This window comes from Pongo abelii, chromosome 16 (assembly GCF_028885655.2).
Source record: "Pongo abelii isolate AG06213 chromosome 16, NHGRI_mPonAbe1-v2.0_pri, whole genome shotgun sequence".
Classification (NCBI taxonomy): domain Eukaryota; kingdom Metazoa; phylum Chordata; class Mammalia; order Primates; family Hominidae; genus Pongo; species Pongo abelii.
Window position 1 is genome coordinate 18,584,173 of NC_072001.2, and position 128,332 is coordinate 18,712,504.

General features: G+C 44.9%; 2 protein-coding genes, 3 long non-coding RNA genes and 3 pseudogenes across 10 annotated transcripts; 6 read left to right on the forward strand and 2 right to left on the reverse strand.

Moving 5' to 3' along the window:
* The first annotated feature begins 8,094 nt into the window (after positions 1–8,094).
* On the forward strand, positions 8,095–27,386 carry LOC129050559 (golgin subfamily A member 6-like protein 6; annotated as a pseudogene).
* A 7,531-nt stretch (positions 27,387–34,917) lies between these two features.
* On the forward strand, positions 34,918–40,522 carry LOC129050303 (protein WWC3-like; annotated as a pseudogene).
* A 3,425-nt stretch (positions 40,523–43,947) lies between these two features.
* On the forward strand, positions 43,948–46,304 carry LOC129050304 (uncharacterized). Its single transcript, XR_008513929.2, has 3 exons — positions 43,948–45,212; positions 45,455–45,557; positions 45,705–46,304. It is a non-coding gene; the product is annotated as an uncharacterized LOC129050304 (long non-coding RNA).
* A 13,180-nt stretch (positions 46,305–59,484) lies between these two features.
* Positions 59,485–78,412, forward strand: LOC112131576 (uncharacterized). The gene is made up of 9 exons (XR_010137120.1): positions 59,485–59,605; positions 61,909–62,106; positions 63,727–63,836; positions 67,880–67,956; positions 70,333–70,451; positions 71,574–71,728; positions 71,827–71,970; positions 76,212–76,337; positions 77,176–78,412. It is a non-coding gene; the product is annotated as an uncharacterized LOC112131576 (long non-coding RNA).
* A 3,633-nt stretch (positions 78,413–82,045) lies between these two features.
* On the forward strand, positions 82,046–105,857 carry LOC129050394 (E3 ubiquitin-protein ligase HERC2-like). Of its 6 annotated transcripts, XM_063716496.1 has the most exons (10): positions 82,047–82,422; positions 84,771–84,929; positions 85,015–85,131; positions 85,545–85,688; positions 85,781–85,905; positions 87,586–87,764; positions 87,856–87,953; positions 97,455–97,589; positions 105,603–105,673; positions 105,774–105,857. In XM_063716496.1, the coding sequence occupies exons 5-10, from the start codon at positions 85,822–85,824 to the stop codon at positions 105,813–105,815; spliced, it is 609 nt and encodes a 202-aa protein (XP_063572566.1). In that variant the 5' UTR covers positions 82,047–82,422; positions 84,771–84,929; positions 85,015–85,131; positions 85,545–85,688; positions 85,781–85,821; the 3' UTR covers positions 105,816–105,857. The 6 variants fall into 6 exon arrangements, 3 of the variants coding, with proteins under 3 accessions (XP_063572566.1, XP_063572565.1, XP_063572567.1); XR_010137329.1 differs by lacking the exons at positions 87,856–87,953; positions 105,603–105,673; positions 105,774–105,857 and adding exons at positions 98,261–99,668; positions 105,467–105,590 and having other exon boundaries at positions 82,046–82,422; XM_063716495.1 differs by having other exon boundaries at positions 105,603–105,808.
* Positions 100,702–107,598, reverse strand: LOC129050327 (golgin subfamily A member 6-like protein 7). The gene is made up of 8 exons (XM_054532331.2): positions 107,458–107,598; positions 105,797–105,925; positions 104,632–104,682; positions 104,450–104,543; positions 104,261–104,367; positions 102,927–102,985; positions 102,457–102,598; positions 100,702–102,159 (listed from the first exon to the last, which is right to left on the reverse strand). Exons 1-8 carry the CDS (start codon positions 107,539–107,541, stop codon positions 101,002–101,004), a joined length of 1,824 nt encoding a protein of 607 aa, XP_054388306.1. The 5' UTR covers positions 107,542–107,598; the 3' UTR covers positions 100,702–101,001.
* On the forward strand, positions 107,583–110,219 carry LOC129050395 (uncharacterized). The gene is made up of 2 exons (XR_008513983.2): positions 107,583–107,934; positions 109,226–110,219. It is a non-coding gene; the product is annotated as an uncharacterized LOC129050395 (long non-coding RNA).
* An 8,949-nt stretch (positions 110,220–119,168) lies between these two features.
* LOC129050560 (C-terminal-binding protein 1-like) lies at positions 119,169–121,013 on the reverse strand (annotated as a pseudogene).
* Positions 121,014–128,332: the final 7,319 nt, after the last annotated feature.

A 128,332-nucleotide genomic window follows, 5' to 3' on the forward strand; every position in this document is an offset into this window, starting at 1 on the left:
TTTTTTTCAGGTCCTTGAAGTGTTTTCACATAGATATTTCACAAGGGCCATTTCAGAATTGAGAACATTTGGCGTGCACTCTTCCTCTTTTGGTCCCAGAGTTATTATGAGTCCTACTTGAAATTATGTTTGCTCCCCTGTTTCAATTGTAATATTGCACTTACTCATTAGTTTTTAGTTTGAACTCTCCTGGGAGGTCTAACGTAGAGTTTGGACAAGGACACAGATTCATAATAAACCTACCCAGTCAATTTGGTATAAAGGCTTAGAAGGTGGAACTGGCCACATTTTGAATTGGAGGTAAGGATCAGGAATGGTAATGGAGAGACATACAGGATTTTCTTATGGGAACAAGAAACAACCTCTGGACAGTATTAGAGCCCAGAGAGTGATAAGCCTCTTCTAACTTCAATATTCTATGTACAAATTCACGAGACTTTTTTTTTTTGAGATGGAGTCTCACTCAGTATCCCAGGCCGGAGTGCAATGGTGCGATCTTGGCTCACTGCAAGCTGCACCTCCCGGGTTCATGCCATTCTCCTGCCTCAGCCTCGCGAGTAGCTGGGACTACAGGTGCCTGCCACACCGGACTAATTTGTGTATTTTTAGTAGAGACTGGATTTCACTGTGTTAGCCAGGATGGTCTCCCATCTCCTGACCTCGTGATCCGCCCGCCTCGGCCTCCCAAAGTGCTGGGATTACAGGCGTGAGCCACCGCGCCCAGTGGAGACTTTTAATTGCCAGACTGCATTGCATAAACCAAAGGCCAACAGAGAGGTGACGTTTCAAATTACTGGCACAACAAGAGCCGAGATCAGAAAGCTCCAACTTAATGCAAACACCAACAAGAAATCCGACAGAAATGACTTCTGTATCTGCTCAACTTAACATAACATGACATATTGTCAAGCGCATTTGGCTTTTTAGGTAGAATTGTCTAAAAAGGTTTAACTGCTTTAGAAAATATAAATGTGAAGATTTGTGGTATTCGGGTTTATATACAAGATATTTCTACATTTAAAAGAGACAGAGTGGAAAAGCTTGGTATAAGATTTGTAAAATATGTTTGTAATAATGCTAATGGAAGAGGTGAGAGTTGGGTGGGGTGGGGTGTAGATGGGAACATGGTTTGGGCATTGGGGAAAGGGAAGTCATGCTGTGAATGAAATAGTGAGGCATGTTATTAAAGTGTGTTTTATGTCTCAATTGAAATGTTATAGAGAGAAATTTAAAATAGATCATGATGGGTTTTGAATCTGACTTCTAATTTTAAAATGTTATGAGCTTTGTCGCTTTTCTATTTCATACACATTTCTTTATGGGTTTCACTTAGACTGCATGAAATTGCAGATGCCAATTGCCTTTTAACAAAATTAAATTCACATATATGTATAATTTGCATGTATATATTCATGGAATTTTTTATTCTACACATGATATATTATTTTAAAATGGTTTATCAATGACATAACGTATAATTTTTCTATACTTTCTGTTTCTGGTTTGGATTTTTTCTGGCAACACTAATTTTCACCTACCTATACTCATTGATAGTATAAAATTGTACAAGTGCATATTTTACCATGATTACATTTGAATAGATGACTGGAGGTACATCTATGATGACTAATACTTTCTAAACACATATTTACTTCTTATATAACTGTGTAAATGATTGTAAGAGGAAGGGGAAAATAGAGATGTATCATTATGTATACCGTCTTAAAGCACATTCAACTGCTCTCATGTTTGGAGAATTTTGAATGTGATGAATGTTTCTCTTTCACCGCTAACAGGTTGTATGTGTGAGCCAGATTTTATTGCAAGTGTTTGAAGGACTATTGCAAATATCGGATATTGCCAGACAGTTGGTAAAAAGCAAATTGAGTCTATTGAGAAATTAATTTACCAGCTGAAAGAAGTACATTTGCCTTAGAGTCATCAGATATTCTACCCACCAGACTCATCTCCAAGATAGCATCCCTAATGAGCTTCCTAAACCAACTAAACATAAGCAGGAAGCATCAGTCATCAAAAGTGACTATTTTCAGCCAATCAGCTGACTGCACAAACTGCATGGCATTGAGGAAAGGAAGAACATTCTGAAAGTTTTTTTCTTTTTTCATTCTGCCCTCACTTTGTTGGTTTCTCAGTTTTACCGATGCAGTGTCACGTGCAGAACCCTGTAAATGAGCATAGTTCATTCAAGTATATAAAGTGCTTTCATGTATTATTATTCAGTGGAATAAAATGAATTTTAACAGGCTTAAGTGATTTTCCTGAAGGCACACAATTAATGTGTGGCTGGAATTCAAAATCGTGTCTTTTCCTCTGTTCTGATTGTTCTATAAATAGGGGTGTAGTGATTGATTTTCTACCCACCATGACAGGGAATAGGTTCAAAACTTAAAACCCTGTTCGTTTCATAATTAGGTAGACTCAGATGACAGGTTCAAGGTAGGGAGGGGAGCCAGTCATTTTTACTCCCATATGGGTTTGCTCCTTCAAAGACAGGATTGGGGTAGCAGTGTCAGTTCCTACAGGTTATAACGATCTTAATGATAAAGTTAACTAACCATAACTGAATATTCATAATGTGCTAGCACTTTTCATAATGTATCCCAAATAATACTCACAAAACCTTCCAAATAAATATTGCCTTTTTGTTGTCTTTGTTCTATTTTGTTTGAGACAGGGTCTCACTGCTGCCCAGGCTTTAGTGCAGTGATACAATCGTGGTTCACTGCAGTGTCAAACTCCTGGGCTTAAGCAATCCTCCTACCTCAGCCTCCCGAGAAGCTGAGACTACAGGCATGCACCACCACTCCCAGCTCCAAATAAATATTCTTATCCCATTGTACTGATGCAGAAAAACGTATGGCCCGGAGAAGTAATGTTAAGTTTATTGGGGGATTTAACTTGTAAAAAATTATTTTATCGAACCCTAATGTAAACTGTGGACCCTGGGTGATAGTGATGTGTCAGTGTAGGTTCATCGATTATAACAAATGCATCATTCTGGTGCAGGATGTTGACAGTGGGGGAAGCTGTGTGTGTAAGGGGAGTAGGGAGTTTATGGGAACTCTTCTACTTTCCACTCAATTTTGCTGTGAGCCTAAAACTACTCTAAAAAAGTTAAGTTTATTAATCAAGAAAAAAATTCTTATATTTTATGAATATATGGGACAGCTATTCATGTATGTGGTAAAAATGAGATTTGTTACAGTACTCAGCAGGAGTGTGTCTAATATGACTGATATTCATGTGTCACTTATAAAAACTGGCTTCATTATCAATCTATAGATTCATTTCATTTGTGTATGTTCGCTTAAGGGCGCACACATGGAAACCCTTTGGTGTTATTAGAGGTCTGTTGGGAGGGCTCCTTTTTGGTGGAAGCTATGTCTATTTCTCAAAAGTGATTTAAGAGTAAGATGTGAAATAGCGCTTGCCCCCGAGGATGGAGCCAACAGAGCATAGGGGATTTATTTGATGCTATCTCTGAGAGACTGGAGAGAGGAATATAAAGAGCTTATCCCTTAAGAAAGAATAGGGGAGGACTTCCTTACCTGATATCTCAGATCATGAAGCTACAGTTCTCTCCCTGCTTTAGGGAAAAATAATAATAACAGACTTTTTGCAAAAATCAATTACTGAACATATTCCTATATTCTAGATTTATAATGAAGCATTTTTGTACATATTCATTAAAAAGAGTAATTAGAACATTTTTCTCTGGTTTATAGTAACTAGGATGGCAACACATATATCTTGGAAGTATTTTGTGGTATGATTCTTCAACATAAAATTATTCTTAAAAACTTCTTAGAAGTCTCCCGGTGCTCAGGAATAAGGTCATTTTAAATCATTCCTTATTGACCATAAGAAAAATAATTAGGCAAGACCACAAAACTAAATGTTTAGACTGTTTCTCCTGTTTCCTGATTTTCAGGTTATTTTTTATCCCAATTTTATTTTGCTGTATAGTCATACATTTCATCTTTGAAATAAAGTATATAATAATCACTTTTTTTTTTTTTTTTTTTTTTGAGACGGAGTCTTGCTCTGTCACCCAGGCTGGAGTGCAGTGGCATGATCTCGGCTCACTGTAAGCTCCGCCTCCCAGGTTCACACCATTCTCCTGCCTCAGCCTCCCCAGTAGCTGGGACTACAGGCACCTGCCACCATGTCCCGCTAATTTTTTTTTTTTTTTTTTTTCAGTAGAGACGGGGTTTCACCTTGTTAGCCAGGTTGGCCTTGATCTCCTGACCTTGTGATTTTCAAAGCTGTTCGAGGGCATTTATCAGGCTTTTAACTCTAGGTACTCTTTCCCACAGTGTGAAGGCCAAGAGAAGGGATCCTGGGCTCTCTTCCCTGGCCCCAGGATGGGAATTCAGGGGGAAAAATTCACCTACTCTTATCCCACAAAAGAAAACTTATTCATCAGTTGTCAAGCTAAGGAGCTTCAGAGTCCATAAATAGGGAAATTGCTAAGAGCTTATCAGTAGTGTCTACCCCTCATCTCCACCTGGGGTCACATGGAGAATGATGGTGGGGGCACCGATCTTGTCCTACTTCAAGTGAAAAGCAGGGGTGTGGGGGGGGTTCATTGTGAAGGGCTCCTTTGTTAAAATTCCTTCCAATTCCAGGAAAAACATGCACTCCAAAGCCATTATCTCTTTTACTTCTTACTAGGGGACTTCCAGGAAAGAGACAGAGAGAGGAGAAAGAAGAGGGCAAAACAGCTGCAGTGAATTTGGTCACCTCTCCAATTGCTTTTCTTGTTGCAGAATATTTCACATCCCAGGATTTTCCTTCTTGACCTCTGGACTGTTGATACACCCAAGATCTTAATATGCTTTCAATCACAGGTTAAAGACATCAAGCGCCAGATCGGTTGGGCCTAGGAGTTCCAGACCGGCCTGGACAACATGGTGAAACCCAGTCACATTTTTTTTTTTAAGGGGGAGATTTGCTTTTGTTGCCCAGGCTGGAGTGCAGTGGCGAGGTCTCGGCTCCGGGAACTCTGCCTCCCGGGTTTGGGTGGTTCTCCTGCCACAGCCCCCCGAATGGCTGGGATTGCAGTGTAAGCCACCATGCCTGACTAATTCCCTAACTGTGCAACTACAAGGTCACTAAACAAATAAACTCAAGTCACAAAACATATTTTTCCTTAAATGGTAAAAAATAATATAATGTATGTTTCAATTAAATAAGTATCTTTGTTTCTTGCTTCTATAATATGCTTCCCCCTGCACAGATCTGCCCCCTCACCCCACATAATGCTTGAAAGATAACTCTTGGTTCAGTACTCAATCCTTTAAATGTTAATCCGACTGGGCCAGTGCACCTAAATAATTAATAATGTCCTCCTAAACCCCATGAGTCTATCTAATTCCTTAAAAATCCCGCTACAGGATTGCAGCTGTGAGCCACCGCGCCCGGCCCACTTTATTAATCAGAGAGGAATAGATGGGCCTGGCGTGGTGGCTCACGCTTGTGATCCAGGGACTTTGGATGGCGGAGCGCGGCAGATCGCTTGAGCCTAGGAGATCCAGACAGGCCTGGGCAACATGGTGAAACTTGGTCTCTTTTTTTTTTTTTTTTTGAGGCGGAGTTTAGCTCTTGTTGCCCAGGCTGGAGTGCAGTGGTGCAGTCTTGGCTCCCCGCCACCTCCACCTCTTGGGTTTGGGCGGTTCTTCTGCCTCAACCTCCCTAATGGCTGAGATTGCAGGTGTGAGCCACCATGCCCGGCTAATTTTCTTTTTTCTTTTTCGTTTTCTTTTTTTTTTTTGGTACACACAGGGTTTCTCCCTGTTGGTCAGGCTGGTCTCAAACTCAGGACCTCAGGTTATCCGCCCGCCTTGGCTTCCGGGGCTGCTGGGATTGCAGGCGTGAGCCAGCGCGCAAGGCCCAACTGATTAATCAGAAAGGAATAGATCGGCCTGGCTGGTGGCTCACGCTTGTGATCCCAGGACGTCAGACGGCGGATTGCGGGGGATCACTTGAGCCTAGGAGTTCTACACCGGCCTGGGCAACATGGTGAAACCCGGTCTCTCTTCTTTTTTTTTTTTTTTTTTTTTTTTTTTGGTACAGACAGGGTTTCTCCATGTTCATCAGGCTGGTCTCAAAGTCCTGACCTCAGGTTATCCGCCCGCCTCCTCGGCCTCCGGGGGTGCTGGGATTGCAGGCGTGCGCCAGCGCGCCCAGCCCAGTTTATTAATCAGAAAGGAATAGATCGGCCTGGCATGGTGGCTCAGGCTTGTGATCCCAGGAATTTGGATGGCTGAGCGCGGCAGATCGCTTGAGCCTAGGAGTTCCATACTTGCCTGGGCAACATGGTGAAACCCGGTCACTTTTTTTTGTTTTGAGGCGGAGATTCGCTCTTGTTGCCCAGGCTGGAGTGCAGTGGTGAGGTCTTGGCTCAACCGGCCTCCGCCTCCCGGGTTTGGGTGGTTCTCCTGACACAGCCCCCCGAGTGGCTGGGATTGCACGCCTAAGCCACCATGCCCAGCTCATTTTGGTTTTTGTTTGTTTTTGTTGTTGTTGTTGGAGATGGGGTTTCTCCATGTTCATAAGGCTGGTCTCAAACTCCCGACCTCAGGTTATCCACCCGCCTTGGGCATCCAGAGGTGCTGGGATTGCAGGCTTGAGCCAGCGCCCAAGGCCCAATTTATAAATCAGAAAGGAATAGTGTGGGGAATCCCTTGAGCCTAGGCGTTCCAGACAGGCCGGGGCAACATGGTGAAACCCGGTCTTTTTTGTTTTTCTGAGACAGTTTCACTCTTGTTGCCCGGTTGGAGTGCAGTGGTGCGGTCTCAGCTCCCGGCGGCCTCTGCCTCTTGGGTTTGGATCGTTTTCCTGCCTCAGCCTCCGGAGCGGCTGGGATTGCAGGTGTGAGCCACCATGCCTGGCTAATTTTTTTTTTTTTTTTTTTGTACAGACGGGGTTTCTCCCTTCTTCAGGGCAATCTCAAACTCCTGACCTCAGGTTAACCGCCTGCTTCGGCCTCCCGGGGTGCTGGGATTGCAGGCGTGAGCCACCATGCCCAGCTTTTTATTTTTTTTCTTTTTTGGTAGAGACGGGTTTCTCCATGTGGATCACGCTGGTCTCAAACTCCCGACCTCAGGTGATCTGCCCGCCTCGGCCTCCCAGGGTGCTGGGATTGCAGGAGTGAGGCACCGCGCCAGGCCCAATTTATTAATCAGAAAAGAACAGATGCGCCTGGTGTGGCGGCTCACCCTTGTGATTCCCAGGACTTCAGATGGCCCAGCGTGGCCGATCGCTTGAGCCTAGGAGTTCCAGGCCGGCTGGGGCAACATGCTGAAACCCAGTCTCTCCCTCTCTTTTTTTTTTTTTTTTTTTTTTGAGAGGGAGTTTCGCTCTTGTTGCCCAGGCTACAGTGCAGTGGCAGGGTCTGGCTCCCAGCAGCCTCGGCCTCCCAGGTTTGGGTGGTTCTCCTGCCTCAGCCTCTGGAGTGGCTGGGATTGCAGGCGTGAGCCACCATGCCCTGCTAATTTTGTATTTTGTATTTTTTTTTTTTTTTTGGTAGAGATGGAGTTTCTCCATGTTGGTCAGGCTGGCCTCAATCTGACCTCAGGTTATCCGCTGGCCTCGGCCTCCCGGGGTGCTAGGATCGCAGGCGTGAACCACCGCGCCGGGCCCAATTTTTAATCAGACAGGAATAGATCGGCCTGGCGTCATGGCTCACGCTTGTGATCCCAGGACTTTGGACGGCTGAGCATGGCAAATCGCTTGAGCCTAGGAGATCCAGACCCGCCTGGGCAACATGGTGAAACCTGGTTTTGTTCGTTTTTGTTTTGTTTTGTTTTTGAGGCGGAGTTTCCCTCTTGTTGCCCAGGCTGGAGTGCAGTGGCCTGATCTGGGTTCCCCGGGCCTCCGCCTCCCGGGCGAAGGGTGATTCTCCTGCTTCAGCCTCCTGAGTGGCTGGGATTGCAGGTGTGAACCACCATGCCTGGCTTATTTATTTATTTATTTATTTTGGTTGAGATGGGGTTTCTCCATGTTAGTGGGGCTGGTTTCCAGCTCCTAACCTCGGGTGATCCGCCGGCCTTGGCCTTCCGGGGTGTTGCGATGGCAGGCGTGCGGCACTGCGCCTGGCCCAAAACCCAGACCCTTAACGGAAAAACAAAACAAAAATCACAAAGATTAGCCAGGCCTGGTGGACCCCGCAGGTAGTCCCAGCCACTCTGAAGGCTGATGTAGGAGGATTGCTTGAGCCGGAGAGGGGTGGGGGTGGAGGTGGCAGTGAGCCATCATGGCGCTGCTGCAGTCCAAACTGGGCAATAGAGCGGCACCGTGTCTCAGGAAAAGGGAAAGGAAAATAATAATAAAGAAAAAGAAAGTATACAAAATTGCTAAATCCAGGAACAGCTTCACAATATATTGAGAGAAATAGAGGCAAAGGTTAGCAGACACCAATGCTCACTTAGTGGAACTGCAGGTGTCCCCAAACAGAAGGCTGCTAGTTTTCCAAAAGAAATATATTATTGACAAAAAAAAAGTTGGTTTGCTACAATATACAAATAGCTAAACTTTATATAGCCACGACCCTCTTGTAGCACTGCTCTAAGCCTTTTCCTGCTCTGAAATAGCTACTATTGTTACCTTCATTGTAGAGAAAACAGATGCCAGAGGTGGTTGTGGAAGGACCGCGAAAACTGACTAGGAAATTGACTTCTAAGTTTAGGACTTAAAGGTTCTTCCTGCTCTGCTCCTTACATTGCTACATTTTAGTTAACATACCTATTAAAATACTGGTCCTTTCTATATTTGGAGGGACTCGTCCTGCAGTTTGAAGTTTTTTCTTAGGCTAAGCATTTGGTCAGAAGATCATCTGCGTTTTATGTCAGTTTAAGTTTAGACATTGTTCAGTAAGGAATGTAAATATGAGCAAACAGTTATCTGATTAAATAGAAAACCTAGAAGAAAAATCACCTATGAGGAAGTCAAGAAAATGTGAACTCTGGATTTGTGGCTATTTTCAGAATACTAATTTTTTGGTATTTAATGGCATTGTGAATATATTTATTTTTAAAAATTCCTTGTCTTCTACAGATACATATAAGGTAATTAAAAAATGATATGATGTACAGATTTTACTTCAAAATAATTCAGAAGAAGAACGACTGTATATAAATGAAGTGGGAATATAAATGAAACAAAACTGGCTGTGGCCAGGTGTGGTGACTCATGCCTGTAATCCCAGCACTTTGGGAGACTGAGGCAGGTGGATCACTTGAGGTCAGGAGTTCAAGACCAGCCTGGCCAACGTGGTGAAACATCATCTCTACTAAAAATACAACAGTTAGCCAGATGTGGTGCCGGGTGCCTGTAATCCCAGCTACTCGGGAGGCTGAGGCAGGAGAATAACTTGAACCTGGGAGGCAGAATTTGCAGTGAGCCAAGATCACGCCACTGCACTCCAGCCTGGGCAACCATAGCAAAATCCCACCTTTAAAAACAAACAAACAACAACAAAAAATAACAAAAACAAAAAAACTGTCCATGCCATGAATGAAAAATTGTTGATGATGTGTATCTGTAGGGCAATTATATTATTTTTCTCAACATTTTTTACGTCTGAAACTTTTTATTGAACACATGCACACGTCCCTTGTAACTGGGGCTGCTTCCCCATTATTCTCTCAGTAGCCCTTCTGATTTTCACTTCATCTTCATTCTTAGAGACTCTGGATTTTTTTTTTTTTTTTTTTTGGCAAGTTCAAATATGTCTTTGCAAGGACTAGCCAGTATGTCTACCTACTCAGCCATATTATCAGAAACAGAAAAAGTGTCTAGATTCTTTTCTTGTCCTGTTAAGATTTTTTAAATTCCAAGAACAGTCACCTTCTACCAGACACTCTGATGTTGAAAGACAAAGCATATTTTGTAAGTGGAATGATTTCTGGGCTCAAATTTAGAACAAAGCCACAGATTTCAACAACCCAAAAATAACTTACTGTGACTCACCAAATTTAGAAAGATGGAAATTATTTAAAGAAAGAAAACCTTAATTTACTATGTGACCTCTAAGTATCTGGGCTGAAAATTGTAAAGGTAGAAAGGTAAATCAAAAGATATAGAGACTGTAATCATGCACTTAATGAAGTGCTAAATCAAAGTATTTTTGGCATACGTGGAAGAGTTTAATTTTATCACATTTTTTACTGGTACTATAGCTATTTGCAAGTACATATAAAACTACAGTGTTACATATAAACTACAAAAAAACTTTTTAAAAAAATTTTATTATTATACTGTAAGTTTTAGGGTACATGTGCACAATGTGCAGGTTAGTTACATATGTATACATGTGCCATGCTGGTGTGCTGCACCCATTAACTTGTCATTTACATTAGGCATATCTCCTCAGGCTATCTCTCCCCCCTCCCCCCACCCCACAACAGGCCCCAGTGTGTGATGTTCCCCTTCATGTGTCCATGTGTTCTCATTGTTCAATTCCCACCTATGAGTGAGAACATGCGGTGTTTGGTTTTTCGTCCTTGCGATAGTTTGCTGAGAATAATGGTTTCCAGTTTCATCCATGTCCCTACAAAGGACATGAACTCATCCTTTTTATGGCTGCATAGTATCCCATGGTATATATGTGCCACATTTTCTTAATCCAGTCTATCATTGTTAGACATTTGGGTTGGTTCCAAGTCTTTGCTATTGTGAATAGTGCCGCAATAAACATACGTGTGCATGTGTCTTTATAGCAGCATGATTTATAGTCCTTTGGGTATATACCCAGTAATGGGATGGCTGGGTCACATGGTATTTCTAGTTCTAGATCCCTGAGGAATCACCACACTGACTTCCACAAGGGTTGAACTAGTTTACAGTCCCAAGAACAGTGTAAAAGTGTTCATATTTCTCCACATCCTCTCCAGCACCTGTTGTTTCCTGACTTTTTAATGATTGACATTCTAACTGGTGTGAGATGGTATCTCATTGAGGTTTTGATTTGCATTTCTCAGATGGCCAGTGATGATGAGCATTTTTTCATGTGTTTTTTGACTGCATAAATGTCTTCTTCTGAGAAGTGTCTGTTCATATCCTTCACTCACTTTTTGATGGGGTTGTTTGTTTTTTTCTTGTAAATTTGTTGGAGTTCATTGTAGATTCTGGATATTAGCCCTTTGTCAGATGAGTAGGTTGCGAAAATTTTCTCCCATTTTGTCAAAAATCAACTTTTTAAGAAATGAGACTAATCTAGCAACTTTATTTAAAAGTTTATCTTAAGGAAATAATTAAGGATGGCTGTACAAAAAGGATTTAGCCATGACATGAGAATGTTCTCCCTGGCAAATCAATGGAAATTATTAAATGTGCAAAAGGGAACTGTTGGAATAAATTGTAATACCTTCATATGATCATATGATCATATATCATAACCTTTTAAAATGATATTGAAGAGCTGCATAAATTGACTTAAACACATCTTCGCAACACATCACTGAATAGCAGAAATTTGGGCCAGCAAAGAACATAGAGTTGGTCCAATTTCTACAAAAAAAAAGAAGACTCTAATAGCATGACAGCAGGGAAGAGGGAATATGTCAACGTATGTGTGTATATGTATGTATATGCATAGCAAGTATGAACTTGAAAGGATATATTTCAAATTGTTTACAGAGATTACCCCAGAGAGGTAAATAACTTTGGCCTTTGGTGTTCTATATTCCACATATTCTGAATTTTGTTTTTTTATTTAAATAGAGATGGGATCTTAGCCAGGAGCAGTGGCTCACCCCTGTAATCCCAGCACTTTGGGAGGCTGAAGAGGGCAGATTGCTTGAGGCAGGAGTTGGAGACCAATCTGGCCAACAAGGCAAAACTCTGTTTCTACTAAAACTACAAAAATTAGCCAGGTGCAGTGGCTCATGCCTGTAACCCCAGGTACTCGGGAGGCTGAGGCATGAGAATTGCTTGAACCAGGGGGTGGAGGTTGCAGTGAGCCGAGATCACACCACTGCACTCCAGCCTGGGCAACAGACCAAGACTCTGTCAAAAAACAAAATGAAACAAAATGAAACAACAACAACAAAACAGTAATAAAGAGAAAACCTCATGGACAGGAGCAATGTCTCATGCCTGTAATCCCAGTGCTTTGGGAGGCCAAGATGGGAGAATCGCTTGAGGCCAGGAGTTCAAGACCAGCATGGGCAACATAGCAAGACCTTTTCTCTACAAAAAAATTAAAAATTAGCCAGGCATAGTAGTGCATGCTTATACTCCCAGCTACCCGGGAGGCTGAGGTGGGAGGATCACTTGAGCCTGAGAGTTGGAGGTTGCAGTGATCTGTGATCACACCACTGGGAAGCTACGACCCCATCCCTGCCTCCTTCCTATGTCCAATGCTAGCAATAAATAAGTTTCCCAGACACAAATAATTATTAGAACCTCCTTCCCAAGTGCCAGCTCCAACCTCTGCTAGGTAGGATACAGGGGCAGCCCTACCCTCTGGAATATATAAAATGTTACAGACACAATATGTACACTGGGGAAGGGGGGTCACCCCAGCAGCCCGTGCCCTCACCTGATCCACAGTTAGCCCCACTGTCCTACCTCAGCTACTTCTCTGAATAAGAAGATTGGAGCCCCCACTGAGGGAAAAGTTGCTATGGTGAGAGTAAGGAGGCCACGAGGCCTCCTCCAAACAAACCAACTCTACCAGCCTCTGGCTCTTAAATAACAATCATCATTATCCAGAAATTTAAGGACTCAGCCCTGGTCAAGGTGGCAAAGGGTCTGTTTGTCTTTTCCCATTAGACAGAGGTCTTGTCTTGCTACCCTAATTGTAAAGGAGTGACTGGGAAGGGGTGGTAGGGACATGGTGGTGGTGGAGACTCCAGCCCCACTTCTCCAGGATTTGCTGATAGGGGCCTGCTTTTAATTTTTATTTTCATTCCATGACTTTTTTTTTTGAGACGGAGTCTCGCTCTGTTGCCCAGGCTGGAGTGCAGTGGTGCAATCTTGGCTCACTGCAAGCTCTGCCTCCCGGGTTCATGCCATTCTCCTGCCTCAGCCTCCCATGTAGCTGGAACTACAGGCACCCACCACCACGCCCAGCTAATTTTTATTTTTGTATTTTTAGTAGAGATGGGGTTTCACCATGTTAGCCAGGATGATCTCAATTTCCCGACCTCATGATCTGCCTGCCTTGGCCTCCCAGAGTGCTAGGATTACAGGCATGAGCCACAGCACCTGGCCCCCATGACTTTTTTTTTAAATCCCATAACTTCTTTTTCATAACTTTTTTTTGTAACTTTTCATAAAACTTTTTTCTACTTTTTTGCCACAAGTTTTTTTGCCACAACTTTTTTACATTTTTTATCCTGTAACTTTTCCACCCCATAACTTTTTTTATCCCATAACTTTTTAATTTTGTGTTCTTTTAATAAACACTTGCATAGTTACATTACAATTTTGTAAAAATGAAACAGATTATCTCGTGCCAAGCATGCCCAGCATTTGCACAGTATCAATACCTTCAATACTATAGTTTTCAAGACATGCAAAATAAAATTTTAAGGCAAAAACAGCACTTTGCAACAACTTAATAATTTATTACATTACAGTAGCATCACACCAGCAGTCAATAATGCCACGTGAGGCAAAAGTCTTTCAGTATTTCCATTATACATTCTGTTTACAAGAATTCATAAATTGGAAAAATTCATTCCAAGAAAACTTGGCAAATAAAGCTTTGGACTAGAATTGGCATTTCTTTCTCTAGTTTTCCTTCCCACTGTTTCTTTCTTTTGTACTACAGTATTCATATTTTAAAATGTTTTAACTTATTTCAGAACATTAAGATAACAGTTACATTTTTTAATAGTTACATTGTTTTAAAATGACTCTTTAAGGTAAAGTTTTAGAGAAACTATATTATGGATAGGGCAGATTTACATTTTCAAATTTTCTAAAAATCAGCTTTGGTATTAGAACTGATTTTTGTTCATTTCTGGAAAACCTATCAGATTTAATCCAATACTTTAAAAATGATTATTATATTTGCAATCTTTAAATAGGTGTTTTGATTCTTCCTACAGAAATTAAAATGTATTCAGTGGAACTCACATTTTAAAATTCTGTTTCTGATGAACTCTAACCTTCCAATGTTGCCTTCTAAGCAAACTGAAAGCTGCCTTATACTGAATGAGGAAGAGCACAAATACTCAGCTGAATGTGGTATCACAAAAGACTGCATACACTTTGAAGAAAGACTTAAGTTATTGTCATATGATTTCCATTGTTTTTAGCTTTTTCTTAAATGTATGACAAATACCTACACAAAGAGTGCTATTTCAGTTAATATAGTAAATTTATTTTCCAGACTGACGTTTAGCTTAAATATGCCAGTGTGTGATTTAATCCATAAGCACCTGATGCACACATTATTGTCAGATTGGTTACAGATGCTAAACACTATCTGAAGGTCATTCCTAGTCATTGACATTTATCAGGGTAAAAGTGAAGTGATTTCAATGATAAAAGTACCTTTGAAATACTTTATCAATGTATTAGATAAACCCAGTTTCAGAATGATAAAGAAAAAACATTAGACCAAATAATGTGGCTAATTAACAGTGGTCAAATTTCTAGCCTGAGGGTTTAAAATGGACTTAAAGTAACTGTCTTTAAACTGAGCCCAAAGAATGCAAAAGCGGCAAGTTCAGAAAATAAAAGGCAAGAACAGGACATTAAGTCCTGTCATGAGGATGCCAAATGCTAAAAATGGAGATGGCCTAGTAACTAGAAATCCCCACCCCAGGGAGCACATATACATATCTCCCTACATCCTAATAATATGATGTGTTTTGAAACACAGACATTAGAACTTCATGAAGTTTGAACTGTTGAGTCTTTCCCAAGCATCATCAAGTTATGATTTAGGCAATGTATGACTGAAATTCATTCATTCATCATGCATAGGCACAATCACATAAATACTGCACAAAATATGTCCTTAACTGAAACCAAGAGGTACAAAAACATATTTCGCTCTTCGTAGTTTGTGAAGAAATATAACTCTGTGATTGTGTAGACGCATTTCCTAATACACTGACATTCACAAGTAGTAGATTGCACTGCAGTTTGTAAACATTTTAAATTGCATAAACTTCTCCTTGATTTTCAAATATAGAATAATACTGTTTACTAAAACTCCTTTTTGTTTCAACTAAGTACTCTCACATATATTAGTTTGTAATAATGTTTATTATTATTTTTTAAAGTGTTTTCCATTCCTTCTTTCTTATATCCATTAAGTCCAAATGAGCTCTCATTTTATTTCAATGGAAAAGAGAATGGAAAAGAGGGGAAGGTAACTTGGATAAAGTATGAGCACTTACTACCATATGTATTCTAGTTCTGTAGTTTTCAAACTTCAGGGAGAATCTCAAGGATTATTAAAGCACAGATAGCTGTCCCTCTTTTGCACTTTCTGATTCAGGAGGTGTGGGGCTGGCCCAGGAATTTGCATGTCTAACAAGTTCCCACGTGTTGCTGATGCTGAGGGTCTAAGGACTACGATGTGAGCATCAGTGGTTTAGTGGATATCTACCTAATGAATACATGTTGTATTTCCTTTAGCACCTGTGATTATAGAGGAAACATCTTTCAACTGGAAGATGTCATTAAACAGAGGATAAGAGATCAGGTCAGTAAGAATTAAATTTAAATTAATTGAAATATCACTGAAATGTTTAGAAATAATATGACAGGCCAGGCACAGTGGCTCATGCCTGTAACCCCAGCATTTTGGGAGGTCAAGGCAGATGGATCAGTTGAGGTCAGGAGTTCAAGACAAGCCTGTCCAAGATGGTAAAACTCCCTCTCTAATAAAAATAAAAAAATTAGCTGGGCATGGTGGTGCACACCTGTAGCCCCAGCTACTCGGGAGGCTGAGGCAGGAGAATTGCTTGAACTCGGGAGATGGAGGTTGCAGTGAGCTGAGAGGCACCACTGCACTCCAGCCTGGGCAACAGAGCGAGACTCCATCTCAACATAAATAAGTAAATCAGTAAAGTAAAAATAAAAAATAAAGGGAAGATGGGACAGCTTTTTGTACTTCACGTCCTGAAAATGGGCTGATTTCCCTCAAGAGGCAGCAATTTAAGCTCTCTAGCCTACATGGGATACATACAGGAGAAAAAAGAAGAAAAAGAAAAGAAATATAAATATAAATAAATGAAAATAACACTTCTCTCTGATTATAAAGGAAATCACATTTTTTTCTAATAATTTGGAGGACAAAATATAAAGAAAAATCTTTAATTTTGCCACTCAAAACATTCCAGTTCGTTGCTTTTTACACTTTTTATGCATATAAACATTTTAAAAAGTAGAATCATAACATATGGTCTTTTGTCAATTCCTATATTTTAAGCATGTTTCTATGGCAGAAATTTATCTTGGCATCACCATTTTTAATAGCTGGATGTATTTTTTTTTTTTTTTTTGACACAGAGTCTAACTGTGTCACCCATGCTGAAGTGCAGTGGTGCCATCTTGGCTCACTGGAAGCTCCTCCTCCCAGGTTCATGCCATTCTCCTGCCTCAGCCTCCCGAGTAGCTGGGACTACAGGTGCCCATCACCACGCCTGGCTAATTTTTTGTCTTTTATTAGTAGAGACGGGGTTTCACCTGTTAGCCAGGATTGTCTCAATCTCCTAACCTCATGATCTGCCCACCTTGGCCTCCCAAAGTGATGGGATTACAGGCGTGAGGCCCCACACCCAGCCTGTAGCTGGATGTATGTTAAGAGAATAGTTGCCACCCAGAGGTGAATTTCCTGGTATAAACATTTTAATGGACTCGAGTGAGGATTTTTACACTGAATTCATAGAAGTAGAATTCCTAGAGGAAAATAATATAAAACTGTTTTAGGATTTTTAAAAGAAATGTTCCAATTATCCTGTAGAAAAATTGGTTCAGTTTATGCTCCCACCAGCAAGGACAGAGCTCCAGGTTCCCTCTTCCATTTGTCATCTTTGCAGATCTTTAAGCAGAAAATCTCATTGTTTTCATTACATTTCTTTGATTTCTAGTGCTTTTGAATCTTTTTCATTTGCTCATTGGCCATTTTTATTCTTGTGGGAAGTGCTGGTTTCTCCATTGCCCATTTTCTGCTGGAAATCATTTTTTTTTCTGAGTAATTTTAAAGATTTCCTTATAGGCTAAGGATACAAACCTTTTACCTGTCAATGAGGTTACAAAGACCTTCTCCCAGTAAGTAATTTGTCATTTCACTTTATTTATTTTTTGCTAGCAAAGCACCAAAGTCAAATTCACTTATTTTTTATCCTGCTGAATGAACATATTTTAACAGTGATTTTAGTGGAAACAGGAGCAGGACAGAATGCAATACCTAGATCACACTCTGTCACCCCAACTGGAATACAGTGGCATGATCATAGCTACTGCAGCCTCAAACTCCTGGGCTCAAGCGATTTTCCCACCTCAGCCTCCCAAGTAGCTCTAGGCCTACAGGTGCGTGCCGCCATGCCCAGCTAATTTTTAAATTTTTTTGTAGAGAAGTGAATTTGCTATGCTGCCCAGGCTGGTCTTGAACTCCTGACTTACCCCACCTTGGCTTGCCAATATGCTGGGAGTAGAGGCGTGAACTACTGCTCCCGGCCAAGAGCTTACTTGTGTTTGCTAGCGAGGTTCTTGGTATCTTTTTATATTTGAGGCTTTCGTGCTAGTGCTGAAGTATTACACTCACCATCTGAGGTTTACAGGACTTTTGTTTTAATATTCAATAGAGGGAACTGTTTAGTTTTGCACCTTTGCAAGTATACAAAATGTGCCTACCAGGACTTTGCTTTATATCCATTGAAAAGCAAGAAGTAACACAGTAAAAGTATGCCTGGCTACAGGCTGTGGAAGAATGGAGTATTCTGGTTTAATTCTATTAACTTGGAAGGATGAAGGTGAAAAAAATTCAAAACTTTAATTTCCTGTTGAATGCAATTTGAAAATATAGCCAATGACTCCACTTTTCTTCTCTAGTAAGTTTGGACATTCGGATGTACGTTGTCTTTTATCATAGAATTCCTAGTGTGCCTGAGTCTTATAATGTGAAGATCCTTTTCTAAAACTTTAGATGTAAGAGGCTAGAAATGATATTGGATGAGATCAGGCTGGATGAGAACTGATACCTGTAAATATATTTTTTAGATGAAATCTCTGATTGCCACGCGTTTTCTTATTGAACTCATAAAAATAAAACACACTGGCTGGAGGGTGGAAATAGGAAGGAGATTTATGTCTTTTAATTGCATGTCATTGTTTCATATTGAGACAGAACATATAGTATCCCTGGCTTTGGACCTATAGAAGGAAACACATTTTTCTACCTGCTGTATGGCAGAGGTTCCTGAACACCTGGACAGCTTATTGCAGCACGGATTGCTGGGCCCTACTCCAGAGTTTCTGATTCATCAGGTCTAGGGTGGGGCCTGAGAATTTACATTTATAAGAAGTTCCCAGGTGCTCCTGGTCCAGAGACTATATGTTTGAGAGCCACTCTTACATACTAACTGTAAATTGTAGAACTCTATAAAAAAGCTTAGTTTGGTCTGAGATAAGAAGCACACAGGTAATGGAGCAAATCATGAAAAAGTCAACCCTTGATCCCAGGTAACAATCAATACACAGTGACATAACACAATTCTTGGCTTTCATGATTGCAAGTCATAGCCAAGTATCCAGTGAGAAATTCAGTTTCATTTTCAGGGCTTAGAGGCCAGGTGATTGTAGAAAAATAGGATTTAGTGATTAACCTCATGAGAGTGGGAGTTATTTATGTCCTTTTTCTCTCCCCCATCACTTAGGATTTAGCCCTACTTTAGAAGGGTCCTGTATTTGCTTTAACCTTGTAAAGAACTTTGAGTGCTTATTAAATGGAAAGCTGTGTGTGTGTGTGTGTGTGTGTGTGTGTATGTATATATTTAGAGACAGAGTCTCATTCTGTAACCCAGGCTGAAGTGCAGTGGCATGATTTTGGCTCACTGCAACCTCTGCCTCAGAGGTTCAAGGGATTCTCCTGCCTCAGCCTCCCAAGTAGCTGGCATTACAGGCACCTGCCACCATGCCCAGCTACTTTTGTATTTTTAGTAGAGACAGGGTTTCATCATGTTGGCCAGTCTGGTCTTGAACTCCTGAATTCAGGTGATCCACCCACCCCAGCCTCCCAAAGTGCTGGGATTACAGGCATGAGCCATCACGCCGGGCTCAAAAGCTTTGTGTTTTTAAAGATATTAGACATGTTTCTTGTTTTTTGTTTTTTTTTTTAACTTAACACTAATGTAGGAGAATAAGAGAAAGTTTTTCCAAAAAAGAGAAAACATTGTGATTACTTTATCTTATTGGAATGTTGGATACTAAAGTCTGCTTTATCAATCATCAAGCACACTATAAAATTTCCATTTTAATAGGATTTGTACCTCAACTGAGGTAATAAAGTTTTAAAGTTTTTCAAGTGAAAGCCAGCCCCGCCCCTCTCCTGGAGTGGATGGGGACAGCAGTTGCATGGGCAGCTTTCCTTGTGACAACACAGGTCCTTCATGACACGCTGCTGTCTGGCCACAACTCCTTTTCCTTTCATCTTTCTCATTGGCCAATGGGCTTCAAGCATTAAGGCCATGCCCCTATTCTGCATTCTAGTGCAGCCCTGGTTACGCCTCCTCTGGCTCAGTCACACAGCGACGTAGAGGTGACTGGAGGTGTATAGTTGTCCTCACCTGGATCGTGCTGATGTGGCCCCAACCCCACCTCCCTGACCATCCCCACCTCCCTACCCACCCCCTCCCCCCTACCCACCCCCACCTCCCTACCCACCCCTACCTCCCTACCCACCCCCACCTCCCTACACACCCCCACCTCCCTACACACCCCCACCGCCCTACCCACCCCCACCCCCCTACCCATCCCCACACCCCTACCCACCCCCACCTCCCTACACACCCCCACCTCCCTACACACCCCCACCTCCCTACACACCCCCACCTCCCTACCCACCCCCACCCCCCTACCCACCCCCACCTCCCTACACACCCCCACCTCCCTACCCACCCCCACCTCCCTACCCATCCCCACACCCCTACCCACCCCCACCTCCCTACACACCCCCACCTCCCTACACACCCCCACCTCCCTACACACCCCCACCTCCCTACACACCCCCACTCATCTACCCATCCCCACCCCCCTACCCACCCCCACCTCCCTACCCAACCCACGATGTCCAAAGAAACCCGACAGAACAAATTGGCCGAGGCTAAGGAAAAGGTAAACGCACAAGCACCCTAACCCAAGCTGAGGCCCCCTCTGACAGCTGAGCTGATGCCAGTCTGTGCCACTCCTGAGGCACACCGGGCTGGGCTCCCCCAGTACCTCTGGGATCCCCACACCAAAATCTTGTCAGTCAGCCCAACCCCCACATGAGTCCTGCCCCTGCCCTGCCCGGCACCCCAGGGTGACTTTGAGCAGGTGACTCCCGGGGCTTCCAACTCCATACTCTGCCCTTACCCCCTGCTACCCCAAACCCGACCTCCCTGGGCTCTTTGGGCTCACATCTCCAAGGACCTGGGTGCCCCAGAACCTGCCCTCACCAGTTGCCACAGGGTGACATTGGGGATGTGACTCCTGGGGCTCCTTGCTCCTTACTTGGCCCTCACCTCCTGCCGCCCCAAGCCTGACCTCCCGGGGCTCTTTGGGGTCATGTCTCCAAGGACATGGGTCCCAATTTTGTGACCCCCCCTCCCCAGTCTCAATGCGGCCACTTGGGCATTGCACTAATGTGTCCCCCCCACCCCCGCCACTCCACCGAGGAGTGGAATGTAGTGATGTCACAGTCCCTCTACAAACTGTCATTACTACCACAAGACTGCCCTTTGGTCTTAGGACCCAGTCCCCTAAGTGTTCTTGCCCACTTCTGTTTCCTCTGGTTGCAGCACAGGTTTCCAGCTGGAAGGGGAATGGGGACCGTGGGACCTAGAAGAGAGAGGTTTCAGGCTGCCTGACTTCCTTACCACAGACGTTGACAGTGTGAAAAGCCTACACCTCCCCCATGAGCTCCACATGTTGACAGTGTCTCTGGGTGGCAATGGGAGAACGGGTTGGGTTGGGTTTTCTCCCAGGCTTCTACTCTCCAGAGACACTTTAACATTTTTTCTGAGTTCTGCACCTCAGATTTGAATTCTCCATTGTTCTGGGACCAGAGTGCCCCTCAGTCACTGGTTTCTGGAGTGAGATCTGCTTATCTTCTGTGGAACAGATCTTGGGAAACTGGACTTGACAGCTTGAGTCTTCCTCATCTCATCTCAACCTGGGGTACTTTGAGTGCCACAGGATAAATATGGGGCATCTTTCTGAAGCATCAGTTTCCCTTGATTCTATTGAGAGATGAAACATTAATGTACTTAGGGATGAAAGTCACATAGATTTATAAGAGTATACAAGACTTCTCTCTGAAATGAGGCTTGGGTTGTCCTCTTTCTGCTAAATTCCCGGATTTAACAGAAAGGCTGCCTTCTGCCATGAGGATACATTGATGTAAAGATTTGAGAGGTACTGGTGTACTTCTTAACACTAACAGACGTGTGAGGGTGAATAACTCTAAACCACAGAGTGTACAGTTCCTGCCTGCTTAATATTTGCTTTTCTACCTCTGCCTCTGGTTTTGGTCCCTGGCAGCTGCTGATTTGTGGCAAAATCCCAGAGCTCAGAGTCAGAAAACTGAGTTTAAGTTCCATTACTGCCTTTTTTTTCAGCCATGGTATCAATCTCTCTCAGTCACTAAGTGATTGTGACAACATTTCCTACAGTTGGTGGCATTAAATCAGATGGTCTATAAGAGTATTTAGTATAAACTGTGAAGCAAGATGTGACTGTAGGATCTTGTAGTTCTCATGAGTATCATTGCTCTTCCTTTCCACAGTTGAGAGACCATCATGCCCAGACCAGCCCTAGTGTTGGTGCAGGAGCAAGCGACGCCAAAAAGAAGAAAATAAATAATGGCACTAACCCTGAGACAACCACTTCTGATGGTTGCCACTCACCTGAGGATGTGAGTCTTGGCTGGCCAGGCTCCTTGGGGACAGAGGGCCCAAGGGGTGGTGGAGGGTAATTGTTAAGATTGTGGAAGAACTGCCAGGTACTGGTTAAGAGTTCTGGGTTTGAATCCTACCTCTCCATCTCCTAGGGATATGATTTAGGGCAAATAGCTTGATCTCTTTGGGCCTCTCTTTTCACATCTGTAAAACAGGAGTGGTATTGTTTTACTTGTATTTGTGAAGTTTAAATGAGATTTATCATTGTGTTTTTATGTTAATCCCTAGTCCAGGGCCTGCTATAAACTCTCCTTCTTGGGCTTGCATTTCCTGAGGTAGAGTTAGAGAGTATCAGAGGTTTCTGTTATCTCTGAGAGCCCGACAGTTAAAGGCCCACTAGAATGGAAACCTCGGGGCCAAGGGCTCCTCTCTGCCTTTTCTGACCTCTATCCCTGCTGTGAGGAGCTGTCCCTGGCCCGTATGTGCTCAACGTTTGCTGAATGAATGCACCTTTCTAAATCACAAGCTGGCAGAAGGGTGGGCTTTTCTCACACTCCATCTCCGAAGGTTTCTGTTACTGTCTTTTCAAGAGAATCTAGTTTCAGACTTTGAGTTCCGCGGCTGTGGGCAAAAACCAACAAAGACCCAAATCCTTCTTCTTTGGGAGTTGAGGAGAGTTGACCAGTTCATGTTCCCATTGGGTCTGAGAACTTTGCCCTTAAAATCCATTCCTGACCCCTGCCGACTGCTTCCTGGCCTGAGGAATAGAGTCGAGGGGGCCACCCTCAGTCACCTTCCTTTGACTCTCCCCACAGAAACAACAGAACCGAGCTCAGCTGAAAGAAGTAACATGGTTTCTTTCTTTGCTCATGACATGACTGCTGGGTTTGGGGGGCACTCAGATGTAGAGGCCCCAGTCTCATCTTGCCTACTCCCAGCCTGGGGAGGAAGGCTCACCTCCCAGATTCCACCCCATCTCCACAGGGTCCCTGATAACCTGGTCCCATGGGTGGGCCTGTCCTGGGGCAGGGGGCCATTCTGGGGGCATGTCTCTTGCTCTGGATCTCTGCCTCCCCCTAGTAGGAGCTCTTTCTTCCTCTTCCTATAGGAAAAGAAGGCGAGCCATCAACACCAGCCAGCCCTAAGGAGGCAGCTAGAGGTGAGTGGAGGGGGTGAAGTTCCCTCCTGTCCTCTGGATGAGGTTTCTTTGCTTCTCTTTCAGCACTTGCTTGTCTTTTCTCCCAAAGGCCCAGGATCATACCATAGAAATCCTTATGTGTCAGAAAATTGAACTGGAGACAGTGCTCTACTACAGCCAGGATGCTGCCGGGAAATTTGAAGGTGGGAATCTGGGCACCCCATCATCCCTCAACCTCGCACTTTCACAGGCCTTTGGGGGAGTCCTTTGGGCCGCATCTCAACCTCTCTCATTCCAGGAGAGTCCCATTATCTGGCAGACCACCTGCATCATTCCTGGCACTTTGAAGGAGAGTTACAGCCGGCTCTCTCCTCTGTGTCCATACAGCACAAGAAGGCAGACAGGGTGAGTCCAATCACCTGCACGGTCCCATGGGAGCCCAGCTTTGCAGATAGAGGAATGAGCCTAAAGGTCCCTTCTGCAGGATGCAGTGTCCTGCCCAGAAGACAGCATGGGCCATTTCTTGCTGCTTTTGTGTGTGGTTGTTAGAGGCAGGTTAGGGCTGAGTCAGCTGCTGTGGGTGAGTTGTGGGGTGCTGTGGGGAGCAAGCACTGGACACAGAGCTCCGAGGCCAAGTGCCCACCCTGCCCATACTTGGCTGCACCCTTGGTCAAATCCTAGGTGGGGGTTAGGGTACTTGTACCATGAAAGTACAGAAGAGTATCTTTAGTATGTTACCATTTGTGTAGAGAGAGGGAACACACATACATGTGTGTGTGTATGTATTATGGTAATATAAATAAAACATGTTTGTAAGGATTCGTAAAAACTCAGGAGATAGGAACAGTGTTGGGGGGAGATATTTCCCTTCTGTACCTTCTGAGGTTTGGACTATGCCAATGTATCGTTCTTTCAAAAATCAACAAAGGATTAATTTCCTTCTCCTTATCTGTGTCCCTACCCCCAGTGAAAGAATGGGCTTAGAGAATCAGATATACCTGGGTTTTGAAATCCCAGCTCTAAGTGATCTTAGGCAGCACTTAACCTTTAATACCCCATGTTTTTCATCTACACAATAGAGATAATAATGGTAACCATCTCCTATGGAGGTTGTGAGGATTAAATGGGATTGTTAGCATCGTGCCTGGTGAAGCACTCAATAAAGGTTCCAACAGTGGTAGTAATAAGAGTAATAGGAATAGCAATATTATCTGATCTCTCTGGGCCCCTGTTAGCCAGCTATCAATTCAATCTCTTTCCGTGTCCCTTCCACCCTTACTGAGTTCTTTGAAAAACAAGTGACAGCCAGGTGCGGTGGTGCATGCCTGTAATCCCAGCTACTTAGGAGGCTGAGGCAGAAGAATCACTTGAACCCAGGAGGCGGAGGTTGCGATGAGGTGAGATCATGCCTGTGCACTCCAGCATGGGCAACAAGAGAGAAACTCCATCTCAAAAAAAAAAAAAAAAGAAAGAAAGAAAGGAAAACAAATGAGACCATGGGCTTGGAAATGTCTTCAGAACATGTCGGGTGTGATTGAGAGGGAGCAAGAGTTACTGTGGAGTAGTCACTGTAGCTGTCATTACTGGTCGGCCAGCTGCTCCTCTGCCTGCTCTATCCTGACTTGACCTTTCTCTATTTGCAGTACATCGAGGAGTTAACAAATGAGAGGGACACCATGAGTCTGGAGCTGTATAGGAACATGTAGGATGGGGGAAGTTGGGATGGGAGGTCTGGGAGCCCTTAGTGGGGGTGGTGTGCTGGGAGGTGGGGGGTACAGGTAAGCATGGTGAGTGGCTCGTACAGGTTTTCATGTGTGTGCAGGGAAGCTCTAGTGCCGCCTGTGCCACTGACTCATGGGGTAGCCTCAGGCAACTCATGTCCTCTCTCTGGCCTGCCACCTGGGACTTTTAATTCCTGGGGTCCCTTCCAGTGCCATGATTCTGTGGTTGTGGGGTGAGGGTAGAGGGTCGATCACCAAAGTGGTCCTTTCTGTTCTTCATTCATTCCTTTCTCTACTGCCTCTGGCTATAGCATAACCAATGAGGAGCTGAAGGAGAAAAATGCCAAACTACAAGAAAAACTTCGACTCGTAGAATCTGAAAAGTCTGAGATCCAGCTCCACATCAAGGGGCTAAAAAGGAAGCTGGAGAAGGACAAAATCCTGCTGCCACAGGTGAGAGACTGCAGCCCTCAGGGTTGTGGGAGCCCCATCCAGCTGGGACCATGGTCTAGGGATCATGCAGGGTATGGGGAGGGTCCAGCCAAGAGTTGGAAAATTTGGGTCCTTGTTCTGGTCCCACCATAGAATCCTCTAGAGTGTGCTAAAAATCTACAAAGTGGGGACCTGTCTGGGAAATCAGAACCTCAGGGTTAGGGCTTAAAATTTCTTTTTAAAGAATCATAGATGAAAACTGTTATTTTATAGATTACATTTATATAGCTAGCTTATGAGTCTATTTCCTTTTCAGGTTCAAACCAACACTTTGCAGGAGGAGAAGATGTGGAGGCAGGAGGAGAAGCTACAGGATCAGAAGGAGAAGATACGGAAGCAGGAGGAGAAGCTACAGGATCAGGAGGAGAAGATACGGAAGCAGGAGGAAAAGATGCGGAGACAGGAGAGAAGCTGTGGGCACAGGAAAAGGAGCTGTGGGAGCAGCAGGAGCAGATGTGGGAGCAGGAAAAGGAGCTGCAGGATCAGGAAAAGAAGATGAAGGAGCAGGAGCAGCAGATGAGGGAGCAGGAGGAGAAGATGTGGGAGCAGGCAGAGAAGATTTGGGAGCAGGAGGAGAAGATGTGGAGACAGGAGGAGAGGCTGTGGCAGCAGGAGAAGCAGATGTGGGAGGAGGAGGAGAAGATGTGGGAGCAGGAGAAGAAGATGTGGAGACAGGAGGAGAAGCTGCAGAAGCAGGAGAAGGAGGTGCATGAGCTGGAGGAGCAGATGCGGAAGCAGGAGGTGCAGATGCGGAAGCAGGAGGAGCAGATGAGGAAGCAGGAGGAGCAGATGAGGAAGCAGGAGGAGCAGAGCGGAAGCAGGAGGAGCAGATGAGGAAGCAGGAGGAGCAGATGAGGAAGCAGGAGGAGCAGATGAGGAAGCAGGAGGAGCAGATGAGGAAGCAGGAGGTGCAGCTGTGGAAGCAGGAGAAGGAGCTGCGTGAGCTGGAGAAGCAGATGCGGAAGCAGGAGGAGCAGATGTGGAAGCAGGAGGAGCAGATGCAGAAGCAGGAGGAGCAGGCGTGGAAGCAGGAAGAGCAGAGGCCCGAGCTGGAGGAGCAGATGCGGAAGAAGGAGGAGAAGATTTGGAAGCAGGAGGAGCAGATGCAGAAGCAGGAAGAGCAGATGAGGAAGCAGGAGGAGCAGATGCGGAAGCAGGAGAAGGAGCTGCGTGAGCTGGAGAAGCAGATGTGGAAGAAGGAGAAGCAGATGGGAGAGGTGGAGGAGCAGATGTGGAAGCAGGAGGAGCAGATGCACGAGCTGGAGGAGCAGATGCGGGAGCAGGATGAGAGGCTGCGATTGAAGGAGGAGAGGCTGTGGGATCAGGATGAGAAGATGCGCGAGGAGGAGGAGAAGATGTGGATACAGTAGGAAAGGCTTCGGGAGCAGGAAAAGGAGCTGCGGGAGAAGGAAGAGGAGATGCAGAAGCAGGAGAAGATGTGGGGGCAGGAGGAGAAGATGCGGGAGGAGGAGAAGAAGATGCGGGGGCAGGAGGAGAAGATGCGGGAGAAGGAGAGGATGGGAGAGCAGGAGGAGAAGATGCGGGAGAAGGAGAGGATGGGAGAGCAGGAGGAGAAGATGCAGGAGGAGCGGTGCTCAGAGCCCTGCCTCCCTCCCTCCAAAGACCTTTCTGATAGGAGCCACCCTGGCAGCGTGAAGCCTGCACGAGAGGCCGGGAAGGGTTATTCCCATGACAACCGCACTGCACAGCAGATCATGCAGCTGCTTGGTGGAAGGAAGAATGCCCAGGAGCGCCCAGTCTTAGGCAGCACCTCCTGCATCCCATTCTTCTACCGAGGAGATAAGAAAAAGATGAAGATCATCAGTATCTAAAAGCCAGCACTGTCAACAAGGCCTACAGAAGTGTAAGCTGCCGTGGAACTTTGTGAATATAGTCTGAGAACAAACTTGAAAAAAAGAAAAAAAAAAAAGAAAATTTATTTTAAATTGTGGCAAAATACTCACCTGGCATGGTCGCCCACACTTGTAATCGCAGCACTTTGGGAGGCCTAGGTGGGTGGATCACCTTAAGTCAGGAGTTCAAGACCAGCCTGGCCAACATGATGAAACCCCGTTAAAAAAGTTAGCTGGGCATGGTTGCACATACCTGTAATCCCGGCTACATGGGAGGCTGAGGTTGTAGTGAGCCTACATCACACCACTGCACTCCAGTCTGGGTGACAGAGTGAGACTACACCTCAAAAAAAAAAAAAAAGTTTCTACCTGAGGACTATAATATCTATGTACATTTCTATTGTTTTTTTCTTGGTCTTTCTCATTTAGTCTTGTGTTGTCTTGTCTTATGGCATGCCTAGTAAACTTTTATCTGCCTCCAGAGAGTAGTGACTTTGACTTTATGGCACACAATTGGAGTAAGAGCAGACCGCCTTCATCTGGTTTGGGACTAAGCTAGTTCAAAGCAGGTTTTAGGTTTCATGACAGCTGGTCTATGTTTTATTCATTTGGACTCCTAGGGGTGGCCCTTCCAGGGTCCCCACCAAGGTCCCATCTCCTTCCTGGGACCCAAATTCTCATTAGGTCATTTCAGCCCTGTGAGAGTGCCAAACAGTCAGCTAGGCTCTCCAGCCTCTTAACTATCACTTCACACTCAGTTTCTTAGCCTCTTAGCCCTCTACTGTTGACCAATCACCAAATGTGGGAAAAGCACTATAGACTGTCAGGGTCACTTCCTAGGCCTGGTCACTCAAGTCCTGGCTGAGGTCTTCAATTACCTTCCAACAACTGTTTTTGATGGGGGGGGGACACATTTTTTTGTGAGAGTCTAAATAGTTTCTGTGGCATAAATGCATGGTTTAATGGTGCCTGGGTTGTAACAGAAAAGTGTATGGGCAAAAATCATAAGGGAAAAATGATTCATATTTTATGTCTGTCTACATTAGACCTGCTCAGGGAATAGAATTTGGGAATCACATAATAAATAAGAAACTGCATGCTTGATTGAACATTTGCTTTCTTCACTATCAGGACATGGGGACATATATTTTAAGGCTTTTAAAGGCATTTGGGAGAGATTTTATATAGGCCATAAAATGCATTACCCCTCAAAAATAAGAATCACTGAAGAATATAGTTGACTCACAGAAAAAAAAAAATCCTCTCTAATTTTAAGCCGCTATTAGTTCTCTTTACAAAAAACTTGGGAAAGTTATTATTTTTATTTTTTTGCAAACTTTAACCATGACCTCGCTTTACTTCCATGTATTTAATTTCACTGAAATTATATTTCAAAGAAAAGTCTTTCTGGAAATTGTTTTTACTTTAATACCCAAAATTGGAACAACAGCACTCACAGGAGCGAGGCTCCAACCAGTGGATCAGCTGTTTGGCGTGGATGTAGAAGAAGGTGCATTGAAACTCAGTACATCTGTGTTTAGCCTTAGGCAGGAAGTCTGTTTCTTCAAGTAAACCTAATGTACTAAAGATACTCCCTGCAGATGGCTTGTTTCCAGCCCATGGCAAGGTAGACAAGTCACATGGCTTTAAAGGCAAAGCTGTCTTGTCTGTCTCATGGGGACATAAGAACAATCGATTGTTGAAGGAATCCTAGGGCTTTTGGCTTCCAGTACAGACAGACAAGATGTGCCTCTCTCGACCTTGCTGAAGCAGGCCCCAAATATTCACTCCTAGAACATGGAGACAAAGAAAGAAATTGAACTTTCCAATATATTCCAGTTTCTTCTAGATTCAAATATAGCTCTGAAATGAAGATGAGATTGTTTGCATTGTTGCATTGTTTTGAAATTTTATTATTAAACCCCACAATTTGAAGGCACGGAAATGTTTGCCTAGCATTCAGCACACCCCAAACATTTCCAGATGGGTTGCAAGAAGTCAACCTCATCCAGATTTTGTTTCTGCTGGAGATGTCATCCCCTGCTGTATGTCCTTGCATATTTTTCCTGCCAGCTGTGGGAAGTGACAGGACATGGTTTAATTTGGGCTGCTGTTCTGTTTCTTTAAGCCTGCAGCAGACAGCCCTTTTGAAACTCACCCTTTGCCTCTCCTCCCGCCTATAATTCTTTTTTTCCTCATTTTTTTTCTGATAGTGCATATTACTTGAGATTTTCCTGGAAAAGTTGTGATTATCTGGAATTGGATCTTCTGCCACCTTCAACAGCTCGAATCCTTGTAGGCTAGCAGCTAACCTAGAGCTGGCAGACTCAAATGGAATCTTGATCTCTTCATATTTAAGGCACAGAAAACTCAAAAGGAGTGCTTTGTAAAATACTTCTGTTTATATTATATGTATGATAATTAGCATGAGTACAAAATGAGCAAAATTTACCTGGGCTCAGGTAGACTTTCCTATGGATCAGATAAATGGAAATGAAAAAAAGTATGAGGACACAGATTTGCTGATTGTTCTCCATCTTTTATATTTATTTCTTAACTTGTCTTGGTCTACTGTAGAATGTTCCAGAAATGTCATTGGGTATAATGTCTGATTTAGCACTGACTTATTTGTGGGTTTGCTTCGAGTGTATTTTCCTTGGGCTTTGGGTATATGACTGCCACAAATTTTAATTACACTAATTAGACGTAGGTGGATGCTTAAGCCCAGTTGGAGTCCTAGCCCTGTTCAGCTGCCTCTGTCATTAGTTTTTCTGGTGACATGGTTTGGCACCATCTTCCAACACATTTTCCGGAAATTAGTTTTAAGTTCAAAAATAACTTGTTTAATAAAGCTACTGACATTCAACTAGTGTCTTTAACTTGTTGAAGTGGACTTGAGTAAAATGCATACATTTAAACTGTAACTTGTGTACCCATTTCTTTCCTTAACTGTGGGCTTTCAGATTTGTTTGGTGGCTAGAGAGGGAGTCATGCCCGATCCTCATGAGTCCCTGTGCTCGTGTCTAGTTTAGGTGAAGCCTGACTTGGCTCAGGGCTGGGTGGCAGGTTTTAATGTGTGTGGCAATGCTAGTCAATTGGGGATATCCACATGGCTCATAGTGTAGAGAAGGCTTCTGAGGTCTAGACCCAACAGGTGGGAAGCCAGCCTTGATTAGTGCCATGGACCACGGGCACAGGAGGAGTCAGTCTCAGGAGCACCTCTGCCCTGCATCTCCCTCAGAGGATATAGGGCCATGTGTGCCTGCCACTTCCCTGTTCTCACAGCTCTTTGTGATGTCAGAGAAGCCTTTGGATTTTGTTTTTTGGGAGAGTGTGCCAAACTATGGCCTCCACAGCATGGGGTTCAGGTTGAGTTTGCCATTCCTAGTTTCTCCCTGGAAACATATCCCTCCTCTTTAACCCTACTTAAAGGGTTTAAAACATTCTACTCTTACTTTTAAAGGATGCTTTAAAAATACAGGCCACATCTGTTTCACTTAATCTGCATTCAACAGCACCTCATGACACAAAAAGTAATGCAGTCTGTTTGCCAAGCAAGCATTTGGAAATTTTGAGGCACAGAAACTGATAGGAGCCTCCGTTTTTCCACCTTGAGGATTGTTGCACTTTGCATCCACCCAGGTCATCTCTCAGCAGCATCCACGCTCACAGGGCTGCCTCTCGTCCTCTCACATATTTTCAGGTGTGTTTGTTCACTATTCAATGCACTCAGCTTTTGTCAAGTGCCCACTTGCTCTCTGCAAGGTGTTTTGAATTCACATATGGCCAGGGGCTCTGATGCAGGGAGGAGCACACAGAACCAGAAGACATGGAGCATGGGGCTTCCAAGGTCTTCCCTTCAGGAAGCCAGATGATGAGGGCATTTCTCCTTTGTTACTTTGCTAAAGCGGCTGACAGTAGTTAGACACAGCTGAGGAGGCGGGAGGCCTGCAGCACTTCTGGGGGTCCAGCATGCTGTTTAGCTACTGATGAGGGTGGGCAGAAGAAACAAGCAGACTCCCTCCTGCTCTGGGACAGTTTCACGTAGGAAACCAGGAGTCTGAGCCACCCAGAGTATGGGCATGTTGAGGGCTGCTGGCCTTTTTGTCAGGTCTTCGGAACAGGCACGATGGGGTTATTGTCATCTCGAATCTCAGGCTAAGGGAGCTTCAGGAAAAGATTTCTGCACCATTTTTTTAGGACATTGTTTCCAAATCCTTTAAAGTGTAAGGGTCACTTGGTGCAATCATTTCACTACTTATTTGGCAAAGGGAGTTTACAGAATCAGTATGGAACGTGGAGACGATGTGAAGATGGCGTTTTCAGTCTGCTGATGTCCTTGTTTCCTCCTTGTCTCTCTTGCAAAGTCGCCAACCTCCAGCAGCAGCTGGCCCAGCTTGACAATGAGTCCCGGCCAGGCACGGCCGAGGCTGACAGGGACCGGCTGCAGCTCATCAAGGAGAAGGAGGCCCTGCGGCAGGAGCTTCAGCTCATCATTGCACAGCGCTGCTCCGCGGGAGATGTGGTCCTGCTGGAGGAGGAGCGGGAGCGCCTGGAGGAGGAGCTGCGATGTGCACGGGCCACCTCCGCACAAAGCGCCATGGAGAGATGGGTCAACGGGGACAGGACCTCCAGCGGAAAGCCTGCTGGAAAAACTCCACGGGGTGGCTTGTGTGTGGCTGAAGGGTGTTCCTGATGATCGCTCAGAGCTTCTCCTGCCTGGATGTTCCCTGGTCTAGGAGGGGCATGCAGAGGGGGACACTGCCTTCTGCTCCCTGGGTCTCTGGAGCCTCTGCTCTGAAGCAGGAGGTGATAAGGGGGAAGGAGTGAGGGAAGATGGGTGACCTCCACCTCCCACCATGCCCCACCCTTCCCGAAGTTTGTGCTTGGTGCTTTCACCTGCCTTTGTGGGACCCTGCCCTGAGCAGGCTGTGGTCCCACTCCGGCCCGGGCAGCTCTGTTGCATGGGGGGAAGAATTCCCTGTTCCTGACATGGTGAGCATGGTGGGAATCCACCTACTGCTTTCCTCTCCAACTTTGATTTCTAGCCAGGAGAGCCTGCTCCTCTCTGGCATTGGGAAGCTGGCCACCTGTTGTGCATCTGTCCCGAGGCTCCTTCACCACGCAGGACAAGCAAAGCCAGCATGGTGGCTTTGGTATTCGGTGCCACTAGGTCGTTCAGCCTTTCCTCGTGTGCCGTGTGTCCTGGTTTCCACTTGCTGTGTGAGATTGCAGATTGTGTCAAAGGCTGGGCCTGCCTTCCACACTTAGCAGCAGTTTCTCTGTGGCTATCAGCTGGGCTTTGGAGAGCAGCCCCTCCCCCATGTGTTAAAGTCTCGCCCCCGGAGCTCACATGAGCAGCTCCACAGAGACTCTAATAGACGCTTGGATGATTGGATCTGTTCAGATGCTCTTACTCCTACTGTTTCACAATGGGTGTCTGTATTGTTGGCGTCCTTTATGCTTGGATGTTCATGGGTCATCTTCATAGGAGACAAGTCTGTGGCTTGGCACGAGGGGCTCATGGCAGCCTGAGGGAAGCGGTGGTGTCTGGAGAGTTGAGCTCAGAGCCCTGGGCAGGTGAATTTCATTTTGCCTGAGATGGTGGCATGCCCTGTCACTTCACCTGGAATCAACCATGAGGAGAATCTGAATGTAAAAGGGACTGTGCAGCTGAAGTTTTCTACTGTGCTCTTGCATGGCTGCGTTTGTTTTCAGCTAAACATTTCCTTCTGTTCCACCCCTGATATTCTTGTATGTGTGTTCTGCATAGGAGGGCCTGGGAGTTGCTGTTGCTTCTCTGTGAAGGGGGGAGGACTTGGCCCCACAAATGTCGCCTGCATCTCAGGGCCCCACACCCATGCTCCTTTGACTGTGGCTGCTGTCACCATGTGGAAATCCAGCACACACACGTGCTGTGGCCCCTGAGTACAAGTCTGCAGCCCTCCATGGAGCCAGTGTTAGCCCCGATGCCTGGGTTCAAGGGTGGGGACAGCAAAGCCAGACCAGCTTTGACTCACATGGGGGCCTCACGTGAGACCAGCCCAGGTGCTGAGTCCTGGGACTCAGAGCCCTCGACCAGGACCTAATAGCCCCAAGTGTGTTTCCTGAATCTGCCGCTAAATGACCTTGGTGGGAGAAGCACATCCACATGTGCTAAGCACTGGCACGCACATCTCATGGGGGTGGGGCGCTTGTAGCTCTGGGCCTTCTGTGCCGGTACACACAGGGCCCATTTCTCCACACCACCTCCCTTCAATGGAGGTGTGCTTGCAGTTTGCAAGTATGGGGCCACATGGTAGGAGGCTTCCCCCAGCACAGGCTGGCAGCATTAGGAGACTGGCGTGGGCCAGGTGCAGAGAGAGTGAGGTTGGCGCCTTAAGGCTGAGCTGTGCCAGCTGTAGAGCTGGGCCCAGTCTTCCTGTCTCACCTGCAGTGTCATCAGCAGCAAATGGGAGGTGTTTGCCTGGCTGGGGTGCCATCCGGGGGGAGAAAGAGAGAGATGCTCACCTCCTTCAAGCCTCCCGCCCTGGCAGATGATACGTGCAGCGGCCTCCCAGCTGCTCAGAGCCGGCATCTCTGGAGGGAGCTGGTGCACATCTCCTGGGCTGAGGGAGCAGGCTTGAGGTGAAGGACACATACCCTAGATAATCTCTCGGAAGGCTTGTGTCAATGCTTGTGATATCCTTTGTTATTTTAGCTTGCTCATGTTAGTGTGTGGCAGGCATTTATACAAGATGCTGATGTTCGACAGAGAACCCCACGTCTCTATTGCAAGATGCCTGTCATCCTGAGAAATCCTCTTTCCAAGGATGACTGCTTTTATTATAGGTGTGATTATAAAATGAAAGATCTATCAAAAAGCAAAAATTTGGTTCTGCTGAACCTGAAGTCACGTTTTCCTTTGTCATAATTTAATGGCATCTTTACAATAAAGTACTTTATGTAAAGTAAATGAAGACAGTAAATTAGACTTTATATTTTCTTAATCTGTTAGCTTACTTTTCTACTCCTTTTCATAGCAGTGGTAAATATTCTTTGAAGTTAGTTTCCTTTGAATTGGAGACACAAGGCTATGTGCTTTAGGAGTTGGGCCCTGGCCAGTTTTCTGCCAGGAAACTGTAACCCATTTTCTTTTTGTTGAAAATATAAGTACAGAAGTCAGGCAAAGGTCTAAGACTCTTATTCTAGCAGTTTACGTTCCAGCCAGTTTTTAGATGTCTCAGTTATTGCCAGCGTGGCCCCTGTTTGGTAAGGAAGTTACATTTTTAGTCATCTGCAACTTTCAGAATAACCAGCATAAAATTAGACTGCACATGTGGCACTCATGGGCACTTGTGTGTGATCTTGTATCCAGACGCACTGTCTCTTGCACACTCCAAAATGCACCTATTTGTATAATGACAAATGTGTTGTATTGGATAGAAGGGGGGAATTTGATCTAAAACTTTTTTCACTACAGATAAAACAATCTGAAAATAAGTCATGACTAAAGGCAGTCTAAAACTGAGCCATACATATGAATGTATCTGTATATCATCTGTGTGAAAACAGAGCTGGAATGTGCTGATGGATTTAGCGATGGGGTGGAAATTCTACCTGGTCACTCAAGAGTGGAGCCAGTTTTCAGTAGGAACTCAATTTAGATTCTATTAATTTGGGATTTGAGCTAATAGAATTCAGGTTGGGTTAGAATTTCTGAAAAGCATTAAGAAAAAAGTTAATAGCCTTGGACCGGGCTTGGGTAAATTCCCTACAACAAATCGCTTCCTGGGGCTGGTCACTGTTTGCCACTGGATACGCTCTGCTGGTGTCATCTCTGCCCCTGGGGTCCTCTGTGACTTAATAGTGTCCTGGTGCTTGTGAGAGTGGGTTCCAAGTTACAGCTCCAAAGCCCAATGAGGGATGTATTTTGAACTCACTTTTAAACTCCCTTTGAAAACTCTCAGCTCCCCATCTTCTGAAAAAGATGGGGTTTTTGAGGATATCGCCCTTGATAAGCATCAGATAGGATGTGAGTATCACAGAAAATTGGGGAAATGTTTTTCAGTAGTAAAGGAAATGCCTGTTTGTTGGTAATGTGCCTTGGCTTTAGGGTCAAGCCAGCCTGACCGAACTTTGAACTTGTGTAGCAGAGGCAAGCTACTTTATATGAGTTTCTTCATCTGAAAAGCAGGGATACAACCCAAAGACCGGTAAGGAATGAGGCAGTGCATACAAAGCAGTGTGCCTTTCTGTAAGCCCCTCAGTGGAACTTCAGAATTGCTTTTTCTTTTTTTTTTTTTTTTTTGAGACGGAGTCTCGCTCTGTCACCCAGGCTAGAGTGCAGTGGCGCGATCTCGGTTCACTGCAAGCTCCGACTCCCAGGTTCATGCCTTTCTCCTGCCTCAGCCTCCCAAGTAGCTGGGACTACAGGCACCCATGACCACACCCAGCTAATTTTTTGTATTTTTGGTAGAGACAGGTTTCACTGTGTTAACCAGGATGGTCTCGATCTCCTGAACTCGTGATCCACCCACCTCAGCCTCCCAAAGTGTTGGGATAACAGGTGTGAGCCACCACGCCTGGCCCCAGAATTGCTTTTTAAACATTACTTTCATCTGTACAAGCTATCAAAACATTTTCCTTAAAAATTAAAATATCATAGGTAAGTGGAATCTTAGAACATTCTACTCAAGAGTTTATTACAGGTGTTCTCAAATAGTTTGGTCTCAGAACCTCCTTCCAATGTTAAAATGCAGTGGATTCCAAAGAGCTTTTGTTTGTGTTGGTTTTTTTAAAGTTCTTTTTTCTAACTGTTTTGTTTTGTTTTTCATTTTTCCCCACCCAGGGACCTGTCAGTGTTTACGTGGATTTTTATCTGTCAGTATTTACTAATTTAGAAGTTAGACCTGGGGAATTTTTTAAATATTTACTTATTAAAGATAACAATAGGCCTGGCACAGTGACTCACGCCTGTAATCCCAGCACTTTGGGAGGCCAAGGCAGGAGGATTACTTTAGTTCAGGAGTTCGAGACCAGCCTAGGCAACACGAGAAAACCTCTTCTTTACAAAAAATACAAAAGTTAGCTGGGTGTGGTGGCACGTGCCTGTGGTCCCAGCTACTTGGGAGCCTGAGGTGGGAGGACGGCTTGAGCCCGGGAGGTGGAGGTTGCAGTGAGCTCTGATCACACCACTGCACTTCAGCCTGCACAACAGAGCAAGGCCCCATCTCCACAAATAAAAAAAGACAATAAAAACCCTATTATGTGTTAATATTAGTAACATTTCTGTGACTGATAACTTTTTTGAAACAAAAAACTATAGTGAGAAGAGTGGTATTATTTGCCCTTGCTGTCCATCTCTTTAGCATCTGGCTTGCTAGAAGGCAGCTGCTTTGGCCCTTGGTGCATTTGGCCAGTTGAGATGGGGTCATTTTCAGAGAACACATGAAGACCATCTAGCTGCCTACTGAATGCCATTGGGAAGGAGGGGACCTCATGGGACCCCTGAAGGCCTTTTAGGGATCCGCAGGGGTCTTTGGATCACGCTTTGGAAAGCATTGGTTTCAATATATGATATTGAACTTGAAAGTGGGTTGTGTCATGGCTCCATGTAGGACGATGCTTGTACTCTCTCGCCAGCTGACCTCTGCATGGCACCATTTGGAATTTTGTTTGCGTCAAGAGAAACAAAGGCTCATCAGAATTTCTGGCATGTGGTTGAAACTCATAAACAAACTCAGACTGGTTTGTCTTCCTTATCCTAAGTTGGTGGCACATCTGTTTCCTTTATGGGTGATAGCAGCTCTTTGTCGATCACGTGTCATTTGCCGTACATTATTTTATCTATGCAGCATCAGTTCCCTGAGCTGGAGATTGTGGACTCCATTTTTACAGGTAATGAAACTAAGGGCTCAGAGAGGGTGAGACATTTGCCTAAGGCCACACAGCTTGTGAGTGACCGGCCAGGTGGGATTCTCTGAATCCCAGGCTGCTGTCGGACACTGTGTCTGGTTTCCTCTCACTCCCACCTAGCCAAGCTCTTCAAACCCCTTCAGCATGTCCCGTTCCCTGTTGGTGGAAAGAGGAAGGTATTAAAGGGGCCTACTGTGGCCACACGTCACAGTGTCATTTCCATTTGTAAACCATGAGTGTTTCCTTCTAGAGGCGAACATATTTATTCATGGAGTTGTCCAACAACTGTTTATTGAGTGCCTATCCATGGTAGGCTCGATTCTAGGTGATGGGCTTACTGCAGTAGGAACAAATTTTATTCTAGAAAATTACTAAGTAGAAAAAAGTAGAAGGAAGGAAAACAAAAATACCTCCAACCCCGTAACCTGGAGATGGCAACGGCTGCTATTTTGTTTCATTTGCTTCTAATGTTTTAACTGTATAAATTTAGAATGATATTTGTTCTTGTCTAGAAGGTGGCCTAGTATGAGGGAATCTGATTTGTTCCAAGGAATTTGAACAGATGACTGCGTGCTCTGCATTTGAGCTCATCTGCTAGTTATCTGTCCTTCTGCTCACTTCACCCTCCTCCTATCCATCCAAGCAGCCATCCCCGGCCACCCACCCAGCCACCCGTCCAGCCACCCGTCCAGCCACCCATCCAGCCACCCATCCAGCCACCCACCCAGCCACCTACCCATCCAGCCACCCACCCAGCCACCTACCCATCCAGCCACCCACCCAGCCACCCACCCAGCCACCCATCCACCCACCCAGCCACCCATCCAACCACCCATCCAGCCACCCACCCTCCCAGCCACCCATCCAGCCACCCACCCACCCATCCATCCATCTAGCCACCCACCCATCCAGCCACCCACCCATCTAGCTGCCCGCCCATCTGTCCACCTGTAGCTCACCCACCCAGCCACCCACCCACACATTGACCCATCCCCGTGCCCACTCCTCTTCTCAGGCATCCCCTCCCCCGTGCACTGTGCCTGGTGCTTTCACAGAGTAGCAGGCCCTGCTCAGGGTGCCAGGGATGTGTGATCTTGGCCCTTGTGAGCTGGGTGCTTTGAGAATGGGGGGTCATCGCAACCTGATTCTGTTGGAGGGAATTGATAGTGGAATGTCTTTTTATGAAAATATTCTCCCTGTTTTTTGAAATGTACTCATCAACTGTTTTCTTACCTACAGGATTCTGCTTCAGGAAAAAAGGAATTGTCTACTTATGCAGCTGGAAGAAGCCACCCGCTTAACATCCTACCTCCAGTCCCAGTTAAAAAGTTAGGTTACTTTCAAAGAGAAAACTGTATTTGTTCATAGTGTTCCAATGACTGGTACGTGAACTCGTTTCTTGTAGCTTATTTTTCTCCTACTGGAGCTCGACCTGAAATGTTGTTAACACAGAATGGATACATTATACATTTAACATGCTACTGCTGTATGACTCAAGGAATATGGAGAGAACCACATTTGGCTTCAGGGTAAGAGGCCTGAAGTCAAATGTATTCAAGGATTTTGTAACCTAATTAACAGTTTCAGGAGTGTACATCTATACACATGCACATTTTTCTTTTGGGTTTTTTTTTAAAGCATATGAATTTTTTAAGCTAGTAAGATTTGGCTGCCAAGAATGGCTCTGCGCACATTCTTCAGCCCTGACCATATGGTAGAGTGCAATGTCAAGGGCCTTAGATGTGTCATTTTCTCAGATATTCCTCCTAACAATGCCCAAGGTGGGAACTGTTCTCACCCCAGCCCCAGTGAGCCCGTGGGAGCCCAGAGGGGATGAATGGCTTAAGCAAGTGTACCTGGCTAGTAGGTGTTCCAGCCAGGACTGGGACTGGGACTGGGACTTGGGCACGGGTCTCTGCTGTTGCCGACTTGACTGCTCTCTGCTACTCTTTCCGTGCTCACAGGGTGAGCAGGGGTGGCTGCCCTGCCATCTCAGATGGCCATACTGTCTCATTTCAGCCTGTGTGCCAGCACCCTGCCAGTGTCCTCGGAGAGCAGCCGTGGTCTCTGGCCTCCAGCTGGGGCTCCCTGAGCTCGGTCAGCTTCATGGACATCTACAGCCTCCCGCAGTACGAGAAGCCCATCGCTGAGGGCAACCAGCTTCTACACTTCCACCTCATTCCCTTCAATGCGCTGGGGTGAGATGCCCCCTTTTCAGAGCCCCCAGGTCCCTCCGGCTTCCACAAGCAGAGGCAGTCCCTGGACACACCCCAGTCTCTGGCATCGCTGTCCTCCCGCTCCTCCCTGTCCTCGCTGTCACCCCCAAGCTCACCCCTGGACATGCCCTTCCTCCCTGCTGGCGGGACTCGCCACTGGCGCAGCTGGTGGACAGCTGGGAGGGGCCAGGCCTGGGGGCCCTGGACACACTGTGGGCCCACGCCTCAGCTTTGGGGGACGAAGACTTACCAGGCGTGGCAGCCCTTGAGCCACACGGGGTCCCTGGGGATGGGGAAGGGTCGCACGAGCGAGGACTCCCACCAGCTGGCGCTCCCCTGGGTGGAAGTAAGTGCGGACACGGCCTCCTGCGGGGTGAGGGTTATGTCCAGGGAGGAAACTGTGGGGTCCAGAGTGAGGACGGCTGGCTTTCCAGGTCCATGGTGAGCTCTACGTTTAGGAATATTGATGTGATCGGGAAGAGCACACACCTGCTCTTTCTGATCTGTGTTGGGGAAAGATCATTGAAGTTGACAAAGTTGTCTTTCCTAGGTATTTGGCTTGTTTTCAAAAAATACTTAATTGTTGAAAACTAGGGTAAGAACCACACAGTCTTCCACATTCAGAGGCTGCTAGAGATGGATCAGGGCCTTCGTGACCTTTGCAGCATGCCTGCTGAGATGGAACCGTCAGTGTGTGCCCGCCTGAGACCATTATGCCAACAGGTGTCTGCTTGTAACTAGTGGAAATCTCGACTTCTTTTGTTGCTTTGACATCTCTGTATCTTTTATAGTTTTCAAGAACATAATTCTATCAAATGTGGAAGTGAAAATAATTGGGTAATTTCAAAAGACATGCCTGTACGTATCAGTCATTTCTACTGAATTGGTTTCTCTGGTGGTTCTTCAAATGGAAAAACACAGAGCTCCGTGGAGCCTCATCCATTCAGATGGTGTTGGTTCAGCTCCTCCTTGGAGCTGGGGTCTTTCTGCTTGTAGCCTGCTTGGAAGACCAAACTGCTATGGAAGGGAATATTGATCCCATGTGCTTTTGTGAGCCACCCATGGCAACTTTATCTTCCTTTGGTTTTAAAGAGGATCAAGAACAAGGTCTCCCGTTCCTGAAGTTCAGCCCATTTAATTGATTTTTATTTGCACAGCAAAAATGTTTTAAATGTTCCATTGAGGCAAACACTAGATAATTTGTGCAGCATAGTGGATCTCAGCCAGGGGTGTTTTTGCCTCCTGCCCCTGGGGAACACTTGGCAATGTCTGGAAACATTTTTGGTTGTCACAACTAGGGGATGGGAGATGCTCCTGGCATCTGGCGAGTGTAGGCCAGGGATGCTGCTAAGCACCCTACCATGCACAAGGCAGCACCCCCTCCCCCTCGAGAATGGTCCAGCCCCAAATGTCAAGAGGGCTGAGGCTGAGAAACCCTAGTCACATACCATGGAGTATTTATGCTTCAAAGGGTAGAAATAAAACTAGAGAGCAGAACCAGTGTGGTGTAGTGGAAACAGCTTCAAACTAGCACCTGGGAGACCAAGCTTTTGTTCCCTGCCCTGTCCACTTCTAGCTGTGTGACCTTGAACACATTCCTGGACTGAGTCTCACCTTTTCCACCCTTGAATGCAGTCAACTCTGTGACCCCTTCCATTTACCACCATTCTGTTACCCAAGAGATAGATGGATTGGTGGATCAATAGATAGGTTCATCACTCTATAAAATAGTAGTCTGTTGGCACTTACCTGCGTAACCAGAGGCCATCATGTCCTGAGACTGCCTCATGGCTTTTTGGCATCTCTATTTTGGTGTCTGCCCCTGTGTTTGCAAACACTTTGGTATCCCCAGATACATTATTTCTGAAGTCCACACATGCAGGTATCCTTCATTAGCTTTGTTCCTCTTTATAACCACACGTTGATTGCTCCATGTTTATTCTGTTCAGTCAAAAAAGAAATATCCAATTAGGACTTTTTTCTTAGTCTCCCTCCTCTCTCCCACCACCTTCTCCTTAAGGGATTGAGATTCCAGAATGTCGGTCTAGTTAGGCATAAAATCTGCACAAGGCCCAGGGGCCACTTTGGGACAGAGGAGAGACAGAGTGGGAGAGAGAAGCGCTGACTTAATTTCACATCCTGATTTCTTTATTTTTTCCTTTGCTTTCCGTGGCAGATGCTATAATGGTTGAAACTTCTTAGACTGGGAAGTATTTGCTTACGTGTGTAGACACTGCCATCTCCTGGTGGAGTCATAAGTCATTCGTGATTATTTCTTGTATGGCACTGCCATCTTGTGGCGGATTCGTATATGACATTGGTGATGAATTCTTGTATGGCACTGCCATCTGGTGGCAGATTCTTATATGACACTGCCAATAAATTCCTGAGTGACACTGCCATCTGGTGGTAGACTGGTATATGACATCGGTGGCGGTTTCTTGGGTGACACCGCCGCCTAGCTGTAGCTTTTTTTATGATACTGCCATCTGGTGGTGGTTTTATATGTTACATCTATTACATTGTTTCAAGGACACAAGAACAAAATTTATTTGTGTCCTTAGAAACTTGAAATGGTTGACCCTGCTGGGTGTCCCCAGAGGGCCGGGTTGGGTAGCCAGCTTCAGGCATGGACACAGGGGGGCTCCTCGCCTCCCCTGCCCCATCATGTATCAGCTGTGCTGGGAAAATTGCGGTCTAAGTTTGGCCCCCAGCAAGTCTTAGTAAGACAAAATTTTTGTAAGATAAAAATCAAAGCTGTCCAAACTTGCAAACCAGCCTCTGAATGATTTTTTCCTTGTGTTTTCAATCAATCTGAGGAAACAGAAGGCAGGTAAGAGGAGTGGGGCAATACACTGTGATCTTTCGTGCTATTTACGTTTTTGTTACCGTTTTGTCTTCCCTGGATTTTAAAAGTCAAATGTGTTATGATTATGAAATACTTATCTATTTTCATCTACCCACTAGTATTTGCTAATCAAAACCCATAAAAATCTTGACTTTGCTCATATCGATGTTTTTATGATACTGATACTCCATTTAATGTTGTTGGCTTAAATTCTGTAGTGTTTTCACTTTGTGCCTTTTTTTTTTTTAATCTCTTCTCATGCGGCTCGACAGAAGTGCTCACTGTAAGTGGCCTTGGGAGTCCCCTTGCTCAGTGTTGTTGCTCAGGCCCCAGGCATACCTTTGTGCTGTGGATGGATGTGTTCAGGATGGCTGGGGTGTGGCCATTGAGGGTTATCTTATAGCTGCGCTTCAACACAACTTAGCAATTGGCCGTATCGTTATCTCATTGTTAATATTCATGGCGGCTACAAAAGCTGTTTAAGAACTTTCCTAGAAGCTTTCACTGTTCATTCCCTGTATGTGTTTTTTCTGGAACGTAATGGCGTTCATTACTGTCCTATGCCACCTGGCAGATTTGCTATGCTGTGGTTTTCACTATATTTTCTTCCTTTTTACCAAGCAGTGTTGACGTCCTTGGCTTTTAGTGTCTGTCTGTCTTGAATGATGAAAAGGGAGTAAAGAGATTTTCTCATGAACATGGGGAAGATTTGACCCTTGTCTCCCTGACACTGCTCGTGAGGGTCCACTTCTGTGCCTTGAAGCCTCAGGGCAGGCATCCTGGGTGTGGAGCGTGGAGTCTGTGCTTTTTCTCAGCCGGGGCAGTTGCCGATGGGACTTCCTCCTGGCAATTCCTACTTCCACACACCCTGTGGGTCCAGTGACTCAGCCTGGGCTTCGAGGATTAGCTCCTTCATTTCTTTCCTCTCTGCATTGACTTCTATGGCAATGATGAGAGAGAAATGTGGCCAGACTTGTGCCTTGGGCTGGGGTGGTTGCAGTGCTTAGCCTCGTTACCTGGTGCTGTTTCCTTGCAGGCATCTACAGCTGAGTCTGGGGACCACGCGTGTCAGGGCTGGGAATGCAAATGGTAGTGGTGGTTTCCTTCACTGGGGGTTGATGCAGTGGATGGGGAGTGAGGGCCAGGTGTTTGGGTCCTTCCACGTGGTGGGGATAAAGAGGAGAGCTGGCGTCTGGAGTCCTGATCTGTCTGAGAGGCAGTGCCTCCAGCCACCCCAGGATGGAGGCCAGCTTCCAGCCCTGGCTGATGGGGGAGAAGCAGTGAATTCCCCAGATGTGGCATGGCGGACCTTTGGAAGATTCACTCAGCCTCCACTTGACCTCGCAAGGCCAAAGGCCACAGCCCCATGTGCTCCGTGTGCTGTTGAACATGTTCGTATTTCATTGGCGTGGATGATAGTTTGGTTGAAAGGAGAGACGGTCACCAGTGGAGTCAGTTTAGGAAGGCACAAAGTCAACCCTTTCCGTTTCTAGAACTTAGCCAAAGAAAAGTGCAGAGATGAAAGCGGGAGCTGGCTTTGAGTGACGGTGGAGTGCCCAGCTGGGGCTTCCAATTTGATTCCGTGTTCCAGCTGAGTGCGCCCCTCCAGAAAGCAGACTCCTGGGCTCACAGGTGCATTTAGCGTGGGAAGATTACATACACGTTTGTATTGGTTTTGTTAAAAGGAACTTATTGCTATGAGGAAATGGGTAGAAACAGCTGATGAAATGTTAAAAGGAAACATTTCAATGGCTATTTTTGGCTCTTGAATAAAATAGATGTGAAAGATAAAAATAAGCGTGCCAGGAATAGCAGCGTGCTAACCCAGAAGGGCGGCTGGAAGGCTCCTGCCTGCGGTCACTGAGACGGCCAGGCTTGAGCCCCAGCTTCCTCCCCCGGGGCCGCAGGCCTCCCAGGTGGTGTTTTCAGAGGATGAGTGTGGGTTCAACTTTGTCCTCTGCTTCGAAGGTTGCTAATTTTTCTAGGGTTTATTTGGATGATTAAAATGTTTTTTTCTTGAGTATAAAAGCAGTATTTGTTGTATAAAACATGGGAAATATCCGACAGCATAAAGAAGGCAGTGAAAACCATGACCTCTTGGCGAGCGCCACTGCTGTTCCCATCAGGCTAATGCTGCTTTCCTGTCTCGTGGGTGTGCGCGGCTTTCAGAAAGTGCCATTTGAGGGGCTTCTCATCATCATCTTATGTTCTGTGTGTTCATTAAGGGGGTGGAAATAGATTTATGAATCCAAGAGGTAGCCAGAAATTCATTTCTTCAATTTTCCAATGTGAAAAACAACTAGAGTGCAGCAAGTCTCCGTGTGTGTGTCCCAGTGAGTCTCTGGAACACTCAGTGACGAAGTGTGTGCTCCAGCGTCAAGGACCCCGGTACCCAGTGCTGTCATTTCCTGACCCTGTGTGTGTCCCTTACTTGCCGCAGTGCAGTGACTCTTTGAGAAGACAGTGCCAAGAGGTTGGAGAGGAGGGTACGCTGCATCTCCACATGCCTGTTGGATTATTCACTAGCCAGCGACAGTGGGGTGTTTGAACCTCTAACCAAAAGGTCTGAAGCCAGTCTTACTATTTTGTTCTCCGTACACAGAATCACCTGTGTTACTGCAATCACAAAAAGATTCCGTACTGAAACTTTCATGCATTGACACTTTGTTTATTTTTCCAGGGGTAAGATATTTTTCTAGTTTCTTTCACCTTTGGGTGATTGGGTTTTAGAAAGAAGTCTTTCTCTCTGGCCTTCGGGGCATAAGGCTTTAGTCTGATGGAGCTCAAAAAGGAGAATCAATGTATGCATCTTTTTATATATTTTTTATTTTTTTGAGATGGACTCTTGCTCTGTCACCCAGGCTGGAGTGCAGTGGCACAATCTAGGCTCACTGCAACCTCCACTTCCCAGGTTCAAGCGATTCTCCTGCCTCAACCTACTGAGTAGCTGCGACTACAGGTATGCACCACCACACCTGGCTAATTTTTGTATTTTTAGTAGAGACGAGGCTTCACCATATTGGCCAGGCTGGTCTCGAACTCCCGACTTCAGGTGATCTGCCTGCTTTAGCCTCCTAGAAGTGCTGAGATTACAGGCATGAGCCACTGCATCCCACCCAGGAAGCATCTTTTTTAAGTTCATTCAGTTGTCGCCAGACTGTTTCACCTACAATATGTTACTCTATTTTTTTTTTTTTTTAGACAAAGTCTCACTCTGTCGCCCAGGCTGAAGTGCAGTAGAGCTGCCTCGGCTCACTACAACCTCCGCCTCCTGGGTTCAAGCGATTCTCGTGCCTCAGCCTCAGTATGTTACTCTATTTTTTATTTAGGAAAAGAGTTGGTAAACTTTTCTTAAAGTGCCAGATAGTAAATATTTTAGGTTTTACGAGCCATAAGGTCTCTGTCACCTAATAGATGTACCCAGTACAGAATTTCTCACTTTAATTTCCAGTCCTTTGTGCTATCTGCTGGTTTCATTGTGAGCTGCAAGGAAATAGAGAGCTGGAGGATTGAAGCCTAGTCTGAGAAGTTACTCTATGAGAGAAGCAAACCCCAAAGGTAGAGTGGAAACAGCAATTATAAGAGGAAATGCGGCCAGGTGTGGTGGCTCAAGCCTATAATCTCAGCACTTTGGGAGGCTGAGGCGAGCAGATCACCTGAGGTCAGGAGTTTGAGACCAGCTGGGCCAACATGGTGAAACCCCGTCTCTACTAAAAATACAAAAAATTAGCCAGGTGTGGTGGCATGTGCCTGTAGTCCCAGCTACTTGGGAGACTGAGGCACAAGAATCACTTGAACCCAGGAGGTGGATGTTGCAGTGAGCCAAGATCACGCCATTACACTCCAGCCTGGGGGACAGAGCGAGACTCCGTCTCAAAAAAAAAAAGAGGAAATGCAACAAGACACAGCCTGTGGAACCTGCCAAGAAGAAGACAAAGGAAGGAGACTGTCTAGGATTGAGATCTGATTTGTGTGAGGAGGGTTAGTGATGGAGGGAGATAAGGGGCATGATGTGACAGCATAGGGACCTCTTTTAATGAACAGTGTTCATGGGGAGTTTTGAGAGATGTTGGGATGGAATTATGACCTTGCCACCTCAATAATTAACTAATTTGTCAGGCGCGGTGGCTCACGCCTGTAATCCCAGCACTTTGGGAGGCTGAGACGGGCAGATCATGAGGTCAGGAGATCGAGACCATCCTGGCTAACACAGTGAAACCCCGTCTCTACTAAAAATACAAAAAGATTAGCCAGGCGAAGTGGCAGGCACCTGTAGTCCCAGCTATTCGGGAGGCTGAGGCAGGAGAATGACGTGAATCCAGGAGGCGGAGCTTGCAGTGAGCCGAGATCGCGCCACTGCACTCCAGCCTGGGCGACAGAGCAAGACTCCATCTCAAAACAAAACAAACAAAAAAACTTAACTAATTTGATGGGTTTGTGTAAGTCACCACCCTGCCCCCACTTTGAGACAGAGTTTTGTTCCGTTGTCCAGGCTGGAGTGCAGTGGCACAATCCTAGCTCATTGCAGCCTCGTACTCCTGGGCTCAAGTGACCCTCCCACCTCAGCCTCCCAAATAGCTGGGTGGGACTACAGGCGCTTGCCACCACACCTGGCTAATTTTTTAACTTTTTGTAGGGACAGGGTCTCGCCATGTTCCCCAGGCTTGTGTTGAACTCCTGGGCTCAAGTAGTCCTCCTGCCTGTGCCTCCGAAAGTACTTGGATTACAGGCGTGGGCCACTTTGCCTAGCTGTTTTCATCATTACTTTGAAGAAAAATATATACTTTGATATTTTGATCATAAAACATGATAAGATTTTGTTATTTTTTTTTTGAGATGGAGGCTAAAGTTCAGTGGTGTGATCTCGAGGGGTTCAAGCAATCCTCCTACCTCAACCTCCTGAGTAGCTGGGCCTACAGGTGTGCGCCACTACACAATTTTTGTATTTTTAGTAGAGATGGGGTTTTTCCATATTGGCCAGGCTGGTCTCGAACTCCTGGCCTCAGGTGATCCGCCCACCTTGGCCTCCGAAAGTGCTGAGATTTCAGGCATGAGCCACTGTGCCCGACCTGTAACAAGATTTTTTAAAGGACATACCCAAAATTCCATTTTTAATCTTTCAATTTTTTTCTTTTCTTTTGATCCATAAAGCAATTGCGCATATATTAAATCTTATTCTCCTGCGTTTTGCCTACATGACATACACTTTTATCTTATTGAGATAATGACATATAATCAATTATATATATTATTATTATTTTGTTTTTACAGATAGGGTTTCGCTGTGTCATTCAGGCTTGAGTGCAGTGGCACTGTCTTGGCTCACTGCAGCCCCTATCTCCTGGGCTGAAGCCATCCTCCTGCTTCAGTCTCCCATGTAGCTGGGACCACAGGTGTGTGCTACCACAGGCAGCTATTTATTTATGTTCAGTAGAGGCATGGGCTCACTTTGTTGCCCAGGCTGTTCTTGAACTTCTGGGCTCAAACCACCTGCTCACCTTGGCCTCCTATGTCTGTTATATTTTTTGATAATTCTGTTTAGATGTACAGTTCTCAGTTTTTTAGCATGAGACAATAACACAACCATATGACACTAAATTGATGAAGTGTTTATAAAGTGGTTTTGAAATTCATGTGGTAGTGCCAATTATATAATATTCTGTTGAAATGTCATTCTGATATCCTATATAATCCACAGAGATGTTGTTTAAAATGCAGGTTGAGCATTCCTAATCTGAAAATCCAAAATGCTCCAAAATCAAAATATTTTTGAATATTGACACAATGCCACAAGTGGAAAATTCCACAGTTGACCTCATGCAATGGGTCAGTCAGAACACAGGAACACAGCACAGTTTATTCAACATCCCCCAGGGAAAAACTATCCTTCCAGCTCCCTTCAGCTTAGATGTATCTTTTACGTGCATGGCCAGATTTTCCCATGCAATTATAGCCATAAAAGGTGATAAAATGGCACACGTGCAGGCTGGATGCACCAACAGAAAGTTTTCCAAAATAACCCACATGGGGCAAAAGCCTCCTTGCATTATTCATTGTGTTTTGAAATTAAAAAAAATTTTTTCCTGCTTTGTGGTATAAATCTTTTGTTGAACTTTTCAGAAAGCCTGCAGATATCCCCATGGATAAGAGTAATAAGAAAAGAGGAAGAATTTATGTTTATGTATAGTGCAGAAAGTAAGTCAGGCTCTTGGAGAAACTAGACAGTGGTGTAAGTGTGAAATATCTTACAGAAGAGTATGGTGTTAGAATGACCACCATGTATGATATGAAGAAACAGGAGGGTAACTGTTGATGTTCTGTGCTGAAGGTGATTAACAGAAGTTAATGAAATATAGAAAAACACCACATGAAGCTGATAATGAAGATCTCCATTGTGTATTGAGAGTGGCTCCATCAGCAATGCAGTGAACACATGCAACTTACTGTGCACTAATCATGAAATAAAGATATATCATGATGAACTGAAAATTGAAAGGAACGGTGAATATTCAACAGGCTGGTTGCAGAAACTTCTGAAAAATCATGATATTAACATTTTAAACATTTGTGGTGCTAGGGCCAGGCATGGTGGCCCATGCCTGCAATCCCAGCACTTTGGGACGCCAAGGCAGGCAGATCACCTGAGGTCCGGAGTTTGAGACCAGCTTGGCCAACGTGGTGAAACCCCGTCTTTACTAAAAATACAAAAATTGGCTGGGCGTGGTGGCGCGTGCCCGTGATCCCAGTTACTCGGGAGGGTGAGGCAGGAGAATCAGTTGAACCCAGGAGACGGAGGTTGCAGTGAGCTGAGATCATGTCATTGTACTCTAGCCTGGGCAACAAGAGTGAAAAAATCTCTCAAAAAAAATGAGAAATAAAAAATAAAAATAAAAAAGATTTGTGGTGATAAAGCATCTCCTGATTTTTTTTTTTTTTTTTTTTTTTTTGAGACAGGCTTTCACCATATTGGCCAGGCTGGTCTCGAGCTCCTGAGCCACCGCACCTGCCCTAAAGGCATGAATTTCTTACCAGTTCATTATTATGCTAACAGAAAGGCACGGATATCTAGGGACATCTTTTCTGATTGGTTTCACAAACATTTTGTAGCAGTAGTTGGTGCTTATTTCAGGGAAGCTGGACTGGATGATGACTGTTCCTCCTTAAAACTCTTCAGCTCATCCTGCAGCTGCAATTTTCTCAAAAATAATGTTTATGCTGTGTGCTTTCCCTGAAGTGTGACTTCACTGCCATGTGACCAGGGAATCCCTAGATTGATGAAGAGTAAACATAAAAACACTTTCTTGAACAATACGCTGGCAGCTGTGAATAGATGTATGGGTATGAAAGGGTTTCAAAAGGAGTGAAGGATGCCATATGTGCAGTTGTCAGGGCCTGCAACACAGTGACTAAAGGTACAGCTGTGCATGCCTGACACAACTTCTGACCTTCAACTGTATTCACTGATGATAATGAACAAGGTGGTGATTTTGATGGTTTCTTCAGGAAAGTGAGAAAAATATGTAACATCCTTACATATGCAAACAATATACCTTCAGTTTGTCAGTAAGCTGGAAGAAGCGGATAACAAGAAAGCTTTTAATATCGACAAAGAGGCTCCAGTTTCTTCGTTCACCCATGGTGATAGAGCTGACATTGATCTGAATCAGGGTGATTGTGATAATGACATTAACACTGCAGAAAAAGTACCTATAGATGACATGGTTAATGTATGTGACGGGTTTACTGAAGGACCAGAACAGTGTTCATTCATAACAAAAAGAAATCATGTCAGTTTATAAAATGAGAGCCTTGGGCTGGGCACAGTGTCTCACGCCTGTAATCCCAGCACTTTGGGAGGCCAAGGCGGGCAGATCACTTGAGGTCAGGAGTTCAAGAACAGCCTGGCCAACACAGTGAAACCCTGACACTACTGAAAATACAAAATTAGCTGGGCCTGGTGGCAGGCGCCTGTAATCTCAGCTACTCGGGAGGCTGAGGCAGGAGAATCATTTGATCCTGGGAGGCGAAGGTTGCAGTGAGCCGAGATCACACCACCGCACCCCAGCCTGGGTGACAGAGCGACACCCCATCTCAGAAAATAAATAAATAAATAAAACGAGATCCTTCTAGACAATACTCATTGTTAATGAGACAGATGACTTTAGAGGAAACATTTTAAAAAGCCATCCCTCAGAATGCCTCTTTATTCCTAGAGGACTCCCTGGAATTCTTCTCAACTGCTTCTGATGATGTTTCTGCTTACTTTTTTTTTTTTTTTTTTGAGAAGATGTCTCGCTCTGTCGCCCAGGCTGGAGTGCAGTGGCACGATCTCGGCTCACTGCAAGCTCCGCCTCCCGGGTTCACACCATTCTCCTGCCTCAGCCTCCTGAGTAGCTGAGACTACAGGTGCCTGCCACCATGCCCGGCTAATTTTTTGTGTTTTTAGTAGAGACGGGGTTTCACCGTGTTAGCCAGGATGGTCTCGATCTCCTGACCTCACGATCTGCCCACCTCGGCCTCCCAAAGTATTAATTTTTTTTTTTTTTTGAGATGGAGTCTTGCTGTGTCACCCAGGCTGGAGTGCAGTGGCCTGATGTCTGCTCACTGCAAGCTCCGCCTCCCAGGTTCACGCCATTCTCCTGCCTCAGCCTCCCAAGTAGCTGGGACTACAGGCACCTGCCACGATGCCCGGCTAATTTTTTGTAATTTTTTAGTAGAGATGGGGTTTCACCGTGTTAGCCAGGATGGTCTTGATCTCCTGACTTTGTGATCCATCTGCCTCGGCCTCCCAAAGTGCTGAGATTACAGGGGTGAGCCACAACGCCCAGCCAAGTATTAAATTTTTTATTTGAAAAATCTCCTCTCTCCAAAGATCTCCCAGTGTTTCTGCAGAGGTCTTTACTTAGGTAAAGAGAAGAAGCAATTCTTGGCTGGGTACAGTGGCTCACGCCTGTAATGCCAGCACTTTGGAAAGCAAGGTTGGTGGATTCCTTGATCCCAGAAGTTCAAGATCAGCCTGGCCAACATGGTGAAACCCCATCTTTGCCAAAAATACAAAAATTAGGCGTGTGTGGTGGAGTGCACCTGTAGTCCCAGCTACTCGGGAGACTGGGATAGAAGGACCGCTTGGGCCTGGGAGGTCAAGGCTGCAATGAACCAAGGTGGTGCCACTGCACTCCAGCCTGGGGAACAGAGTGAGACCCTGTTTAAAAAAAAAAAAAAATTATTTGTGAGGGTGAAAATTAAATGCCTTTGATTGTGCATAGCTATCAGTTATTCCTTGTTTTAATATTTAGTTTATTGTGAAATATAACACATATAGAAATGTACATAAAACAAAACACAGGGCCAGGCCCGGTGGGTCAGGCCTATAATCTCAGCACTTTTGGAGGCCGAGGCGGGCGGATTACTTGAGGTCAGGAGTTTGAGACCAGCCTGGCCAACATGGTGAAACCCCATCTCTACTAAAAATACAAAAATTAGTCGGATATGATGGTGCATGCCTGTAATCCCAGATACTTGGGAGGCTGAGGCAGGAGAATCGCTTGAACCTGAGAGGCAGAGGTTACAGTGAACCAAGATCGCGCTACTGCACTCCAGCCTGGGCAACGGAGTCAGACGCTGTCTAAAAAAAAAAAAAAAATAGTCTGGGTGTGGTGGCTCATGCCCGTAATCCCAGCACTTTGGGAGGCCGAGGCAGGCAGATCACCTGAGGTCAGGAGTTCGAGACCAGCCTGACCAACATGGAGAAACCCCGTCCCTACTCAAAGTACAAAATTAGCTGGGCGTAGTGTTGCATGACTGAAATCCCAGCTACTTGGGAGGCTGAGGCAGGAGAATCGCTTGATCTGGGAGGCGGAGGTTGTTGTGAGCTGAGATCATGCCATTGTACTCCAGCCTGGGCAACAAGAGCGAAACTCCGTCTCAAAAAAAAAAAAAAACAAAACAAAAACAAAAAACACAGTGTAACATGTTATTATAAAGTCACTGCTCAGGGACCAACTTGCCCACTCCTGTGCCTCTAGAGGGAAGCTCCCTCCTCCCACTGTTCTTTAGAGTTTTATATCTTAAGCACAGGAGTCAACAAACTAGGCCTATGCATCACATCTGGCACCCAGCCTTTATTTTTTTGAGATGGCATCTCACTCTGTCACCCAGGCTGCAGTGTGGTAGCACAATCTCAGTTCACTGCAATCTCCGCCTCCCAGATTCAAGCAATTCTCCTGCCTCAGCCTCCTGAGTAGCTGTGATTACAGGTACGGGCCATCATACCCGGCTAATTTTTGTATTTTTGGTAGAGATGGGGTTTCGCCATGTTGGTCAGTCTGGTCTCGAACTCCTCATGTCAGGTGATCCACCTGCATTGGCCTCTCAAAGTGCTGAGATTACAGGCATGAGCCATGATGCCTGACCCAGCCTTTCTTAAAATGAAGGTTTTGGCTGGCGTGGTGGCTCACGTCTGTAATCCCAGCACTTTGGGAGGCCAAGGCAGGTGGATCACCTGAGGTCAGGAGTTCGAGACCAGCCTGGCCAACATGGTGAAACTCCATCTGTACCAAAATACAAAAATTAGCTGGGTGTGATGGCAGGCACATGTAATGCCAGCTACTCAGGAGCCTGAGGCACGAGAATCACTTGAACCCAGGAGGCGGAGGTTGCAGTGAGCCATGATCGCACGATTGCACGCCAGCCTGGGCAACAAGAGCAAAACTCCATCTCAAAAAAAAAAAAAAAAAAAAGGATGTCCTTTTTTGTCTCTCAACCCCGTTTTTTATTTTTTTTATTTTCAGACGGGGTCTCACTCTGTTGCCGAGAGTGGAGTGCAGGGGCCCGATCTTAGCTCACTGCGGCCTCAACTTCTCTGGCTCACATGATCCTCCCAACTCAGCCTCCCAAATAGCTGGGACCACAGGTGGGTACCACCATGCCCGCCTAATTTTTGTATTTTTTGTAGAGATGGGATTATGCCATGTTGCTCAGGCTGATCTCTACCTTCTGGGCTCAAGTATCTCTCTGCCTCCACCTTCCAAAGTGCTGGGATTATAGGCGTGAGCTACCATGCCCAGCCCTGCTTTAATTTAAAGTGTATTACATTTGATATTAGTACAGCCCCTTCAGCTCTTTTTTGGTTACTATTTTAATTGTATCTTTGTATACTTTGACTTTCAATCCGTTTCTGTATTTAAAATATTTATCTTGTAGATAGCACATTGGTGGATCATATTTTGTTTTTTAATCCTTTCAGCCAGTCTGCTTTTCTTTCTTTCTTTCTTTTTTTTTTTTTTTTGAGACAGAGTTTTGCTTTTGTTACCCAGGCTAGAGTGCTATGGTGCGATCTCAGCTCACTGCAACCTCTGCCTCCTTGGTTCAAGCGATTCTCCAGCCCCAGCCTCCTGAGTAGCTGGGATTACAGGTGCGTGCCACCAGGCCTGGTTAATTTTGTAATTTTAGTAGAGACAGAGGTTTCTTCATGTTGGTCAGGCTGGTCTTGAACTCCTGACCTCAGGTCATCCACTGCCTCGGCCTCCCAAAGTGCTGGGATTACAGGCGTAAACCACCACGCCCGGCCAAAGTGGTGTATTTTTTTTCTCAGGAAATCTATTCCATTCTTTTTCCAGAAACCAAATTTGTACAAGTTAACTAAAATAAATATTCATACTCTAATTTTTTTGTTCTGAGGTCTTATTGAGTTTTTAGAATTTTATCTTTACATGTTTAGAAAAATTAGAAAATATAGATAAAACATAACCAACAAAATAATAACATCTTTCCTTCTGTTCAAAGTTCATTACTATTAGCCAAGTGCAGTGACTCACACCTGTAATCCCAGCATTTTGGGAGACTGAGGCGGGCGGATCACTTGAGCCCAGGAATTCGAGACCAGCTTCGGCAACATGGCAAAACCCTGTCTATAAAAAATACAAAATTAGCCAGGCGTGGTTGCACGTGCGTGCAGTCCCAGCTACTGGCAAGGCTGAGGTGGAGAACCACCTGAACTCAGTAAGTCAAGGCTGCAGTGGTGCAGCCTCTGTCCCCCAGGCTGGAGTGCAGTGGTGCAATCTCGGCTCACTGCAACCTCCGTCTCCTGGGTTCAAGCGATTCTCCTGCCTCAGCCTCCCGAGTAGCTGGGATTACAGGCATGCGCCACCACACCCAGCTAATCTTTGTATTTTTAGTAGAGAAGCGGGTCTCATCATGTTGGCCAGGCTGGTTTTGAACTCCTGACCTCAAATTATCCACCTGCCGCGGCCTCCCAAAGTGCTGGGATTACAGGCATAAGAAACCACACCCGGCCGGTATTTTTCTTTCTTAGAGGCAGGATCTCACTCCCAGGCTGGAGTGCGGTGGCACGATCTCAGCTCACTGTAGCATTATTGACCTCCCAGGCTCCGGCGATTCTCCTGTCTCAGCCTCCCGAGCAGCTGGGATCACAGGTGTGTGCCACCACACCTGGCCAATTGTTAAATTTTTTTATTTTTATTTTTTAGAGATGGGGTCTTGCTATGTTGCCCAGTCTGGCAACATGGGATCCTCCAACTCCCGGCTTCGAGGGATCCTCCCTCTTCGGCCTCCCAAAGGCTGAAAATTACAGACATGAGCCAGCATGCCCAGCCTATATTGTTTTATATTTCTTCAATTTTGTTTTGTGGTCGCTGGAGGTCTGTTTCCTTCTTGGATTCCCTGCACAGTGCTTCCACAGCTGCTCCGTGTAATCTGCCCAAGACTTTTGCTGTGTTCAGTTGAACACACAGGAGGAAGCTCTGCAGGCCCAAGCGAGCCGACCGCACAAAGATCTGTTCTCATACCCAGGGGAGCTGGTCTCCCCACTCGACCCGCGCCCTGGATAGCTCCAGTTTGTGTGAGCGCGACCACCTGCCGCCGCGTGATTAAGAGCGCTCTGGGCCAAGCAGTCTCCCGTGGGAGTGCTGGCGTGCGGAAATCCCGCCTTCGGGTGCCCGCTGTTGGCCTTGGCGCGGCCAGGGCGCTCCAAATAGGAAGATAAGCAGGATTGCTGGAAGCGGGAGAGTCCGGAGGAGCGGCGAAGGGCTCCTCTTCCCCATTGGCTGCGCCCGCGGAGCAGCGTCGTTGCGATTGGCCGTACGCAGGGGGGCGGCAGTCCCGCGTCGGCCCGCCCCTCGGGCCGCCAGAAGCGCCGGGATCGCGGGCCCGGCTGAGCCAGCGGCTCCTGGGAGGCTGCGTCCGGACGCCCGCGGGGCGAGGCCACTGGGCCCTGCGCGTCAGGTCCTGGCCTGGGGCACCTGGGCGGCCCGTGGCGGGGGCGGTGCGGGCGCGGGGCTGGCGGGCGGCGGAGCCCGGGAGGCGGGCGTGGACGCGGCGGCCGCACCGCGGCCTGCGCTGACCGCCCGCGGCGCAGCCTCGGGCCTCTCTCCATCTCTCAAGTGGTGGCGGCTGTGGATTTTTCTGCAGGCGATCCTTTTGAGTGATTTGTTTCACGCACGCGCCCTGCTGTGGGGTAAAGCGGCAGATTCATGCTGCTGTCATTTGTCGTTAAAACGATGGGCTTGTGTGTACCTTTTGGATTTGAGGGCAGGGAGATGACATTGTGACTTGGCTTGCTGTGACCGTCCATTCTCAAGGTCTTGTCAGCGTGGTGCAGAAACTCGGCACACCCTGCCTACCTTGGAAGGAGGCTTTCCCTTCCCCACCTCCCTCTCCCTCCATCTCTTCCCTCTTTCCCTCTCTCCCTTTCACTCCCCTCCCCAGCTCTTCTCTCCCCCCTTTCTGTTCTGTCTCTCTCTCTCTTTCCTTTTCTGCATTAAACCTTTCGGGAGTGTCTTTGTAAACTATTAAAAAGCGTTAGGTCTTCAACATGTATGTTTACTTTGCAGGCCTGAGACCTGGGAGGAAGCTGGAGAAAAGATGCCCTCTGAATCTTTCTGTTTGGCTGCCCAGGCTCGCCTTGACTCCAGATGGTTGAAAACAGATATACAGGTGGGGTTTGACATGTGTTTTTGTTGGTGTGTTTCTGCTTCCATGTTTAAATTTCTCATGTAAGGCTTTTTTTAGGGTATGTAAGGGGAAGTCAGTTGTATCTTGCTATATTGAGGAGCAGGTTTGTTTCCTTTAACTTAAAATGTTAACAGTCTTTATGGATGTTTTTGTAGATCGTGCAAGGCTGCCTTTTAATTAGTTTCTTGCAAGTGCACGAAACTTGAGATCTATTAATAGGCAAAATTTTGTTCCTATTATTACTGGTTAAGAAATCTGCCACACTCCTAACCATATCATGGTGACTGTTGTTTGTTACTGACAGTTTTTGAGCTGTTGAGTTAACTGTGGAGGGGAAAATTGGAGAAGTAAGTTGCAGTAATTATGGCTGCTAGGAACTCACTCATTATGAGGCCTTGTGTTTGTGTTTCTGGAGAGAGGAGTTAGTTCATTTGAGCTGTTTGTTTTGTATTTGTAACTCCTTATTAAGAGGAGTGCTCAGATTTTCACATCAAGAATATGAGGAAACAGTGTTGGCCTTAGGTCCTAATTTTTTGATTTAATGAGGTAATTGCAAGCTTGTCAGGATGTTATTAAATAAATAACAGTAATATTTCGATAGACAATTCTTTACACCTAATCTACTTTTATTTGGAAATAGCTTGGAAAAACTACTTTTGGAACTCCTTATCAGCAGCAAAAAGAAGTGTTTGAAATATTTTGTGTGTGTCTGTGTATTTTCCTACTCCCTAAGGTTAACCATTTTAAGTATTAAGTAATCTGCCTTGATTGTTCATCAAAAGTGGTGTAGGCTGTTAAGCAGTAGTTGATCATGGATACTTACACTGAAGTGTTATTGCCCCTTCCTAATTTTTCCTTTTGTTTTTAAACAGGTATTGAGTGTTGGTAGATATGAGAGTCCAGTGTTTAGAACTGTGTTGTGTGGCCGGGCGCAGTGGCTCACGCCTGTAATCCCAGCAGTTTGGGAGGCCAAGGTGGGTGGATCCCCTGAGGTCAGGAGTTGGAGACCAGCCTGACCAACATGGTGAAACCCCGTCTCTACTAAAAATACAAAATTAGCCAGGCACGGTGGTGTATGCCTGTAATCCCAGCTACTCGGGAGGCTGAGGCAGGAAAATCGCTTGAACCTGGGAGGCGGAGGTTGCAGTGAGTCAAGATCACGCCATTGCACTCCAGCCTGGGCAATGAGAGCAAACCTGTTTCAAAAAAAAAAAAAACTGTTGTGGATGATGGGATTGTTATTCATAGTGTAATGTTACATAAGACAGAGCACAGAGAATTGGGTCAAGAATTGGTGTAGTTACTCTTTGGGTTTGCTTCTCTTTAAACATGTCCTTTGATTTAGCTATAATGGTCTGTTTTTGTCATTTTAAGTGGATGGGAGAGGTGAGAGATGAGTACTTTCATATTTCTGAAATCCTGAGATTCAGGCAAAGTTGTTTTAATAATTGTTTTTATATTAGTGTCTATGTATTTTGAGAAACATTTTAGAGTAAAGGACTTTACCTAATAAAATTTTTTTCTTAATAATTGTAATTTAATAACTGCTAAATATGAGTTCTAGTGTCTTGACCTAAAACCAGTTTAATGCTGAATTGAGTTCCTATGATGGGTTAGGCAGATAACCCAGGGAGGCACATTTATGTCTTAGAGGGCCTGTTGTTTTGATTTATTAAGTTTAATACACAGTACTTGGTCCTTGTTACACATTTCCAATATGATTAGAAAGTCTTTTTTTTTTGAGACGCAGTCTTGCTCTGTCGCCCAGGCTGGTTGCAGTGGTGCAATCTTGGCTCACTGCAAGCTCCGCCTCCCAAATTCAAGTGATTCTCTCCACCTCAGCCTTCTGAGTAGCTGGGATTACAAGTGTGAGCCACCATGCATGCCCGACTAATTTTTGTATTTTTAGTAAAGACGGGGTTTCACCGTGTTGGCCTTAGAGGGCCTGTTGTTTTGATTTATTAAGTTTAATACACAGTACTTGGCCCTTGTTACACATTTCCAATATGATTAGAAAGTCTTTTTTTTTTGAGACGCAGTCTCGCTCTGTCGCCCAGGCTGGAGTGCAGTGGCATGATCTCAGCTCACTGCAAGCTCGGCCTCCCGGGTTCACACCATTCTCCTTCCTCAGCCTCCGGAGTAGCTGGGACTCCAGGCACCCGCCACCATGGCCGGCTAATTTTTTGTGTTTTCAGTAGAGATGGGGTTTCACCGTGTTAGGCAGGACGGTCTCGATCTCCTGACCTTGTGATCTGCCCACCTCGGCCTCCCAAAGTGCTGGGATTACAGGCGTGAGCCACCGCGCCTGGCCTCTGCTTACCTTATAAAATAAAACAGGATACAGTAACCTTTTAATCAAAACACAGCATCATAGATGGAGACACAAAGCCCGACATTGTTATTACTGTTTTTTTATCAGCCGGTACAAGTATTCTAGTGATGGTGCTGTGCTGCGTAGCTACCCTGAACACACTACTTTCTCACTGTGTTAAGGGTATGTCATATTTTTACTGTTAAGTACTTACGTGTGAATAAGTGTAAGGAAATGTTTGCCTATCAGTAGCATATAAATTCAGAGGCAGGAATGATGGTAATGCCAAACAACCACAGATATTCCACGTGGGTGGCTGAGATAATGACAGTTTTGCTTTCTTACGGTTCACTGTACACAAACTTTGTGTAATGTAGAAAATAAATATTTTGTAAAATTACCTTCAGGCTACGTGTATAAAAGATGTATATAATACATAAATGAGTCTGGTGTTTCAACTTGGGTCCCATCCCCAAGATAACTTATTATGTAGATGCAAATATTCCAAAATATGAAAAATTCTGAATCACTTCTGATCCCAAGCATTTCAGATAAGGCATACTTAACCTGTAACTCAAGATGTATTTTACCCGTTTACCTGATCTAGATGCTATATTTTTGTTAGGTGTATATTAGCTTTATATGTACAGGCGTCAGTGACTATAAGACCTGGCTTTAAATTTAACCTTTTCCTTAATATTGGATGGGCCCCATATATTCTGTTGTATGTGTATATAAGGTAACACAAGTCCTTTTGTCTCCCCCAGTTCCTTTTGCATATGAGAAAACATAAGCCATTTTGTGCCTCTTGCATCATAAGCCATAGTCTATTTTACTATGTGGTTTCCCATCTGGTTACTTTTGGGAGTACCAGATGGTCTCATAAAAACAGTGGGTTTTCCTGAAACTTTTGGATTAATATTGAACTTGTTTATCATCTTTTAGCTGTGCAGTCAGAGAAAAAATGCCTTAGAAAGGCAAGCAAGTGGCTTTTGGAATATACAGAAGAATACGATCAGATATTTACTCCTAAGAAAAAACAAAAGAAGGTACAGGAGCAGGTGCACAAGGTGTGTTGCAAAATTTCGGCAAACTTTCACTGGTCCTTAGGAAACTGCAATTTTATCTTCAGTGTCATACTTTAGCTTCATGAAACAGTAATTTCCTTAACTGGGATCTTGTTTTTTATTCTCAGCTTCTAGCACAGTACTTAGGATTTAGTGGTTATTCAGGAAATATATAAATGAGTCTACATATTATATTTCTTTATGTATATATTTTTTCCTCTTTGTCTTCAAAGAGTATTTAATGACTTAGGAATATTGTTATGATTTTATCTTAAGTAAAAATATAGGATATAAAGTGAAATATATATAGTCTGATCCTAATTTCAAAAATAAATACATCTTATTTGTCTTATTTTTTAATTCGGTTTTTTTAAAATGAAGTATTTAGAGACATTTTGACATTCTACGCCTACATAGGTTAATATGTAGTTAAAAAATGGAACATTTTCCTTTATAATCAATTTAACAGACTTACATCTTATATAAGATCTGTTTATCTGACATCAGCTGTCTTTCAGATTTCACCAGTTATCCCCTAACCTTTACCTTTGGATTATTCATACCAGGACTCAGTCTAGGACTACTCATTGTAACTGGTTGTTATGGTTCTCAAATCACTTTGAATTCAGAACAATCCCTTTTTTCATGATCAGGATCATGTCTATAAGAGAGTGACATGTAAAGTTATCTACTTCTCTATATTTGTGTAATTGCTTTCTCATAGGTGTCACTTAGATTTTCTCTATCTCCTGTTCTCTGTGAAGTGGAAGATAGAACCTATCAGTTTGATAGATTGAAGTTGAACATTTTTGGCTAGACTATATCAGAGATGATAATGTGTAATACATTGCATATTGAGGGTTTAAAAAAAAAGGAATATTTTATTCCCATCAGCCATTCCCTGACAGTTTGTTTTTTCTTTTTTAAAATGGAGACAGGGTCTTGCCCAAGCTGGAGTGCAGAGATGCATGAACACAGTTCACTGCAGCCTTGACCTCCTGGGTTTAAGCAATCCTTCCATCTCAGCCTCCTGAGTAGTTGGGACCACAGGTGCACACTACCACACCTGGCTAATTTTTAACAACAAGTATTTTGTAGAGGCGATATCCCACTATGTTGCCCTTGCTAGTCTGGAATTCCTGGGCTCCAGTGATCTTTCTGCCTGAGCCTCCCAGAGTGTTGGGATTACAGGTGTGAGCTACCACGCCCAGCTTCCCTGATGGTTTTTTGAAAACCCCAGTTGAAGATCTTTACCTATATTAATAATTTTATTAGAGGTTACAAAATGAAGACTTTCAGATTTTATTATTTTCTCTATTTTTATTAAGTGATAGTCTCTTTCATTAACTGGACTCTGTTATTGTCCTGAAATACTTGAAAGGCAGAATAAGTGCTTCTTTCTTTCCCATTAATTACCAATTGTAACATTAAGGAGTTCATTAGTAGTTGTTTTAATTGGAGACATTAGAGCAGTCTTTTTCCCCTGCCTTTGAATTATTGTTGTGGACTTATCAATATTATAGCTTCAGTGTATCTCAGTCAACTTCAGTTTTTTCTTTATTTAATTTTGGTTAAATATACACATATATAAAACATTTTATTATATTATCTTTTTTTTTTTTTTTGAGAGAGAGTCTCACTCTCGCCCAGGCTGGAGTGCAGTGGTATGATCTCGGCTCACTGCAAGCTCCATCTCCCGGATTCACACCTCCTTCTGCCTCAGCCTCCCATGTAGCTGGGACTACAGGTGCCCGCCAGCACACCTGGCTAATTTTTTGCATTTTTAGTAGAGACGGGGTTTCACCGTGTTAGCCAGGATGGTCTCGATCTCCTGACCTCGTGATCTGCCCGCCTCGGCCTCCCAAAGTGCTCGGATTATAGGCATGAGCCACAGCGCTGGGCCTGTTTTATCCATTTGTAAGTGTCCAGTTCAGTGGCATGAAGCACAGTTACATTGTTGTGCAACCATCTCCACCATCCATCTCAATAATTTTTTTCATCTTTCCAAACTAAAAATCAATACCCATTAACCAATAACTCCCTTTTCTGCTCAACCCCTGGCAATTGCCATTCTATGTTCTGTCTTAAGAATTTTCTTATTCTGGATACCGCATATACTTGAAATCATATGATATTTGTTCTTTGTGTCTAAGTAATTTCCCTTAGCATACATAATGTCTTCAAGGTTCATCCACTTTTTGTAGCCTTTGTCAGAATTTCATTCCTTTTAAAGTGCGTTATTCTTTTTGACACTTAAATTACAACAATTTTGGCCTGTGGACTCTAATTTTATTTTTTGTTCTTAGGTAAGTTCCCGCTGTGAAGAGGAAAGCCTTCTAGCCCGAGGTCAATCTAGTGCTCAGAACAAGCAGGTGGACGAGAATTCTTTGATTTCAACCAAGGAAGAGCTTCCAGTTCTTGAAAGGGAGGCTCTGTAGACCAGGCGCAGTGGCTCACGCCTGTAATCCCAGCACTTTGGGAGGCCGAGGCGGGTGGATCACGAGGTGAGGAGATGGAGACCATCCTGGCTAACATGGTGAAACCCTGTCTCTACTATAAATACAAAAAATTAGCCGGGCATGGTGGCGGGAGCCTGTAGTCCCTGCTACTAGGGAGGCTGAGGCAGGAGAATGGCGTGAACCCAGAAGACTGAGCGTGCAGTGAGTGGGGATCCCATGACTGCACTCCAGCCTGGGTGACACAGCAAGACTCTGTCTCAAAAAAAAAAAAGGAGGTTCCATTTTTGGAGGGCCCCTTGGCTCAGTCAGAACTTGGAGGTGGACATGCTGAGTTGCCACAGCTGACCTTGTCTGTACCCGTGGCTCCGGGAGTCTCTCCACGGCCTGCCCTTGAGTCTGAGGAATTGCTAGTTAAAACGCCAGGTAAGGTGTGGTTGGGGTCTCAGTATTTGAGCAGATATGATTAGAGGAAGCAGGAGATTTTAGTATGTTTTGATGTAAAGCCAACATTGTATCTATATACAATAAACGACCCCCTTTTGTCCTGGGAAATAGTTACAATGATGGCTAATTAGATATAGTTACTATGAATTGTAGCACGCTATCAAGGAGACGTATTTTTGATAACTATGCTCCTTGCTCCAGTGTTGCTCTTCATGATTGTTGATCAGCCACTGTGTAAATTACAACCAGGATAACAGGGCTTCAAGAGGGGCACTGCACATTAGTGGAATAAGCACTGTGCTTCAAGTGCTGGCTCCACCAGTCCTTGTGTTACTTGGGAAGTTGTTTAGTCTCTGAACTTGTTTCCTCATCTATAAAATGGAGATCATAATGTATTAATGTATGATGTTATATACCTGACCACATAGTAATTACCAGTTCATTCGAAGTTAATTACCAGTTACTTCTCACTTGATCATTCTTTATAAATCACCTGGGGAGAGTTGGATCTAAACATATTGTCTCTAATTCACCTTGTAACTATTGAATATTATAGTCAGTCAAGGAATGGGAAGAATCCTCTTTTCTGTACCCCTTTAAATTTTGGATGTAACTTTTTTACATCATCAACAGGAGCTTTTGATGTTATTCCTTAAAGAAATGATTCCAATTGTGCTTAAACTAGTTGGGTATAATTAAAAAGATTTTTGAGAGAATAGTAAAGATAGTTGTTGTTGTTTCAGTACCTATTATGTGCCAAACTCGATTTATTAAGTCAGCTCTTTTGTATAATTCTTGAGTGATCCTATGAATTATCTTTTACCTATTGAATTTTATTTTCTTAGGGGCAGAGCAGAAACTGTAATCGTGGTCCATTTATGACCATTATCCAAGCTCTATTTCACTCCTCCTTATTTTGTCCTCACCAGCAATCAGTGGTCATAAAGATAGTTCTGTCCTTTTGATTTCTCCCTTAGTTATTTTGTGATTTAAAGTCAACACACACACATCCCTCACATTAGTTTGTGTTTGCATTGAGAACTGTTTACTTGTTTTGTTTACTAATATTTTATAATCAAATTACCATCCTGCCTCTTCCCATAAGATGATGGAGAAAACATCAAAAACATTGAGATTCACTTTGTGTGGTATACAGATTTTTAAAAAATTAACTTGTGCCCAGTTTCTAAATCATTTAATATAAAGATACATGCATTTCAGGACTTTATGAAAGTAAACATCAAAGAAAACCAACTAAGAAACTTCTTGAATCCAATGATTTAGACCCTGGATTTATGCCCAAGAAGGGGGACCTTGGCCTTTCTAAAAAGGTATGTTATTTTTGTAAGTTCTAAAAGAAATAAACTCAGGAAATGAGGAATTTTAAAAATGACATTTTGAGTAGTAGTTATAACATTGATGTACATACATATAGAAATTAGCGTGTGTGTCAGCAGGCATACATGATCTGAGATTTCCTACAGGAAAGGCTGTTTTGCAGTTGTGTGACCATGTATGTGTATAAACTGGTTTCAGGTGTCCTTTCCAAGTGAAAAAAATTTAAAAATGCTTTTAAGATTAAGTTTGTGTTTGTTATAATTTCTTTTCTGGGTTCAAATCCTCTTAACTGTTTTCTACTAAACTACTATCTCAAACATCACTAGTCGGCTCTATCCTATTGCCATGTCGTTGTAGCCCTTTTGTTTTTTTTTTTTTTTTGAGACAGGGTCTGATTCTGTCACCCAGGCTGGAGTGCAGTGGCATAATTTGGGCTCACTGTAATCTCTGCCTCCCAGGCTCCCCAGATAATTTTTTGTATTTTTTTGGTAGAGACGGGGTATCAATTTTTTTGTGTGATTCATACTTTTTGTGTTTTATTCAAGAAATCTAGTGTGATGGCTTAAGCCTATCATCCGGGGAGTTAGGGAACCTGAGGCGGTAGGATTGCTTAAGCTCAGGAGTTTGAGACCAGCCTGAGCAATAAAGGAGACCTTGTCTCTACAAAACAAAACACAATGCCAAAAACACCAGAAAACGGCTGTGGTGTTACGTGTCTGGTCCCAGCTACTCAGAAGGCTGAAGTGGTAGGATGTCTTGAGCCCTGGAGGTCAAGGCTGCAGTGAGCTATGATTGCACTATTGCACTCCACCCTGGGTGACAGAGCAAGACCCTGTCTCAGTCAGTCAATCAATCAGTGAAATCTTTGTGTACCCCATGGACACAAATGTGTTCTTCCTGTGTTTTCTTTTAGGAGCTTTTTGGTTCTGGTTTCACATACAGATCTTTGTTCCATCTTGAATTTTTGAGACGGAGTTTTGTTCTCCCCCATATTGATGTCCAGTTGTTTTACCACCATTTACCAAAAAATCCCTGATATTGGCTGGGTGCGGTGGCTCACACCTGTAATCCCAGCAGTTTGGGAGGCCGATGCGGGCAGATCACTTGAGGTCAGGAGTTGGAGACCAGCCTGGCCAACATGGTGAAATCCCATCTCTACTAATAATACAAAAAAAAAAAAAAAATAGCTGGGTGTCGTGGTGTCTGCCTGTAATCCCAGCTACTCGGGAGGCTGAGACAGGAGAATTGCTGGAACCTGGGAGGCAGAGGTTGTAGTGAGCCGAGGTCGTGCCACTGCACTCCAGCCTAGGTGACAGAGCCAGACTCTCTCTCACAAAAAAAAAAAAAAAAAAATTCCCTGCTATTTATCCTCACCATCTCTCAGACTCCTAATCTCTTTTAAGTATTAATTATGCTTAATAACTCTTTGTCACTGTTGAATTTTTACTTTTGGGGAGAGGGAATTGCCATTAAATTTGGGATCAGAGCAAGAGAAAATCAGAATGATTGGTTATGGCTAGCACCAAACTCTGGAGAAAAGTGCCTTCTTGTCTCTTTGGGAGTGTGTCCTGCCATCTGACCTGGTCTACTTCATTGTTGAAGTCCTGGTTACCCTGAGGTATATTTTGTCATAAGGCTAAAGCCATGATTCAGTTCCATTTTAGTTTACCAGGCACACCACCACCCTGTCTGCAGGTGGAATAATCAGTAACAGAATGAGAGATGATCTGTTCTGGTAGTGCTTTAAGGGTACTCCGGCTGAATGTATATCCACACTAGACTTTATCTACACAGTAAGTCACTGGCATCTTAGTCACATCCTCTAAGAAGTTCTTTGGTCTTTTTCATTCTAAACAGAACAGTTTGATTTTTATTCATATGGTATGATTCTTGTGTGTGTGCATGGGTGGGTGGGTGTGTGTGTGTGTGTGTGTGTGTGTGTGAATTTTTATTTTAATTTATAAAATTGATCAGAATAGAAATGAGAATATTTCCTGCATTATTCTCTGACTGTAGTTTGGGGAGCATTGTAATTATTTTATTCCACAGCTTTTGGGTAACTGTTAAACAATGAACTAATTTGTTATCTAAATGAAATGATTGGTATTTAAAAAAAAATGCGGAAATGTATTTTGTGGATTTGTCTAGGAGTCTCGTTTTGTTGAATTGGATACCTAACATTTGCCCATTCATTTTACTTCACTTGGTTAGACTTCTGATATATACTGAACATGAGGAGAATTGCAGTCTTATGATTTATTAATATGATAAAATGAGCATTGAGAAATTCACAGCTGTATTTTATCTTGTTTTAGTCCCAAGCATTAGAAACTCTACAGCAAGAATGGCCTTTATTTTTTATTTATTGATTTATTTGAAATGGAGTTTTGCTCTTGTTGCCCAGGCAGGATGCAATGGCGTGATCTTGGCTCACCACAACCTCCGCCTCCCAGGTTCAAGCGATTCTCCTACCCCAGCCTCCCGAGTAGCTGGGATTACAGGGATGTGCCACCATGCCCGGCTAATTTTTTGTATTTTTAGTAGAGGCGGGGTTTCTCCATGGTAGTCAGGCTGGTCTCGAACTCCTGACCTCAGGTGATCCACCCGCCTCACCCTCCCAACATACTGGGATTACAGTCGTGAGCCACCATGCCCGGACAGAAGGGCCTTTATTGTATTGACTTTTTGTGACCACTAAATGTTGTTTTACAGTTATGATGAGGAATATTATCATTCTTGTAGGAAAAGACAGTTGCTTGGGGTGAACTAATTCATACAAGTATTAGTAGTGGGTGAATCAAATGTTTGGCCCTTGATTAGACTCCTGATGTTGAGTATTTGTTTTGAGTTTTAATGTTGCTTTAATTTGGATTAATCTGAAGTCATTTTAAGTTGGAATGCCATTCAGTATTTCAGAACTGTTTAATGTACGGTTCACCAAGTAAACAGGTCTGTGTCAAATCTAATAGCTGTGAACACAATTGTAGGAAGATGGATTATTTTTCTTTTTTTTTTTTTGAGACTTGCTCTGTCTCCAGGCTGGAGCTCAGTGGTGCGATCTTGGCTCAATGCAACCTCCACCTCCTGGGCTCAAACAATTCTGCCTCAGCCTCCCGAGTAGCTGGGATTACAGGCATGTGCTCCCGCACCTAGCTAATTTTTGTATTTTTAGTAGAAACGGGGTTTCACCATGTTGGCCATGGTTGGCCAAGCTGGATTCAAACTCCTGACCTCAGATGATCTGTCCCCCTTGGCCTCCCAAAGTGCTGAGATTACAGGCATGAGCCACCGTGCCTGGCCAGGAAGATGGATTTTAAGTACAGGGTGCAGTGCAATAACATTGAACCTGTGGGTCTCTGGGTACATACCCCTTCTCTTTCTCCACTTCAGTCACAGAAAGCATAGTGTATTCACAGAAAGCATTGTGTACCTAGTCTATATAGTCTATATGTTGGAAATCTCTGGCCAGTCTTTATTGTGGTATTCACAGGTCTGTTGGAGTTTTTTTTGTTGTTGCTCTTTTTAAATTTTTGTTTTTGTTTCTGTTTTTTTGAGATGGATTCTCTCTCCTTGCCCAGGCTGGAGTGCAATGGTGCGATCTCGGCTCACTACAACCTCCTCCCTCCGGGTTCAAGCAATTCTCCTGCCTGAGTCTCCCAAGTAGCTGGGATTACAGGCATGTGCCATCATGCCCGGTTAATTTTGCATTTTTAGTAATGACGGGGTTTCTCCATGTTGGTCAGGCTGGTCTTGAACTCCCAACCTCAGATGATCCACCCGCCTCAGCCTCCCAAAGTGCTAGGATTACAGATGTGAGCCACCGTGCCCAGTCTGTTGGAGCATTTTTAAATCTGATTCCTTTTCCCCCTGAAGTTTCTGTTTAACCCTTTACTGTGGTCATGTTGATTTTTTTAATTGCTAAAACAAGTCAAAAGTGTATATCCATAGCAGCTGACAATTTAGACTTTGGCATATAAGGTAAAGGGTTTATTTTTTTCATTCATCTGTAAATGGTGTTGTTTTCACTTATTTGTAGTGCTTAAGAAGCTGGTCACCTGGAGAATGGAATAACTGAATCTTCTGCCGCATCTTTTTCAAAAGATTTTGGTGGAGGTGAGTATTTTTGGGATTTAAAGAATGTAATACAGTAGTAAGTTTGAAGCACTTTGTCCATTAACCACAAAAAATGTTTCATGTGTAAGCCAGACCAGTGAGGTACAAGTTTTCAAACTGGTTTGCCCAAAATCTGCTTCCTGAAACAGATAAAATATTCATAAATTGAACATCTACTCTACCAGAACTTTTAGTAGGAATGCTACCTGTAATCTCTCTAAAGCATTACAGAGAGTTCGGTTATTATCTATAGTATTCCTGTTTTATAGAAGAAAAGTGAAGATGAACAAGGCAAGGTCAGGGAACTAAATCCACACCTGACCAATTTCATGGTCATACTCCTGTCTTCTTATCCACCCCAGGTTTCCTCCTTGCCACTTCTGTCTTCCACTCTTCATTTGTCTGCCAATGCCATTTATTGATTAGTGTCATTTTTGAAATATCATTCCAAATTTGAGCACACTGCAGCAGACATGATCTGCCAGCAAAGAGTGTCATGGAGGCAAGATTATATTTCATGTGACCTACGATTATTAAACTTTCTAACAAGTAAATCTAGCAATATGTTAGCTTATTTAGCCGTGTGGCAATTGTAATCCCATAGGTTGGTCAATTTTCTTGTAAGATTTAAAAATAGGCTGCTTTCAAAATAATATCAGGCCGATCATGGTGGCCCACAACTGCAATGCCAGGGCTTTGGGAGGCTGAGATAAGAGGATCACTTGAGGCCAGGTGTTCCACCCAGACCAGGCTTGGCACTTAGTGAGACCCTGTCTCTATCTACAATTTAAAAAACATTAGCTAGGGATGGTGGTGTATGTCTGTAGTCACAGATGCTTGTTAAGCTGATGTGGGAGGATCCCTTGAGTCCTAGAGGTTAAGGCTACAGTGAGCTGTTGCTCACAGCAGGCACTGTAGCCTGGGCAACAGTGAGAGACCATGTCTCTTAAAATAATAGTAGTAATAATAATAACATCAGCTCTTTTCCTATACTTTTATATTTCATTTTTAAAATAAAACCTAAAACATGAACTTTATCCATTATAAATTTTGTGTAAGTGTTCCAGCTTATGAGAATTTCAAACCTTTCTGTTATGCTCATATTAAGTTGTCTTATAGTGTTAGGCTGCGAGCAGTTTTGATGGCAGAGCTTCTCCAGCTCAAATCAGGCAGTCAAAAAAAGAGCTCACTGAGGCAGTCTTCAAAACTCCAGCTTTCATATTGTTAACTAGCAGAAATATCCTGGAATGTCTTATGAAATACCTCTTATATTCCTCTTTGTGTTTCTATAACACAGTTGAAATGTGTTTAATGGAAAGTGCAGGAGGGACTAGAAGAATTTCTTTTTTTTTTTTTTTGGTTTGAGACAGAGTCTGGCTCTGTCGACCAGGCTGCAGTACAGTGGCGCGATCTCAGCTCACTGTAGCCTCCGCCTTCTGGGTTCAAGCGATTCTCCTGCCTCAGCCCCCTCAGTAGCTGGGACTACCGGTGTACTCCACCACGCCCGGCTAATTTGTTTTGTATTTTTAGTAGAGACAGGGTTTCACCATGTTGGCCAGATGGTCTCAACCTCCTGACCTCGTGATCTGCCTGCCTCAGCCCCACAAAGTGATGGGATTACAGGCGTGAGCCACTGTGCCCGGCCTCAACTCTCCATCTTAATCCTTTTTTTCTTTTTTTTCTTCTTGAGATGGAGTTTCGCTCTTGTTACCCAGGCTGAGTGTGGTGGCGTGATCTTGGCTCACTGCAACCTCTACCTCCTGGTTTCAAGTGATTCTCCTGCCTCAGCCTCCTGAGTAGCTGGGATTACAGGCATGCACCACCATGCCTGGCTAATTTTGTATTTTTAGTAGAGATGGGGTTTCACTATGTTGGTCAGGCTGGTCTTGAATTCCTGGCCTCATGTGATCTGCTGGCCTCAGCCTCCCAAAGTGCTGGGATTACAGGCTTGAGCCACGGTGCCCAGCCCTTAATCCTTAAATCATATAGTGATTGATATTATTGTCTCCAATCTTGAAGCCTAGGGAGTGCTATCTTTTCATGACTAGTAAAATGCATTTCCCCTTCATCTATAGGATTTAATTCCTTTGAGGAACTACAAGATTTGTCATTTCAATCACATAAATTAAAATTTCTGTAATAACCTATACACTTACTATTTAATCTGTATGAGGGAGAAGTTACATATATGTAGCCATTTCCCAACTAGTTATGTCATGATGAGTTAGTCTCAATTCTTATTTCCCCCATTTTCCTAATCCATAAAGCTGGAGAATTAAATGAGTTTTAAGGTTGGTTTTTATTCTAATAATAGGATAAGAGATTTTGGACATGTGTGTTATTAGCCAGCAGATAGCACCTATTTTCCTGTCATAGGCACTATGAAGATATTTGACAAACCAAGGACGCGAAAACGACAGAGGCATGCTGCAGCCAAGATGCAATGCAAAAAAGTGAAAAATGATGACTCATCAAAAGAGATTCCATGCTCAGAGGTATTACTCAGTTCCTGGTCTCTTCAACTTCTAAAGAGAAGCTACTTTTCACACCAGAGGCCACATCCCTGTTTCCCTTGAGTTTTCTTAAGAACACTATTCTACCGAAGTGGCTCATGGCCACAAGGCATCCTGGAGGAAAAGTAGAGCCTTATCCTAATAATAAGGCAAGGCACGTATTGCAACTGTCAATATGGTCTTTTTAAAAGATCATCACATCCTGTGCTGTAGATGTCCAATCAAGTATATGTGTTTCATCGTTAAGTAAACTTGTAAAACCAGAGAGCACAATATCAACTCAACATGTGACCTGAAGGAACTTAGATACCGCCCTATAAAAGTTGAGACTGGCCAGGCACTGTGGCTCATGCCTGTAATCCCAACACTTTGGGAGGTCGAGGCGGGTAAATAACTTGAGGTTGAGAGTTTAAGACCAGCCTTGCCAACGTGGTGAAACCTCATCTCTACTAGCAATACAAAAATTAGCTGACTGGTGGTGTGCACCTGTAATTCCAGCTAATCAGGCAGAGGCACAAGAATCGCTTGAACCCATGAGGCAGAGGTTGCAGTGAGCCGAAATCATGCCACTGCACTCCAGCCTGGGTGACAGAGTGAGACTCTGTTTCAAAAGAAAAAAGTTGAGACTGCTGGCTGGGTGTTGTGGCTCATGCCACTCAGCTCTTTGGGAGGCTGAGGTGGGATGATCATTTGAGAACAGGGTTTCAAGACCAACCTGGGAAATACAATGAGACCTTGTCTCTATTTAAATAAAAAAAAAGTTGAGACTGCTGTGATCAGCGGGAAGATTTACTTGCTTATTTTTTGAGACCATCAGCTACTTAATCTTAGGACAATTTTTGTGAATATCGACCTTCAGGAAACAAAAGATTTAAAACCATTTCCTTGTAAAGCATCAGTGCAATCATGGATATGACCTTTGGGTTTCCAACTCAGGTTAAAAGAGAGTTAGAAGTCAGGTCAGCATCACACATTATGATGCAGAATGTTTCTTTCCAGGACGATTTGAATAGAATGCCCAAGAGGGGCATTATTTAGGAAACACTGACCTTGGAAGGACAAATAAGTAATCAAATAAACTTAAGAATGTTTTCTCTCCCTTAGTGAAACCTTAAAATGGAACAGCTCAGAAAGTTCCAGTGGAACAAACAGCCTCAGAGCAGTTAGTGGCAGGGCATGAGGCGCCCACTACCTGCCCAATCACAGCAGGGTTAGAACTAACGTTGCATGCAGTCCCCCGAGTGATTGGCTGAACATCTGTAAGTGCTTAATGGCTAGACAAATAGCCCAGAGGGAGGGGGTCAAATGGAAGAGACATCAATAATACAGATGTGGGACATTGTTTTTTCTTTGCAAGGGAGAACTAATGCCTCACAGGACGGCCACAAGCCCCAAGGAGACTGTTGAGGAAGGTGTAGAACACGATCCTGGGATGGCTGCCTCTAACACAATGCAGGGTGAACGTGGTGGAGGAGCTGCACTCAAGGAGAATGTTTGACAGGTAGAGAAATATTTGCCCACTTGTGTTTTCATTGCATGTTCATCTTTAAAGGGAAACCCACTCCATCTCTTTATGATGGTTTCTTGGTAGAATAACAGTGCTTTTGGATGATTCCAGTAGAGTCACTTTCTTTAAGGATTTGACCCTTTTTTCTTCCCACAAAGAAAGATACTTGGAGAAATAGTTTAGTGTTGGTGAACCACCTGCCCTTAAGGCCCATGAAGGAATATATGCCGTGAAGCAAGTCTGAGATGGAATATGTGAATCTCTGGTGGCTTATTCAAATATAATTCTCCAGTACTTCTCATGGTGTCAGAATCTTTGGGTTTGTAAGGAACTTTTCAAGGGTAATTTTAGTTTTGAGATATTTTTCCTTTAACGTGGTGACTTTAGAAAGCCTATCATCTATATTTTATTTATTTAATAAATATTTATCCAGTATTTACTATGTATGAAGTATTGTTCCAAGCACTTTATAAATATTACATTATTTAGTCATTGTAATAATCTCATAAGTAGAGTTCTGTGATTATCCCCATTTTGCAGACGAGGAAACTAAATTACAGACAGGATAAATAGCTTGCTTATATTCATGAGAGAAGCCTGGCTGTCTGGATATGGAGTCTCCCTCTCCTTTTTTTAACCTTTAAGCTCCGTTGGACTTGGTTGGTTTAGAGTCTTAACCATTGTGCTGGATTGCCTCTCTGTGAGATAGGGGATTCCACTTTATTGTTAAAGAGGCTTTAAGTCTTTGTGAGTAGAGTCAATGACCATTTGAATTTTTTTTTTAATGGTCTTGATGTACCTATGTAATTCTTAAAATTTGGTGTATAAAAACTTGAAGATAGGCAATGCGCAGTGGCTCATACCTACAATCACAGTGCTTTTGGAAGCTGAGGCAGCAGGATTGCTTGAGGCCAGGAGTTCTAAAACAGCCTGGGCAACACAGTGAGACCCCTGTCTCTATTTTTAAAAAGTTTGTCTTTTTTTTAAAATTAGCCAGCTGCATTGGCTCATACCTGTAGCCCAAGAGGTCAAGATTACAGACTTTTAAATAAACAAAAAACTTGAGGATATTAGTTCTTTTTTAAGTTGAAACCATAGGCCGAGCACAGCACTAATCTCAGCACTTTGGGAGGCTGAGGTGGGTGGATCATTCGAGCCCAGGAATTTGAGACCAGCCTGGGCAACATGGTAAAACCCTGTCTCTGCCAAAAATATAAAAATTAGCCAGGCATTGGCTGGGGTTGGCGGGGGTCCTCTCTCCTTTCCCAGCTTCCACTCAGCCACCACAGTTGCCCCACCATGGGGTGGAGACATGGGTCACCACGGGCTTGGGAGCAAGCGCCTTCTGCAGCACAGGAAGGCGAAGCTGGGGTCAGATGAGGTTGCTACCCCTGGAGGTCTGGCATAAGGGCCCCACCCTCAGGCCTCCTACACTGGCCCCATTTTACTTTGGGGTCGAAGGACAGGATGGTCAACAGGGCAGGGTGGACAGTGTGCCAGCGTCGCGCAGGGCCACCTCCCTGGGTGGATGCATCACACTAAGGAAGCAAGTGCCAAGGGGATCTTGTGGTGTGGTTCTTTCAAAGGGAGGTCAGGGTCGATGGGAATCTGCTCGGACACTCAGCATTGGAGCGGATACACTCCTTGGAGGTGGAGGAACGTGTTAAGGGGATCGTGAGGTCTTGCACAAGCCACGTGGGGCACCTTGGCCTCCCGGCAGCAGGTGGACACCCAGCCAGAGGCCTGGCTCGAGGTGGCCTCACCTTCACCATGGGCTTCCTGGGTGCACGGGCCCGAGCGCAGGTTGTTTTGTACATATTGGAATATGTGTTAACTTATGCCCCGCATCCCAACTCACACGGAAGCACGGGTCTTCTCTCGGTCTCTTCACTGCATTTGGAAAGCAGTCTCCTCTTGGGCCAGTGCCGGGCTGAGGTGTCCAGAGGCGGCGGCAGCTGGCAGTGCCCTCAGCCCCCGAGTGTCCAGCCTGGCACTTCCCATTCAGGCCACCTGCTTTGGGTCAGTGGTTCCTTCGCCAGCAGCATCTCCTAAATTGTAAGGACTCTGTCCACTTGGGGCCCTCCCAGGGCTGCAAGGATGGAAGCAGGCAGGCAGTGGAGCTAACAGCTTAGTCACCAGGACCCCCAGACCTGCAAGCGTCCCCTCCTGGAGGGGGAAGCCAGGAACAGCAGAACTGCCCACAAAACAAGGCTGTGAACTTTTCGGGAACTGGAACTGTTTAACTTGAACCCAGGATCATTTAAAGCTTTATTTATTTATAGCTTCTTCTTAAAAAAAAGTGTTGAAGAAATTTTTTGGTTATTCATACAAAAAAAAAGGAGTTGATGATGGAAAAGCAAGTCATAATCATCTAATTGTTTTTGTCTAGGTCGAGAATGAATGTTAGCCGATGAAATAAACCCTGACAAGGAAAAAAAAAAAAAAAAAAAATTAGCCAGGCATGACAGTGCATGCCTGTAGTTCCCCTACTGGGAGACTGAGGTCATTGGATCACCTGAAGCTGGGGAGGTAGAGGCTTTAGTGAGCCATGGTCATGCCACTGCACTCCCACCTGGGTGACCGAGTGAGACCCTATCTCATAAATTATAAATAGTAATAGATAAATAAGTTGAGATCTCTAAAAAAGTAAACTCAGACCAGAAAATGTTATCGTGGCCAATATAATTTCAATTGAATTTCTTTGCCTGTTATCTTCACTATTACATACTTGGACCAGATCCCAAACAACAGTGTTAATCATCAAAAACAGTTATGCCCATTATTTACTTAGTGAGACAGGTCAGAGTGTAAATACATTTTGCAAAGATCATTTAATAAAAAGATTAAAGGTAAGGTGACCCTGTGGTCCTGGCTTGTCTGGATCGGTCTTTGTGTAGGTCCCTTGTTCTGTCATAATTTATTAATAGCACTTCCTTTCACTCAAGTGTCCCAGTTTGAAAGATAAATTACATGGTTATCCCAGTTGAAGAATGAGTCTATAACATTTAGTTAATGCAAAAATGTTGTTTCTAATTCACATTGTAATGAACATTTTCCTATTTAAGTGCTGAAGGTCAGTTTTTTTTTCACTATATATAAAAACTTATGTTATTGGCACTCTGAATATGCGAAGTACAATGTATAATGCTATTTTTCAATTTTTACATGTGAATAGTAGATAATGGGGAGTCAGACATTTGAGGATAGCTCAGACTATAGGTTGATAAAGTCCCTGGGGTCCCCTATCAATTCTAGCCTACCTCTCTAACCTTTCTCCCTAAAGCTGTCCTAGTTAGTTTTTTATTTAAGCTTTAATTCTTAAGTGATCAAGACCTATTCTGTTTCTATGAGTTCTTGAAGCTAAAACTTATTTAGTCACCTTTCCCCTTGTTTGCCTTTCATAGTAGTACAAGGCTGGGTGCAGTGGCTCACACCTGTAATTCCAGCACTTTTGGAGGCTGAGGTGGGTAGATCATGAGGTCAGGAGTTCGAGACCAGCCTGGCCAACATGGTGAAACCCCTCTCTACTAGAAATACAAAAATTAGCCAGGCGTGGTGGCGCGTGCCTGTAATCCCAGCTACTCGGGAGGCTGAGGCAGGAGAATCACTTGAACCTGGTCAGCAGAGGTTGCAGTGAGCCGAGATTGCACCATTGCAGTCCAGCCTGGGCGATAGAGCAAGACTCTCTCAAAAAAAAAAAAATAAATAAATACATAAATCTTACAGTGTTTTATAATGACAGATGCCTGTTGTTATTTCCTAAGCCCCTGTCTTAAGTGAGGCCCTATCTTAGCTGAGATTATTTCAGAAAAGTGATCTCTCTCTGGGATGGTTCTAGATGTGTCCCAAAAGGGCTGTTCAGACCTTGGTGGGAGCTCTTTTGGAACTTTATGGCCCAAGTCTAGCTAGCCAGTGTCTGTTGCTTGAACCATTCAGTAGCTTTCTGGTTTATCTCTATGCTCTTTTCTGACCTTTCTACTCTTGAACTCATTTTCCATGTAGCAGTCAGAACAATCTTTTTAAAAATGAATACCTGATTTTAGCTTTCCTTTGGCAAAGCTCTCCAGTGGTACACCTTTGTAACTAGAATAAAATCTACAACTACAGGCCCTTGCCTCTTTCTCACCTCATTTTCTGCCACTTTTAACCTTTGTTTATTTTAACCCACTGACACTGGTTTTACTCTTCATTCTCAAACATGGAAAAACAGATAGATGTTTTCTTTCTCTTAACAGAATTGTGAAAAATCAGGTGAGCTGCTGTTATGTGAGGCTCAGTGCTGCAGGGCTTTCCACCTGGAGTGCCTTGGATTGACTGAGATGCCAAGAGGAAAATTTATCTGCAATGAATGTCACACACAGGTAAAGTAGATATCAAATGGTCTTCCTCCAAAGAAAGTTTGAATTTTAAGTTTTCCTTTTTTTTTTCTTTTTTTTAATTATACTTTAAGTTTTAGGGTACATGTGCACAACGTGTAGGTTTGTTACATGTGTATACATGTGCCATGTTGGTGTGCTGCACCCATTAACTCTTCATTTAACATTAGGTATATCTCCTAATGCTATCCCTCTCCCCTCCCCTCTGAATTTTATTGGAGACACTTTCCTGTGGCAACACTGGGCTAGTTGTTACACATATAGAAATGGTGCTGTGGGGTCACTGCTTTCAGAAAAGTTACCAAGTGAATAATAAGTGGGTGGCATAATACAGTGCAAAAAGCATTGTGTTGGTGATACATTTAGAGTGTAATGTAAGCAAAGATGAGCTAATGCCATAGAGGAAGAGATCTGTGTTTAGCTTTAAGAGAGAAAGAGAAAATGGTGTCGGGAGGGGAAGGGCAGAAGGTCCAGTAAAGAAAGTGTGTAAAACATTTGGGGAATATAGAATACAGGCCAATGTGTTTAGAGTTTAGGATATTTTAGTTAAGAGGCATAGGCAGTAACTAAGAGGGCTTCTTGGTTACTGGTAATGTTTTATATTTCTTAATCTGCATAGTGATTACATGAGCATGTTTACTTCATCAACTATACTCTTAGGATGTGTGTGCTTCATGGTGTGTACATCATACATCAATAAAAATATGTACCAAAAAAGTAAAAAGATAATAGATTGGGTTAGAAAATAGGAATACTCAGCTGAGACCTGCTGGTAAAGCCCTTCATAAAGCTGTGCTAAGTAAAATGTTCTTTTTTTTTAAAGAGATGAGGTCTTGTTGTCCAGGTTGGAGTGCAGTGGCGTGATCAGAGCTCATTGTAGTCTTGAGCTTCTGGGCTCAAGCAGTCCTCCTAACTCAGCTTCCCAAGTAGCTGGGACTACAGCCACTTGCCACCATGCCTGGGTAATATTTTTTTACTTTTATTGAGAAGGGGGTCTTACTATGTTGCCCAGGCTGGAAAGTGTTCTCTCTCTCTCTTTTTTTTTTTTAGCATGATATGTAGACATTACAGCATGTAAACTGAAGAAATCAGGGCTGAGGTATGGATCTTATGCCTGTAAGTCATTGAAGCCGCACATATGGATCATACTTCCCAAAGAAAAAGTGTCATTAGGGTAAGATAATGGTCAGTGACACTACCTGGGCATATAGGCTCTTATAATGAGTTACTGGAAGGAGAGGAGGAGCTAGTGAATATCTCTGAAGCCACAGGAGTCAGGTGTTATCTGTAGGGGCAGATGCAGCAAAGACACTAAGGAAATTCCGGAGTGAAGAGAGGCTTTTGTATGTGGCAGTGAGAAAATGCTTCAGTTTTTGCCAGAGGATGTCTCATTACACTAGATTGAAGGGTGAGTGAATAGCCGTATACATAACTTCTTGAAGAAACTTGACTTCAACAGAAAGGAAGACAGTACCTAAAGGGAGGATATTACATGGTCAAGAGAAAAATCATTTTGAGTGTGTAAAACAGCTCTATTAAGGTAGAATTGAAGTGCAAAAAATTGCACATATTTCAGGTGCATGATTTGATAAATTTTGGTATGTATATATGCATGCACCTGTGAAATCATCACTCAGCATTATTATTTTGAGATTCAGTAAGGTTGTTGTATGTATCGATAGTTCATTTCTTTTTATTGCTGAGTAGTAGTTTGTTGTATGGATTTAATTGGTTGTTGGTCCATTCATCTGTTGATAGACATTTGGGTTGTTTCCCATTTTGGTTATTATAAATAAAGCTGCTAAGAACATTCAAGTTTTTGGACACTTTGTACCCTCCCTGCCCCTCCCCTCCCCCTCCCATTTTTCTTTTTTTTCCTTGAGACAGGGTCTCTCTCTGTCGCCTAGGCTGGAGTACAGTGGTACAACTCTGACTCACTGCTGCCTCAACCTCGCAGGCTCAAGCGATCCTTCTGGCTCAGCCTCCTTAGTAGCTGGGACTACAGGTGCCTGCCACATGCCTGGCTAATTTTTAAATTTCTTTGTAGAGACAGGGTTTTATTACATTATTACCAGGCTGGTTTTGAACTCCTGGGATGAAGCAGTCTTCCTTGTTCAGCCCCTGAAAGTGTTGGGATTATAGGTACAACACACAACTTCTGGCCACATTTTCTTTTTCCTTTTTTTTTTTTTGAGATGGAGTCTCGCACTGTTGCCCAGGCTGGAGTGCAATGGCGCAATCTTGGCTCACTGCAACCTCCGCCTCCTGGGTTCATGTGATTCTCCTGCCTCAGCCTCCCAAGTAGCTGGGATTACAGGCATACGCCACCACGCCCGGCTAATTTTTGTATTTTTAGGAGAGACAGGGTTTCTCCTGTTGGTCAGGCTGGTCTCAAACTCCCGACCTCAGGTGGTCCACTTTCCTTTGCCTCCCAAAGTGCTGGGATTACAGGCATGAGCCACTGTGCCTGGCCAACTTTTTCTTTTTCTTAATGATGTGTTTGTAAGACTAATAGTTCTTAATTTTTATGAAATCCAGTTTATCAATTTGTTCTTTTTATGGACTGTGATTTGCTGTCATAGCTAAGAAGTTTTGCTTAACCCAGTGTCACAAAGTTTTTTTTTTTTTCTTTTAATCTGCGACAGAGTCTCACTCTGTCACCCAGGCTGGAGTGCAGTGGCTAATTTTTGTGTTTTTTTTAAAGTCGGGGTTTCACCATGTTACACCTGCTGGTCTCCAAATCCTGGACTCATACGATCCAACCACCTTGGCCTCCAAAGTGCAGGGATTACAGGCGTGAGCCACTGAGCCAGGCCTAAGCTAACTTAGATAGCAATGGAAACCAAGCAGTAAAGATTTCATAAAAAAACTAAGAGGTCTAAAGTTGTTATTTGTTTGTTTTTGTTTTGTTGATGTTTTTTTCTTTGAGACAGAGGCTTGCTCTGTCACCCAGGCTGGAGTGCAGTGGCACGATCTCTGCTCACTGCACCCTCCGCCGCCCAGGTTCAAGTGATTTTCCTGCCTCAGCTTCCCGAGTAGCTGGGATTACAGGCGCCCGCCACCACGCCTGGCTAACTTTTCTATTTTTAGTAGAGACGGGGTTTCACCATGTTGGTCAGGCTAGTCTCGAACTCCTGACCTCATGATCCACCCGCCTCGACCTCCCAAAGTGCTGGGATTACAGACGTGAGCCACCGCGCCCGGCCGACACTCGCTTTTTCACGCGAATGCATCAAACCTGCCCTCACTCAAGGTCAGCCACAGTGGCCTTTGTTGAGGAAACTGCACACCCGCTCACACCTCAGAGCCCCTGCACTTGCTTCTCTCTCCTTTGTTCTTTTCAAAAAGCTCTTGGAAGCTTCTGCTCAAGTGTTACCTGCTCAGCAAGGCCTCCCAACTACGGTCATTAAAATAGAATCCCCCAACTCAACTCCCCAGTGCCCTGCACATGTTTTATTTTTTACCATAACATTTGCCACTTTTCCAGAATAATGTCTTTATTTCATTTATTATTTCGCCCTACCTCTAGCAGGAGATAACCCCATGTGGGCTGTTGTACCCCTGCTCCTAGAATATTGTACGTGCTCAGTAAGTGTTGGTTGGTTGAGTAAATGATATAAGCAAGCCGCATGTTCACTGGGAGCCACAGTGAAGGCAATACTAGTTAAGTACCAAAGTAACCGTAACAGACGGGTAGTTAGTGTCAACCAAATACGGAGGAGGAAAGGTAGGAGCAAGTTAGAATAGCAGCAGAGTGCTGACCGGGGTAGAACACAGGATGTGTGAAATATGGTATGGGAAATAAAATGTAGGCCGGGCGCGGTGGCTCACGCCTGTAATCCCAGTACTTTGGGAGGCCGAGGTGGGTGGATCACAAGGTCAGGAGATGGAGACCAACCTGGCTAACATGGTGAAACCACGTCTCCAGTAAAAATATGAAAAATTGGCCGGGCGTGGTGGTGGGCACCTCTAGTCCCAGCCACTCGGGAGGCTGAGGCAGGAGAATGGCATGAACCCAGGAGGTGGAGCTTGCAGTGAGCGGAGATGGGGCCACTGCACTCCAGCCCCTGCGAAAGAGGGAGACTCCGTCTAAAAAAAATAATAATAATAATTGGTAGGTTTGGAACAAATGGCGAAGGGTCTTTGTTACTAGGTTACACAATTTGGTCTTCTTGCTACAGACAGTGATTCTAAATTCTTCAGCAGAAGACTGAGATTGGCAGAGATGAGGAGGCCTGGATTATGCTTCTGCTTCTGCTACCTCAGCTGTGTGACGAGTTACTTAACATCTCTGGACCTGGTTCCTCATTGTGGGCCCTTACCACATGTCTTTAACTAAGCCTTTGTTAAAATGAAATGTCAAAAATGCTGTGAAAAGTTTAATGGTGTCTGTGTACTTCAGTTGGTGTAATTTTTTCAATTTTTTCTTTTCTTTTTTTTTTTTTTTTTTTTTTGAGACGGAGTGTCACCCTGTCGCCCAAGCTGGAGTGCAGTGGTGCAATCTTGGCTCACTGCAACCTCCACCTCCCAGGTTCAAGCGATTCTCCTGCCTCAGCCTCACCAGTAGCTGGGATTACAGGCACCTGCTCTCACGGCAAATACAAAAAAATCATTTTTGTGTTTTTGTAGAGACGGAGTTTCACCATGTTGTCCAGGTGTGTTTTGTAGAGACGGGGTTTCACCATGTTGACCAGGCTGCTCTCAAAGTCCTGACCTCAGGTGATCCTCCCACCTCGGCCTCCCAAGGTGCTGGGGTTACAGGTGTGAGCCACCATGCTCGGCCAAGTTGGTGTGATTTTTAAAGTTTGCTAACTTTGGTGATTTTGTTGCCTACTGATAATCATTTTGCAAAGCAGGTCCTAGTTTAGGTTTTCTTTATTAGAATACTAGTCCATTTTTGCCTGTTCTTTAGTTATGTGTTTTCCACATTATTTAAGAAGGTGGAACGATTTCATAATTTTCTTTTATTTGAGATGTATTTTTTCCACTTTTAACATGCTTTATGTTTAATGAAAGTTCACATTACAAATATTAGTAAAATCAATTGTGAAAATTGAATTTGTTGGCCGGGCGCCACTCCTGTAATCCCAGCACTTTGGGAGGCCGAGATGGGTGGATCATGAAGTGAGGAGTTCCAGACCAGCCTGGCCAACATAGTGAAACCCCGTCTCTACTAAAAATACAAAAAATTAGCTGGGCATGGCAGTACACGTCTGTAATCCCAGCTATGCGGGAGGCTGAGGCAGGAGAATCACTTGAACCTGGGAAGCAGGGGTTGCAGTGAGCTGAGATGGTGCCATCGCACTCCAGCCCGGGTGACAGTGCGAGACTGTGACTCAAAAAACAAAAAAGAGTTTGTTAAAATTTAGAGAGAACAAGCAGAACAAAAAAATTAGCTAGGTGTGGTGGTATGCGCCTGTGGTCCTGTCGATTTGAGTGGCTGAGGTCGGAGATCACTGCAGCCCAGGCATTTGAGACAGCAGTGAGCGATGATCACGTCACTGCACTCCAGCCTGGGAAACAGAGCGAGACACTGTCTCAAAAAAAAAAACAAACAAAAAAAACAAACCCTTCCCCTCCCACACACAAAGAGAATAAGCAGAAAATCATAAGGGTCTTTAAAAGTGTTTAAAATATCAGTAGGTTATTTTTGGAATTTTTAATTCTCTTAGTTGTGGAGTCCTTGAGGATAGGCCCGTTGATCGTCTTTACAACTTCAGTGCCTGGCAGATAATAGCTGCTCAGTGTTTGTTGAGCAATGGTCACAGTTGGGATTACTCCCCTGAGTCCCTCTAAGTAAATTGGGCAGGTGAACCACATGGAGCTTGTCATCTGTGGTTTGGGAACCTAGTTGAAGTGAAATTTAGAAAGTTTTACTGTTTATCTGTCTTTAATACTGGCCCTGCCTCGTGGCTAATTCTTAAGGATAAAAAATATCTCTGTTGCAGGCTCTCCCAGCTGTGATTGACCTTCAGTTACAGAGAGAGGGAGCAGAGTGGGACCAGGTCTGAGAATAGTGAAGCAACTCATTCCTTTCAGGACATTCCCTCTGATGTCCTATTTTCAAACTGTAAGTCAGAATGAGATCACTTATTTTCTTGGTGGCAGAAGGCTGCTTTATAATTTGAAGGCTTGCAAATTGTATGCTGCTTGTCATCCCCCAGCCCTCCACACATACACCCTGGTACAGTTCCATGCATGAACAAACAGAACAACCAGATCACCTTATTTGGTGATGTGCCTCATTCTAGAAAGGCTTGTAAATCCAATTTGCTACCGTAAATGAGTGCCTTTTGTGGGGAAACTACTACAAAAAAACCTAAGTAATTGTTTTTAAGGAACGTAAAGAGTTTACCTTGAAGATAGAATAGTAATTGAGAATTAAATTTAAAAGGCTAAGTAAATAGTGGAAAGAAGAGAAAATGCCTGTGGGCTGGAGTTAATTGCAGAAGTCTTTTTAAGGTGTACCCTGGCTTTGAGTGGAGAGCAGGCTTTGGGTTGCAGGAGGAGGAGGGGAGGGCCTGTCTGAGGGTGTCAGGTTCCTGTGTTGGGAATGAAGAGGGCAGGAGAGGGGTGCCTGGCCAAGGGGACTCTCGAAAGCCATATGCACATGATGGACCCAGCTGGTCAGAAAAGGCCTTCTCTCTGCTTTTTGTGTTTGAAATTTCCCATAACACATAGATTAAAGGGAAAGGGGAAACTAGATTTTAAATAGCATCATGAAGCATTATGTAAAGTAAATGTGGAGAAAATCTCATATGATAGCCATAGTAAGGTTAGGAATAATTTTCAGTGGCCTTAGGATTAAATGAGTAAAATTCCATTATATGTATTGTTTTAATCACCTCTTCACCTTGTCAGTGTGGGAGGGATTTCCATCCCACAGTACTGACGCTGGGCAGACGAGATGGACGGAAGTTTCTTAGTCTTTCGCTCAGGATAGAACAGAGAACCAGGGGCTGCGAGAGGCAGGCTGTGTAGTAACGAGAGTGGCTGTGGTTCCTGCAGAAAGACTTTAATAATTGCTTTAAGAATTCCTTGGGCTGGCAGGGCAGTGGGGCCTACTCCTCAGGCATAAGCTGGAACTGTACCTGTGCCTGGTCACTGTGATGAGAATTGTTTGGCATCAGGGGCAGGGAAACTTGCCCTGAGGCCATTAAAACCTCCCGGTTTATAGCAGATGTCAAGGCAACATGTAATATTGGGTCTTAATGTTAGACCTTACACCACATGTATGTAACTTGCATTTAGTGAAAGTTAACATGAAGTGTTAGTAAATATTAGTAAATTAAGTAGTTACAAATCAGTTATTTGAAAGTCAGGTTCATAGTAGCTAACTTTGCAATTTCTTCAACTAGTAAGACTTCTCTACCCTAATCCCCACTGCCTCATACTTTTCATTTGTAAAGTGTAGATTGCAGAGTGCTGGGTTCATTCCATCCATATTCATTTAACAAATACATACAAATGTCGGTCAGCTTTATGAGGCTTCCATACAACCAGATGCATGAGTTTCAGATGTAGAGTTGGGTGGGTTTTGACAAGTGCACGCAGTTGGGTCACCACCATCAAGACATGGGGTGCTCCCGTCACTTCCAGGGCCGTCTTTGTACCCTTTTGATCCCCACTTCCTACCTCTAGTTCCTGACAACCTGTGATCTGCTCTCTGTTGTTATTATTTTGCCTTTTCTATAATTTAATATAAACAAAGCCATACAGTGTATGGTGTTTTGTTTCTGGCGTCTTTCACTTAGCAGATGTCTTGAGAACACGCCATGTTGTTGTGTGTATGGGTAATTCATTCCTTCTGTTGCAGATGGACCATGGTTTTGGGCCATTGTGAATAAAGCTGCAATGGACTTTACAAGTCTCTTTTTTTTTTTTGAGATGGAGTTTTGTTCTTGTTGCCCAAGGTGGAGTGCAATGGGGCGATCTCAGCTCACTGCAACCTCCGCCTCCTGGGTTCAAGTGATTCTCCTGCCTCAGCCTCCCAAGTAGCTGGGATTACAGGTGCCCACCACCATGCCCAGCTAATTTTTTATTTTTAGTAGAGACAGGGTTTCACCATGTTAGCCAGGCTGGTCTCGAAGTCCTGACCTCAGGTGATCTGCCCTCCTTGGCCTCCCAAAGTGCTGGGATTACAGGTGGGAGCCACCGTGGCCGGCCTGTCATACGAGTCTTTAACAAACACTGTTTTTATATTTCTACTGGATACCATGCTTGGCATCGGGTTCCAACTGAACAAAAAGTCATGGAGGTGTTAGGTGTTGGAATTCTCTCTTCCTTATTTTATAAAGTACCTGGAAGGTGAAACTGGCCTGATGCTGTGATGGTCTAAATTTGGATATTGAATTTCCTTTGCTAATAAGAAAAAACACCAAGAAGAAGGGCATTCCTGTTTGTTCCCATCCTCCCCAGGGTCTCTGGAGGAGCCTAAGGTGATCTCCGCCTTCTCTGGAAAGCAGGCCGGGAAGCACGTGGTGCACATCGCTTGCGGGAGCACTTACAGCGCGGCCATCACTGCCGAGGGGGAGCTGTACACCTGGGGCCATGGGAACTGCGGCCGGCTGGGCCACGGTATGTCTGCTCTGCATGAGTGGGAGCGTGCAGCAGGAGGTGGCCTCTTACAGGACTTAGTAACCTCTGTCCTATCTGTTTGAAGGCTCCAGTGAAGATGAGGCCACTCCGATGCTGGTAGCTGGGCTTAAATAAGGACTGAAGGTCACCGATGTGGCATGTGGGAGTGGGGACGCTCAAACCCTGGCTGTCACTGAGAATGGTACGTAGAGCTCTCGCCACCCTGGATAGGCCCTCAAGGACACACATGGCAGCTTCCCTGGAGGAAGAGATGAGGAGTACAGTGGGCCTCATGAGGCCGCCCACCCTGTCATCCAGTGGGTGTGGGGCTCAGTGGCATTGGGGAAGAGGCCCTGGTGGTTACTGGACTTGTTTGCCTGGGGGCTGTCAGCTGGTTAGCAGCTGCCGCCATTCCTGTGTGGGCATTTTATTTATTAAGAATGAGAGTTGAAATGGAATGATTGATACTCTGAATTGTCTCTGGTTAGTAGTATTACATTTCTTAACATTTGGCCACTCTAGATTCCCTGTGGTAAGTCTTTCTGTATTCTATAGTCTGACGTTACGGGATCTACTTGCTTTTAATTTTGGTTTTCTGTTTGTGTTCCTAACCAGACAGTGGTGACCCTGGCCAGGAGCGCGGACGTGCTGAGCATCGTGCAGTCGGCTGCCCAGGCCGTGCTGCAGAGCGGCTGTCCGTGCTGCTGCCCACCACGGAGGAGCAGGCCCGGGCACTCTCTGCTCTCCTGCCCTGCGCAGGTGGGCTCGGGGAAGGAACAGCAGAGGGCATGGGTCAGGGTGCTGGGAGGGGATGGCGTTTCACTCCAATTGCCACACACTTTCTATTTCAGTTTCAGGCAATGAAGTGAACATAAGTCCAGGTCGTCAATTCATGATTGATCTTCTGGTGGGCAGCTTGATGGCTGCTGGAGGGTTGGAGTCAGCCTTACACGCAGCCATTACTGCGGAGATCCAGGTATGGCCTTGGAGGCACACATGACCTGGTGGTGCACTGAGATCGGAAATACACACTCACACATGTGAAGAATAACAGAACACAGTAAAACACTCAACTTTTATCATATCCAAGTATTTTTTAAATTAAAATTATTTTATGTGCTTATTTATTTATTTATTTATTTATTTATTTTTGAGACGGAGTCTCACTCTGTCACCCAGCCTGGAGCGCAGTGGCACGATCTCGGCTCTCTGCAAGGTCCGCCTCCTGGGTTCACGCCATTCTCCTGCCTCAGCCTCCCAAGTAGCTGGGACTACAGGCGCCCATCACCACGCCTGCTTAAGTTTTTGTATTTTTAGTAGAGACGGGGTTTCACCGTGTTAGCCACGATGGTCTCGATCTCTTGACCTTGTGATTGGCCTGCCTCAACCTCCCAAAGTGCTGGGATTACAGGCGTGAGCCACTGCGACTGACCTTATGTGCTAATTTAAAATTTTTTTGAGTTATGATTTAATTGTGATGAAATACTGCAGGTTGTCTGTTTCAGTGAAGTTAACAGGTAACCTGTTCCTCATGTAGACCATTCCCGTCACCCGGAAAGATCCCTGTGCCCTTGGCACTTGCAGCCAGGATACTCCCCTGCCCTGAGATTAGATTCATTTTGCCTGCTCTGAGTGTTGCAGCAATATAACTGTATAGTATGCACACTTTCCTGTTTTGCCTTGGAGAATGATTTTCAGATTCACTCCACACTGTTATGTGTATTGTGACTTCGTTTTTCTTATTGGGAAGTGTTCCATTTTATAGGTGTAGTACTGTTAGTTCATTCCCCTATTGAAGGGCATTTAATTGCTTTTGGTTTTTGTTTTCTTTTTTTTTTTGAGACAGGGACTTGCTCTGTCACCCAGGCTGGATGCAGTGACCTGATGTTGGCTCACTGCAGCCTTGTCCTCCTAGGCTCGAATGATCCTCCCATCTCAGCCTCCTGTGTTGCAGGGACCACAGACGTGTTTCCATGCCCAGCTAGTTTTTTGATTTTTTTGTAGACACAAGGTTTCGCTGTATTGCAGAGGCTGGTGTCGAACTCCTGGGCTCAAGTGATCCCCCCACCTTGGCCTCCCAAAGTGTTGGGATTACAAGCGTGAGCCACCACGCCCAAGCTTTCTGGTTTTTGGCCGTGTAGCGCTGCCACGATTGTGCTGTGTACAAGTACTTTAGTGGACATATGTTCTCCCTTTGGGTAAACACTTGGAGTGGAATTTGTTAGGTCCTGGGGTCAGTGTGTGTTCATAGTTTCCCCAAGTGGCTCTGCCATTTACATTTGAACCAGTGTGTGTGAGAATTCCAGCTTCTTCTTGTCCTTACAGAGCAGCTGGATGCTGCGTATGTGGGGCAGATCTCATTGGGTTTTGTGAGAGCCAGTAGCAGGGTTAAGGATTTTAGGGACTTCACAGAAGGAGGTTGGAAAGCATCAGCAGAGGCAGCCTGGACCTTGGATCTGTAAAAAGAAGACACTGTTTGGAACCGCACAACTGAGTTAGGGTTTCCAACAGGGCAGGTGGGGGCCTGTGGGTAGGTGTGTGCGTTAGCCACTGAGGCTGGGATAGCTTGGCATTGGGGTCAGGGCTCAGCCAGCCTGTGTGCCTTCACACCTGCTGATGAGATCACTTGTAAACAATTTCTGTTTATGAATTACAGGATACTGAGGCCAAAAAAGAAGCACAGAAGGAAAAAGAAATTGATGAACAGGAAGTGAATGCCTCAACATTTCATAGAAGCAGGACTCCATTGGATAAAGACCTTATTAATACGGGGATCTGTGAGCCTTCTGGCAAACAGTGTTTGCCTCTGGTTCAGCTCCTACAACAGCTTCTTAGGTAAATCGTAGTAGCTGTACTGTATTGTATTTATTTACTTTTTTTGTTTTTTTGTTTGTTTTTTTGAGACGGTTTCACTCTTGTTGCCCAGGCTGGAGTGCAATGACGTGATCTTGGCTCACTGCAACCTCCACCTCCTAGGTTCAAGTGATTCTCCTGCCTCAGCCTCTCGAGCCGCTGGGATTACAGGTGTGTGCCACCACGCCTGGCTAATTTTGTAGTTTCAGTAGAGATGGGGTTTCTTCATGTTGGTCAGCTTGGTCTTGAACTGCTGATCTCTGGTCATCTGCCCACCTTGTCCTCCCAAAGTGTTGGGATTACAGGCCTGAGCCACCATGCCCAGCCTATTTATTTACGTAATAATTTTTTTTTTTTTTTTTTTTTTTTTTGAGACGGAGTCTTGCTGTATTGCCCAGACTGGACTGCAATGTCATGATCTTGGCTCACAGCACCCACCGTCTCCTGGGTTCAAGCAATTCTTCCTCAGCCTCCCAAGTAGCTGGGACTATAGGTGTCCACAACCACACCTGGCTGATTTTTGTATTTTTAGTAGAGATGGGATTTCACCATATTGGGTCAGGATGCTCTCAAACTCCTGACCTCAGGTGATCCACCTGCCTTGGCCTCTGAAAGTATTGGGATTACAGGCGTTAGCCACTGTGCCTGGCCTGTATTGTATTTTAATGGGTGATGATTGGATTTCATATTAAGATAGTGAAATCTAGCACAAGAATCTCAAAAATGTGTTTGGTGATTGAAGGAATATTCTGAAAATTACCTAGTATAGATGTTAGGATAAAGAGCAGACCCTTTTAAATATAGGTGAGAGGAGAAGTTGGAGGGTATGATGATACTCAGAAGTTTTTCACAGGCTGCGTGCAGTGGCTCATGCCTATAATCCCAGCACTTTGGGAGGCCAAAGCAGGTGGATCACGAGATCAGGAGATCGAGAGCTTCCTGGATAACACGATGAAATCCCATTTCTACTAAAAATACAAAAGTTAGCTTGGCGTGGTGATGGGCGCCTGTAGTCCCAGCTACTTGGGAGGCTGAGGCAGGAGAATGGCGGGAACCCAGAAGGCGGAGCTTGCTGTGAGCAGAGATTGTGCCACTGCACTCCAGCCTGGGCGACAGAGCCAGACTCTGTCACAAAAAAGAAAAAAAAAAAAAACTTCAAGAAGAGCAAAAAAGCAGGTGATTTGTGAAAGAGATTTATTAGAAAATGAAACACGTTTGTACCTCTATTTAATAAAAATGTGCTTTTTGTAAACTTGGGCTCTTGGCTTTAGTTTCTACACTTAGAGAAAGCAAAGCACTGGCAGGTTGGATCAGGAAGCCAAGGACAGAGCAGGGAGCCCTGGGCAGTGGCTGCAGCTCTCAGCTGGCCTGTTCATGGGGCCATGGTGGGTCTCTGGCATGGGGTGGGTTTGTGGCGTGGTGTGGGCCTGCTGTCCACAGCCAGAAAAATGAACTTGTTGGACACACAGTAAAATTTTGAAACAGGAAGTTTTAGAGCAAGTTTCTCTCATAGATTTTAGCAAATGCTATTTTGAAAAACGTTTTTCTGATATTTGTTTTGTTTTTCTAATCTGATAATGCATATTTTACACATTGTGGTCTTTAACCAATGGAAATAAGAGAACTAAATAAGAGAAGTGATCTCAGCTCATAGCAAGCTCCGCCTTCCAGGTTCATGCCATTCTCCTGCTTCAGCCTCCCGAGTAGCTGGGACTACAGGCGCCCACCACCACGCCTGGCTAATTTATTGTATTTTTTAGTAGAGACGGGATTTCACCATGTTAGCCAGGATGGTCTCGATCTCCTGACCTCATGATCCACCCGCCTCAGCCTCCCAAAGTGCTGGGATTACAGGTGTGAGCCACCACACCCAGACTTGTGAGGTTTTAATATGAATTATTAAAGCTATGCTGGTTAGACAATTTGGAAAATGTTTCTTCTCCTGTTTCTGACAGAGTTTATGTAAGATGTGTGCTATTTCTTCCTTAAGCATTTGGAAAGAATTCACTTATTAAGCCATGTGAGACTGTATAGTTTTCTTTATAAGGTGTTTAATTACAGGTTCAATTACATATATATGAATATTCATTTTGGTAACCTGTGTTTGCTGAATCAATTTGTTCATTATCTAAAATTTCAAAGTTGTTCTATTATTTATCTTTTTAATACTTATAAGGTCTGTGGTTGGAGTTTGTGCTTTTTGTCTGTTTTCTTAATCTTGCTGGGGGCCATCAGTTTTATTAGTGTTTCAAAAAAGCAAACTTTGATTTTATTCATCCCTTTAACATACTGAAAATGTTTTGCTTAATTTCCAAACTTATACTTCCACTACAATTAAATATTTGTATAACTAAAACTCTTTGTATTTGTGTCCTCTCAATGATCGTAAATATGATTAATTGTTATAAATATTGCTTCTGCACTTGAAAAGGATATGTATTCGGCATGTTGAATGTAGTGTACCACGTATCTCAATTAGGTCCAGCATGTTAAATGCATCCTTTAACGATTCTATTTCCTTACTGACGTTTGTCTGTTTATTTTTCAGTGGCTGAGACACAGATATTAAAGTTTCCTACAATGATCGTCAACTTATTTCTTTTTTTGTTTGTTAAGCTTTGTTCTGCGTGTTTTAAGGTTACCAGGCATAAACAAATTTAGAATTCCTTTTTCTCCCTGCTGGTTGCACCCTTTTATCATTAGGAAATACCCTCTTTATCTCTCACATAGCTCTTTCATTAGAGTTTTTTTTAATATGTAAAAGAAAATAAAGTCTTGGAACTGCCAAACCTGTTATGCTAAGGGAGACGTAAGTTTGGGAGCTGAGTCATCCAACACTACCATTCTTTCTCCCCAAAGAGAGAGCTGCCATTTCACAACCCTGTGTGATGGCATTAGACATAAGCCAGGTCCCCACTGCCACAAAAGGCCACATACCTCTCCATATGGCCCCCCTTACAAAGTGTTCACAGGGACATTCCTTGCTAGCCCCTAAATCTTTCAGGATCCATGTCCCCCTATAAAATAAGCATATGCCCATTTTAACCCTGGCTCTGCAACCTCAGTTGAAGACGTAAAACTGAGTTCTTTTCAATCTGGTACTGACATTGTTGATTACAGGCTTACCTTCCCAGGTACAGAACAAGAACATGAGATCAATCACTCTTCCACCTACCCTGAGATGGCTGCATAATTGATCTTTCCTCCCTCTTTTCAGATGTTTACCTTATCTTATGTAAAATGAAGATTTACTGAGCACTAATTAGAGCTTCCTAAGAATGTAACCACCCCTTCACTGCCTGCTCCCCCTCCCTTTCTTCTCTCCTGCCTGCTTTCTCCCCTTACATGCTGAGTTCCCAAAACCCTCTTTGGAAAGCACAGGTCACAGGTGTTTCTGTGGCTTGTGTGTTTTTTCCGGGGGTGTCGTCAAATTGTGGCTCCACAAAGCTCTATTGATGGAGGCACTTGCCTCAGTCAGTCACTCATTTTTTGACTAACAGATATAAATACAGTTACCCCTGTTTTTATTTACTTAGTCTTTGCTTTGTCAGTCTTTGACTGTCAATTTTTCTTTTTTAAAAATGAATTTTCTTGTGTATAGTTAAGGCTTACAACATGATGTTACAGGTTATATATAGATTGTAAAAAGATTCCTATACTGAAAGAAATTAACACACCAATCATTTCACATAGTTCTCCATTTCCTTGTTGCTTTTGTGGCAAGAGCAGTTGAAATCTACTCACTGAGCATGAATTTCACATACAGAACAATTTCGTTCCCTGCAGTCCTCATGTCATACATTACATCTCTAGACTTGTTCATCCTTCATACCTGCTACTTTGTATCCTTTGGCCTCCATGTCCCCAATTCCTCCCCTCTCCTACCTCTCCTGGTAGACAATGTTTTACTCTCTATCTCTGTAGATTTATTTATTTACATTTTTACATTCCACATATAAATGAGTTTATACAATATTTGATTTTCTGTGTATGCTTTATTTCACTAAGCATGACATCCTCCAGCCTCATCCATCTTACAGCAAACGGCAAGACCTTGTTTGTTTTCTGGGCTGAATAATATTCCATTGTGTATGTGTGCCACAGACTCTTTATCCATTTATCCATTGATGGACACTTAGATTGTTTCCATATCTTGGCTATTGTGATTAAGGCTGCAATGAACATGAGAATACAGGTATGTTTACAAAGTAATGATTTCATTTCCTTTAGCTGTATGCCCAGAAGAGGGATTGCTGAGTCATATGGTAGTTCTATTTTTAATTTCTGTAGAAATCTTCATACTCTTTTCCAGAATGGCTGTATCAATCTACATTCTCATCCATAGTATGCAAAAGTTCCGATTTCTCCGCACTCTTGCCAACATTTATCTTTTGACTTTTTGATAATGGTCATAAGGGGTGTGAGGGGGTATCTCAGTGGGTTTGATTTGCATTTCCCTAATGATCTGCAATGCGGAACACCTTTCAGATACCCACTTCCTATTTTCATGTCTTCTTTAAAGAAAGGTCTCTTCAAGTTTTTTTTTTAAACATTTTAAAAATTGGGTTGTTTCGAGTTGTATCAATTATTTATATATTTTGGATTTTTTTTTGAGACAGGGTCTTGCTCTGTTATGCAGACTGGAGTACAGTGGCACAGTCACAGCTTACTTGACCTTCTGGGCTGAAACACTCTCCCATCTCAGCCTCCCAAGTAGCTGTGACTACAGACGCACACCACCATGCCTGGCTAATATTTAAATGTTGTGTTGAGACGGTCTCACTATGTTGCCAGGCCTGGACTCAAACTCCTGGGCTCAAGTGATCCTCCCACCTCAGCTTCTGAAAGTGCTGGGATTAAGGAGTGAGCCACTGCACCTGGCTAAATGTTGGATATTTCCTCCTAATTGGCTGGGTGCAGTGGCTCACACTTGTAATCCCAGCACTTTGGGAGGCCGAGGCGCTTGGATCACTTGCAGTCAGGCGTTGGAGACAAGCCTGGCTAATATGGTGAAACCCCATAATGGAGTTTTCGTTTCTTTAACTGGGAAATGAGGATCATGACCATCCCTGCCAAGCAGGAGATGTGATAGGCTGATGTGTATTGTGAGTCCCAAGATGGTGAAACCCGGTTTCTACTAAAAATACAAAAATTAGCCAGGCATGGTGGTGGGCATCTATAATCCCAGCTACTTGGGAGGCTGAGGCAGGAGAATTGCTTGAACCTGGGAGGTGGAGGTTGCAGTGAGCCGAGATTGCACCATTGTACTCCAGCCTAGGCAACAGAGCAAGACTTCATCTCAAAAAAAAAAAAATTCACTTCAATAAATGGTGAGACCAGCTTTGCAAAGATGATAACGGTGAGAGAACTCTAGCATGGCTGACTCCATCTTTCTTCCAGTCTCACGGGCCTGCTGTCTTTGCTCATTCCTGGGCATAGGCCAAATCAACCATGGGAGAAATTTAGTTCATAGTCTAACGTTGCCATTTCCAGTCCTCGGTGGTCCCTTCTTTCCACTCCACGCTTAGTTATCAGTTTTTTTACTCTGCTTTAAAATGTATGTATTTTTTTTTGTAATCCCAGCTACTCGCAGACTGAGGCAGGAGAATCGCTTGAACCTGGGAGCTGGAGGTTGCAGTGAGCCAAGATCACACCATTGCACTCCAGCCTGGGCAACAGAATGAAACTCTGTCTCAAAATACTGTTTTTTTTTTTTACTATGTCTAATGATGTTCTATAGAAGAAAGAGATGTAGCATGTGGTCACGCTGCTGTCTTGACAGTGGAATTTTTGTTGTTGCTGTTTTCTGTTTTGAGACGGAGTCTTGCTTTTGTGGCCTAGGCTGGAGTGCGGTGGCGCCTTCTTGGCTCACTGCAACTTCCACCCGGGTTCAAGTGATTCTCCCACCTCAGTCTCCTGAGTACCTGGGATTACAGGTGCACGCCAGCACGCCCGGCTAATTTTTGAATTTTTAGTAGAGATGAGGTTTCACCATGTTGGTCAGGCTGGTCTCGAACTCCTGACCTCGTGATCCACCCACCTCAGTCTCCCAAAGTTCTGGGATTATAGGCATGAGCCACATTTTTTAGTAGAGATGGGGTATCACTGTGTTGGCCAGGCTGCTCTGGAACTCCTGACCTCAAGTGATCCTCTCACCTCGGCCTCCCAAAGTGCTAGGATTACAGATGTGAGCTACCACGCCTAGCCGTATTTTGTATTTTTAGTAGAGATGGGGTTTTGCTGTGTAGGCCAGGCTGGTCTTGATCTCCTGGGTGCAAGTGATCCTCCCACATTGGCCTCTCAAAGTGCTGGGATTACAGGCGTGAGCCACCACACCTGGCCAATGGCAGGTCTCGCTTCCCTTCTCTCCAGCATTCCATAAGCAATGTGTCTGGGCAGTATGTGTTCGATTTTCTCTGTGTCTACTTTGAAGTGTACAGTAGTGAAAGGAAGAGTAGACAACTTTGAAGCTGATGTGGTGTGGTCTTGGAGCTGGTGGTGCTAATTACTCTTGGTTGTTTTCATACCCTCCAGTGACTTCATCCTGCTTTTGCTGTTGTAAAATGTTGTAATTTATGCTCCTGAGAATAACTCTTCAGGTGTACTTAGGGTTCTTGTCTGCTTCCTGGTGACTGTCGAAGCTTTTCATCTTGAAGAAGGGAGATGAGCAGTGTTCCAGTGTACTGAGTTTAAAATTAAGAATGTTGCATTTTTTTAACGTGTAAAATTTATAGCCAGATGTAGGGTAGGGGTGGCCTACTTTCTCTAAAGGGCCAGATAGTAAATATTTTAAGGTCTCAATGGACCCTATGGTCTCTGTCATAGCCATGGGACCTTGCAGCTGTAGTGCCAAAGTAGCCACAGACAATACTGCGTCAGCGGGCAGGGGACGTTCATTCTGTAAAGTTGATTTATGGACACCAAAAGATGAAGTCCTCAGAATGTTTGCAAGTCACAAAATACTGTTTTTCTTTTGATTATTTTTCAATTATTAAAAAATATAAAATACAGCGGCCGGGCGTGGTGGCTCACACCTGTAATCCCAGCACTTTTAGAGGCCAAGGCAGGCGGATCACCTGAGGTCAGGAGTTCGAGACCAGCCTGGCCAACATGCTGAAACCCCATCTCCACTCAAAACAAAAAATTAGCCGGCCATGGTGATGCACGCCTGTAATCCCAGCTCCTCGGAGGCTGAGGCACGAGAATCACTTGAACCTGGGAGAATCGCTTGAACCTGGAAGGCACAGGTTGTGGTGAGCCAAGACTGTCTCAAAAGAACAACAAAAGTAAAATACTTTCTCTGCTTTCAGACCATACACAAAGAGGCTGTGGGCTGGGTTTGGCCCCTGGGCTGTGGTTTGTGACCACACACACACACACACACACACACACACACACACGTAGGGCAGAGTGTGGCATTTAGAGCCAGCACCTGTGTTCTCACCTGAGCTGTGTTTCTGGCTGGGTTCTACTCTGTATTCTGTGATCCGAGGTGTCTACCTTGGTAAACTGGAGACAACAAAGCCTGCCTCCTTCAAGGTTGTTTGTAAAGATTTAAAAGGGTAATGTATTGTTGTTAGGCCAGAGGCTTTGCATAGTACATGTTGGGTTATTTTCACTTTTTGTTTTTTGTTTTTTTTTTTGAGATGGAGTCTTGCTCTGTTGTATAGGCTGGAGTCCAGTGGCAAGATGCCAGCTCACTGCAACCTCTGACTCCCAGGTTCAAGCAATTCTCCTGCCTTAGCCTCTCGAACTGCTGGGATTACAGGTGGCTGCCACCATGCCGGGCCAATTTTGATATTTTTAGTAGAGATCAGGTTTCACCATGTTGGCCAGGACGGTCTCAAACTCCTGACCTCAAGTGATCCGCCCACCTCGGCCTCCCAACGTGGTGGAATTACAGGCATGAGCCACCGCATCTGGCCCATTTTCACTTTCCATTAGCTGCTTTTTTCCCCCATTCATTTCCTACCTTCCTGTGTATGATTTCTGAATTAAATGTATTTCATGTCTTAACCTTCTGAATTGTTTGTTCTCTCATTTTCCATGTTGTTAAGGAAAATAAGAGGCTAAGTGAGACTTATTAAATGTGCATGTAGTTTCTCAGATCAAGATAAATGCTCACCTGTTGCAGAACGGGACTCTGCTCTTGCTTCACCCAGGATGCGTTTCCTAGTTCCTTCCTAGAGTGGGGCCACACCCTACTCCAGCCCTCCAGACCCAGCTCCCTGCTCTGACATGATTCCACCAGACTATTCCAGCTGTCCTCCCTGGACCTAGATATTTTCCTTTTTTTTTTTTTTTTTCTGAAAGGCAGTCTCACTCAGTGGTCCAGGCTGGAGTGCAATGGCGTGATCTCAGCTCACTGCAACCTCCGCCTTCCAGGTTCAAGCCATTCTCATGCCTCAGCCTCCCAAGTACCTGGGATTACAGGCATGTGCCACCAAGCCTGAGTAATTTTTGTGTTTTTAGTAGAGACAGGGTTTCACCATGTTGGCCAGGCTGGTCTCGAACTCCTGACCTTGTGAATTGCCCGCCTCGGCCTCCCAAAGTGCTGGGATTACAGGTGTGAGCCACCGCACCCAGCCAACATTTTTTTAACTAAAAAACTTATATGAAATTTATTTTATTGTGGTATGTAGTTCAGTAAATTTTGACTTCTATAGATTCACGTAACCCCCATCATCATCAGGATGGAGAAGTTTCATCACCCTGAAAGCTCTCTTGTGCTGCTCCTTTTTATCACGTGTTCCCTGGCCTCATACCCTGGCAACCACTGATCTGTTCTCCATCAGTATAGGGTATTCTTTTTGAGAATGTCATGTGAGTGGAACCATATTTTAAGTAACGTTTTGAAACCATCTTCATTTACTCCCAGTTATATGTTTGAGGTTTATCTGCTGTTCTGTGTATTGATAGTTCTTTTTATTGCTGAATAGTATCTCGTCATGTGCATGTACAACATGGTGTTTATCCATTCTGCTACTGTAGGACCTTGTGGTTGTTTCCATTTTTCTTTCCCAATTGTAATCCTGCTGTGAGCATTTCTGTACAGATTTTGTGTGAATATAGTTTCCATTTCCCTAGGATAAAGACCTAGTAGTGTGAAAGTTGGGTCATGTGCTGAACTGTTTTCCAAAGTGGCTGTTTTAGTTTGCCTTCCCACTGGCAATCTGTCACGTTTCTGTTGCTCTGTGTCTTTGTTAGCACTTGGTGTTATCAGTGTTTTTTAGTTGAGCCATTCTAACAAGTCTAGTGGGATCTCGTTGTGGTTTTAATTGCACTTCCATAATGGCTAACGATGCTGAATATCACGTTCTTCTTTGCCACTCTTGTATCCTCTGTGAAGTTTCTGTTCAGATCTTTTGCACAGAAAAACTTGTATCATGGAACCAGTAAAATAACCAAGGAGAGGTTGATTAAAGTTCTGTTTATAACCCTACAAGATTCCTGCCCTAGGGATATGGGATGGCTGAACATAGGACGCTGACACTGGACAGATGAAGTAGCAGTTTATTAGTCACACATGCTCACAGCCCTGGGGGTGGGGGACACCGCATGCCATTCAGTTAACGATGTGTGTTGTAACTTTTCGGGGAGGGACATTTGCAGAGACTAACGGTATGACATTCTGAAAAGCAGTTACAGATTAAAAAATCTTTAATTCTGCAGATGATAGTGTCGAACCAAGTGGAACAAAGAAAGAAGATCTGAATGACAAAAAGAAAAAAGATGAAGAAGAAACTCCTGCACCTGTATATAGGGCCAAGTCAATTCTGGACAGCTGGGTATGGGGCAAGCAACCAGGTAATCTTCTGAGTTTTGGCACTTTGAAAAGCTTGATCTGATGCTCCTTTTCTAAATGACTTGGATGGATTATTTGTATTTTTTCATAACAATTTAAAAAATGTAATTAAAAAAATTTACATATTGTGGTAAAATATACATACCATAAAACTTGCCGTTTTAATCATTTTTATGTGTACAGTTCATTGGCATTAAGTATATTCACATTATTGCCCAGCCATCACCACCATCCATCTCTACAACTTTTGCCTTTTCTCTGACTGAAACTCCGTATCCATGAAACACTAACTCCTTGTGTCCCCAAGCAACCACCATTCTACTTTTGTCTCAGAATTTGACTATTCAAGGTGTCTCCTATAAGGGGAGTCATGTGGTATTTGTCCTTTTGTGACTGGGTTATTGAACTTCTTAGGTGTTTGGGGTTCATCCACATGCATCAGAATTTTCTTTTAAAGGCTCAGTACTAGTCCATTATATATGTAAGCCACATGTTATCCCTTCATCAGTGGGGAATCAGGTTGCTTTCATCTCTTGACTGTTGTAATGCTGCTATGAACATTGGTTTACAAGTGTCTTGAGTGTCTGCTTTTCATTCTTTGTGTCTATACCTAGGAGTGGAATTGGTCAATAATGTGGAATGCTTACATGTTTATTTATTTTTTTTGAGACAGCGTCTCGCTCTGTTGCCCAGGCTTGAGTGCAGTGGCGCCATCTCAGCTCACAGCAAGCTCCGCCTCTCAGGTTCACGCCATTTTCCTGTCTCAGCCTCCGGAGTAGCTGGGACTACAGGCGCCCCCCACCATGCCTGGCTAACTTTTTTGTATTTTTAGTAGAGATGGTTTCACCGTGTTAGCCAGGATGGTCTCGATCTCCTGACCTCGTGATCCACCCGCCTCAGCCTCCCAAATTGCTGGGATTACAGGTGTGAGCCACCATGCCTGGCCAATAATGTGGTAGTTTTATGTTTAACTTATTATTGTTGTTTTTGAGGTTGGGTCTCACTCTGTTGCTCAGGCTGGAATGCATTGACGTAATCATAGCTCATTGCAGCCTTGAACTCCTGGGCTCAAGTGACCTTCTTCCCTCAGCCTCTCAAGTAGCTAGGACTAGAGGTGCAGGGAATTTCTCATCTTCTCTCTACTGCCTCTGAGTTGGAGATATCAGAGGGAGCCATGGCCCACTGTAAAGTAACACAATGTCCCCACCCACAGGGTTAGAACCCCTCTTCTGGAGGCAGCTCTGAGGGGAGCAGTCACATGTGGAGAGTGCAGGGCTCTGTGTCCAGATGGGGGAAGGGGGTTACCAAGGAGGTTGACCCCCCTCTGGCCAGGTGGCTGCCTTCTGACACACCAGTCTGTCTCTCTAGCACAGTGGCCCCCACACACCCAGCCTGTCAAACCTACAGCCCTCAAGAAGACTTTGGCCAAATCCATGAGCTGCTCCCTCTGTTAAGAAGGAAGCACAGCTGAAGCATGAGGAGGGCGGTAGAGCGTGTATGCTCTGGCCCATCTCCCCACAGTCTGACCAGAAGGAAGGGTCCTTTCAGCCAGGCTTGCCCAGGCTGGGGTTGGAGTGTCAGTATCAAGCCAATGTCTTCTTGCTTAATGGGTGAGCCCAGCTGCTCCCGTGCAGCTGCCACCATAGTGAGGGTGAACCAGCAGGAGGCTCCGCAGCACTTTCAGGCTCAAGCTGCCTGGTGAGATCTACTCTGTGGGCTCTGTAGGCTGGTAGAGGCTTCCAGGAGGAGGAGGGGATGCAGCCATCAGTCCCCACTCCTGGGAGTCGTATTTCTGAAAGCTTGGGTATACAGTAAATATTAGGCTGTGGGCTGGTTTATCTATGGATTTCATGTGGGAGGGTTATAGGTACAAGCAGTTTAAAGATGGAAATTTTGAGAGAGCAGGCAGGGATTTAGTGCCGGGTAAGGCAAGCAGTCTTGTCAAAGTAGCTCTTTTGGGGAGGTCAGAATCCTGTACCAATGTCCTCAGCAGGTTCATCAGCTGCTGGGGGAGTGCCGGACAGGATGAAAGCACAGGAGAACTTTCTGGATGATAGAAATGTTCCATATCTTCAAAGGAGGTGTGTTACATGGGTAATACATTTGTTAAAAGTCATCAAAATGTAAACCAGATCTGTGCATTTCATGGAATATAAAATACCTCAAATCAGAAATATTTTTAAAAAGACAGATGGGCTGGATGCAGTGGCACATGCCTGTAATCCCAGCACTTGGGGAGGCTGAGGCGGGTAGATCACCTGAGTCAGGAGCTCGAGACCAGCCTGGACAACATAGTGAAATCCCGTCTCTACTAAAAATATAAAAATTAGCCAGGGGTGGTGACACATGCGTGTAATCCCAGCTACTTGGGAGGCTGAGGCAGGAGAATTGCTTGAACCCAGGAGGCGGAGGTTACAGTAAGCAGAGATTACACCACTGCACTAGAGCCTGGGCAACAGAGCGAGACTCCATCTCAAAAAAAAAAAAAGTTTTCAACATTCATTAAAGGCAGAATAGCTTGTTATAGATTAGCCTCCCCACAGGAACAGTTAGAAAAACTGGACAAAAATGTGTCCCCCCTCACCATCAAAAACAATTGTTGGAAGGTAATTGGAGACCTCAGCCAGGACTTGAGTGACCAGGCCTAGGAGGTGACCCTGACAGTCTGTAGTGCTTTCCCCCATTTGGTGATTGGTCAACAGTGGAGGGCTAAGAGGCTAAGAAACTGAGTATGAAGTGATAGTTAAGAGGCTGGAGAGCCTAGCTGAATGTTTGGCACTCTCACAGGGCTGAAATGACATAATGAGAATTTGGGTCCCAGTAAGGAGATGGGACCTTGGTGGGGATCCTGGAAGGGCCACCCCTAAGAATCCAAAAGAATAAAAAATAGACCAGCTGTCACAAAAACTAAAACCTGCTTTGAGCCAGCTTAGTCCCAAACTAGATGAAGGTGATCTGCTTGAACGCCAATTGTGTGCCATAAAGTCAAAGTCAATACTCTCTGGAGGCAGATAAAAGTTTACTAGGCATGCCATAAGACAAGACAACACAAGACTAAACGAGAAAGACCAAGAAAAAAAAAATAGAAACATTCATAGATATTAGAGTCCTCAAGTAGAATTTTTTTCTTTTTTTTTTTTTTTTGAGATGGGAGTTTCACTCTGTCAGCCAGAGAGGAGTGCAGTGGTGTGATCTCGGCTCACTGCAACCTCAGCCTCCCACGTAGCTGGGATTGGTGATCCCCCCACCTAGGCCTCCCAATGTGCTGTGATTACAGGTGCCGGCCACCGTGCCCGGCCAGTATTTTGCCACAATTTAAAATAAATTTTCTTTTTTCAAGTTTGTTCTCAGACGATATTCACAAGGTCACGTGGCGGCTTACACTTCTGTAGGCCTTGTTGACAGTGCCGGCTTTTAGATACTGATGATCTTCATCTTTCTCTTGTCTCCTCGGTAGAAGAATGGGATGCAGGAGGTGCTGCCTAAGACTGGGCGCTCCTGGGCATTCTTCCTTCCACCAAGCAGCTGCATGATCTGCTGTGCAGTGCAATTGTCATCAGGAGAACCCTCCGTGGCCTCTCGTGCAGGCTTCACGCTGCCAGGGTGGCTCGTATCATACAGATCCTCAGAGGGAGGGAGGCAGGGCTCTGAGCACTGCTCCTCCTGCATCTTCTGCTCTCCCGTCCTCTCCTTCTCCCGCATCTTCTCCACCTGCCCCCGCATCTTCTCCTCCACCTGCCCCCGCATCTTCTCCTCCTCCTCCTGCATCTTCTCATCCTGATCCCACAGCCTCTCCTCCTTAAATCGCAGCCTCTCGTCCTGCTCCCTCATCTGCTCCTCCTGCATCCGCATTTGCTCCTCCAGCTCACACATCTGCTCCTCCTGCTTCCGCATCTGCTCCTGCTTCCGCATCTGCTCCTCCTTCTCCTGCATCTGCTCCTCCTGCTTCCGCATCTGCTCCTCCTGCTCCTGCATCTGTTCCTCCTGCTTCTGCATCTGCTTATCCTGCTCCCGCATCTGCTCCTCCTGCTTCCGCATCCGCTCCTCCTGCTTCCGCATCTGCTCCTCCTGCTTCCGCATCTGCTCCTCCTGCTTCCGCATCTCCTCCTCCTGCTTCCGCATCTGCCCCTCCAGGTCGCGCATATGCTCCTCCTGCTTCATCATCTGCTCCTCCTGCTTCCGCATCTCCTCCTCCTGCTTCCGCATCTGCCCCTCCAGGTCACACATATGCTCCTCCTGCTTCATCATCTGCTTCTCCTGCTCCCACATCTGTTCCTCCTGCTTCATCATCTGCTCCTCCTTCTTCTGCATCTCCTCCACCTGCTTCCGCATCTGCCCCTCCAGGTCGCACATATGCTCCTCCTGCTTCCGCATCTGCTTATCCTGCTCCCACATCTGCTCCTCCTGCTTCCGCATCTGCTCCTCCAGCTCGCGCAGCTCCTTCTCCTGCTTCCGCAGCCTCTGCTCCTGTCTCCACATCTTCTCCTCCTGCTTCCGTAGCTTCTCCTTCTGATCCCGTAGCTCCTCCTCCTGATTCCACATCTTCTCCTCCTGCAAAGTGTTGGTTTGAACCTCAAAAGGAAATAGACTCATAAGCTAGGTATATAAATGTAATCTATAAAATAACGGTTTTAGTCTATGATTCTTTAAAAAGAAATTTTAAGCCCTAACCCTGAGGTTTTCTGATTTCCCAGGCATGGTCCCAATTTGTAGATTTTTAGCACACTCTAGAGGATTCTATGGTGGGACAAGAACAAGGACCCAAATTTTCCAGCTCTTGGCTGGAGCCTCCCCATACCCTGCATGATCCCTAGACCATGGTCCCAGCTGGATGGGGCTCCCACACCCCCCGGGGCTGCCGCTGGTCACCTGTGGCAGCAGGATTTTGCCCGTCTCCAGTTTCCTTTTTAGCTCCTTGATGTGGAGCTGGATCTCAGACTTTTCAGTTTCTACGAGTCGAAGTTTTTCTTGTAGTTTGGCATTTTTCTCCTTCAGCTCCTCATTGGTTATGCTATGGCAGGAGGCAACAGAGAAAGGAATGAACGAAGAACAGAAAGGACCGCTTTGGTGATCGACCCTCTACCCTCGCCCCACAACCACAGAACCGTGGCACTAGAAGGGACCCAGGAATTAAAAGTCCCAGGTGGCAGGCCAGAGAGAAGACATGAGTTGCCTGAGGCTACCCCATGAGTCAGTGGCACAGCCGGCACTGGAGCTTCCCTGTGCACACATGCAAACCTGTATGACCCCCTGCCATGCTCACCTGTACCCCCCACCTCCCAGCACACCACCCACGCTAAGGGCTCTCAGACCTCCCATCCCACCTTCCCCTATCCTACGTGTTCCTGTACAGCTCCAGACTCAAAGCGTCCCTCTCCTTTGTTAACTCCTTGATATACTGCAAATAGAGAAAGGTCAAGTCAGGATACAGCAGGCAGAGGAGCAGCTGACCGACCAGTGATGACAGCTACAGTGACTACTCCACAGTAACACTTGCTCCCTCTCAATCCCACCTGACATGTTCTCAAGGCATTTCCAAGTCCATGGTATAATTTTTTTTTCTTTTTCTTTTTTTTTTTTTTTGAGATGGAGTTTCGTTCTTGTTGCCCAGGCTGGAGTGCAATGGCGCAATCTCACCGCACGGCAACCTCTGCCTCCTGGGTTCAAGTGATTCTTCTCCTCAGTCTTCTATGTAGCTGGGATTACAGGCATGTGCCACCACACCTGGCTCTCACTTGTTTTTCAAAGAACTCAGTAAGGGTGGAAGGGACAGGGAAAAAGACTGAATTGTTAGCTGGCTAACAGGGGCCCAGAGAGATGAGAAAATTTTACTATTACTGTATACAGCATTATTACAGTAATGCTGCTATTGCTATTATTACTACCACTGTTGGAAACTTTATTGAGTGCTTCACCAGGCCCTAAGCTAACAATCCCATTTAATCCTCATCACCACCATAGGAGACAGTTATCATTATCACCTCTATTGTGTAGATGAAAAACATGGGGTATTAAAGGTTAAGTGCTTGCCTAAGATCACTTAGAGCTGGGATTTCAACACCCAGGTATATCTGATTCTCTAAACCCATTCTTTTGGTGGGGATAGGGGCACAGATAAGGAGGAGGAAATTAATCCTTTGTTGATTTTTGAAAGAACGATACATTGGCATAGTCCAAACCTCAGAAGGTACAGAAGGGAAATATCTCCCCCCAATACTGTTCCTCTCGCCTGAGTTTTTTATGAATCCTTACAAACATGTTTTATGTATATTACCATAATACGTACACACACAGAGACACACACACACACGTACATGTGTTCCCTCTCTCTACACAAATGGTAACATACTAAAGATACTCTTCTGTACCTTCATGGTACAAGTACCCTAATCCCCACCAAGGATTTGACCAAGGGCACAGCCAAGTATGGGCAGGGTGGGCACTTGGCCTCGGAGCTCTGTGTCCAGTGCTCGCTCCCCACAGCGCCCCGCAACTCACTCACAGCAGCTGACCCAGCCCCAACCTGCCTCTAACAACCACATACAAAAGCAGCAAGAAATGGCCCATGCTGTCTTCTGGGCAGGACACTGCATCCTGCAGAAGGGACCTTTAGGCTCATTCCTCCATCTGTGAAGCTGGGCTCCCAGGGGACCGGGTAGGTGGTTGGACTCACACTGTCCGCCTTCTTGTGCTGTGTGGACACAGCAGAGAGAGCCCGCTGTAACTCTCTTGCAAAGTTCCAGGAATGATGCAGGCATCCTGCCAGATCCTTGGATTCTTCTGGAATGAGAGAGTTTGAGATGCAGCCCAAAGGCCTGTGAAAATGCCAGGTTGAAGGAAGATGGGGTGCCCAGATTCCCACCTTCAAATTTCCTAGCAGCATCCTGGCTGTAATAGAGCGCTGTCTCCAGTTCAGTTTTCTGACACATAAGGATTCGTATGGTATGATCCTGGGCCTTTGGGAGAAAAGACAAGCAAGTGCTGAAAGAGAAGCAAAGAAACCTTCTCCAGATGACAGGAGGGAACTTCACACCCTCCACTCACCTCTAGCTGCCTCCTTAGGGCTTGCTGATATTGGTGGCTTTCCTGCTTTTCCTATAGGAAGAGGAAGACAGAGCTCTTACTAGAGGGAGGCAGAGATGGCACAGCAAGAGACATGCCCCCAGAATGGCACCACTGCCCCAGGACAGGCCCACCCATGGGACCAGGTTATCAGGGACCCTGTGGGGATGGGGTGGAATCTGGGAGGTGAGCCTTCCTCCCCGTACTGGGAGTAGGCGAGACGAGACTGGGGCCTCTACATCTGAGTGCCCCCGAAACCCAGCAGTCATGTCGTGAGCAAAGAAAGAAACCATGTTACTTCTTTCAGCTGAGCTCGGTTCTGTTGTTTCTGTGGGGAGAGTCAAAGGAAGGTGACTGAGGGTAGCCCCTCGATTCTATTCCCCAGGCCAGGAAGCGGTAGGCAGGGGTCAGGAATGGATTTTAAGGGCAAAGTTCTTAGACCCAATGGGAACACGAACTGATCAACTCTCCTTAATGCCCAAAGAAAAAGGATTTGAGTCTTTATTGGTTTTTGCCCACAGCCACAATACTGAAAGTCTGAAACTAGATTCTCCAGAAAAGACAGTAACAGAAACCTTCAGACATGGAATGTGAGAAAAGCCCACCCTTCTGCTAGCTTGTGATTTAGAAAGATGTGTTCATTCAACAAGCATTGAGCAAGCACATAGGGGCCACGGACAGTTCTTCCCAGCTGGGATATAGGACGGAAAAGGCAGACAGGAGCCCTTGGCCCCAAGGTTTCCATTCTAGTGAATCTTTAAATCCCAGAGTCTCAGAGCAAACAGAAACCTCTAATACTCTAACTCTACCTCCTCAGGAAATGGAAGCCCAAAGAGGAGAGGAGTTTACAGCAGGCCCTGGACTAGAGATTAACACAACAACAACAACAACAACAACAAATCTGATTTAAGCTTCACACATGTAAGTAAAACATTACCACCCCTATTTTACAGATGTGAAAAGAGAGGTCCAAAGAACTCAAGCAATTTGCCATAAATCATGTCCCTCGCAGATGGAGAGAGAGGTAGGATTCAAACCCAGAATTCTTAACCAGTACCCAGCAGTTCTTCCTTCCACAATCTCAACAGTTACCCTCGACTTCCCCTTGTGCCCCTTGTCCTCAGGAGACCAGCCAGCCAAGACTCACATCCTCAGGTGAATGGTAACCACCAGAAGTGGTTTTCTCAGGGTTAGTGCCATTATTTATTTTCTTCTGTTTGCTGTCGGTTGCTCCGGTACCAGCACCAGCACTGTTCCACTGATGATCATCTGTAAACTGTGGAAAAGAGGAGCAGTGATACTCATGAGAACTACAAGCTCCTACAGTCACTTTACAGTTTATACAAAATACTCTTATAGACTATCTGATTTAATGCCACCGACAACTGTACAAGGTGTTGTTGCAATCACTTAGTGACTGAGAGAGATTGATACCATGGCTAAAAGAAAGGCAATAATGGAACCGAAACTCATTCTTCTGCCTCCGAGCTCTGGGATTTTGCCACAAATCCGCAGCTGCCAGGGACCAAAACCAGAGGCAGAGGTAGAAAAGTAAAAGTCACGTATCCTCAGGGCAGAAGGCAGCCTTTCTGTTAAATCTGGGAATTGAACAGAAAGAGGACAACCCAAGCTTCATTTTGGAGAGAAGTCTGCTAGTCTCTTAGAAATATATGTGTGACTGTCATCCCTAAGAACATTAATGTTTTGTCTCTCTCAAGAGAATCAAGGGAAAGTGATGCTTCAGAAAGATGCCCCATATGTATCCTGTGGCACTGAAAGTACCCCAGGTTGAGATGAGATGAGGAAGATTCAAGTTGTCAAGTTCAGTTTCCCAAGGTCTCTTCCACAGAAGATGAGCAAATCTCACTTCAAAGATCACTGACTGATGGGCACTCTGGTGCCAGAACCATGGAGAATTCAAATATGAGGTGGAGAACTTAGGAAAAACTGTTGAAGTCTCTCTGGAGAGTAGAAGCCTGGGAGAAAACCAAACCAAACCCGTCCTCCCATTGCCACCCAGAGACACTGTCAACATTTTGAGTTCACAAGGGAGGTGTAGGCTTTTCAAACAGTCAACTTCTGTGTTAAGGGAGTAAGGCAGCCTGAAACTTCTTGATCCTAGGTCACATGGTCCCCACTCCCCTTCCAGATGGAAATTTGTGCTGCAACCAGCGTAACCAGAAACGGGGTGAGAACACTTAGGGGATGGGTCCTAAGATCAAAGGCCAGTCTTGCAGCAGTAATGACAGTTCCTAGAGGGACTGTGCCATCAGTACATTCCACTCCTCCGTGGGGTGGTGGGGGACGGGTGACATCAGTGCTATGCCCAAGTTGCCTCTTTGAGATTGGGTTGGGGTTCGCAGGGTTGGGACCCAGGTACTTGGAGACATGAGCCCAAACAGCCCAAGGAGGTCAGCCATGGGGCAGCGGTAGGCAAGGGCAGAGTATGGAGCGGGGAGCCCCAGGAGTCACCTGCCCAAAGTCACCCTGGGCTGACTGGTGAGGGCAGGTGCTGGGGCATCCAGTTCCTTGGAAACATGAACCTGAAGGGCCCAGGGAGGTCAGTTTTCAGGCAAGAGGAGGTGAGGGCAGAGTACAGAGCAGAGAGTCCCTTGAGTCACCCGCTCAAAGTCAGGTGAGGGCAGGGGTTGGGGCTGACACAAGATTTTGGTTGAGGGAGCCCAGAGGCATTGGGGGGGCCCAGCCTGGTGTACCTCTGGAGTGACACGGACTCTGACAGCTGTTCTGCCATCAGAGGGGGCCTGGGGTTGGGTTGGGGTTGGGGTGCCGCAATCCTATGCGTTTTACCTTTTCCTTGGCCTCAGGCAATTTGCTCTGTTGGTTTTTCTCTGACATCATGGGGAGGGGAGGGAGGTGGGGTTGGGGCCACATTGGCGTGATCCAGGCGAGGACAATGATATGCCTCCAGTCACGTACCACGCAGCTATGTGACTGAGCCAGAGGAGGCGTCACCAGGGCTGCACTAGAATGCAGAATAGGGGTGTGGCCTTAATGCTCCAAGCCCATTGGTCAATGAGAAAGATGAAAGGGAAAGGAGGCGGGGTCAAGCAGCCACGTGTCATGAAGGTCCTGTGATGTCACAAGGAAAGGCGCCCATGCAACTGCTGTCCCCAGCCACTCTGGGAGAGGGGTGGGGCTGGCTTTCACTTTCTGAGCTTTAAAACTTTATCACCTTAATTGAGGTACAAATCCTATTATAATGGAAAATTTACAGCATGCTTGATGATTAATAAAGCTGACTATATTATCCAACATTCCAATAAGGTAAAATAATCACAATAATTTCTCTTTTTTGGAAAAAGTTTCTCTTATTCTCCTACATTATTAAGGGTTTTTTTTGTTTTTTTTTTTTTGTTTTTGAAACTAGAGACATGTCTAATATATTTAAAAACACAAAGCTTTTGAGGTGGGTGTGATGGCTCATGCCTGTAAACCCAGCACCTTGGTAGGCTGAGATGGGTGTATCACCTGAGATCAGCAGTTCAAGACCAAAATGTTAGTATTTTAGTGTGTATTTTAGTATTTATTTTAGTATTTAATACATCATTTAGGGCTACTTGTAGCCGCAGAAAGAATAAATCTGATTCAGTGACTTAAAGAAATATAGATTTCATTTTTGTCACTTACAACGTGCAGAGGAAGGCAGTCCAGGGTTCTTTTCAGTTTCCTGATACTTTCTTAGCCATGTTTTTATTCTTTTGGTTACAATGTGGCTGCTGTTTTTCCAGGCCTTGGATTGCCTTCCAAGGAGGGATAGAAGAAAGGTCAAAAGGCTGAGTCTGTCTCTTTTTAGCTGAAAAATGTAGATTTCTCAAAAATTTTAAGATTATACTGCAATTCAATTTTCATTCTTTTTTTTTTTTTTGAAACACAGTCTTGCTCTGTTGCCAGGCTGGAGTGCAGTGGCACAATCTCGGCTCACTGTCACAACATCCGCCTCCACTGTTCAAGCGATTCTTCTGCCTCAGCCTCCCTAATAGCTGGGAATACAGGCATGTGCCACCACACCCGGCTCATTTTTTTTTATTTTTAGTAGAGACAGGGTTTCACCATGTTGGCCAGGCTGGTTTTGAACTCCTCCAGAACTTGTGATTTGCCCACCTCTGCCTCCCAAAGTGCTGGGATTAGAGGCGTGAGCCACCATGCCCGGCCTGCAATTTTCATCTTTTGGCTGCAAATAAGTTATGTCACTATTCTCAGCTTGGGGAGTGTTTAGCTCACATATTGCTTCCTCTCTGTTGACAGGTTTTAAGATTTATGAATAGGTACTGAATTTTATCAACTGCTTTTTTCTTTCTTGATTGAGCAATGTTTTTTCTTATCTTTTTATGTTGATAAGGTAACTTAACAGTGATTGGCTTTTGAATGTTTAACATTGCACTTCTGGAATTAAATCAACTTTGTTGTGATATGTGATTAATACCATATTATGTGTGGTTGAGATGGGCTTGCTCATATTTCATTTGGTAATTTTGTACTTAACGCTCACAAGAGAAAGTGGAGTCTAAGTTTTTCTTCTGTTTTTTTTTTTTTTTTTTTTTTTTTGGCCATGGAGTCTCGTCCTGTTGTCCAGGCCGGAATGCAGTGGCATGATCTTGGCTCATTGCAAGCTCCGCCTTCCGGGTTCACACCATTCTCCTGCTTCAGCCTCCTGAGCAGCTGGGACTATAGACGCCCACCACCACGCCTGGCTAATTTATTGTATTTTTTAGTAGAGACGGGGTTTCACCCTGTTAGCCAGGATGGTCTCAATCTCCTGACCTCGTGATCCACCCTCCTCGGCCTCCCAAAGTGCTGGGATTACAGGCATGAGCCACTGCGCCCAGACTTGTGAGGTTTTAATATGAAGTATTAAAGCTATGCTGTTTAGACAATTTGAGAAATGTTTCTTCTCCTATTTCTGACAGAGTTGATGTAAGATGTGTGCTATTTCTTCCTTAAGCATTTGGAAAGAATTCACTTATTAAGCCATGTGAGACTGTAGTTTTCTTTATAAGGTGTTTAATTACAGGTTCAATTACATATATTTGAATATTCATTTTGGTAACCTGTGTTTGCTGAATCAATTTGTTCATTTTATATAAAATTTCAAAGTTGTTCTATTATTCATTTATCTTTTTAAATATTTATAAGGTCTGCAGTTAGAGTTTCTGCCTTTTGTCTGTTTTCTTAATCAGTCTCGCTGGGGGCCATCAATTTTATTAGTGTTTCAGAAAAGCAAACTTTGATTTTATTCATCCCTTTACCATACTGAAAATGTTTTGCTTAATTTCCAAACTTATAGTTCCACTCTGATTAAATATTTGTATAACTAAAACTCTTTGGAATTTGTGTCTTCTCAATGATCAAAAATATGGCTAATTTTTATAAATATTGCTTCTCCACTTGAAAAGGATATGTATTCTGCATGTTGAGTGTAGTGTACCACGTCTCTCAATTAGATCGAGCGTGTTAAATGCATCCTTTAATGATTCTATTTCCTTACTGATGTTTGTTTATTTTTCAGTGGCTGAGACACAGATATTAAAGTTTCCCACAATGATCGTCAACTTATTTCTTTTTTTCGTTTGTTAAGCTTTGTTCTGTGTGTTTTAAGGTTAAGTTACCAAGCATAAACACATTTAGAATTCCTTTTTCTCCCTGCTGGTTGCACCCTTTTTTCATTGGAAATACCCTCTTTATATCTCTCACATAGCTCTTTCATTAGAGTTTTTTTAATATGTAAAAGAAAATAAAGTCTTGGAACTGCCAAACCTGTTATGCTAAGGGAGACAAGTTTGGGATCTTAGTCATGCAACACTGCCATTCTTTCTCCCCAAAGAGATAGCTGCCATTTCACAATCCTGTGTGATGGCATTAGACATAAGCCAGGTCCCCACTACCACAAAGGCCACGTACCTCTCCATATGGCCCCCCTTACAAACTGTTCACAGGGACATTCCTTGCTAGCCCCTAAATATTTCAGGATCCATGTCCCCCTATAAAATAAGCATATGCCAGTTGTAACCCTGGCTCTGCAACCTCAGTTTAAGACGTAAAACTGAGTTCTATTCAATCTGACACTGACAATGTTGATTATAGGCTTATCTTCCCAGGTACAGAACAAGAAAATGAGATCAGTCACTCTTCAGGCTACCCTGAGATGGCTGCATAATTGACTCTTTCCTCCCTCTTTTCAAATGTTTACCTTATCTTTGTAAAAGAAGATTTACTGAGCACTAATTAGAGCTTCCTAAGAATGTAACCACCCCTTCACTGCCTGCTCCCCCTCCCTTTCTTCTCTCCTGCCTGCTTTCTCCCTTTACATGCTGAGTTCCCAAAACCCTCTTTGGAAAGCATGGTTACAGTAGTTTCTGTGGCTTGTGTTTTTTCTGGGGGTGTTGTCAAATTGTGCCTCCACAAAGCTCTATTGATGCAGGCACTTGCCTCAGTGGGTGGCTCATTTTTTGTTTTGTTTTGTTTTGTTTAACAGATATAAATACAGTTACCCCTGTTTTTATTTACTTAGTCTTTGCTTTGTCAGTCTTTGACTGTCAATTTTTCTTTTTTAAAAATAAATTTTCTTGTGTATAGTTAAGGCTTACAACATGATGTTAAAGGTTATATATAGATTGTAAAAGATTCCTATACTGAAAGAAATTAACACACCAATCATTTCACATAGTTCCCCATTTCCTTATTGCTTTTGTGGCAAGAGCAGTTGAAATCTACTCATTGAGCATGAATTTCACATACAGAACAATTTTGTTCCCTGCAGTCCTCATGTCATACATCTCTAGGCTTGTTCATCCTTCATACCTGCTACTTTGTATCCTTTGGCCTCCATGTCCCCAATTTCTCCCCTCTCCTACCTCTCCTGGTAGACAATGTTTTACTCTCTATCTCTGTAGATTTATTTATTTACATTTTTACATCCCACATATAAATGGGTTTATGCAATATTTGATTTTCTGTGTATGCTTTATTTCACTAAGCATGACGTCCTCCAGCCTCATCCATCTTGCGGCAAATGGCAAGACCTTGTTTGTTTTAGGGCTGAATAATATTCCATTGTGTAAGTGTGCCACAGTCTGTTTATCCATTTATCCATTGATGGACACTTAGATTGTTTCCATATCTTGGCTATTGTGATTAAGGCTGCAATGAACATGAGAATACAGATATCTTTACAAAGTAATGATTTCATTTCCTTTGAGTGTATGCCCAGAAGAGGGATTGCTGAGTCATATGGTGGTTCTATTTTTAATTTCTCTAGAAATCTTCATACACTTTTCCAGAATGGCTGTATCAATCTGTATTCTCATCCATAGTATGCAAAAGTTCCCATTTCTCCACACTCTTGCCAATATTTATCTTTTGACTTTTTGATAATGGTCATAAGGGGTGTGAGGGGGTATCTCAGTGGGTTTGATTTGCATTTCCCTAATGATCTATAATGCAGAACACCTTTCAGATACCCACTTGCTATTTTTATATCTTCTTTAAGGAAAGGTCTATTCAAGTTCTTTTTTTAAAACATTTAAAAAATTGGGTTATTTGTTTTGAGTTGTATCAATTATTTATATATTTTGGGTTTTTTTTTTTGAGACAGGGTCTTGCTCTGTTATGCAGACTGGAGTACAGTGGCACAATCACAGCTTACTTGACCTTCTGGGCTGAAACACTCTCCCATCTCAGCCTCCCAAGTAGCTGTGACTACAGGCGCACACCACCATGCCTGGCTAATTTTTAAATGTTTTGTTGAGACAGGGTCTCACTATGTTGGCCGGCCTGGACTCAAACTCCTGGGCTCAAGTGATCCTCCCACTTCAGCTTCTGAAAGTGCTGGGATTAAGGAGTGAGCCACTGCACCTGGCTAAATGTTGGATATTTCCTCCTAATTGGCTGGGTGCAGTGGCTCACACTTGTAATCCCAGCACTCTGGGAGGCTGAGGCGCTTGGATCACTTGCGGTCAGGCGTTTGAGACCAGCCTGGCCAATATGGTGAAACCCTATAATGGAGTTTTGGTTTCTTTCACTGGGAAATGTGGATTGTGACCATCCCTGCCAAGAAGGAGAGGAGATGGGCTGATGTGTGTTGTGAGTCCCAAGATGGTGAAACCCCGTTTCTACTAAAAATACAAAAATTAGCCAGGCATAGTGAGGCTGAGGCAGGAGAATTTCTTGAACCTGGGATGCAGAAGTTGTAGTGAGCTGAGATCGCACCATTGTTCTCCAGCCTAGGCAACAGAGCAAGACTTTGTCTCAAAAAAAGAAAAAAAAAAATTCACTTCAATAAATGGTGAGACCAGCTTTGCAAAGATGACGACGGTGAGAGAAGTCTAGCATGGCTGACTCCATCTTGCTTCCAGTCTCACAGGCCTGCTGTCTTTGCTCATTCCTGGGCATAGGCCAAATCAACCATGGGAGAAATTTGGTTCATAGTCTATTGTTGCCATTTCCAGTCCTTGGGGGTCCCCTCTTTCCACTCCATGCTTAGTTATTAATTTGTTACTCTGCTTTAAAATGTACTTTTTTTTGTAATCCCTACTACTCGGGAGACTGAGGCAGGAGAATCGGTTGAACCTGGGATGTGGAGGTTGCAGTGAGCTGAGATGGCACCATTGCTCTCCAGCCTGGGTGACAGAATGAAACTCTGTCTCATAAAACAAATATAACATGAAATGGTAACGTCTTTCTTTAAAACCAAAGAAAATATGTGCAGTGGATGTCTTCCTGTCACTTCGCACAGCCTACTGCCATAGCGCCTGAGCCCCAGACCCCAAACTCACTGTCCTGCTCGGGGACCCCAGACCACACTGGCCATTGAGGGCACCCCAAGTACTCTCCTATCCTCACCTCGCTCCTGCAGTAAATGGCTAAATGAATAAATCAGAAGTGAAGCCAAAAACAAAAATAAAATCCACATGTGGAACAGGAGAGGCGAGCAGAGGCCACAGTCTGGAGGCCTGGGCTGATACGCTGCAAAGAGATGTCTCTGGGTGCTGCCTGCGGGGTGCAGTCTGCCATTCAGAACACACTTAGAGAAGCCCTAACCATTAAAGAGCACCCATTCCTGAGTCCCCTCCCTGCCCACAAAACTTGCCTTGAAACACCCTAACCTCAGCCTTTGGGGAGGTGGATTTCAGTGATAACTCCAGTCCTTCCATGTGGCTGGCATTGAGTTAATTCAACTCCTTACTGCAATAACATGGCCTCAGTGAACTGGTTTTGTCTGTGCAGCAAGCAGGAAGAACCCACCGGGGAATTACAATGGTATTGGGAAAACTGGATTTCCACGTGCAAAAGAATGAATGATGTTATCCCAAGTGGTTGGGGATGCAATCATAGGGGTGTGGAAATGGTCCTCATGCACTGAGTCCATGTCTGGATGAGGCCACAGGTTGAGTCCAGGTGGAGTGAGTCTGAAAAACATCCCAAAAGGCCAATCTTAGACAAGAGTGACGTTATCTACAGGAGTCATTGGGGAAGACACAAATCTTGTGACCTCTGGCCACATGACTCCTGAGCAGTAAGGGATTACAGAAACTATGCCTGTATTTTCACAGAATTCAGGATCCCCACCCCAAATCCTAATCTTGTGGCCTTTCATTCATCTTACAAAAGTGGGTTCAGCTCCTGGACAAGGACAGGATCAGTTTTAGGGAGGTTCTATTATCATCCTTGCTTCAACGTTAACATAGCAGACAAGCGCAGAACCAGAAATTAACACGTGGGAAATTATACACCACAAAAAGAGAGTACAATCCATCGAAGAACCAAGGGAATGGCAATAGCAGAATGTCAGGAAAGGACTTTATAATGTGTAGACCTTAGAGAAATTATGAACTGAGACAAGAATCCATTTGAATTCTTGGAAATAAAAAACGTAATTACCGTGTCAGCCAGGCTGGTCTCAAACTCCTGACCTCAGGTGATCCACCTGCCTTGGCCCCCCAAACTGCTGGGATTGCAGGCATGAGCCACTGCACCCAGCCAAGAAGTGACTATTCTTTCTCCATTGTGTCCTCTTGATGCCCTTGTCAAAAGTCAGTTGACCAGATATGTTTGGATTTATTTCTGAGCTCTCTGTTGTATTACTGTCAATTTTTCCATATCCTATTTTTCTTTGTTTTTGGTTTTTTTTTTGTTTTTTTTTTGCTTTAAAAACTTTCTTCCCCTTTGGTCCAAGGCTTGGGAGAAGGCTGGAGGGTGGTTGAAAAGCTGCCTACTGGCTGGAGGGAGAGGGTCAGGCAGAAGCCTTGATACCAGGAGGTGCAGAGGAGCCCCTCAAAGACTGCTGGGCTCTGGAGGCCCTGGTTGTGCTTGCGGGTAGGCTTTTGGAAAAGAGGAGACTGGTGCAGGCGGGCCTGGGGGCTGGCTGGCCAGCAAAGGTAACTGCAGTGGTTGCCCGTCATCTTGAAGAGTTTCATCTTCCCATTTAGGAAATGGCTGTCCTGAAAGTCACAGAGATGAAGGTCTGTGTGGGCAGAACCCAGGGCATGCAGATCCATAAGGGCCTGATTCAGATTCTTCTCCAGGCGATGGTGGCTTTGATGGCATCCATGGTTTTCCCCACTCATCTAGAGATGGCTTCTGTGAACGTTGGAAGATGGTGCAGCTGGTTTTGCGCTTCCAAGAGACACACTGTGCCCTTGTGCTTCTATCGAACCAACTCATGGAAGAAGCAGCCAAAGCCCTCCAGAGCCACTCATTGTGGTTGAAATAGAAGCCCAGGGAACTGTAAGTTCTGGAGACCCACCGATACACATGGACCAGGCAGCTGACCACAGTTTCCTTCTTGGTGGAATCATTCTGACGAATCTGGGAGGTCGTGGTTGTTCTGCAATAAGGAGCTAACCTTATTTCTAACAACAATGGGGTTGGCTGGTCCTGGAGGCAGGAGATGGCTGAGAAGATGGTCCTGGAGGTTGTAACTGGAGAGGAGATTGGAGGTTAGGAGAGGCTGGAAGAGAGGGAGGGCTCAGGTCTGTCCTAACACTGTTGAAACAAGGGACAGATGTGTGGGACCACTGGGAGTGCTACCTGGACCTGCATTTTATTTATTTATTTGTTTGTTTGTTTATTTATTTATTTATTATTGAGACAGTCTCACTCTGTCGCCCAGGCTGGAGTTCAGTGGTGCAATCTTGGCTCACTGCAACCTCTGCTTCCCGGGTTCAAGCAATTCTCCTGCCTTAGCCACCTGAGTAGCTGGGATTACAAGCTCCCACCACCATGCCCAGCTAATTTTCATATTTTTAGTGGAGACGAGGTTTCACCATGTTGGCCAGGGTAGTCTCCCACTCCTGACATCAGGTGATCCACCTCCCTCAGCCTCCCAAAGTGCTGGGATTACAGGCGTGAGCCCCCACGCCTGGCCTGGACCTGCAATTTTAATGTGTGTCTTTCATATGCAGAATACATCTAAGAAATGAAAAGAAATCTGATATATTTTCATTTTTGTGATTTTATTTTGTTGTTTGGTTTTGGGGTCTTTTTTGAAACAAGGTCTCACTCTGTTGCCTAGGCTGGAGTACAGTGGCATGATCATAGCTCACTACAGCCTCAAACTCCTGAGCTCAAGCGATTGTCCCACCTCAGCCTGGGGCTACATGTGCAAACCACCATATTTGGCTAATTTTTTTAATTTTATTTTTATGTATTTTTTGAGATGGAGTCTTGCTCTGTCACCCAGGCTGGAGTGCAGTGACACCATCTCGGCTCACTGCAAGCTCCACCTCCTGGGTTCATGCCATTCTCCTGCCTCAGCCTCCTGTGTAGGTGGGACTACAGGTGCTCACCACACTGCCTAGCTAATTTTTTTTTTTTTTGTATTTTTAGTAGAGATAGTGTTTCACCGTGTTAGCCTCCTGACCTCGTAATCTCCCCGCCTTGGACTCCCGAGGTGCTGGGATTACAGGCATGAGCCACCACGCCCAGCCTAATTTTTTTATTTTTAGTATAGACAAAGTCTCGCTATGTTGCCAAGGCTGGTCTTGAACTCCTAAGCTCAAGCAGTCGACCTGCCTCGGCCTCCCAAAGTGCTGGCAGAAGCCACTGAGCCTGGCCTGATTTTCATTGTTATATGCATCATTCATCATCTTTTCTCCCTGGCACTTTTTTTCTCTTTTTCTTTGTCCTTGATATTCTGAAGTTTCATTCTGTATGTATGTGTGAGCATGTGTATACAGGCATACACACACAACGCTTTACAAGTTCTGTTCAGGTGTCAGTTCAGTAATTGCTAAATTGTTAATTTCAGTCATGACATTTTTTATTTCCAAGGATTCAAATTGATTCTTGTCTCAGTTGCTTCTCTATTTCTCTAAGGTCTGTGCATTATAAAGTCCTTTCCTGACATTCTGCTTCACCATTCCCTTGGTTCTTCCACGGATTTTACTGTCTATTTGTGGTGTATATCTTCCCCCACATGTGTTAATTTCTGGTTCTGCCCTTGTCTGCTAGGAGAGGCTTGTCTAGGTGTGTTTTGAATGGCAGACTGCTCCCCGCAGGCAGCCCCCAGAGACATGTCTTCGCAGCGTATCAGCCCAGGCCTCCAGGCTGTGGCCTCTGCTCGCCTCTCCTGTTCCCCGTGTGCATTTTCTTTTTGGCTTCTCTTCTGAGTTATTCTTTTAGCCATTTACTGCAGGAATGAGATGAGGATAGGAGAGTACTTGGTGTGTCCTCAATGTTCAGTGTGTTCTGGGGGTCCCCGAGCAGGACAGTGAGTTTGGGGTCTGGGGCTAGGGCGCTATGACAGTAGGCTGTGCGAAGTGACAGGAAGACATCCATTTTGCACTCTTTCTTTGTTTTTTTTTTTAAAGAAAAACATTACCATTTCAAGTCCCTGGGGGTCCCCTCTTTCACTCCATGCTTAGTTATGAATTTGTTATTCTGCTTTAAAATATATGTATTTTTTGTAATCCCAGCTACTCGGCCGACTGAGACAGGAGAATCACTTGAACCTGTGAGGTGGAGGTTGCAGTGAGCCAAGATCATGCCATTGCACTCCAGCCTGGGCGACAGAACGAAACTCTGTCTCAAAATACATTTTTTTTTGTTTTGATTTTAGTATGTCTAATGATGTTCTATAGAAGAAAGAGATGTAGCATGTGGTCATGCTGCTGTCTTGACAGTGGAATTTTTGTTGTTGCTGGTTTTTGTTTTGAGACGGAGTCTCGCTCTTGTGGCCTAGGCTGGAGTGCGGTGGCGCCTTCTTGGCTCACTGCAACTTCCACCCAGGTTCAAGTGATTCTCCCACCTCAGCCTCCTGAGTAGCTGGGATTACAGGCACCCACCACCACGCCCAGCTAATTTTTGTATCTTTAGAGGGCCAGGATTTCACCATATTGGACAGGCTAGTCTTGACCTCCTGACCTCAGGTGATCTGCCTGCCTCGGCCTACCAAAGTGCTGGGATTACAGGCATAAGCCACCGTGCCCGGCCAACAGTGGACTGCTTTTGTCTGTCTACTCTGTGAAATAGTAACACCTCGCAGCCCAAGAGCTCAATATGGATCTAGACCAGAGTGAGGTTGGCAGAGGTGGAGCGGCATTGGGGCCTGAGTTCAGGTCCTCCAGCTCACTCTGACCACACTGTGTGGGGTCTTCTCTTGTGCCTACTCAGCCCTGGATGCTGGTGTTGGCTGAGATGTCCACTCCTTCAAGGGTTCTGGATCTCTGGTGCAAGTTCCATTGTCTCAGCCTCAACTTGTCCTGGGCCTGGCCCACCCAGCTGACTGTGTCCTGTCTTGCAGTGGCCAAGTCGCTCTTAAGAGGTCTACAGGCAGTTCTGTGAGGCCACTGCCTGAGGCCACCCTGCTTAGTAGCCTCACTGTCTGTCTCTTTTTTTTGTTTGTTTTTCTCTGATTTTTATTTCTTTAAAATAATTCATACAGATGGTTACAATCACAAACATGATTTTAACCAAAATCTTGCTAGCCTACCACATCAGCAGGATGGCACTGGTGCAAGCAGGGATGCTGCCACCCTCTGTGTCCCCAGGACAGAAGTCGATGGGCAGTGGGCAAGCTGGGCAGCGCCCAAGCTTTTCGTCTTGGAGCTGCTTCGTGATGCTGTCTTCATTTGGAACAAGGGGGGGTTCATGCCAAAATTAGGAAAAACAGCCTTTGTTTTGTTTTTCTAAATTATTCTGAAAATAAGACAAGCAGGTAGAAAAAACAATGCACTCTGTGGCATAAAAAAAAAAAAAAAAAAACGGGAAGGATTCATTGTCCTGAGAAGTTTGCCAACTGCCTCATTCCGGGGCATGTTCCAACATAAAAAAAAAAAAAACCCTCAAATTGACTTCCGAATGCTCCTTCAGGTTTTCTTTTTGTTGACAGCTAAGCAAACAGATCTTTGTAATGTTCTAAAAACTGTACACAGACAAGAATGTTCGTGGGAGAATAACTACTGACTTCTGCTTAATGAGGAAGGCGAAGGACACAGGGCAGAGCGCCCATAAGACTGATGACGACAACCGACACGAGGCCCAGCGCTGCCCCCTCTCACCTCCTGACAGCCCGGACAGTCTCTGCAGTGCCAGGGCTGCCACACAGGCGCCTCCTCCACACACTCTGGTCCGAGGGTTTCCGGGCCCTCCGCCCAGGCGCCCGGGCTGGAGAGATCCTCCGGGGCTACAACTGGTCACTGGCGTGCTCTCTATCTGCCTGGGGCTTGACGGTTTGGCCAGGAGAAGGGGCCCCTGTGGGGCGGGTGGGCCACAGGGGGCAGGCTGTGGGATAGGGACACGGCGATGTGCAGGATACCTTTCACAGCAGCTGGGATGTCAGTGGGAGCCACTCCCACCACGCCCTGAGGGTACCTGTAGGTGGCCCCGTTGAGCTCAGGGTGCACGATGGCAGGGTCCACGCTGGCACAGTGGGTGGCGGCCGTCAGATGGTCCTTGTTGACACAGTTCTTCAGCCTGTCTGGGATACGGCTCTGCGGATCTCCTGCGCCACCTCCTCTGGCATCTCGGTGGATGCCTGCTCGCTGTACCACGCAGCATGGGGGGTGCAGAAGAGATTGGGTGCAAACTTCGGGGGCCCTGGCTAAAGCTAAAGGGTTCTGACTCATGCACAACCAGGGCCTCGCCGCGGATCTGACCCTCCTTCAGGGCCTGGGCCAATGCCTTCTTGTCCACCAGGCCGCCCCAGACAGTGTTCACCAGTGTTCACCCTTGTCTCACTCTAAAGAACAGCAGCATTCCAAAGGAAAGCGGCAGCCAGGCGCAGTGCTTCACGACTGTAATCCCAGCACTTTGGGAGGCCAAGGTGGGTGGATCACTTGAGGTCAGGAGTTTGACATCAGCCTAGCCAACATGGTGAAAACCCATCTCTACTAAAAATACAAAAATTAGCTGTGTGTGTTGGTGTATGCCTGTAATCTCAGCTACTCAGGAGGCTGAGGCAGGAGATTCGCTTGAACCTGGGATGCAGAGGTTGTTGTGAGCTGAGTTGATGCCACTGCACTCCAGCCTGGGTGACAGAAGGAGACTCTGTCTCGATGAATAAATAAATAAATAAAATAAAGGAAAGCAACATAAACTGTGTTGTGTGTACAAACAGTTTAGGCACAGTGAGCCACTTTTATTAGGTAGGGAATGGTGACACACCTCTCTAAACCCAAGTTCCCAGATGCCAGCTTTGCAAGCAGCCCTCTCTGAGGACAGTAGTCTCAGACCTGCTATTCTAATTCTTCTGAACAGCATCCTAGACAAAATTTCTAATTTTTTTTTTTTTCCCTGCTAGGGAGTCTTACTCTGTTGCCCAGGCTGGTCTTGAACTCCCGGGCTCAAGCAATCCTCCCACTTCAGCCTCCCAAAGTGCTAGGACTACAGGTGTGAGCCACCACCCCTGGCCAGGTTCTACTTTTTAATATTTAAAACATGAAATAGGCTTGGCACGGTGGCTCACCCCTGTAATCCCAGCACTTTGGGAGGCTGAGGCAGGCAGATCACTAGAGGTCAGGAGTTGGAGACCAGCCTGGCCAACATGGTGAAACCCCGTTTCTACTAAAAATACAAAAATTAGCTGAGTGTGATGGCAGATTCCTCTAATCCCAGCTGCTCGGAAGCCTGAGGCACTTATACCAGGGAGGTTGAGATTGCAGTGAGCCGATAACATGCCACTGCACTCCAGCCTCAGTGACACAGCGAGACTCTGTCTCAAAAAAGAAAAAAAAACTAGATGGTGTCAGTGATTTCTATTGCATCAGGTCTGGAGGCACTCTGTACCTGATTGCTCCACTTTTAGTGGTGCTAAGTTCAAATAATTCAGGTGGTGAGAAACTGACTCCTTCACTGCAAACATCCCCCATCATCCTCTCATCTAATATGGTATTTTCATCCATTGCCATCTTTGCCTCAATAAATTAATTAAATACCACAAAATGGTGATTTTTTTTTTTTTTTTTTTGAGATGGAGTCTCACTCTGTTGGCAGGCTGGAGTGCAGTGGCGCAATCTTGGCTCACTGCAACCTCTGCCTCCCAGGTTCAATTGATTCTCCTGTCTCAGCCTCCCGAGTAGCTGGGATTAAAGGCACGCACCACCCCACCCAGCTAATTTTAGTATTTTGAGTGGAGACAGGGTTTCACCATGTTGGCCAAGATGGCCTCGATCTCCTGACCTTGAGATCTGCCCTCAAGATCTGCCCTCCTCAGCCTCCCAAAGTGTCATCCTAGGATTATAGGTGTGAGCCATGGCGTCCAGCCAAAATGCTGATTTTTATAATTCAGTAATTCTACGTTTACTAATGGAATATATATATATATATATATATTTTTTTTTTTTTTTTTTGAGATAGAGTCTTACTCTGTCACCCAGGCTGGAGTGCAGTGGCCCAATCTTGGCTCACTGCCACCCCAGCCTGCCTGGTTCAAGCGATTCCTATGCCTCAGCCTCCTGAGTAGCTGGGATTTCAGGAGCGCACCACCATGCCTGGCTAATTTTTGTGTTTTTAGCAGAGAGGTCTTTCATCATATTGGCCAGGCTATTCTCGAACTCCTGACCTAGTGGTCCACCCATCTCAGCCTCTCAAGGAGCTTGGATTAGAGGCATGAGCCACAGCGCCCAGCCAGAATCTTTGTTAATGTGCATTTTGGTATATACACTGAGACACACAGACACATATTCCAATATATATCAATGTATGTGATAGCCTCACCTAGGTGAAGATATAGCAGATTTCTTTTTTTTTTTCCTTTTTGAGACAGAGGCTTACTCTGTCACAGAGGCTAGAGTGCAGTGATGCGATCTTGGCTCACTGCAACCTCCGCCTGCCGAGTTCAAGGGATTTTTCATGCCTCAGCCTCCTGAGTAGCTGGGATTACATGCATGTACCAACATGCCTGGCTAATTTTTGTGTTTTTGGTTTTGCCATGTTGTCCAGGCTGGTCTCAAACTCCCAGCCTCAAGTGATCCAGCTGCCTTGGCCTCCCAAAGTGCTGGGATTACAGATGTGAAACAGTGCACTCAGCCGTTTCTTTTCTTTTCCTTTCTTTCTTCCTTTCCTTTCCTTTCTTTTTTTTTTTTTTTTTGTGACTGGTCTGGCTGAGTCACTGAAGTGACAGGCTGCGGTGCAGTGGCACAATCATAGCTCATTGCAGCCTCAAACTCTTGAGCTCAAGCAATCCTCCTGCCTCAGCCTCCTGAGTAGCTGAGACTACAGGCGCACACCAGCATGCCATGCTAATTTTTAATTTTTTGTAGAGATGGGATCTCGCTATGTTGCCCAAGCTGGTCTCTAACTCCTGGGCTCAAGTGACCCTCTCGCCTAGGCCTCCCAAAGTGCTGGGATTACAGGCATGAGCCATTGCACCCAGCCAAGATACGGCAGATGTCTAGTACCCCAGAGAGCTCCTTCCTGATCTAACTTTCCCACAAAGGAAACTACTCTTCTGACCAATCATCATCAGTTCTGCCTTCCTGCGCTTCATCTAAGTGGGCTGGTACAGTGCACTGTCTCTCATACCTGGCTCCCTCTATTCACCCATGTCGTTGAACGTTCCTACCACTTCATTTTTCTTTTTTGGCTGTGTAGTATTCCATGATGTGACTGTATCACCACTTATTCACTCTCCTGTTGATGGACATTTAGGTTGTTTTCATTTGGGGCTCTTATGAATAGAAATGGCAATGAGCATTTTTATATGTCCTTTTGTGGACATACACACTCATTTCTCTTGTGTACATGCTTAGGATGGAATTTCTGAAGGTAGGCATAGATATAGCTTTAGTAGAAGCTGCCAAACAGGTTTCCAATGTGCTTATACAACTTTATGCTACTGCCAGCTTGACAGTTCTTGTAGCTCTACATCTTCACCAATACTCGATATAACACAGCATTTAACTTTAACTACAGACAAACCGATGGAAATATCCAAAGAAGTGTGCATGTTCCTGAAGAACATCCAATAAAGGGCCTATTTTATTCATCTGTTTCTGGCACTGAAAACCACTGGATGGCCAGATCAGGAAGGAGGCCTGGTACAACTCCCAAGGAGGCACGTGTCCCTCGGGTGGGCTTCATGTCCCAGAAACTCCAGAGAAGGGCTGGAGAGGTACCTTCTAGGCAAGCTGGTCTCCTCTGGCTTTTCTTGTCCCCTAGGGCTCCCTGCAAAGAGACAGAGCACAGCCTGGCCAGTGAGCAGTATCTCCTACTGCACTTGCTGTGAGCCAGCCACTCTGCCCTCTTTCAGGAATTACAAAATCCATAGGTCCCCGGCATCCTTATTTATGTATTTATTCATTTATGAGGCATGATTTTCCTCAGCTCTGTTGGATGGGTCTCTGTGAAGGGAGCTTGGTGGGGGTGAGTGGCCCCTCTCTGGAGGAGGCAGGCCCCTGGTCAGGATCTTTGGGGCTCCAGGTCTCATGAGTGGGGGCCAGGCTCCCTAGAGAAACCCTTCTTGGCTAGGGCTGGGAAGCCCACCAGAGTGACCCAGTCAGTTCTCAGGGCCTGTGATGGGGCCAAGTGGTTTTGAGAAGCCGCTGTTCAGCTCCATCCTAAAGAGCACTCATGTAAGTTGGGGAGGACGGCTGGGGTGCACAGCTCTGAGCTGAGTCAGACCCACCTCAGGACTGAGCCCAGCAGAAGGAGGCCCAGAGTCACAGACCATAAAACAAGCAGATGCCTCCCCTGTGCTGGTGGAGATGAGTCTTGGGCATCAACTCTAATAATTTCTAATGCACCCAGAAATACTGATTCACACAGCAACTAGTGAATAATAGCCTTTTAGAACTAAAAAAGCCTTGTATGATTTATTATAAAATAACATATGCATTTTACACAAACTAGAGGCACCATGATGGGCAAGCAGCAGCCTGTTCAGGGGCCACAGCAAGATTGGATTTCCTTAAGTGCAATAGGAGTTACTGGCTAGGGTTTAAGGTTTTAGCCACAGAAAAGATGAATGTATTTCAGAGCAATATGGGTGGATTCAAAATGAGGTTTAGAACTAGATCAATTTTTTTTTTTTAGAGAGTCTGACTCTTATTGCCCAGGCTGGAGTGCAGTGGTACTATCTCAGCTCACTGCAACCTCTGCCACCCAGGTTCAAGCGATACTCCTGCCTCAGCCTCCTGAATAGCTGGGATTACAGGCACCTGCCACCAAGCCCGGCTAATTTTTGTATTTTTAGTAGAGACGGTTTCACCACATTGGCCAGGCAGTTCTTGAACTCCTAACCTCGTGATCCACCCGCCTTGGCATCCCAAAGTATTAAATTTTTTTTTTTTTTTTTTTTGAGACGGAGTCTTGGTGTGTCGCCCAGGCTGGAGTGCAGTGTCCTGATGTCGGCTCACTGCAAGCTCTGCCTCCCAGGTTCACCCCATTCTCCTACCTCAGCCTCCCGAGCAGGTGGGACTACAGGCGCCTGCCACGATGCCTGGCTAACTTTTTATATTTTTTTTAGTAGAGATGTGGTTTCACCGTGTTAGCCAGGATGGTCTCGATCGCCTGACTTCGTGATCCATCCACCTTGGCCTCCCAAAGTGGTGGGATTACACGGGTGAGCCACCACACCCGGCCAAGTATTAAATTTTTTATTTGAAAAATCTCCCCTCTCCAAAGATCTCCCAGCATTTCTGCAGAGGTCTCTACCTAGGTAAGGAGAAGAAACAATTCTTGGCCGGGTACAGTGGCTCACGCCTGTAATACCAGCACTTTGGAAAGCCAAGGTTGGTGGATTCCTTGATCCCAGAAGTTCGAGACCAGCCTGGCCCACATGGTGAAACCCCATCTTTACCAAAAACACAAAAATTAGGCGGGTGTGATGGAGTGCACCTGTAGTCCCAGCTACTCGGGAGGCTGAGGTAGAAGGACGACTTGGGCCTGGGAGGTCAAGGCTGCAGTGAACCAAGGTGGTGCCACTGCACTCCAGCCTGGGGAACAGAGTGAGACCCTGTTTAAAAAAAAAAATAATTATTTGTGAGGGTGAAATTTAAATACCTTTGTGCATAGCTATCAGTTATTCTTTGTTTTAATATTTAGTTTATTGTGAAATAGAACACATATAGAAACGTACATAAAACAACACACAGGGCCAGGCCCGGTGGGTCAGGCCTATAATCCCAGCACTTTGGGAGGCTGAGGCGGGCGGATTACTTGAGGTCAGGAGTTTGAGACCAGCCTGGCCAACATGGTGAAACCCTATCTCTACTAAAAATACAAAAATTAGTCAGATGTGGTGGTGCATGCCTGTAATCCCAGATACTTGGGAGGCTGAGGCAGGAGAATCGCTTGAACCTGGGAGGCAGAAGTTACCGTGAACCAAGATTGCGCTACTGCACTCCAGCCTGAGTGACGGAGTCAGACTCTGTCTAAAAAAGAAAAAAAAAATAGGCCGGGTGTGGTGGCTCACGCCTCTAATCCCAGCACTTTGGGAGGCCGAGGCGGGCAGATCACTTGAGGTCAGGAGTTCGGGAGCAGCCTGACCAACATGGAGAAACCCCGTCCCTACTAAAAGTACAAAATTAGCCGGGCGTGGTGTTGCATGACTGAAATCCCAGCTACTTGGGAGGCTGAGGCAGGAGAATCGCTTGAATCTGGGAGGTGGAGGTTGTTGTGAGCTGAGATCATGCCATTGTGCTCCAGCCTGGGCAACAAGAGCGAAACTCCGTCTCAAACAAAAAACAAAACAAAAACAAAAAAACACAGTGTAACATGTTATTATAAAGTCACTGCTCAGGGACCAACTTGCCTGCTCCTGTGCCTCTAGAGGGAAGCTCCCTCCTCCCACTGTTCTTTAGAATTTTATATCTTAAGTACAGGAGTGAACAAACTAGGCCTATGCACCACATCTGGCACCCAGCCTTTATTTATTTTTTGAGATGGCGTCTCACTCTTGTCACTCTGGCTGCAGTGTGGTAGCACAGTCTCGGCTCACCGCAACCTCCGCCTCCCAGATTCAAGCAATTCTCCTGCCTCAGCCTCCTGAGTAGCTGTGATTACAGGTGCATGCCACCACATCCAGCTAATTTTTATATTTTTGGTAGAGACGGGGTTTCACCATGTTGGCCAGTCTGGTCTCGAACTCCTGACATAAGGTGATCCGCCTGCGTTGGCCTCTCAAAGTGCTGGGATTACAGAAATGAGCCATGGTGCCTGACCTGGCCTTTTTTAAAATGAAGGTTTCGGCTGGCATGGTGGCTCACGTCTGTAATCCCAGCACTTTGGGAGGCCAAGGCAGGTGGATCACCTGAGGTCAGGAGTTCGAGACCAGCCTGGCCAACATGGTGAAACCCCGTCTATACCAAAATATAAAAATTAGCTGGGCGTGATGGCAGGCACATGTAATGCCAGCTACTTGGGAGCCTGAGGCACGAGAATCACTTGAACCCGGGAGGCGGAGGTTGCAGTGAGCCAAGATCGCATGATTGCACTCCAGCCTGGGCAACAAGACTGAAACTCCATCTCAAAAAATAATAATAATAAAAAAAAGGATGTCCTTTTTTGTCTCTCAACCCCGTTTTTTATTTTTTGTATTTTCAGACGGGGTCTCGCTCTGTTGCCCAGGGTGTAGTGCAGGGGCCCGATCTTAGCTCACTGCAGCCTCAATTTCTCTGGCTCACATGATCCTCCCACCTCAGCCTCCCAAATAGCTGGGACCACAGGTGGGTACCACCATGCCCGCCTAATTTTTGTATTTTTTGTAGAGATGGGATTATGCCATGTTGCTCAGGCTGATCTCTACCTTCTGGGCTCAAGTATCTCTCTGCCTCCACCTTCCAAAGTGCTGGGATTATAGGCGTGAGCTACCATGCCCAGCCCTGCTTTAATTTAAAGTGTATTACATTTGATATTAGTACAGCCCCTTCAGCTCTTTTTTGGTTACTATTTTAATTGTATCTTTGTATCCTTTTACTTTCAATCTGTTTCTGTATTTAAAATGTTTATCTTGTAGATAGCACATTGGTGGATCATATTTTGTTCTTTAATCCTTTCAGCCAGTCTGCTTTTCTTTCTTTCTTTCTTTTTTTGAGACAGAGTTTTGCTTTTGTCACCCAGGCTGGAGTGTTATGGTGCGATCTCAGCTCACTGCAACCTCTGCCTCCTGGGTTCAAGGGATTCTCCAGCCTCAGCCTCCTGAGTAGCTGGGATTACAGGTGCGTGTCATCAGGTCTGGCTAATTTTTGTATTTTTAGTAGAGACACGGGTTTCTTCATGTTGGTCAGGCTGGTCTTGAACTCCTGACCTCAGGTGATCCACCGCCTTGGACTCCCAAAGTGCTGGGATTACAGGCGTAAACCACCACGCCCGGCCAGTGGTGGATTTTTTTTCTCAGAAAATCTATTCCATTCTTTTTCCAGAAACCAAATTTGTACAAGTTAACTAAAATAAATATTTATACTCTAACTTTTTTGTTCTGAGGTTATATTGAGTTTTTAGAATTTTATCTTTACATGTTTAGAAAAATTAGAAAATATAGATAAAACATAATCAAGAAAATAATAACATCTTTCCTTCTGTTCAAAGTTCATTACTATTAGCCGAGTTCAGTGACTCACACCCGTAATCCCAGCATTTTGGGAGACTGAGGCGGGCGGATCACTTGAGCCCAGGAGTTCGAGACCAGCCTGGGCAACATGGCAAAACCCTGTCTACAAAAAATACAAAAATTAGCCAGGCGTGGTTGCATGTGCCTGCAGTCCCAGCTACTGGCAAGGCTGAGGTGGAGAACCACCTGAACACGGTAAGTCAAGGCTGCAGTGGCGCAGCCTCTGTCCCCCAGGCTGGAGTGCAGTGGTGCAATCTCGGCTCACTGCAACCTCTGCCTCCTGGGTTCAAGCGATTCTCCTGGGATTACAGGCGCGCGCCACCACACCTCGCTAATCTTTGTATTTTCAGTAGAGGAGGGGTCTCACCATGTTGGCCAGGCTGGTTTTGAACTCCTGACCTCAAATGATCCACCTGCTCCGTCCTCCCAAAGTGCTGTGATTACAGGCGTGAGCCACCACTCCCGGCCGGTAGTTTTCTTTCTTAGAGGCAGGATCTTACTCTGTCGCCTGGGCTGGAGTGCAGTGGCACGATCTCAGTTCACTGTAGCATTGATCTCCCAGGCTCAGGCGATTCTCCTGTCTCAGCCTCCCGAGCAGCTGGGATCACAGGTGTGTGCCACCACACCTGGGTAATTGTTAAATTTTTTTATTTTTATTTTTTAGAGATGGAGTCTTGC

Coding starts and splice junctions, on each gene's coding strand:
- LOC129050394 (XM_063716495.1), top strand. CDS start 85,822: ATGATTGATCTTCTGGTGGGCAGCTTGATGGCTGCTGGAGGGTTGGAG. Junction 85,906..87,585: donor CCATTACTGCGGAGATCCAG/GTATGGCCTTGG, acceptor TATGAATTACAG/GATACTGAGGCCAAAAAAGA. Junction 97,590..105,602: donor GGTATGGGGCAAGCAACCAG/GTAATCTTCTGA, acceptor CCTATTTTACAG/ATGTGAAAAGAGAGGTCCAA.
- LOC129050327 (XM_054532331.2), bottom strand. CDS start 107,541: ATGTGGCCCCAACCCCACCTCCCTCCCCTCCCCATGATGTCAGAGAAA. Junction 104,683..105,796: donor GTTACCATTCACCTGAGGAT/GTGAGTCTTGGC, acceptor CTCTTCCTATAG/GAAAAGCAGGAAAGCCACCA. Junction 104,544..104,631: donor CCCTAAGGAGGCAGCTAGAG/GTGAGTGGAGGG, acceptor TTTCTCCCAAAG/GCCCAGGATCATACCATACG.